Source organism: Theropithecus gelada, chromosome 5, assembly GCF_003255815.1.
Source record: "Theropithecus gelada isolate Dixy chromosome 5, Tgel_1.0, whole genome shotgun sequence".
NCBI lineage: Eukaryota > Metazoa > Chordata > Mammalia > Primates > Cercopithecidae > Theropithecus > Theropithecus gelada.
Genome location: NC_037672.1, coordinates 72,381,737 through 72,525,915, shown reverse-complemented (window position 1 = coordinate 72,525,915; position 144,179 = coordinate 72,381,737). Strand labels below are relative to the sequence as shown.

Genomic DNA, 144,179 nt, shown 5'->3' with positions numbered 1-144,179 from the left:
ATATGTCTATAAGTTTTACCTGATACATTTGTATAGTAAAGCCTTCTCATTGATTCAATAATAATGCGGGAGTTTTTCTTATGCTCATATGGGAGAGGAGTCCGTATAGGGTACAAAGTAAAAAATTAGCTGGGTCTTTTTATTATCTCTACTTGGCTGTAGTAAAACAACTGTGATATTGGAATCTTTTTTGGATTTTTTTCTATGTAGTATATACAAAATTTGGTTTAATTAATTGTAGTATATTTATGTAATGGAATATTATAGTATAAAAATGAACAAACTACAGTGATATGCAAAAATATAAATAAAATAGAAATCATTGAAGAAGTTAAACATAGGATATTTTTCAATTACTTTATTGTCTTATTTACACAAATGCAAAGACATACAGATTTCACTCATTAGCCAGAGATGGGAGAATCAGGAGTCACATCTCCGCCATTTGAGTAACATGTTGACATTTATCAGCCAAATGCATGCCTCCAATATAAGATATAAAGACTTCCACTTTCTAGTTTCTGTTGTAGTGGTATTTGTCATTCCACGGTCTGTGTAAATATTTCATTTACTTTTCCAACAACTAACTGGTAGGAACAACAGTTATAACCAGAAAAACACATAGAAGATAATGTAATTAGAAAGATAAAAAGTTAAAGCACTAGAGCTTTTAAAACTTAGTGTTAATTTTTAGCAAGAAACCTCAAGATTTTCACTGAAGGGGATATGATATTACATTCATATTTTGAGGATAAGATGAGAGACAACATCATGTGAAAAGTTTTTCTTTATTTTCATGAATATTTGGTTCTTATATCTGGAGCTGGAAATCTAAAATAATGCTACTGTTGGTAGAGCCCCTACACATTTACTATTTCCCACCACCATGTGAGAATAACTGTATATGGAAAAAGAGGAGTACAGTGCTTTTTGGAGAAGGTGAAATATGGAATGATTTACAAAACTTTGACATGCTCAGTAAAACAAGAGAGGAGGTGACTGCAGGGCAAAGAAGAGAAGCAGAGTACACAAGAAGGCTGTGAAATTTTTAGTAGTGCTTTCAGGTGGAATGTAATGACAGATAAGATGAATAATACATTTCTTAATACAAGTAAGAGCATAGGTAGTACATAGCTTGAGTTTAAAACACTAACACCTGCATAGAACTTGAAGAAAACATGAAACACATAAGAATCTTCCTTATCTTTATAAGGAATCAAACTGCTTACTTCTAACCTAACTGCAATCTTACCTACAAGTATAATCATCCTTTTCTACTCCTCCCCTTCCATTAAATGAATTTCTGTGCCGAGTTTCACTTCTATTAAGGCCAGTCTTTTGGAGATATTCACCTTACCTCGTAACCCTCCTGCCTTTTTTCTGTATCCATAACTTCCCTTCCATAATAATTCTTTCACATTTAAAATCAGAAGTAGATAATTTATTTTCAATTGTACTGACTCTGGGCTCCATCAGTTTAAGGTAAATTGTTCCCCAATAACTACCAACAAACATAGCTCCATCAGTTTAAGGTAAATTGTTCCCCAATCACTACCAACAAACATAGAAAAATTATATGATCTACTTGTTTCCGCTCTCTTATTGGTAAAATTTGTCTAAACCTAATATGATTTTTAATGATGTTTAAGAATGTATTGAGTTAATACATTGCACTTAGAATAACATCAAGCATTTAACATAAAACAATACTACAACATACTGGGTCCTGATCTTGATGCCACATCTTGATGCTATGTCTTCAGGTTGGTATTGATTTTGATGGCTTATCTTTAAGTTTCGTGGATCTTAGAACCATTCAAGTTTCATGTTATTTCGTTTTATTTTCCATTCACAAATTACTTTTATGGGAGGTGTCTATGCATTTCATCATCTTTCCTTACTTTCGATTGTGTAATTCATTTTGTGTTGCTGCCATTTCGTTGAAACTGCAAACATGCCAGAATAAGTAAAAAACGTCTTCAAGTCAGATTTCAAAAAACTTTTCAGTCATTTTATTGACACAATCTAGAATTCAATACTATTTTACTCTATCTACTAAAATTCTTATTTTGATTTATGGCTCACCATAGCCTCACCATTTTCTCATGTTTTTTACTTGTTCTCTCCTCTTTAGCAGGTATGACAGTCTATTTCTATCTAGTAAATGTAAATGTGTTTATTTATTCATTCGTTCAGTCAACATGTATCAAATTTGTTCTTTGTGCCCAGATGATCACTAGGTACAAAGAATGTGGAGACAAATGAGATCAGTCCCTACCTTCTCTGTCTTTATTTTATTGATTGATGTATACCTAAATAAAAAAGTGACAAGATGAACAGAGTAGTTAAATTTGGGAAGAAAATTATGGGAATTATACAAACAAATTTTGAATGCTTATGTTCAACGGCTTTAAAAGAAGTTGTTGCAAAAATTAGTTTACTTCAGTATTTTCAAGTTGTAGCCTATAATTTAAAGTTCAACTCAGAGGCCTCTCAGGTATAACCAGTGTATGGAATTTTTTTTCTTGATTCTTTTCATGCTCAGGATCACATCAATGAATGCAAAAAATCTATAAATTTGGTGAGTGTAGGTTATTTGCCCAGCTGTGTCATCTAATAGAGCATATTATGAAGATATTGCAAAATGACATATAGAGATTGATAGAAAATATTTTTTATCATGTGAATACTGGGACTTCTCATGTTTGAGACTGATTTTATTTAGGCTACCTAGACTCTAGAAGACTTAAAGATCAACATTTAATTATTGGCTGGTTATCAGAGACTGGGAAAGCTCACAAGGTTTCAAATGGCTCAAATCTTGTCTGACTCTGAGGTTGTTCTCATCCTTAATTGATACATAGATGTTTTTTATGAAAAATTAGAACACTGGTTATGTGTCTTATGCAACAGTATTCATGACTCTTCAAATTAACACTGTTTGCAATATGTTCTAACATGTTTATTGTGGGCAAGTTTTGTGAGATAAAATTTGAAACTTGCTTGTTATAATGCTGATCAAAGATCCACACAGAATGAGTGTTTCTAAGTTGGAAAATACATAGATAGAAAAGGAAAGATTAGTTCAGGGCTTTGAATTTATAACTCCTGAAAGAAGAGAAAACAACCTCTATGGAAGGAAGTTGTAAATAATATCCAATATCTTGTAGCCAAATTGAAATCATGACTATCAGGCCACAAATCTAATTGCAGTGGTGAATTGAAATGACTTTTCAACGTACAAGCTCATAGATGTCTCTAATTTGCCTCATGTTATATCAGAAAACTGAGTAGAAATGAGGGGGACCCTGAGATTTAGAGAGGGATATTTCAGCAGACACAGACAACTTAGAAACTTATATTCCTAAAACTCCTTGAACTTCTTTTACGGGCTCAATGATACCCTCCTTGTCTGTCTGAAAACACTAATTTTGTGTTGTGTAAGACTTTGTAAGAACTTAGCATGGAATAATGTTCTAGCAAGGGAATCTACAGTTTCCATAAGATCCATCTCTACCACTTCTCAATGCTTCATTTCAAGAAGAGAATTGCAAAGTCCACTCACATATACAGCAACACGAGGCACAATTTTATCACTTTGATGGACTGAACAAGAGTCTCATTTTTCATCTTAAATAAAAACTATTAAAATAATATTTTATCAGGCCAACTTTTTATAAAGATGCATGTATCCACTACTTTGAGGTTAATGTGTTGGTCCAAATAGTTAATTATGTCATTATCAGGCATTTGGTTGAATAATTAAAGCCTGGATTTAACATGACTTATAGTAAATAAAGTTCAAATTTGATAACATTATTGATATTATATATGAAAATCACCTATAGGCTGAGGGAAATGGGAATGTTAGAGGAGATATATTATGTGCAATATGTTCAGAATCCATTTCACCATCTCAGTGACATTAAAAAATATATTCGTGCTAAACCTATCAATAGCCTTGAAAATCTACATTGTGTTTTTCTTCTGTAGGGTAGAGATGAAAGTGAAAGATGCCGCAATAAAATTGGGATCTACAATTTCAGTGGAAATAATAGACACCAATGATGGTAGAGGCTGGTTAGGTTATATTAATTACAAAATACTTGATTTGGAAAAGTACCAAATCCAGCTACAGGACCAAAATTGTAGAATGTTTCAACTTACAGGTAACTGTAGCTTTGCCTAATTGCTCACATTACTGTTCAGAATAAAATGTATGAACAGCCTATGATGATACTGCTTCATCTTTTTTGAATATATAAAGTAGATATCCTATGTGTACACACCTATATATCCTATATATCTTATACATGCATTGAACGTGTGTGTGTGAGATTAGATAGATATATAGACAGACAGATAGATAGATGATAGATGGATAGAGAAATAGAGAGATAGACTAGATAGTAGATAGGTAGATAGACAGACAGATAGATGATAGATAAATGGATAGATAGATAGCTACATGAATACACATATACATAGATAGATGATTATGTTGCCTATAGACACCTTGTGACATTCATCTTATAACTCAGAAATTTCACGTTTTCTTCCTTTGTCTGTCGTAGATGCCAAAGTTAAATAAACCTTTAACAAAATATAGTAAGAGAATCTCAGCATTTTGGAGCAAAACTCTCACCCATTTTCCTGAAATATCTTCTCCATTAGAAAAACAGTCTCTGATTTACTCTTGAGTTGTGGTGGATACTTACTATTAATATTTGTCCATGGGCACCAAGAACCTATCCTACCTGAGATGGCTGTTCTGTTGTGAGAACAACAAAAATATAACTGAACATTAACAGCAGTATTCTACTCTTAATGGACATACAAATATAAGATAAGGACTGAGAAAATTTCAGAAAAACAATTAAATCACTTTAGCAAATGGATAAGGCTCTCATGGAACTGAACAATGTTTTTAAACCAATCTCAATAAGCCTGCCTAGAGATTTATGGGGTAATTTCTAATTTAATAGAACAAAATACAGGGTTACAGTCCCACTCAGGAGTGTCTCTTAAAAAATCTTTAAGCAAAATCCTTCTAATGGGCAGAATATCAAGCAGGACATCTAAATAACTGTATTTTTTGGGAGGGAGAGGAGCAGAGAATGGCCTGTGTTACAGCTCTACAGAATCACAGGTAGTACCTAATGAACTGACTAGTTTTTAAGGATATGGAAATAATCCCAGTGAAAAGTTAATGGAAAGAATATTTGAGGTAGACTTATGTGGGTTTACCTTTTGTAATTGGCAGAAATCACTTAGAAGGCATGCACTCTAGGAACTGCCTCAGCAATAAAGTGGATTGAATAAGTAGTCCTATGGAACTCAGTCTTTTCCTTCAGACCTCCAGAACTTGATCGTAAAGTTTATTTTTAAAAAGGAGCAATGCTGTCTGAGACAGAGACTATATATAAGTTTATGACGTGGACTTTATCCCACCAAGGCTGATCTGGCTACTACAGCTGCTACATGCTCAAAATGTTAATAGCAGATGTCAACCTGAACCCTCCTCAGCATGGCATCATTCCCTAAGATTCTAGCCAGACACAGGTACATCACGTACATCACCTTTCATCATACAGCATGCATTCTTTATTTCATAGTATATATGCTTAAAAAAAACACACAGAATTTTCCACATCTTCTCTTTGTTATTTCTGGTGGCATCCAAATCTGTGAACATGAAGGACCCATAATCAAATCATGATATTAATCTCAACATTGAGTATGAATAGGAAATATATTCACAGTGAAGGAAATGCAACAAGTTCTAATGTCTGTGAAATGTGCTGATTTTATAAAATTCCTCATTATCTAATGAAGATCCTGAAGTTCTTACCTGAGAGAAAAAACTGATTTTGTGGTCTTACAAATGCAGTATGTGTTTTAAATTCGAATCTGATAGCTGACATTTTCCATATTTTAGTTTAAGTTCATGGGTGTAGAATTCAAGGAATTTAAAAAGGGAATGGATTCTCTCAAAAGTATGCACTATTATTTTCCATAGACTACTTTTTTTATTATTGCAACCTTGAGGCAATCACAATTCTAAATGACAATTGAAGGTTGTCAATCACAACAGAGGAATATGGGATCCAAATATGAGAATATAGAATTCGTTACCTAGGGATTTGGCCACAGTTTACTTAGATTGGAAGCTGAGAGCGCTGCTTGATTATTCTGAACTACTGTGTTTTTGATTTTGGCCAGTGAAGGTATTACTCTCCTGGCTGTGGTTATTGATCCAAAATACCAAAGATAAACTAGGATGCTAAAATATGTTGAGTATAGTTTAAATTACATCTAATATCTGCGTTTTACAATAACATATCTTAATACCTTGGTATTCAGTAGTAAAAATCAGTGAAAAGTAATGGCAAATCATTAAGACAAAACATATTATTACGTAGATTTGAAAATGATGAAATTTGGGGTAATTCTACCAGCTAAAGAACTTTGACCAGAGGAAGTGCTGCCAGAGAATAAGGGACACATGCAATATTTACAAACAAAATAAGTTAAACAACCAACTTCAGTCTCCTGGTTAACTCTAAGGGATGATCTTATAAGAGCTGTGCAAAAGCACTCTCGCTGATGTGACCTGGTGTCTGCTTTGTGAGGGATGAGATTTTCCACATTTGACTCATCTGAACAGTTTTGTTAACAGCTGTCAGGGAAAGTTGATTCTCTCTTTCTCTCTCTCTCTCTCTTTCTCTCTCTCTCTCTCTCTGTGTGTGTGTGTGTGTGTGTGTGTGTGTATCCATGTATATCCTGCAGTTACACTGACTAATCCAGTTTGCATTACCCAGAAACTTTTGCCAGCTGGTCTTCTAATGATATTCAGATAAGGAGAGATAACTGCAGAACATCAAAGAGAAGGAGGAGAGAAAGCAGCTCCTATCTTACCTGATCTTTCTCTACCTTGGCCTCACCTTGTTTTCAGTGGCTGTGTCTCTCTGCAACCCCATCTCTTACCATGTTATCTTGTTTCCCAGTTCTATTTCTTAAGGAACTCTAAAATGTCACTTCTTTTACTTTTCCTTTCCAACCTGGGGTTAATGGAGAGTTTCTTCTCTTGATAAGTCATAATTCCTAGTTTATTTTCTTAGCTCTGTCAACATTACTGGGAATAGTAACATCCTAAAGCTGAATTATTATGGGGATACACTTGTGAATAAAATAAAGCCCCTAAGCTTTCAGGCAAAACAAAACAAACTCACCAGAAAGGAAACCCCAGGCAGATTCAGTGTTTTTGGCAAGGCAGGAAATTAGTCACCCCTCATTGCTCCCCTTCCCTATAACTGCCACAGGACTTTATGTTCTAATAATTCAACAGGCACCAGTTCCTGAAAAAAAAAAAATGATTGAAAGATTTTTCCACCAACATTGACAGACTGTCTAACGTCACGACTAGACTCCCCTCCCTTACTGTGGCTTCTCTAGGACAGCTGACTGGACTTACAAAGCATTCTTTCCTAAGCAATAAAGACTGACCACAGACTGGTTCTGACCAGCCCACGATGACAGTACACAAAGTGCTTTTATGCCCTCTGATTGACTTTTTGATGTAAAGAGACAAGTTTCAGTTCATGTTAATGTTAAGTCTCCATGCCAAAGTGGGCATGGGATGAACATACATATTTGTTCACCATGCATGTGTTTGGTCTTCTTCATTAATATTCCTAGGATTATTATATATCCTACTGAATATGTATGCATAACTGGTTGGGTCCTGTTAGGCATAAAGCCCAGCCTCTATTTTTTATCTCTGAATCATACGCTTTTGGTATTAGCTGGAGACTCTGTTTCCTAGCCTGCAGATTGTAACCCTTTGTAACAAATAAATCTCTCCTTTTTCTTCTTCCACATATCTCATGGTGTTTGGGTAACACACTTCCCTGAAGTTCCTAAGCACCTATCTAGCTCCTAAGCTGACAATTTCAATACAATCCAGTAAACTGTTATTATCCATGCATATATTTTAAAAAGTCAATTGACTGGAATAATTGAGAGGGGAAAAGAGACAACCAAGTCTGACTCTTTAGGATTGAATTTAAGCCAAGTGTTGAGAGTATTCCTATTTGGAAATGAGCATATTAATCCCTTCGTCCAGAAATCATGGTACAAGGGCTTTGAAAAGATAGTTTTATGTAGACTACTTCCACTAAAAATACACGCTGCACAGAATTCCATTTGAGTTTGCCTTCTCCCCTTCTTCTCAAATGCCAGCCTTCAAAAATAAATGGAGTATTATACCTATCTTTCAAGTTTGGACACTAAATAAAATAATTGTCTCAGATAGCCCAGAAACAAGCTTAAGGCACTTATTCAAATTCAGAGCAAATACTGAGAAAACATGAAAAAAAAAATCACGAGCTGATAACCATTTACACAATATTAAATTTTTTTCTAAATGACAGATGAAGACAATCAAGCATAACATATGCTATGGTCTGAATGTGCCCTGCAAAATTCATATATTGAAACTTAATTGCCAATGTCTTACTATTAAGAGATGGGCCTTTAAGAGGTGATGAGGTCATGAGGACAGAACCTTCATGAATGAAATTAGGAGCCCTATAAAAGGGCTTGGAAGAAGGGGCTTCTTCTCTTCCACTCTTTGCCATATAAGAACACAACATTGGCCCACTATTTATCTTCCATCTTTTCTGCCCTGTGAGAACAACAGGAAGGCACCCTCTATGGCCTTCAGCCAATGCCGAAACTCCTGGTGTCTTGATCTAGGACTTTCTAGCTTCCAGAAATGTGTGAAAATAAATTTCACTTCTTTATAGATTGATGAATCTTTGTCATTTTTTTTTATAGCAGCAGAAACAGGTTGAGACAATATGAGAATCCCCAAAAGAGAATATTTGAAATAAAATAAGAATGTGTGGGTAATAAATACTAGATCAAAAATCCAATTATGAAACAAAATGATAAAAGAGATAGTTGAGATATTAAGTTAATTTTTGAGAAATAACACCTGAAAGAATTGATAAATGAATTAGAAACAGAAAGCAATGCTTATGACATTAAAGTTAATTTACCAATTAAAATTATTTAAGGCAATCTCAATGAGCTAAGAATAGTAAAAATTAATTAAAACAATTAGAAAATATTACAGAATGAGGATGATCAAAATATTTTAAAGTAGTGACAACTGAAATCGGATGTCCCAAAAGTAGAGAAAAAATGGAACTGAAAGTTATCCTAATATCAAACAAAAATTAATTTCTAAAATAAAAAATGAATACTTTAAATCTTGGAATAGCTGTGTTATAAAGACACACTATTAGCTGGGAAAATGTATACAATTTATAAAAATATATTAAAATTAAGCTTCTGAGTTTAAAATACAATGATTTTTTTCTAGTCAAAAAGGAAACTTTTTAAAAAAGGAAATAATTTGATAGACCTCAAAAGTTCTTTAGTAACATTTAAAGCTAGAAGACTGAAAATGATTTACACAGTTCTGAAGGAAGAGAGTGAGAGCTAAGTACATGATACTATGATTTAGATTTTGTTCATTCTCACATAAAGGCAATAAGTGAATATTACAAAACTTGATCTCAGAGAATTAATATCCATGAGTCTTTATTGAAAGCAAATTCTGTATGACATATTCAAACCAGAAAAATTAAAAACATTCTCAAATAATCTCTGATTCAATGGTGTACATTGAATTCCTTCAAATATAGCAAAAAGACCAAAGAAATGTGAAGCAAATAAATGTCAGAACTATTTACAAGTTATAATTATGATATAAATCATATAAATTGGGGATGAAATTACTTCCATAGCAGAAGTTTAGCTAATAGCTAAAACTAAAATGCATGGTTAAAAATAATGACTAAAACTACGCATACATATATCATACTATTTCTTAATCTTAGAGACATCTATCAGAGAAAAAAACAATATATAAAGATATATATTTAAAAATCAGTAGAGATTAGAGTTCCATTTCAATATCTTTCAGCTAAATTAAATAAAATTATGTTTAAAATTTTATTTAAAAATCCATAGGTAGTACTAATCCATTAATGTGGATAACCCCCTAAAAGGGTTGTCACACTGGCCCTTTGCTCTTGCTGGTGGAGGGCAGCGGCCCCACATGATGAGGCAAAGGGCTCCCTTAGCTGTTAACACCTAAGCCGTCCACAGATGGCTGAGCTGAAAGAGCACTGTAACACACCTTCTGGAGCTTCAGGGGGTCACAGGCATCTCTACCCGGATGCTGCCATGGGGCCTGCACAGAGTTTGCTCATGCTACTGCCCAAAAGCAGCTGGCCAGACTCCACACTTGCTTGCCTAGGTGCTCCTTCCCACAATGGATTGAGCCAGGCAAGCTGAGTAAATGGAGTTTGTTCCGGTCAGTGTCCAAAGGTGGTTGTCCAGGTCCTGCACTTGCTCACTCCCGGTTCCTGCACTTGTTTGCTTGCACGCTCCCTCCTGCAAGGGGTATGAGGACAGGCTGAGTAAATGAGACACCCCTGTCATAAGTCCCACAAAGGGGTCAAGAAAATATCCTGCATCAGTAGGTTAGACTTTATAAACAGTGGTACTTATCTGGAGGTTTATTAGTGACTGCTTTTAAGATATTTAAAAAATTCACTCTTGTCATTGTGTTTACATTCATCTCCACAGCTGCGCCTTTGACCTTTATGTGAATGATGCCATTAGGCTGATGACCAAATATGGGAATTCACACCATACAGACCTATGATAAATAGCTTTATAGATTCCATTGATTACACCATAAGTGACACATGCTTTCTTTTTGAGATGACGTAATTTGTGGAATGGATGAGAATGAGATAAGGATTTCATTCAAGGGCAGGGTCAAGATGATGAACTACAAGCAGCTCATGTGTGTTGCCCTCAGGAACGGGAAACAAAAGGGTTAGTGAACCCTGACCTTGCAAGTGAATCATTTGAGAAACCATGTTAGGATCCATCAAAGCCACAGGGGAACACAGAGAACAGAGAGGAGCAAAGCTGGGCACTGACCTGTCTAGGCTTAGAGCAGAGCAAGGAAAACCTCTCCAACATGAGAAAGGAAGAGTGAGTGACAGCTCCGAGGGGGATTCATGCTCTGCATAGGGACCTGTACAAGAATAGGAATGTGGAAATCTCCCTTTCCCCCTCCCCAGCACTCCTGCAGTGTGCTTCTTGTTTGAGGCAGAGAGACACCAAAACATTTTTCAGGTGAACTTACAAGGAGATCTTATAAGCTTTGAGCCCAAGAGAAGACCAGCAATGATGTCACAGATGAAATAGAAGACAGAGTTGTGGTGCCTGGGAGCAGTAAGATTGCTCCCTTTGCTGGAAGGGGCTTAGCACCATTTTCCAGCCCAGCTGTCCTGCTTTGGGCCAAACTTAGCTGGCTACTCCACCAACCCAACTACTAGTAGCCAAGTGAGCAATGCTTACTCAAGATTCCAACCCACTGGTCACATTTTAGTGTAAACTCAGCTGGAGTACGTAGTCTCCTCATGTCCCAGGAAACACCCAGATGGCAGGGTATGTGACCTCACTAAACCACGTCAATTGTATCCAGGTGAGCAATGCCTCTAGAACTTCTGACCCAGTATTCCTGCATCTGTGTGTACTCAGTTAGAGCACGCAGCATTCCATTGGTCCAGGAAACACCTAGGTGAAAGAGTGTATGAGGTTGCTCACTTCCATCACTAGTAATCAGGTGGGCAATACCTGTTAGAGATTCTGACCCAGTGGTCCTGCTTCTGTGGGAACTCAGACAGTAGGTACAGCCTCTTGTTGTCCCAGGAAGCACCCATACAGGAGGGCAGGTGTCCCCCAGAATTACTGCTGCTGATAGCCAGGTAAGCCAAACCTGCTAGAACTTTCTGCCTAGCAGTTCTACTGCTGTCTGAATTTGCTTGGCAGCACACTCTGCTATTGCCTTGGAATCACCCAGACTATAGGGCAGACAACTACACTCACCCCTACCTCCAATAGTCAGATGGGCCATAACTGTTTAGAGCTTCCAATCAGTATTTCCCATTCCATCAGAAAGCATAAAGACAACACTCTAGGGCTGGCCTGCCAAGGATATGGCTTGTCTGCCAACAGTGGCCCCTGCCGGAGAAAGCCCCATGGACTGGAACAATCGACAATAGAAACAAGGATATGGAGATTGTAATTGGAGACAAAATACAAACAGTCCACTATTCCAAACCCAGGAGTGGACTAGAATTGAAGCCAGTCAACTAAACCCATGTAATATCATAATCACTCACAGAAGAAAAAAAGCAAAATATTCGATACAAAGGACAGCAACTTCAAATAATAAAGGAATATTCGTTCACACAAATGAGAAAGAACGAGTGCAACAAGTCTGGCAACTCACAAAGTGAGAGCGCCTTCTTTCCAAATGACTGCACTAGTTTTCCAGCAAAGTTTATTAACCAGGCTGAAATGGCTAAAATGACAGAAATAGAATTTAAGATATGGATAGATATAAAGATCATTGAGATTCAGGAGAATGTCAAAACCCAATTCAACAAAGCTAAGAATCACAATAAAACAATACAGGAGCTGAAAGATGAAATAGTCATTATAGAAAATAATGAAACTGATCTGTTAGAGCTGAAAATCACATTACAACAATTGCATAATGCAAGGACAAATACTAAGGACAGAATAGGCTACACTGAGGAAAGGATCTTAGAACTTAATGATAGGCTTTTGAAATAACTCAGTCAGGCAAAAATAAATAAAAATAAACAATGAGAAATATAGAATTATGTAAAGAGACAAAATATATGACTCATTGGCATCCCTGATAGAGACAGGGAGAAAGCAAGCAACTTGGAAACTATATTTCAGGATATCATCCATAAAACTTTTCCCAAACTAACTAGAGAGGCCAACATTCAAATTCAAGAAATGCAGAGAACACCTGCAAGTATGCAAAAAGACACGGATCCCCAAGACACATAATCATCAGATTCTCCAAGGTTGAAATGAAATTTTAAAACTATGAAAGGTGGCTAGAGAGAAGAGACTGTTCACCTACAAAGGGAACCTCTTCAGGCTAACACCAGACTTTTAAACAGAAAATGTACAAGCCAAAAGAGATTGGGGACATATACTCAGAATTCTTCAAGAAGGAAATTTCCAAGCAAGATTTCATATACAGCCATATTGATGCATAATGAAGGAGAAATAAGAATCTTTTCAGATAAGTAAATTCTGAGAGGATTTACCACCAAACCTGACTTTAAAAAGATCCAGAAGGAAGTGATGAATATGGAAAGGAAAGATGGTTACCAAACACTACAAAAGCATATTTAAGTACTGAGATTACTGACACTATAAAGTAACCACACAAACTGGTCTGCATTATAATGAGCTAACAATACAATAACAGGATCAAATCTGTACATATCAATAGTAACCTTCAATATAAATAGGCTAAGGGTCCCTCAAAAGGCACAGAGTGACAAGCTGGATAAAGAAGCAAGACCCAGTATCATGCTATCTTCAAGAGATGCATGTCTCATGCTGTGACATCTATAGGCTCAAAATAAAGGGATGGAGAAAAATCTACCAAACAAATACAAAACAGAAAAAAGTAGGGCTTGTAATCCTAATTACAGATCAAATGGATTTTAAGAAAGATAAAGAAAAGCATTATATAATGGTAAAGATTCAATTAAACAAGAGAACATATCTTAAATATGTATGCACCCAACAATAGAGCATGCAGATTTGTAAAGCAAGCTATTTTAAATCTATGAAGAGACTAAGATTCCTATACAATAATAGCGGGAGACCTCAATACCCCACTGACAATATTAGACAGATCATCAAGGCAGAAAATTGACAAAGATATTCATGACCAGAACTCAAAACTTGACCAAATGGACCTAATAGACATCGACAGAAGTCTTCACCCAAACCAACAGAATACACATTCTTCTCATAGCCACATAGCTCATACTTCAAAATTAACCACATAATCAGACAAAATACAATAATCAGCAAATTCAAACAAAAAACAAAATTGTATCAACCATTCTCATAGACCAAGCACAATAGTAATAGAAATTAATAGTAAAAAAATCACTCAAAACCATACAATTACATGTAAAATAAAATACAAAAAAATTACCATTGAATGACTTTGGCAGAAATAAAGAAATTATTTGAAACTAAGGAGAACAAAGATACAAAATACCAGATTCTCCAGAACACAGTTAAACAGTTTTAGAGGGAAGTTGATAGCATTGAATACCCACATGAAACATTTTAAAGTATTTCAAATTAACAAACTAGCATCACAACTAGAAGAACTAGGGAAGCAAGAGCAAATCAACTGCAAAGATATCAAAAGAAAAAAAAAATCAGTCACAGCTGAACTGAAGAAAATTGAGATACAAAAATCAAACAAAAAAATCAATGAATCCAGAAGTTAGTTCTTTGTAAGAATTAAAAGAAAAATACACTTCTAGCTAGAGTAAAAAGAAATAAAAGAGAGAATATCCAAATAGTCATAATTGCAAATGACAAAGGGGATTTTTCCACCAACTACATAGAAAAACAAAACAAAGCAAAAATCAGAGCCTAAAATGAAAACAATACTCCAAGCACAGAAATTACAAAATCCAGAGGAAATAGATAAATTTTAGACACATTCAGCCTACCAAGACTGAACGTGGAAGAAATTAAATCCCTAAACAGACTAACAACAAGTTCTGAAATTGAATAAGTAATAAAAAATCTGCCGACCAAAAATAGCCTAGGATCAGGTAGAGTCACAGCCAAATTCTACCAGATGGATAGAGAAAAGATGATTCCACAATTTCTCTAAACTGTTGCAAAAAATGAGAAAGAGGTATTGCTTCCCAACTCATTATATGAAGACAGCATCATCCTGATACCAAAACCTGGCAGAGACACAACAAAAATGAAAACCTCATCCCAGTATCCTTGGTGAACATAAATGCAAAAATCCTTAATAAAATACCAGCTAACTAAATGCACAAGCACATCAAACAGCTAATCCACCATAATCAAGTAAGCTTTATTCATGGGGTACAAGGTTGATTCAACTTACGGAAATCAATAAATATGGTTCCTCTCATAAACAAAACTAAACACACAAAAAAACACATGATTATTTCAATACATGCAGAAAAGACTTTCAATAAAATTCAACATCTCATCATGTTAAAAGCCCTCAATAAAAATAAGCATTGAAGGAACATACATCGAAATAATAAAAGCCGTCTATGACAAAACGACTGCCACCATAATATGGAATTGGCAAAAGTTGGAAGCATTCCCTTTGAAAACTGACACAAGACAAGAATGCCCTCTCTCACCCCTCTTATTTAACGTGGTACTGGAAGTCCCAGCTAGAGATATCAGGCAAAGGAAATAAATACAGGGCATCCAAATAGAAAGAGGAAAGTCAAACTCTCCATGTTTGCAGATGACATGATTCTATATCTAGAAAACCACAGTCTTTGCCTAAAAGTTTCTTGTTCTGAGAAACAACTTCACAACATCTCAGGATACAAAACCCAAGTTCAAAACCAGTATAATTTCTATATGCCAACATCCTTCAGGTTGAGAGCCAAATCAGGTACATAATTACATTCAAAATTGACACAAAAAGAATGAAATACTTAGGAATACAGCTAACCAGGTATGTGGAAGATCTTTACAACGAGAACCACAAAGCACTCCTCAAGGAAATCAGAGAAGACACAAACAAGTGGAAAAGCGTCTCACTCATGGATAAGAAGAATCAGTATCGTTAAAATGGCCATACTACCCAAAGCAGTTTACCAAATTCAATATTATTTCTATCAAACTACCAATGGCATTCTTCCCAGAATTAGAAAAAGAAAAACTGTTTTCAAATTCATGTGGAACCAAAAAGAGCCCAAATAGCCGAGGCAATTCCGAGTAAAAAGAACAAAGCTGGAAGCATTACATTGCCTTAGTTTCAGCTACACTACTGGACTATAGTAACCAAAACAGCATGCTTCTAGCACCAAAACAGGCACATAAACCAGTGGATCAGAATAGGGAGTCCAGAAGTAATGTTTCAAACCTACAACGATCTGATCTTTAACAAAACTGACAAAAACAAGCAATTGGGAAAATATTGTCTATTAAATAATTGATGTTGGGATAATTGGTTAGCTATATGCAGAAGAATGAAATGGGGACACTTCTTTTCACTATATACAAACATCAACTCAAGATGGAAGAAAGACAAATGTAAAACCTAAAACCATAAATAGGTTGGAAGATAACCTAGGCAATACCATTCTGGATATAGGAATTGGCCAAGATTTTATGGCAAAGATCCAGCTTAAATTTTCACTTTAAGCTGGTCCCAGCTATGTTCTGTGTACAATGTTTTAACTTACATCTGGAAAGGGTGTTGTTAGTCAATCTACCATTCCAATTAGTAGAGTGGCCACAAGGATTACAGTACTGATTTCTGTGAATTTGAGCAGGGGCTTTGAAAATGTATTAGTCAGTTTTCATGCTACTAATAAAGACATACTTGAGACAAGGTAATTTATAAAGGAAAGAGGTGTAATTGACACACAGTTTCACATGGCTAGGGAGGCCTCATAGTCATGCCTGAAGGCAAAGGCGGAGCAAATGCTCATCTTACATGGTAGCAAGCAATATAAGGTGTGCAAGGGAACTCCCACTTATAAAACTATCAGATCTCATGAGACTTATTCACTGTCATGAGAACAGCAGGGGAAGATCCACTCCCATGATCCAATTACCTCCCACCAGGTTACTTCCATGGCATGAGGGAATTATGGAAGCTACAATTTAAGATGAGATTTGGGTGGTGACACAGCCAAACCACATCAGGCAGTAAGATTGACGTTTTCTTCTGTGAGATTTTTGACTATTGATCTTAGAAAAAATAAAAACCCCATCTCCACATAAATTTTGTGCAAAATCTTATCTTTCTTGTAAAGGTAAAATTCTCTCTATTAGCAAGGTGCAGCATCATACGGGAAAAGAAAATTTTCACATATACTTCTAACTGGAAGCAGTAAAGAAGTTTCAGAGACATCAGTAGGCTGATTCTTTCTTTTGACAAGTAGAGCTGTCTAGTCTCCTGAAAAAAATCAATATGATTCTAATACTTATGGCTTAAATACATTATCAGTGATCACAAGTAAAAGCATGAAACAAAATTGGATCAGAAAATGAGTAGATGATAAAGAGTAGTTCCTCTCATAGTGCATGGAACTGTTACTTGAACAGCATAATTTAACCAACCAACAAAGTTGTTTGCAAATATACTAAAATATTCTTTGGATGGAAGCCCAAGAGAGTCCTGAGCTCTTTGCTTTTGAAATAAGCAGTATGCCAATTTACAACCAAAAATTATTAATAAAATGATCTTCATTTCTCTAAGGCAAGCATTGAATATTATTTTCTTCATGTTGATACCTTCCATTGTTAATAGAGCTAAGGAGAAATTTCTTAGAAAGAAAATACAGAGTAATATATTTGTTTTATGTTTTTGTTTTGTTTTCTTTAGGTGGAATTTCACTCTTGTTGCTCAGGCTGAGGTGCAATGGCACTATCTCAGGTCACTGCAACCTCCACCTTCCAGATTCAAGCGACTTTCCAAGTAGCTGGGATTACAGGGACAAGCCATTATGCCCAGCTAATGTTTGTATTTTTAATAGACATGGGGTTTCGTCATGTTGGCCAGGCTGGTCTTGAACTCCTGACCTCAAGTTATCTGCCCGCCTTAGACTCCCAAAGTGCTGGGATTACAGACATGAGCCAAAAATACATAGTAATATATTTTAATAGAAGATAACACAATTAAACTCCAGTGATACTTGCTTTTACATTAATGCAAAAGGGCTCCTCTGCCTTACTGATGTGCAGATTACCATGCAATTGTGACACTAGCTGCACACCTTTAGTTTGAAGTTTAGCACAATAGTGAACATCAGTAGCGATCTGTCAGAACCCACTGTAAACTGGTGGTGGTGGCCACCATAAAGGGATCCTTTGCCGTGTAAAGGAGAGGAAAGACAGAAAAGGCTTTGTATTGTTCTTTGAGTGCCAGTTTAGCCAGAGCGGAATCAAACATCAAGTCAATTTCTAATGTTCTTGACTCTAGTCTCTGGCTCCCAGACAGCATCTCTTAACAGGCCTGGGGCCTGGGCCAAACAGACAACCAAAGGAATGAGCTTTGACAAGGTCCTGTAGTGACTTCAGATCTAGTCCAGCAACATTACAGTGATGGTGGCCATGGGGTTACTGACATTCCTACATTCACAGTTCCAGGTGGCTCAGCACAGAGGGAGAAATTCCATTTGTTTGGAAGAAAGTAGTGAAAAAGAGCAAGAGTCTCTGCCTGGTAATCCAGAGAATGTTTGCAGATCTTATCCAAAATCACTAAGGCAATACTTCTATGAGTCTGCAAAAACCACAGCATTATTGCATTTGGGGCCAAAGTCTCTGAGTACATGGAAAGCCATTCTAAGAAGGACAGGCAGAAACAAACTCAGACCGTGAAGACTACAATAAATACCTTAGTCTTCAATTTGCAGAAATCAACGGACATCTAAAACCATCAATACCAACCTCATTAAATTAGTCACCAAGGACCAATCCTTGAGAAAGAGATATATAGTCTTTCAAAAAAAAAACCAAAAAAACAAAAAAACAAAAACAAAATCACTGTTTTAAGGAAGCTCAAAGAAATTCAAGATAACACAGAGAATGAATTCAGAGTTCTATTAGATAAATTTAAAGAAGAGATTGAAATTATAAAAAAGAATCCAGCAGACATTCTAGAGTGGAAAAATGCAATCAACATGCTGAAGAATGCATCAGAGTCTCTGAATAGCAGAATTGATAAAGCAAATGAAGGAATTACAGATGAACATGGTGGCTCATGTCTGTAATCCCAGCCCTTTAGGAAGCCAGCGGAGGAGGATCATTTGAGTCCAGGAATTTTAAACAAGCCTAGGCAATATAGGGAGACCTCATTTCTACAAAAAGATAAAATGATCAGCCAAGCAAGGTGATGTGAATCTATAGTTTGAACTACTCAGGAGGCTGAGGTGGGAGCACCACTTGAGCCCAGGAGGTCAAGGTTGCACTTAATTATTACCAAACCACTGAAAAACAGTCTGAGTGATAAAGTGAGACCAAGTCTCCAAGATAATAATGATAATAATAATAATAATAATAACAACAACAACAACAACAACTTTGGTATGCTTGAAGACAGGCTAATTGAAAATATGCAGTCAGAGGAGACAAAAGAAAAAAGGAGTAAAAATCAATAAAGCAGTAATTCAGATCTACAAGATTTAGAGAATAGCCTCAAAATGACAAATCAAAAAGTTATTTGTCTTAAAGAGGAGCTAGAGAAAGAGACAGAGGTAGAAGGTTTATTCAAAGGGATATCAGAAAACCTCCCAAACCTAGAGAAAGGTATCAACACTAAAGTTCAAGAAGGTTATAGAAAACCAAACAGATTTAACTCCTCCCCCAAAAATACTTCAAAGCATTTAATATCATCAAATTCCCAAAAGTCAGGAGTGAAAAAAAGAATCCTAAAAGCAGCAAAAGGAAAGAAGATATAACATATAATAGAACTACAGTGAGTCTACTGGCATACTTTTCAATAAGCCTTACAAGCCAGGATAAAGTGACATGATATTTTTAAAGGGCTGAAGAATAAAACTTCTACTTTAGAATGATATGTCTAGTAAAAACACCCTTTAATCAAGAAAGAAAAATAAAGGCCTTCTCAAACAAACAAAAGCTTAAAGAGTTCGTCAACAGCAGACATGCACCATAAGAAATGCTAAAGAGAGTTCAGCTGAAAGAAAAGGATGTTAATAAGCAAGAAAAAAATCTTCTGAAGTTACAAAACTGATTGGTAATAGTAAGCACACAGAAAACGCAGGATTGTGTAACACTGAAATTATGGTGTGTAAACTTTTGATGTAAGTAGAAAGATAAATGATAAAACAATCCAAAAGGATAATGACAACTTTTCAAGACAGACAGTAAGTCATAAAGAGAAATAAGAAAAACTAAAAAAATCAGAGAGATCAAGTTAATGTGTAGAGTTTCTACTAGTTCCTTCCTGCATGTTTGTGTGTTTATGCAATCAGTGTTAAGTTGTCATCAGTTTAAAATAATGCGTGATAAGATAGTACTTGTTAGCCTCATGCTAATCTCACATAGAAAAGCATACAACTGAAACCAAAATAAATTAAAAAGCAAGAAATTAAAGCATAGTACCAGAGAAAATCACCTTCACTAAAAGGAAGATAGAGATTAAAGAAAGAAAAAGCTAAGACCACAGAAAAATTATAAAACTTATAACAAATTGGAAGGAGTAGGTCTCTACTTATTAATAATAACATTGAATGTAAACTATTAAACTCTCTGATTACAAGACATAGAGTGAATGGATGAATGAGAAAACAATACCCATTGCTCTGTTGCCTGCAAGAAATACACTTCAGCTATGAAGACACTCATAGACTGAGAATAAAGAGATGAAAAAATATACTTCATGCCAATGGAAACCAAAAAAAGAGTAGGAATTACTATACTTATATCAGACAAAATAGATTTCAAGACAATAACTATAGGAAAGACAATGAAGTACACTATATATTAATAAAGTAGTCAATTCAACAAGACAACATAACAATTTAAAATATATATACACCCAACACTGGGTCACCCAGATATACAAAGTAAATCTCATTAGAGATAAATAAAGACATAGACCCTAATAAGGTAAGAATGGAAGACTTTGATACCCCACTTTCAGCACTGAAGAGATCTTTCAGAAAAAAAAATAAAATAAAATAACAAACAAACTTGGAACCAAATCTGCACAATCAGCCAAATGAACCTAACAAATTTTTTTTAATTTATTTATTATTATTATACTGTAAGTTGTATTTATAGAACATTTCATCCAGTAGCTGAAGAACGGATCATTCTTGAGAAGACACCATATATTAGGTTACAAAACAAATTTTTAAAAATTTAGAAAAAAAAGTGAAATAATACTAAGCATTTTATCTAAACACCCTGGAATAAAACTATAAAACAATAACAAGATAAATTTTGGGAACCATATAAAAACATAGAAATTAAACAATAGGTTTTTGAATGGCTATTGGATCAGTGCAGTAATTTTTAAAAATTAAAAAAATTTCTTACAAAAAATATAAGAAAATCATAAGATGCCAAAACCTAAAGGATTCAGTGAAAGCAGTACTAAAATGATACCTGTAAGTGCTGACAACAAAAAAGAAAAACTTCAAATAAGTAACCTAACAATGCCTCTTTAAAAATAAGAAAACAAAAGCAAAATGAACAGAAAATTAGTGGGAGAAAAGAAAGGATAAAATTAGAGCAGAAATAAATGAATTTGAAATTTAAAAAGTGCAAAATATCCATGAGAGAAAAAGTTGTGTTTTTTTGAGAAGATAAACAAAATTGATAAACCTTTAGCTAGACTAAAAAGAAGAGAGAAGACATAGATAAATGGAATCAGATATGTAAAAGGAGACATAATTGATACTGCAGAAATTCAAAGGATTATTGGTGGCTACTATGAACCACTATATGCTGAAAATTTACAAAAATCTAGGAGAAATGAACAAATTCCTTGACGCATACAGTCTATCAAGATTGAACCATAAAAAGTTCCAAAATCTGTTCATGCTTATGTCCTGAATTAGGATTTTTATGGATTTATTTCCTACCTTTAAGTCCTTAATCCATCTTGAGTTAATTTTTGTATAAGGTGTAAGGAAGGGGTCCAGTTTTGGTTTTCTGCATATGGCTAGCCAGTTTTCTGAACACCATTTATTAAATAGGGAATCCCTTCCCCATTGCTTGTTTGTGTCAGGTTTGCCAAAGATCAGTTGGATGTAGATGTGTGGTGCTATTTCTGAGGCCTCTGTTCTGTTCCATTTATCTATATATCTGTTTTGGTACCAATATCGTGCTATTTTGGTTACTGTAGCCTTGCAGTATAGTTTGAAGTCAGGTAGCTTGATGCCTCCAGCTTTGTTCTTTTTGCTTACAACTGTCTTTGCTATGTGGGCTTTTTTTTGGTTCCATTTGAAGTTTAAAGTAGTTTTCTCCAATTTTGTGAAGAAAGTCAATGGTAGCTTGACGGGGATAGCATTGAATCTATAAATTACTTTGGGCAGTATGGCCATTTTCATGATACTGATTCTTCCTACCCATGAACATGGAACATTTTTCCATTTGTTTGTGTCCTTTCTCATTTCCTTGAGCAGTGATTTGTAGTTCTTCTTGAAGAGGTCCTTCACATCCCTTCCAGGGTATTTTATTCTCTTTGTAACTACTGTGAATGGGAGTTCACTCATGATTTGGCTCTCTGTTTGTCTCTTGTTAGTGTATAGGAATACTTGTAATTTTTGCACATTTATTTTGTATGCTAAGATATTGCTGAAGTTGCTTATCAGCTTAAGGAGATTTTGGGATGAGATGGTGGTGTTTTCTAAATATACAATCATGTCTTCTGAAAACAGATATAATTTGACTTTTTTTCCTATTTAAATACCCTTTATTTCTTTCTCTTGCCTGATTGCCTTGGTCAGAAAAATAGCAAGTAACAAAATCAAAGCCATATCCTAGGAAAGAAAATCCCAGGACCCAATCAGTTGAATACTGTTGAATACTTCCAAACGTTAAAATTTTTTTTTTTTTTTAAAAAACAAAACTAATATCAATACCTTTCAAGCTCTGTCAAAACAGAAGAAGTGGAACACTTCCAAACTCATTCTCTGGGGCTAATAGAAAACCAGAAGAAGACACATTAAAAAGAAAAAAGAAAAAAAAGAGAGAGAGAGAGAACTACAGACTAATATCACTGATAAATATTGGGGTGAAAATCCTGAACAAAATACTAATAAATCCAATTCAACAGCACATTAAATAAAAATTGTTCATTATGACCAATTGGGATTTATCTCAGTGATGCTAGGAAAATTAAGTATATGCAAATCAATCAATGCAATACATCTTAACAACTGAAGGACAAAATCCATATGAACATTTCAATGTATGCTGAAAATGCATTTGATAATGCTTAACATATCTTCCTGATGAAAACTTCAGCAAAATGAGTGTACAAGAAACATACCTCAACGTAATAGAATCCATCTATGACAGACCCACAGTTAGTATCACACTGAACAGGAAAAAACTAAGTCTTTCTTCTTAAATCTGGAACACAATAAGGATTCCCACTGTCACCACTGTCATTCAATATAGTCCTGGAAGTCTTAGGTAGAGCAACAAGACAAGTGAAAAAAATAAAGGACATTAAAATTTGAGAGGAAGAAGTAAAATTATCTTTGTTTGCAGATGGTATGTCTTATATTTCAAAAAACCTGAAGGCTTCACCAAAAAAAAAAAAAAAAAAATTAAAACTGATAAATAAATTCCATGAAGTTGCAGATACAAAATGGACACACATAAATGAGTAGCATTTCTATATGCCAACAGTAAGCAATCTAGAAAAGAAATAAAAATGTAATCCCATTTACAAGAACAACAAATAAAATTAAATACCTAAAATTTATCTTAACCAATAAATTGAAAGATATCTATAATAAAAACCACAAAACATTGGTGCAAGAAATGGAAGAGGACACAAAATATAAAAATATATTTCATTTTTATGAATTAGAAGAAGCAATTTTATTAAAATGCTCATATTTCCTATTCATTCTACAGATTTGACACAATGCCTATCAGAATACCAATTACATTCTTCACAGATATAGAAAAAAAAATCCCTAAAATGTATGCGAAGTCACAAAAGACCCAGAATAATCAAAGATATTTTGAGCAAAAGGAACAAAACTGGAAGAATCACATTATCTGACTTCAAATTATACTACAGCATTATTATATTATACAGCATGGTAATGACATCAAAAGACAAACATAAGTCAATGGAACATTATTGAGAAGCCAGAAACAAATCCACGCATGTAAACTCATTTTTAAGAAAGTTTCCAAGAACATACATTACAAAAAAGACAGTCTCTTTAATAAATGGTTCTGGGAAAACCAGATATTTATCTACAGAATAATGATATAATACCTACTTCTTACCTTACACAAAAATCAAATCAAAATGGATTAAAGACTTAAATATAAGACCTCAATCTATAAAACTAATACAGGGACACATTGGGAAAACTCCCCAGGACATTGGTGTGGGCAAAAAATTTCTTGAGAAATACCCTAGAAGTAGAGGCAACCAAAGCAAAAATGGAAAAATGGGATCAAAAGTAGAATTATGGAGCTAAACAGTATCTTCACATTTAATGTGAAAAGGTTATTCCAAGTTACACTTCATCAAAAAAAAATTCTTAGATTCATTTAAGTTGTAAATCTTCTCTGGAAAAAGAACTCGCTGACTTAAAGTTTATTTCTCTAAGTATCAGTGACTTTTGCTGTCTTACATGTGAATTGCCTGTTCATTTATGACCTATATTCATATTGGTCTGTTTGTCATTTTGGTTGTTAATTTTTACTAGTTTCACTGTACAATGAACCAATCTTTTGTTACTTGTTGTGTAGGATAGATTTGGAAAAAAATAATTCTGGCTTATGTGAAAAATGTTAAAGTATCTACCATGGTAGTATATCAGTTCTATTTTTCTTTAAAAATATGTCAATTATCTACATGAGTTAAAAATTATGTTGTAAACTCTTTCTATAATTCCCTTAGTGTCAAAGTTTTAATATGTTTTTAAGTTAAGTTTATACCTCAGCCTGGAGAACGTTTCTTGTGCAATTTGAATGACGGTCTTCTTACTAATCAAGGCAACTGTTGTTGTTTAACTCTAAAGTTTTGATCATAAAGTGCTTTGCTGATTTGTAGCTTTCAGAAGGGCCTCGAATATCCCTGTGACTTTCCCATAAGATTGTTGTAATTTTTGTATTTTTTGCATTACTACTGATTATGGTTAACTACAGTTTGCATAGATTTTAAAAAATTGTTATTATCCTATTTTTAATCATGCTAAATTATGTAGTGTTTTCATATTATGGTTATGAGAAGAGTGTAGCAACAGTCTCCTGAGGAAAGAGAGAAGGAATAAGACATGCTCATCTAAATTATGGCTACATAAAAATGATAATTATTAGTATAAACTATCTTTTACAAACATATGTTGAATGTCACAACATATCTGAAAAGTAGTTACTGAAAGCAAAATCTTCTCGAAATGGCTCAATTTTATAGCAAGAAGCAGATTGACATTGCTATTTTTTCCCATTCCACATAAATTCTACTGGGAAATGCTTTAATGTATGTTTTAGGGGAGAAAAATTATCCTGACTCTGGATGCACATTAGAGTTAAGCAGCACTGTTTGTCTCCCAAACCCTGAAGGAGTATATGAGAGTATTAATATGGTTTGGCTCTGTGTCCCCATGCAAATCTCATTGAATTGTAATAATCCCCATGTGTTATGGGAGGGACCTGGTGGGAGATAATTGAATCACGGGGCCGGTTTTCCTCATATTGTTCCTGTGATAGTGAGTGAGTTCCATGAGATCTGATGGTTTCATAAGCGTCTAGCATTTCCCCTGCTGGCATTCATTTCTCTCTTGCCTGTCGCCATGTACGATGCCATGTACAACATGTCTTTTGCCTTCCTCCATGATTGTGAAGCCTCCCCAGACACGTGGAACCTCTTCCATTAAACCTCTTTTTCTTTATAAATTACCCAGTCTGGGGTATGTTTTTATCAGCAGAGTGAAAACTGACTAACACAATTTTATAAATTTCTTTGACCTTGGCTTCAGGCAAGGTCACAGATGAGATCTCAACAAATTCTGAAGTATTTATTTTAGACATATCTGACTACAGTGCAATAAATTTTAAAAAAAATAATAATTGATTAAAAAAGAATGCACCACTATTCAAATTACGTGTACAAAAATACATACATTTCAGTGTTTCATATAGTGTAATATACTGAAATGATTATAAGTGACTCAATTTTTTCCCACTTCTTCTGCTCCAGAAATATATACTTCCAGAAGAAAAAATGACATTGATCAACATATATAGACTAGCATAAAATGAAGACATTATGTCCACCAAGTGTTAACACTAGAAGTAATTCTATCATTAGATCCTTGTAAAAGCTATGAAAAAAAGTGACTTTTGGGAGGAAACCAAAGGAGACATAGTCCCTGGAAATATAGAATACAATTTAGAATGCAGTGAATTCCTGCTTAAATAAATAAATAAATACATAAATAAAACAAATGTAATGGAACTAGAGATCTTCCTAGACTAAAGCAGAGTCAATTAAAAAAAATTGTGAAGACATGCTCTTACATGCAGAGTGTTCATAAATCAATACCTGTTGAAAATTTCCTAAAGAAAACCATAAAAGAAAATAACCACATACAATAGAAAGATTTGCATCCAAGATTTGTAGATAGAGAAAAATGTCAGAATGAGATGTTTATGTTTTATTTTTATTTTTTGAGATAGGATGTTGCTGTATTGCCCAGAGTGGTATGTTTTCAGTGATATGATTATGACTCATTGCAGCTTCAACCTTCCCAGCTCAAGCAATTGTCTCACCTCAGCCCCCTGAACAGGTCACAGATTCATGCCACCACATCCAGGTAATGTTTTTAATTTTTTGTAGAGACAAGCTCTCCCTATGTTGCTCCTGGGCTCAAGCAATCCTTCCACCTTGGCCTCTCAAAGTGTTAGAATTATAGGTGTGTAGCACTGAAACTGGACAGAATAAAAATTGTAAATAAGCATGATTCGAATATTCAGAGAAAAAAGAGTCACTAACATAAGACAAAGATGGAATGGTAAAAGAAGTGTGAATTCTAAAAACCAAACAAGCATAATGCGATACTACCTTACTCCTGCATGAATGGCCATAATCAAAAAAAAAAAAAAAAAACAGTAGATGTTGGCATGGATGTGGTGATCAGGGAACACTTCTACACTGCTAGTCGGGATGCAAACTAGTACAAACTCTATGGAAAACAATGTGGAGGTTCCCTAGAGAACTAAAAGTAGAACTACCATTTGATCCAACAATCCCACTACTGAGTATCTATCTAGAGGAAAAGAAGTCATTATATACAAAAGTTACTTGCACATGCATGTTTATAGCAGCATAATTCTCAATTGCAAAATCATGGACCAATGCAAATATATATGATGGGATAATACTCAGCTATGATAAGGAATGAGTTAACAGCATTCACAGCAACCTGGATGAGATTGGAAACTGTTATTCTCAGTGAAGTAATTCAGGAATGGAAAATCACACATCATATATTCTCACTGATATGTGGGAATTAAGCTATCAGGACGCAAAGACATAAAAATGATACAATGGACTTTGGGGACTTGTGGGTAAGGATGGGAGGGGGTGAGGGGTGAGGAATAAAAGACTACAAATAGGGTGCAGTGTATACTGCTCAGGTTATGGGTGCACCAAAATCTCACAGATCACCACTAGAGAACTTATTCATGTAACCAAACACCACCTGTACCCCGATAACCTATGGGAAAATAAAAAATAAAATAAAATAGATATTTTTATTTTTGAAATTAGAAATTGGTTCCCTAAGTATATGAAATATTGCCTCCAAGAGAAATCACCTAATGCTCTAGACACTGCCAATAAACTGATGAAAACATATACATTTCTTTTTGTTAACAACTTGCATTACAGCTGTCCTCATCACCTGCTTTTCTTCTAAAGCTCTCATGTTTCTAGTTGTTTGCTTGATCTTAACCACCTATCCCACGCTTTGTTGAAATGTTTGTGATCTCATTCAATGTGTTTGCTTACATTTTTATTTCATGCTATCCCAACTCTTGCAACTTGCATGTCCTCATTATTATTGATCAATTCAACTACAAAGATCACCTTATCTGACCAAGGACTATTCATTAATTTTGACTAGTTTGTCTGACCTTGGCTAACCTTATATCCTTTGCCAGTCACTCTGAACCACAGTCATGATGACTCAGGATTGTAGATCTCTTTCAATTAACAAATTTATATTTTGTAAAATATCTATACCAGAGAAGAATCTATAGGAAAAAACGCAACATGAAAAATTGAGGACAGGATATGAACAAAATTCTGACTGGATTATAAACCAAGAAAGTGATTAATCAGATTAATAATTAGGGATTTACAGTAAAATCATGGATACATTTTTATATTTTGCACTGATAAAATTAATATTTATTTACAGGCCAAGTACCAAATAACTGGCGACTCCAGGGCTGGTTTGTTGGGCATATGACTGGTGATAGGTGAATGGTACATAGAGGCCCAGAAGAGCAGATTGCAACCTACTAATATCTCAATTCTTATTATACTTTTGGACATTAGGAAACAGACCACCAGTGGGACTGAAAATTCTGTGGGCCAACTCTAAGCTCATCTTTGTTGGAAACTCTATATGCCACAACTTACAAAAACATTATTTTCGAAAGAAAGCCATGCCTCTTACTCATCTGAATCTAAGATTCAATGGCCAATGGTACAAGAACTTCGGGGACGCTAACAAATGAGAAATTTGAAATTTGTTTACCAGTTTTCAATTGATTGTTCACCAGGTGCAAATAAAGTTTTGTGATGTTGAATCAGGACCCTGTAAGCATTCCTCATTTCCCAGCTGACTGAGTGGTAAGTTTCATCAATAGAGAACATTGGAGTGACTGCGAGGGGGTGTAGGCAGGAAGACACATCCCTCCCAAGGTCCTACTCTTCACTGTTATTTGGTAATTTTTATGAAGATTATTGGGTTTTAATAATATGTATTTTAAATAATATATGTAAAAATATACTTAAAGAATATAAGAAGGACATTTTCAATTAGCATATTTGTTTTATCTTTTAAGAAACGTAGCATTCTGCTCAGGAATCAATATAGAAAACTCCTACATATACTATTTGTCCTTGACACAGATAGACTCAGCTTTATATGTTATTTTCAATTATTTGAAATGTTGTTCACAATTATTAAATGTTACTCACAATTATTTGATTTTTGCCTTCAACCTCTGTGGTGTTTGCACATTCCTGTCTTTAAGTATCATATTCAAAATAAAAATAAAAGAGATTATCACAGAGATGAAGAATGTTACATAAATTCCGTCATTCTATGTGATTACCTAAAGTTTATATGTTTACATATTGTTAATAGCTGAGACATTTAAAAGTTTGCTGAATCAATATGAAAGAGACAGATGCACAATATTATAATTATTTTAATTTAATATGCCTTGGGATTTTGATGACTCTCTATCAAGTATACCTTTATATGTACATATTTTCCTAACTATACATGCATATATCACTTTACATAAAAAGACTTTTCAAAATTAAACCAATCAAAGTGAAAGTATTCTTTGATCTCCTATGGATAGATATAAATTTATGTATCTGGCTATGTGGTCTAAGAATTGCAAAGAAGATCTATTTTGACAAAGTCATTAATACATTTTCAGATGATATTTTGTTAAGAAAATATAAATAAACTAGCATTTAGCTTCCATAGTACATGTTGAGCTTCATTACTGACTTAGGCTAATATTTATATGTAAGGTTTACCCCTTTAAAAAAAAAAACATTGAAATAATTAAAGAGCATTAATGCATTACTTTTTTCCTTCGTTGTATTTCACTATTATTTCTTTTTAATGGAATGACTATATGTTCAGTTTAATAAAATATTCAGCATATATTTCTTTTCTAGACATTATCATACTTAATTTCATTACCAATTATTCTTAAAAATACTTTTTATAGATGAGCGCTGTAAAATTATTTCCCATGTGTCATAAATTATTTTATACTTTTTTTTTCATTCAACTGTTCAGATATATCTCATCAGACAAAAAAAACTGCTCTTAAGTTGGTTTCTTTCTTCTCTGTAATTTGCTTTTCAATTCTTGTTCTGAAACTAAAGGCTATAATGACCAAAATTTAAAGGCAAGATTTAGAGAGCTTTTGTCATTTATCATGCTTTCTCTAGCGTAGACTTTAAAAATTATTGTACAGAATATTTGGTTCTTTACTCAATCTACAATTTATTTTTCTCTGTGTTATGAGAGGATAGTAAGTAAAATGATTATATATATTTCTGGTTTGTATATCCTCAGTATGCCAGGTATTAAAGTAATTGGAAGTATCTGACTTGACAAGGTAAGGCTAAGAAGGGTGACATCTTAGTTCAGAAGAGAAATCTTGTAACCTTATAATCTAGAGGGACTGGACTAAACTTGCTGGGCTCCATCTATCTTTCCTAACTAAAAGGAACTAGCTTCTCCTTTTGTTTTGTGTATTACTATCCAATTACAAAGGGTCACCACTAAAGCAAAAATGGCAACTCAAGCACGTTTAAGGCCATATGAGGAAAACATCTTTAGAGTTGCTAAACAAATAGTTTACCAGGTTGCATAGTTTCAGACAGGAAGCCAATTATGACCATCTAGCATTTTTGAAACAAAGAATATTTTAATTAGGAAATATTGTGTATTTCATATAGAATGTGAATTTCAACTTCTATGTAACACAAAAGACTTGCCTAAACACCACGCTAAGAGACTTGGCCAAGTTTAGCTCAGCTTATATGTGCACTAGGTGATGGATTTGTCCTGAAAAGTGACCCCCAGCCTTCATGTTGAGACTTTGCTGAAAATAGCATGAACCTGCCAGACTGCAAAACATATGCTGTTTAGCTGATGTTCCTGAACAATTAGCAATTATTTTCCACTTCCTTTTTATGTAATATTCTATTTTCATATAGTCCTACTAGTCCCTTGTTTTCCTCATTTTCGTTTCCTCATATTTCCTTTTTATTCATATCTGTTTTCTCTTTATAAACCTCAGTACCTTTGTTTCAGTTGGAGTTGAGCTCAGTTTTACAGTACTCTCTATCCCCTACTTCAGTAGTCAAAATAACATCTGCCTTGCAATCTTTAACAAGGACCTTGCTTTGATTTTCTTTGACAGAAACACATATATTCTGTTTGATTGTATTTTGTTTATGCAGAAGATGTTGTTAAAATGCACAATTAAAATGCCTAGTCTTTCTGATTTCAAATCAACAGATAAAAATTCCAGTGAATCTTGTGTTTTTTTTTTACTTTAAAAATATACACTTGTAAGCATAAAAATTCAATTATTTGAGGTTTTCTAAAATTATAATTACACATTACTTAATGTTTAACCAAGAGTAAAATATTTAAATAAATCAGGAATTACAGGTTTTATGAGATGTAGAGGAGAATCTTGCCACAACTTAATGCATAGATATGGAATTAAATGGAATGATCTCCGGTGTCATGCCTACCAGCCTTAGTTCTCAAAGAGTGCTAATATCTCTTTTCCTTCTTTATGGACTTAACAAACTTTTGATAACCAAAAAAGCAATATTTTATGACTAATAGAGTAAGAATTTCCATGCAGGCCAGCACATGCAGAGAGTAGTACTGGAACCAGGTGAGGTTGTGGGCTGTTGGCACAGGTACTTGGTTGCTTTTTGGTGTGTGACAAACTCAATCCAGAAGACTTCTTAGGACTTCATAGGCTGAACATAATGAATGATCCATAACCATGTAACATTCTCTCTACAGATAAAATAAAATCAAATAGTCAACAACTTATGGAATAAACTAGAAAAGATAAATATGTGAAAATTTTTTTGCAGAAGTTTAAAATGAGTGCCACATAACATGGATGAAAACTAAAATATTTTATTTCAAAGTGATTATAGAGATTTTGGTTTATGGACTAGAATTTGTTGGATGCATAAGTTTTCAAGATGTAAAGAGAGAACTTAAGAGAGAATAAGTATTTCTAGCCTAGAGAGTGGAAGAAGTTAAAGCCAAAATTAAATATACATATATATATACCCACACACATATATATACACACATATATATACATATATATACACGTATGTATAATTTGAGAATACAAAGTTTAATTATCTGCTATAACAATTATTAATGGATGTTGTATACAAGGTTCAAAATAGTATCAAAGCCTAGAGATAGGAAACAAATCTATGACAAGGTTCAGGTCCACTTCCAGGCAAAGCTGATAAGAAGTTAGTATTGATCAGGAGTTAGTATTGGCATTATATCAGTGGATTAATGTTTAAAAGCATGAAGCTGGTTGTATTTAGTTTGAATCTTAGAATACCTGGTGGAATTATTCTCATGATAAAGAGGTTCTCAGTAAACATTTGCAATTATTACTCTCTTTTTTGTATTGTGGTTTTTAGAATCTAAGTGGTGCTCAATATTTTATTTTGAGGCATTGTACTTCCATTTGTTTTTGCTGTTGAAATAATTATAGACTAATAGACAAAGAATAAGAATGCGTGTCAGTATTTGGCTTACCATGTCGAAACCAAAAACTGCTATATAGAAGCCTCATATTTCTGGTTGGAGACATTTTGGCAACTTATTTCTTTCAAGTCAATTATTTTTTGATTTTTTTTTTTCAAAAAAAAGCAACCACAGCTATAAAACAAAGAATATAGCTACAAGTATACTAGTATCTTCTTTTTATAATAATTTTTAAAAGTCAAATTTGAAAGCTCTGGTAGTTTAAAATTTATCAGTGATAGGAACAAAATCTTAGCATGAAAAATTTGGAAGGCATTAAATATAATGGCAATTTGAGTTTCATTATGTCATTCTGATTTAATGAAAATGAATTATTTTTTTCCATCATCAATATTTATTGAGCATTTACAGTGTACTAGGCACAATAGAACATATAGAAAACATTGTCCCTGCTCTTGAGGAGCTTACATTCTAAAAGAAAGAATACACTTCTTTTAAAATGGCATTTTTGTTTGGTGTTTTCTGCAAAGTACTGAGGAAATATTTTGTTAAAGTGAGCTTTGGGTATAACTTAGCCCCATCATTATTTAGAGAAGAGAGGAAGAAGAAAGAGGAAGGATTTTAAAGGCAGACAATGACAGACCATTCAGGATAGGTAGGGTTTTAAAGGGAGATAAACACAATCTCATCAACTAAGGACAGATTTGCTACGGTAAATAGGATGAGGGAAATAGTCTGTGGGGTGCAAGCAAAGAAAGCAGGGTGCCTTAGACATTGAGTGGAGCCAGAAAAATCATGCGGCCTTTTCCCAAGTACATGGCCCCCAAGTAGGAATGGTTGGTGACAAGATAGAAGGCTAAAAAAGGAAGGTAATCTTGTGCACCTGACAAATAGAATAAAGGATCAAAATTGAAGGCAGGCTGTAAGAGTATCAAGAAATTCTTAAAAACCAAAAAGTGATTTGGAAGCACAAAACTTACAGTTAATGCTACCCAGTGTGATGATGGGCCAAGAACATTGTACCTTCCTAAGTTAGAAAATGCCATATACCAAAATTTTAAATGGAACATATTACATTGTTTTGCAATCAATCTCCCCCACTCCCAGAAAAAATAGGAACTCATTTTTTTTCAGGGTGGAGAGGAAGAGAGGGGATCATGGGACATGGAAACAGTAGTTATATTAGTAGTTTTATTGTTATGATAAATTTTGTGTTTAAACTTTGTAAAAGCCCATTAGCTGCCAAGAGGGAATAAGGAATAAATTTCAAAAAAAATGTACAATTTCCTTTAGAGAAGTTTCAGAACCAAAAGACTAATTTACATGAAAAGCTGTAGAGAAAGTAGTTGAAAAGTCCATTCATAAAACTTTTATTTCACTTACATGAATTTAATACACGTGTTCTTAACAATTATGCTTGGATTATTCATGAAAATTTCATAAGATATTAAACAAAGCTAGCCATCATCTCAAGTTATTTCCCTGTTAACTATTTTTACAGCATATGCATATTAGGCAAGTATCACAAAAAAAAAAAATCACAAAAGCAAAAAACCTTTAAGAAAAGTTAAATACATGGGTTTTTTGTTTTACTGCTGTGCTTGATATACATGAAGTAATCAATACTAAGCAATTCATTTTTACTGCATCTTTACTTTTACATTTGTTCTTAGGTTGCCTAAAACATTTAAATACAAATAAAACGAGTGTAGCAAAAATAATGAAAGCTAACAGCAGGTAACTTTACAAATAATGGAATGTGAACCATTTCTGACCTTATCCAGAGTAAAATGGGTCACAACTTTGTCTAAAGGAACATTTCTGCAGCTGTAGTCAAAGATGTGCATATTGAGATTGAGTGTTCCACAGATACACATGGTTTAACCTATGGTGTCCATGGGGTATGTCTCTACCACAGCCTTCTAAGCGCTCCAGACCTTAAAGTACCCACAATTACTACACCTGTGACTGGAACTAATGATCCCTTTTATTCCCCACCAGGACAAACCAATATATAGGCAGTTTTCTTTGCTTAGACACGGAAGCGGTTTTACACTGGCCCTTGTGAAGCCACAATGTACCAAAAGTAGTATGCCAAACATTTAGAGCTTGTATAAAAATTCCACAGCCCCATATTGGCCACCTCAAGATGAAAACAGATAACTCCCTAAATGTTAACTGGCTCTACTCCCCTAACATTAAACATAAAAACTACATAAGAAATACAGAAATTCAAATAGAAGTAACATAAACCTGTCATAAATCGTAAACAAAAAACTATTTGTGGGACAGCATGGATGACAAATGGTCTACTGTGTAAATTTTAGAATGAGGCAGACAAAAGTTGGAAGTCCGGTTAATTTTCCCCTCCTTCTCCTGCTTCAGCTTCGCCTCCTTGGGTATCCGATGTCCACAATGTCAAGTTGTCTCTCAGTAATTGCATTATTACCGTGCTGTCTTTGTATGACCCTTCACTTAATGTATCAAGTTCAGCAATGGCTTCATCAAAAGCTGACTTTGCAAGAGAGCAGGCTTTCTCTGGGGAGTTCAGAATCTCATAATAGAACACAGAGAAGTTAAGGGCCAGACCCAGTCTGATAGGATGTGTTGGTTGCATTTCCTTTTTGCTGATTTCAAAAGCTTCTTGGTATGCTTGTTGTGACTGATCCACAGTCCCTTTCTTGTCATCACCAGTGGCAACCTCAGCCAAGTAATGATAGTAATCGCCTTTCATTTTCAAATAGAAGACTTTGCTCTCTGCTTATGAAGCATTGGGAATCAAGAATTTTTCCAAAAGAGACAGTACATCATTGCAGATATCTCTTAGCTCCGTCTCAATTTTCTCTCTGTATTCTCGAGCCATCTACTGTTTTTTCTCAGCACCTTCCGTAAGTTCAATACTTGAGACGACCCTCCAAGATGACCTACGGGATCCTATAACATTTTTATAAGCAACTGAGAGAAGATTCCTCTCCTCATTGGATAATTCAGCTCCTTGCTCAGTTACAGACTTCATGCAGGCTGCCATGTCATCATATCATTCAGCCTGCTCGGCCAGTTTGGCCTTCTGAACCAGCTCATTTTTATCCATGATTGGATGTTCTTTTTGTCTCGTAGAAGCAAGGTTTGAGGTACGTCGTAGTCCCCAGGGTTCCAGCTGGTGGTGGGGTGGACCACAGGCTGGGTGATGAATGGGGACGGTAGCCGAAAATGAATTATTTTTAAAGAGTTTTAAAAATAAGGGAAAATGTGCAACTAATGTGAGATGCTAGACATGTTTATTTGCTTCACTGTGGTAAAATTTTTACTCTGTATTTATATCCCATAACATCACTTTGTATACCTTCAATATACAAAATAAAATTTATTTAAAATATAACATTTGATGAGCTGTCTTACTGAAAGACCCGCATAAATTAGTCAGTACTATCATGACATTCATGGTTCCCTGCTTCAGGTTTGTTCTCAATCTTCCTCATAATCCTTCTATTACCATCATCAGCAATTTCTCTTATTTCACTTTTCAACTATTTCAAAACATATGCCTTATCCTAAAACCTCTGTCAAATATTTCCATTAAAACCACACACATACACACAAAAAAATCACATTGTGATACTCACAATGGTTTGTTAACGATTGTCTTCAAGCATTAAAAAATACATATATGTACTCAGCATTGTGTTCATGTTCAGAGTCATTGCTGCTCCTCTGGTCTTCATGTAAGAACTCATCAATACATGCTATGTAGTTAAAAAAAAAAAAAACCTGTACATTCACAAAGGATCATTAATGACTGCTTTTAATGCACTGAGCAAATCTGTAGTTGACATCGTTTTTGTGTCCAGTTTAACAGCTTCTCCCCTAGCCTTCATGTGAACAATGTTATCAGATTGATCTGCAAACAAAGGAAGCCCCCTCCACATAGGGATCCCATGGTAGATCCTCTCATAGGTGCTGTTGGCTCCACCATGAGTTATGAAAGCTTTGGTTTTTGGATGACCTAAGATTCAATTAATTTTTGAATAATTATTTTTTATAAGTCTTAGAAATGAAATGAGCAATGCACAATATGAGGCAATGAGACGGGCAGTGTTCTCTAGACAACAAATTACTATTACAGAAAAACTGCATTAAAATAGCTTCAATCTCAGAGAAAGAAACACCTCTGGGGTGATAAGTGAAGGCTCCACAAGTGGTATGTGACTTGAGACTTGAAGAATGAATACAAGATTGTCAAGTGGACAAATAGAGCACACCATGAATAAAGAAAACTACAAACCCCTGCTCCAGACCTCAAAACCAGGATGCAAGGTAGGACATGTTCTTTTAGAGAAATAGCGGAGTCACTGAATGTGATAGGGTGTGGTGTCCAGGGCAGCAGGGAGTAGGGTGGTGGTGGTGCTTGAATAGAGGAAGGACAGGCCACACTTCATCACAAAATGCATTACCACTTCATAATAAAGACTAGGGATTTATTCCCATAGAAAATACAGTCACTGATAATAAAAGAAGAGCTGTTATTTTTTAGTTGTATTTGAAATATCTATATATTAGGAGAAAGTGTAGGTGTAACATTCAAATTAAGAGACAGACAAACCAGAAAATTATTGGAAAGTTATCTGTGCAATGTAACTACACTAGAAACAAAGGTAGTTAGTTTCTGGCCATAAATGACTGTGTATAATAAAATGCAAACTGTTGTAGTTTATTGTATTTTTCCCCAGAACTGGGATAGTAATGTAATGAAGTTAGATTTTGAGTTTTTAAATAATAAATGGTGAAAGAGTTACTTTTCTGTTGGATCATTTTCAACCTGTTTGGCTGATACTCACTTATACAGCTGAGTATTGGTACTAATGTATCTGATTTCCTGTCACCAAATTTCCATAGAACTATACAGATAAGGGACTGTAACAATGATAATACGCGGACACATAGAGGGCCACGACACACACTGGGGTTTTTCAGAGGGTAGAAGTTATGAGGAGGGAGAGGATCAGGAAAAATAACTAGTGGGTACTAAGCTTAATACCTGGGTGACGAAATAATCTGTACAACAAACCCCTATGACACAGGTTTACCTATGGAACAAACTGTCACTTGTACCCCTGAACTTAAAGTGAAAGTTAAAAAAAAAAGTACCTTGTCATATGAGTCAAATTCAAATTATAGCATATTTGTAAGAATTCTAAAATGACAGAGAGATCACCTAGTTAAATGCCTTCCATAAAGCTGGTAAGGATATGAGGACAGGACAGGTTAAGTAACCGAACTATGGAAACCTGAAGTGAAAATAAATAAATAAATAAATAAATTATATATATATATATATATATATATATATATATATATATTTAGTTGGTGTAAAAGTAATTGCAGTTTTTAAAAAAGTAATGTCAAAAACCTCAATTACATTTGCACCAATTTATTTTTTATTTATTTTTACATTAAATTAGATTAAACACAATCATGATGTTTCATACATAGTGACTTAGACAAATAAGATAAGTGATAAATTCAAACATTTAAGTAATTGTTAAGCAGTCACAATCCTAATGTAAATAATAATAATAAATTATTAATCATCTATACCTTTTTTATTAATGTATTTACCATACTCACTTTCATCTGAAGAATTTAGTATTAAGCTTTTTATTTTTAAATCAATTAAATTGGAGAGAATTTACTTTTATTCACTTGTGCCATAAGTCTGACAGCTGATGGTTTACAAAAAATCAAATATATGCAATCATTTATGTATGAGAACTAAGTTAGTTCTGCTTAGAAATTACATATAACTTGTTTCTAATTACAAATTACTAAGCATTTCTTCCATAAAAAAAATAAAGCGACAGCCGGGCACGGTGGCTCACGCCTGTAATCCCAGCACTTTGGGAGGCCGAGGTGGGTGGATCACAAGGTCAGCAGATAGAGACCATCCTGACTAACATGGTGAAACCCCGTCTCTACTAAAAATACAAAAAATTAGCCGGGCGGGGTGGCGGACACCTGTAGTCCCAGCTACTCGGGAGAACCCGGGAGGCAGAGTTTGCAGAGAGCCAAGATCGCGCCACTATATTCCAGCCTGGGCGACAGAGCGAGACTCCATATCAAAAAAAAAAAAAAAAAAAAAAAAAATTCCAGTGACATTTTCACATATATTCAGAATATTATCATATTTGCTAGCATTGTAAATTCTTTAACTATTGGACTGACTGATAGTTCATAAATAATAAGGTATTTGAAAATTTTCCAAAATTGTGATGATGCTAAATTTTGTTCAACTTACTGTTAACTTTTCAGTGACAAACTACAAAGTGTAGACAGCAGTGATCATTATGGTCATCTATAGCTAAGCCATTTGGTATATGCCTAATACCAAAATGAAGTACTGATTTTGGAGTTACCAAACAATCTTCATAAACTAGAGTATAATGAACACATTTTTAACATTTATTTGCTATATAAGCAATAAATGTAACTTCAGGTTTGCAGCAAAAAAAATTAGTAAAGGTGATTACAGGAAAGCTATATAGGATATAAAACTAAAGAATATCTCATAAATATTTAATACAATATTTAGATCAAAGTTGTACATATTCAAAAGTTAGTTATTACTGTATTTTATGGGGTATCTGAACCTCTCTCCATACCTGGCTTCCTTCTGCTTGACCCTGATCTGAAGTGTCTGGCACATATTAGGAAATTAATAGTGTTAGTAACAACAAGAAATAGCAGTAATGTTACTAGTCAACATTAATTTGAATCACTGACTAGGTATCAAATATATTTTAACAGTTTTGTCTCTATTAACTGCTTTTCCCACACAATGCAATATAAGATTTGTACTACTATTATTAGAGTACTCATAGTCATCTCGGATAAGAATATTCTTGAATAATTTTATCAACTGTTGCCTGAACTCTTACATCCATCTCCTAAATGCTACTTCGCATAGTCTTAGCCCTCTGCAGTCAAAACCAGGCACTGTATCTTAAGGCTTTTTTTAAGTGAAGTCTGATCATATCTTTCCCCAGCTCAATTTTCTTTTTTTTTTTTCCTCTGGCTCCCCAATGCCTTCATTACATGTTTCAAATGTATTTCTGTTATCTGATTCCAAACTATCTCTCTAAGGAAATCTGCCTCTTTATTCAACCTCTTCCTGCTAAACTAAACTTGGAGTCTTCAGAACTGAACTATCATTACTATTCTACCTGCTTTCATTTTGTGTCTTCCTCTCACTTGACCTGTTTCTGCAAATCATTCAGGTCTCACTTTTATGATCAGTGTTGTTGGTGTACTTACTATTCCTACTGAATGTCCTGTAAGCATTGTGGTCCTTCCTTTCTAAAACATTTTATACACATTTTATGACATGCTTTTTATTCTACAATTCCAAATAGAATTTAAAGTCCATGGGAGTACAAAAGGTACCTAAATTTGTTTCTCTGCAAATCCAGCACTTACATCTGGTGCATTTTAATCACTTTATAAATAGTTTTTGAGGAAATGATTTATACTGTCTTATGTGTTGAGTAATGAATTCCTTAGTTTCAGTGACCCTATTCTTAATGTCTCACAGGCATCTCACTTTATTCTATAATGATAATGATAGTTCTTTTAGACAAGAGGTTAGCAGGTTTTCAGTGGGATCCTTTAACAAAATCAAAGCTTGGTGAGTTTGAGAGAGAAAATACTAAATACTATTCCATTCTAATTAGCCATATTTCTGTTTCCCCATTGTCTTAGACAATGCAGTGGGTCTCCCTGAATGAGTAAAATAACAGACAGCATAATGAGACTATTATCATGTGAATAGACTGTGTAATTTTCCAAAATACATTGGAATAATACAGCCAATGCTTTAGAAAGTATCTGTGCATTAATGAAATAATTACAAAAACTAACGTGTACATAATATAATTTGTATCAATAATTTGTGTTATATAGTATATATATACACACACATACATACACACATATATGAAAGGCAAAGTGAGAGGAAGCTGTCTCTAACATCATCTAGCCATTAAAATAACGCACTATAAAATTGAATATGCATTTATTTTCTCTCTAAAGACGTATATGTAAACAACTATTTTAGTCCCAGAATCAAGTAATCTTAACATATCCATGGAAATAGGTTTCCCAGGAGCATGCGTTTTAGTTTCTACTATTTAGCAAACTGCTTCCTGAACCTTGGCTGTCCAAGTGAATGTGATGTTTTTGAGAGAATGTCTGAATTTCTGGTACCCACTAACGCTTTTGGTTATGTTAAGAACTGAAGAATATTGTTTATAGAAATATTTGCAAATAGCAGCTGGAATGTTTTCAGAAATTGTGGAAATAAAGATTTGTGCTAACCCTTAGTTTTGGCTGAGTTTTTAAATAGAGGAAAATAGATTTTAGAAAATAAAGACTAATTACATGTATCTCCAAGCATTGATCGGGTTTTATGTATTTAAAACGGACTTGTGACGACTTAATAAAGAAATGTATAATTATTAAAAACCTCCAAGTACAGTTTTTTTTTTTTTTTTTTTTTTGCGCCTGGAGATAAAGATAATGTATTTCTCACCTGTGAAGAGTCCTTTAAGTAATACAAAATAAATATTTTCATTTTAAATAAGAAAACTGATCTGTACAAGGACATGCAATTTCCTCAGTGCTACACAACTGTGCTAGAAATATGTGTGTGCCTCATCAATCTATGTCTTTGTTTATTAAGATATTAGGAAGACGCCTGCTGAGTTTTTATAAGATAAAAATGAATATGTGGAAAATGTATATCTCATTGCTTCAATAAATCTGAAATTCACTAATTCATGGTCGTATGACTTCCTACAGTGTCCTGTATGAGTGATGGCCGCAGGCTTCTGTCTGATCTGGTAACAGCAGACTTTCCCCCATATTTGTAAGATTATTGATCATTTTATCTTTGCATTTTATCATTTCAACTGTAAAACACACAGTTTTTTTATTTTATATTTATATAAATTTACCTTAAAAGGCACAAGGAAAGGTAGGGCTTCATACTACCAATTAAAAACTTTATTAGTTCTTCATTGTAAAACTAATCCCATTTCCTTTACAAAAAAAAAAAAAAAAGTATGATTTTATTCTCTGTCATGCTCACACTTTTGTGTTTTTTTTTTTTTTTAATAGTGACAATCCATAGATATAGACATTCCTAAAAGAAATAAAAGTAATTCATTAGACATGTCACTGTTACAGAACCTGAATATGGAATGCAGTCGATGTTTTTGTTTCATTTTGTTGAGACATGGTCTCGCTCTGTCTCCTAGACTGGAGTGCAGTGGCATGACCATACCTCACTGCAGCCTTGGTCTCTTGGGCTCAAGCGATCCTCCTGCCTCAACTTGCCAAGTAGCTGGGACTACAGGCATGTGTCACCAGTCCCGGCTCATTTTATTGTAGATATGGGGTCTCAATATATTGCCCAGGCTGAATTTGATGTTATTTCAAGTTGATTCTCGTGTGTTTGGGAGCTTGTCTTGTTCCTCAACTACTATGCAGGTAGACAGTCATCCCCCAGAGACTCACTAGGTTGCAATGCGGAGGCACTTTCTCATTTCCCTATTGTTCCTAATACAGAATTGTAGAGCTGGAGAGTACTTTCAGTTTTCTAAACCGATTCCCAAACAGGATATCACTAACCTCTTTAGAACCATTCCTCAGTAAATACATCAATTTATTGAGAACTATCTAATACTCAAAGAAATGAAATCTTGAGTTCAGTAAGCTGTGTTCCAAGCAGGAATTATTTTCACTTACCAAAATATCTCCTGTTACCTCAAGGTATCCGTGATGAGAAATGATGAAAACTAAATTTTAAGTATCAAGTCTAGACCATAGTGTGCTTTGGTGGGAGTATTTTGATTATATATCTCCTACCCATCAGAAGCAGGCAGCTAATATTGTGAAGTGAGCATTTTTCTCAAAAGTCAGAGAGAAAAGACTAGAGAAGAATGAGAAAGGTCAAATGGACCTTGTGTGGCTGACTACATTGATCTTGTCTCTTGGAGGTCTGTCGTAGAAGAGAAAACACATAGAGGTGAAGAAGCAGAGCAGGCTCAGTCAGCATCCTTACCCAGAGATGGCAACATCCCTATTAAGACCAATGCAATACCTTTTCATCTTCAACAAATGTTGTTTTGTCTGTTTTTGATCCTTGGCATTGTCAAAAACTTAACTGCAGATCCAGTGTATATTTTTTCTTATTTTCCCTTTTAGTTATCTGCGAATATGAGTAAATGTCACAACTGTACTTTTCCAAAGAAACAGAATTATTGACAACTTATAGCCTATCATGCAGGTCATGTTTCAAATTGAGGCTAAAATTTTCAACAGCTGTGGGAAAAAATAATGTAAAACACAGAAACATTGTACAATATTAGCGTTTTTTTAAAGAAAATTTGAGTGCATGGAGTGTACTAAATATCTGTTATAGATTAAATATATTAGTTCTAATCTTACTTTTGATTATGCCTTCTTTTTGGAGTCAAGTGTTGACATACTTGAGGCATGTTATGCGTTTTCTAATTAGTATTTTTATCACCTTGAATTAGTGTCTCTTCCAAGCATTAAACTTTTATTATGGATCTTAAATTCCTTATTAAAAAATGAAAGTGTGAATACTTTGTTTAGTTTATGTTATTTATTGTGATTGACCACATTTTATGGCTCCTGAGTGCCTTCACAAGCTACACTTTCCCTTGTGTGTATAAAAGTGTAATTTAGAGTAAATACATTGGCTGTAAAGTCGAGATCAGGTGCTCTCCACCAAAAGCAAAACAAAACTGCTGAAATGTGGCAAGGTTTCTCAGTGCAAGCTTAAACATTTAAACTTTTTACCATTTGGAAAATACTGGACAAAGGGGAAGGACAAAACATCATTTGCAATAGTTAAAGGTTGTGCAAGGCAAGGTAACATTATATTTTTTGACTAAGTTATTCTTAAAAGTTAAATGCATTTCTTCTTGTGAAATGTGGATTATAAAAGCCAATCAAAGACAAAACCAGTTTGAAAACGTTTTCTATTCTACAATACCTTTTATGAATAAGAATAAAACATAAATTTTTTATTTGTAATTTTATTTAGGGAGAAATACTATTTCTCTTTGGTATGACCACAATATTATAAACAGCAAGAATATAATATTCTTTCTGCAATTTTAGATTGCAGAAATTTACACAAATTTCAAATTTACAAAAATTGCACAAATTTTGGATTAATATGCTTTCTGCAATTTTAGAAAGTCATTCCGGCCTGTGTGACAAAATGAGGTAAGATTGTCTCTAAAAAAAAAAAAAAAGAAAGAAAGCAAGAAACTCACACCTGTAATCCCAGCACTTTGGGCACCAAGGCGAGCAGATTGCTTGAGCCCAGGAGTTCGAGATCCACCTGGCAACAATGTTAAATTCCCCCTCCTCTCCACAAAAAGTGAAAAGATCAGCTGGTCATGGTGGCACACGCCTGTGGTCCCAGTCACATGAAAGTCTGAAGCAGGTGGATCTCTTGAGCCTAGGAGGTTGAGGTTGCAGTGAGCCATGCTCGTGCCACCATACTCCAGCCTGTGCAACACAGACCTTGTCTCAAAAAAAGATCATCTGTGTGTTTCTTTCAAGCACATCTATGGCAATTCTTGTACCACGAATTTAAAACTTCTAACTTGATGGCACATTTTTACTGTATTTTTTGAGACGGAGTCTCACTCCGTCGCCCAGGCTGGAGTACAGTGGCGCGATCCCGGCCCACTGCAACCTCTGACCCCGAGTTCAAGATGAGGCTGACCTCCGGAGTAGCTGGAACTACAGGCATGCGCTACCATGCCCAGCCAATTTTGCATTTTTAGGTGAGACAAGTTTCCACCATGCTGGCCAGGCTGGTCTCAAACTCCTGACCTGAAATGATCCACCCACCTCAGCCTCCCAAAGAACTGGGAGCACAGGCAGGAGCCACCACACCAGGCCCTGATAGCACATTTTAAAACTGATCCCATTTCTTATTGAATGTTTGAAACCAAGAGTCAAAAGAAAACACACACACATATATATTGTGTTCTCCATTTATGTTATTTGATTATAAAACACACATGTAGGAAGGAGGTAATTGAAGTCCTCCACTATACTTCTCCAGTATGTATTCAGGAAAGAAGCAGAAACTGTACAAAAAGGATGCTTTAGTAGCTCAGTCAGCAGCTCACCACTGAGACCACTGGCATGTGCAAGAATGACATGAAACCTCAACTTTTGTATTCTTTTTTAAAAGTTTTTTTTGTTTGTTTGTTTGTTTTTGTGTTTGAGACAGAGTCTTGCTCTGTCGCCCAGGCTGGAGTGCAGTGGCTTGATCTCAGCTCACTGCAAGCTCCGCCTCCCGGGTTTACGCCATTCTCCTGCTTCAGCCTCCCAAGTAGCTGGGACTGCAGGCACCCGCCACCTTGCCCAGCTAGTCTTTGTATTTTTTTAGTAGAGATGGGGTTTCACTGTGTTAGCCAGGATGGTCTCGATCTCCTGACCTCGTGATCTGCCCGTCTCGGCCTCCCAAAGTGCTGGGATTACAGGCTTGAGCCACCGTGCCCGGCCTCTTTTTTTAAAGTTTCTTGTTGAAAATAAAATTTTTACAAAGATTTTCATGACATTCAGAATATCCCCATAATTGTTTCATAGTAGTGCCATATCTGTCCAAAATGTACCTTTGGGCACATCTTTTATGCATTGATCTATCCTGTCAAAAAATTCTACAATCCATCTATAGTGCAACATGTATTAAAAAGTTCAAATGTAATACTAGATAGTCTATTGAGATCAAGGAAAATGGAAAACAAAGGTCTAGAACAGTCACTGTATGACCTCTCTGTATAAGTTTATTCAATACTCACTTCATATGTTCTCAATTCACTTCATTACAGTTCTCAATTCACTTCATATTGATCCAATGTCTATATTTTACCAGCACCTTTCCACAACTCTACCTAAAGTAACAACTCAACTGTAGGGGGAGCAAAACTGAAGTTCATTTCACAGGCATCCTAGTTAACTGCAATGCTTATTTCTCTATGCTATTGCTGTTGCTTCTAACTAAGGAGAAATCATCAAGAATTTAAAAGAAAACTCCAACACATCTGGCTTACACAGCTTTGCTATTATAACAAGATACATGAGACTGGATATTTTACCAAGAACCGAAATTGTTTTCTCACAGTTCTGGAGGCTGGCAAGTTAAAGAGCAAGATGCTGGTATCTAGGGAAAGCTTTCTTGCTGCATCCTCACATGATGAAAGTGGAATGGCAAAAGTGACCAATTCTGTATCTTCATGTGGTGGAAAAGCAAGCCTGCTGAATACTGCTTGAATCCTCTTTTATAAAGACCTTCATCCCATTCACGCAGAAGGCAATATCACTTCTAAGAGGCCCTTCTCATAATCTGTCACATTGGCAACACCTGAATTTTGGAAGGGACACATTCAAACCATAGCAATGTCAAAGTAAATACATTATATGAATGATCACAGTTTCTGGATGGCAAATGGATCAAGAAAAGGCAGATGGCCTCATGCTTACAAGTGTGTGTTAATGTGTCTTTTAAAATTACAAGTCTTTTACTCCACAGTAAGAGTTGAACTTGTGTTTTCTAGACACCTAAGTCACGTAAGAGGTTTGTGAAGTGTCAAGTACAGTGACAAATGGAGACTTCTTTGTCTGCTGTCTCCTTGACACAGAACTGAAGATAAATTATACAGCTGAATTACCATTTCTTGGATGTCGCCGTTCAAGATACTTTTGTGTGTAAAAAATACGCATACAAAACACATATCATATATTTATCAGTTTAAAGTGTACAATTCAATGGCCGGGTGCAATGGCTCACGTCTGTAATCGCAGGACTTTGTGAAACCCAGGAAGGTGGGTTGCTTAAACCCAGGGATTTGATATTAACACGGGTAACACAGTGAATCCTCATCTCTACAAAAAAAAAAAAAAAAAAAAAACAAAACAAAAACAAAAAAACCCAAAACGAACAATTAGCTGGCTGTGGTGGTGTGCACCTGCAGTCCCAGCTACTTGGGAGGCTGAGGTGGGAGGACGCCATGAGCCCAGGAGGTTGAGGATGCAGTGAGTGGAGATTGCAATACTGCACTCCAGCCTTGGTGACAAGTGAACCCTGTCTTCCAAAAAAGAGTTTTTAATATACAATTCAATGGTTAATCGTATATTCATAGAATTTCTCAACAACTAGAACAAGATTTAGAGTATTTTATCACCCACCAAAAGAAACACTGTACCCTTAGCCTTTCCTTATCCTCCATTTTTTTTTTTTTTTTTTTTTTTTTTGAGACGGAGTCTCGCTCTGTCGCCCAGACTGGAGTGTAGTGGTGCCATCTCGGCTCACCGCAAGCTCCGCCTCCCTGGTTCACGCCATTCTCCTGCCTCAGCTCTCGAGTAGCTGGGACTACAGGAGCCCGCCACCGCTCCGGGCTAGTTTTTTGAATTTTTAGTAGTGACGCAGTTTCACCGTGGTCTCGATCTCCTGAGCTCGTGCCTCCCAAAGTGCTGGGATTACAGGCGTGAGCCACTGCGCCCGGTTCCCCTACTTTTTATCTCTACCGATTTTCCTATTAAGAGCATTTCATATGAAGAGACTTACACAGTATGTGATCTTTGTTGTTTGACATCTATACTTAGTATAATGTTTTTAAAAGTTTCATTAATGGTATAGCATGCATCAAGACTTCATTATTTTTATTGCCAAATAATATTCTACATCATATTGTGTATTCATTTATCAATGATGACTGTAGTTTTCCTTCCAGTTTTGGTTAAGATGTTGTTTATCAACATGCATGTATTAATTTTGTATAGACTTATTGTCATTTGTCTCTGGTATACTACTAGAAGTAGAATTGCTGGGTCGTATTGTAACTCTATGTGTAAACTTTTGATAAACTGGCAGATTGTTTCAAAATGCCTGAATAATTTTTGATTCACACAAGCAAAGTATGAAGATTCCAAATTCTCCACATCCTTGCCAACACTTTTAATTATTTATCTTTTTGATAATAGCCGTGTTAGTAAGGGTGAAGTGGTATCTCATTGTGATTTTTACTAACATTTTCCTGTAATAATGTTGAACCTAATGATGCAGAGCATTTTTCTCATTTGTTCTTATTGGACATTACATTTGTTCATTTGTCCTTATTGGACATTTACATATTCCTTAGAGAAATGCCTGTTCAGATCTTATGAACATTTTTGAATTGGGTCATTTGTGGGTTTTTTTGTTTTTGTTTTTGTTTTTTTTTAATCATTGAGCTGTGAGCTTTCTTTATAAATTTCTTACACAAGTCATTTACCATGTATGTAATTTGCAACTACATCCTCCAAAGTCTGGTTTCTCTTCAGACTTTAGTGATGGTGTTCTTGGATGTACAAAAAATTTAATTTCAGTGAAGTCTGATTTATCAATTTTAATTTGATTGCTTCTGCTTTTGGTGTCATATCTAAAAACCTTGCAAAATTCAGGGTTAGAAAGTTATACCCATATTCTTCCTGCTAAGAGTTTTATAGTTCTTGCTTCTACATTTGGATTTTTTTTTTAAATCATCTATTTTGAGTCCATTTTTATATATGGCTTGAGGTAAGGGGTTCAATTTTATTCTTTTGAATATTGATAAATCTGTTTGCCCACTGGTATTTGTTAAAGAGACTATTTTTTTCTTCATTGTATAGTTTTGCATTCTTGTCAAATATCAGTTGACTCTATGTTTGGCTATATTTCTAGATTTTACAAACTATTAAAATTGAGTGTATGCCTAGCTATATGCCTGCAGGTAATGCATGCTAGGTTTAATACCTAGGTGATGGGCTGATAGGTGCAGCAAACCACCATGGCACACGTTTACTATGTAAAAAACCTGCACATGCATCCTGGAACTTAAAATAATGTAAAATTGAAAAAAGAAAGAATGAAAGAAAGAATTTCAAAAATTTTACAAAGCCAGTGAATGTAATTTATCTTCTCAATTTCAAATATTGAAATTAACACTTTAGTTAGAAATGTCATTAAATTTATAAAGGATAAAGCAAAATCTTTAATATATTTATTAAATTAATGCAAAGCTGAATCAAGTAAAAGCATTTGCCTCCAACTAGTGCTTTCCATTGGTAAAAATTTATTATACCATATCCTTGGTCAAGCTCTTAGTCTTTTATATACACAGCATAACAATTAATTGATAAATTTAAATTTGTGGAAGATAAAGACAAAAATAATGCAATGACCTCAAATTCCAAGTAAGCATTTTTTATTTTTCGGCATAAAATTAAACTTTTGATTACAAATGGTGATTATATATTATGAACATTAGTGATTTTTAAACATAATTAATTGATATTTAATGTAATTATTTGAACACCTAACTAAAAATTTTATAAAATTACTATTTTCTAGATTTTTCTTTATTATATTCTCTAAATATGATCTGTTCACCTTCAACATATAACATAGAACTTTCTCCTTGAAATCAAAGAGTCAATTGATTTATTTATTAAAGACAGTATCCAAATCTTCCACTACAGCTTATATAAGAATATATGTTGAAGAAAGGCAGGCAAGTTACACTGTGATTTTCTGGATATGCTCAATGAAAATTTTGTAGACATTAAATAGGGATGCACATTACACTTAAAATTCATTCTCTAACTCCTGCAAAATTGAGCACGCAGAAGAGTTTATTTTTATTAAAACAAGGAAATCATTACCTTTCTCATAACACACTCCTGTCCTGTGGTGGCTCCCTGAATTATTTGGTATATGAAAACTTGTGAATTTGACTCTTCCTTACACCTATCAAATTCTATCTACACTGTATGCATTACCAGGATTCAGCATAATGTTAATCATTAATTAAGGTGAACTATAAAATAATTTGATACTATGAATAGAACATATTTAAAATTAGGTAGTATCCTTGTGCAGAAGAGTGAAAAGAAGAGGGTATAGTCAGCAGGGAAAGACAAAGGAGAAATAGAAGACTACAACTCACAAGTTAATGATAATCATGCCAAAATCTAGAGTTTATCAGTAGGCTTATTGCAAGTAGAGAAATAGAAAATTTGGAAACAGGATGGGAGATATGTTTTTGTTAAACTCCTTTTGGCTGGAATTAATAGGACTATAACATTCAGGATTTTGCCAAACTTATATATATATATAAATTTTATATATATAAAAAATTTCTTCTTTCTCTTGACCTATTCTCTTTTTTTCTTCTTTCCTATCTTACCAAATTTTTGACAGGAAAACAAACAACATTGTATGACCAAAAATATAGCCATTGTCACACAGACCAGCAAGAACCCGATTACATCCAAAGAGTGGTACTGGAACCAGGTGAGGTTGTGGGCAGCTGGGCGCAGGTGCTTGGCTCCTTTGTGGCGCATGACAAACTCGATCCAGAAGACTGCTCGATCCAGGGGCTTTACAAGTTGATCATGGTGAATTCTTGATAACCTCATAGCATTCTCTTTATAACTAGAAGACAAATAAATAGGCAGAAATTAGATAATTTTTGTTTTCATTTTCATTGAAGATAAACATGTGATACATATTTGCTATACAAGTTAAAGGCCGTAATTATGTTGAGCAAGAATATAATTTTTGCATGAACTTTGCTAGTGCATAGGATTTTAAGAGTTATGAAAGGGAAGATGTGGATGAAATATATTCTTAAAACAAGTATGATCAAATGTAGACATAAAAAAGTAGAGTAAGCCAGTTGTAAACATATATATCTAGCATAATTTTTCCAAAAGTAATTTTGATACTGTGTGAATTATACTGTGCAGGATGATTCCAAGACCAAGATAGTTCATAACCTAATATGGTGGGATAAAAATCATTGAACACATACATAAGCATATCTTCTAATGTCTGACTAGTTCATATGACAGACAAAGGACATTGGCAGTCAGCATTAGTGAGTCATTTGACAGTTCTAAGATGTTGGCACTGTGATAATTACTCTGTGGCACACATTTGTATGTTTCTGATAAAAAGGACAGTATCTGTATCTGTAACATGAAGACTGAACAAAACTACTCTAGTGATTTAAGAAGTGGCATATCCAAGTACCTGAACTTTGATGTTTCAATTGAAACATCTCCCTAGAATTAGAGCTCTTAATCAACTTGCCATCACAATAGCAATAGTCATAGAGATAACAGTTCTAATAGCTTCTCAAACAATATTGGATGGATATCTACATATTTAAAAGGCAAATTATGTCTTCACTTGCAGTTTCCCCAGTTGTTAAACCAAAGTTAGTAGGTTTCATTTTGGTTTGTGTCTGGAATAAAAGTTCCAGCCTGGAGTCATGAAGATGAGAGAAGGTAAAGGGTCTGTGTAGAGATGTCCTGGTGTTGGCACGACATTGTTAGGACTGGGGAATGGGGAATATGGTGATCATTTACAAGAGAACATGGTACACTAGATTAAGCAGCAAAAGTAGTTTACATGTGTTGAGTGTGTGTGTGTGTGTGTGTGTGTGTGTATCTAGTGAAAAAGAATATTCATACTTGCAACTGCATTGAACCTTAGGTAGGGTCAAGACAGTAATTTCACATGGATCATCCTAATATACTTTAGACAATAAATAAATTTGTACATGTGAATCAAAAAATAATAATAAGAAGAAAACATGTTTTCCTATAAATGATGTGGGACAAAGACCATACTCAAAAATTCATTATTTCATGTTTTATTATACACTAATGTTTTATGACTGATATGTTAAAATATTCTGAATAATTAGCTTATGATGGTCTATCTATTCAAATGTAATTGTTAATGTTTATTAATTGCTTTAATGAATAACAGAATGGAGTATAAACACATCCATATGTATACTCTAAACTGTACCCTGTGTTCCCAGAGGTAGTATTTGGTTTAGGGTTAAAGTGATGGTATTTTAAATTAAATAATTTTTAGGCATTTATTTAGAAATTTCTCACAGTATTTATAGTTCTTGTTTATTGCATCAATATTTTTGTCAATGAAATGAGTCAAAATCTAAAATATTTGAAGGTATTTACTTATAGCATAATATGAATGTTCATGGCCCATGACACAGCCCTCAGGAGGTCCTTAGCATATGTGCCCAAGGCTTTGGGGATGCAACTTGGTTTTTACATTTTAGGAAGGCATAAACATTAATCAAATACATTTAAGAAATACATCGGTTTGGTTTAGAAAAGTGGGACAACTTGAAGTGGAGGTGCATCCAGGCTACAGGTATATTTAAACATTTTCTGGTTGACAATTGGTTGAGTTTGTCTAAAGACCTGCGATCAAAGGGAAGGAATGCCTTGGTTAAGATAAAGGATTGCAAAGACCCAAGTCCTTATTTGCAGAAGGAGCCTTCAGGTAGTAGGCTTCAGAGAGAATAGGTTGTGAAATGTTTCTTATCAGACTTAAAGTCTGTGTTGATGCTAATGCCAGAGAGGTATACTGAGGCATGTTTGACCCTCACTTCCCATCATGGCCTAAAACAGACTCTAAGATTAAATTTAAAGGAGGCCTGGCTGAGGAGGAAGTCCATTCAGACAGTTGGGTGGGAGACTTAGAATTTTATTTTTGGTTTACAGTTTTCAAGTCAATAATAATATTTAACGATCATTTTAAGCATTAGAGTTAAAGAGAATCACAGACCGTACCTATGCTGATAATTAATAAAATGAACCATTGTCAGCCACTAACAATTTTGTAATAGTCTAATTGACTAGACACTGAAGTAACAAAAAGTTCATACTGAGTCTTGCAAGAGCTCCTAACCCACCACTTAGCTCCTGAATTATGATTTCTAAAATTATGACTTATACAACATGTATGTATTAATAAAAGTCAATTAATTTGAATGTGAATGGGAAGCAAAAGTGGACAACCAGGGCTGAGTCTTGGTATGAATCTAAACCAAGTATTGAATGTCTTTCTTTTCTGAAATAAGTACACTTGCCCCCGTGTCTAAAATGCCTGGCAAAGGACACTGAATAGATGTTTTTAAGCAGGTTAGTTCCATTAAGAAAAAGCACTAAATTCCATCCGAGTTTACCTTCTCCTCTACTTCCTGAATCTCAGCCTTCAGGAAAACTGAATGAAATGTTACATCTATTCTTCAAGCTTTGACTCTACATGAAAACAATTAAATCCAATACAACATAGAAGCAAGTTTAAGGCACCTACCCAAATTCAGAGCAAACACCAAGACCAAGAAAAAATAACAGCCTGATAACCACTTATATATATTGAAAAATAAATGAGAAACTAAAAATTCATTTAGGTATGGCATATAGTCCAAAGAAGAGGAGATTCAAAATATAATAATAGCAGGAGGGTAATGAATACACTATCAAAATTGAATTATAAAGCAAGAGGAAGTGATAAGGAGATAGGTGAGCTGATGAAATAAGTTGTCAAAAATGGCAGTCAGTTTGAAGAATTAATAAAGAAATTAGAAATAGCAAGCAATGCTCATGGTAAAAATAATAAATTTACTAATTTGTGAACTATTTGAGGCAATCTCAATGAATTAAGAATAGTAAAAATTGATTAGAACAATTAGGAAATAATAGAGGAAAACATACCAAAATATTTTATCATAGGGAGGACTAAACTGGTGGTCCAGAAGTAAATATAAAAAATGGAAATAAAAGGTATTCTAAGAAATAATACACAAAAGAATTAATTTCTGAAAAGAAAAACTGGATTTTTTTATGCTAGATTAACAGTGCTGTAAGGACACAGTGTAACTGAAGAAAAATATATAAAATAATTTATAAGAATACACCATAATTGAGTTTCTGATTTTTAAAAAGTAACAATTTCTTTTTCCAAATTGAAAAGAAAGCAAAATGATAAAATGGTCAGGCAGGACTCAGAAATCCTATAGCACAATTTAAACTGGAAGGCCGTGAGTGATATTTCCACAGGTCTGAAGGAAAGAAAGCAAGAGCTAAATATATTATATTCAGACAGAAGTCATTCTCATAACAAAGCAGTGAGAGAATATTGCTAAACATTGTCTCGGAGAATTCAATATCCAAGTCTTTATTGGAATAAAATTCCATGTGAGATAATCAGTCAAGAAATAAATCGTAAATATTTTAGAATAAATAATCTGTAATTCAGTGGTGAACACTGAGTCACTTAAAATATAGGAAAAAGACTAAATAAATGTGAGAAAAAATGACAAATATTGGTAAAGTAAAATTACAATGTAAGTAATACAAATTTGGAATGAAATAGAGATAAATTTCAAAGCAGGAGTTGAACTGTACATGGCTAATTTTAAAACATATCATCAAAAATAAAGACTCAAAATTACATATACATATATCATATTATTTCCTAGCTTTGATGAAATCTTTCAGAGAAAAAAAATAAGATACAAGTGTGTATATATATATATAGACATACATATTATATACTAAGCTATGTGTCTATATATAGCTCAATATATTTTATAGATTCATTTCAATCTAAAAGCTAAATCAGATAAAATTATACTTAAATTTTATTTAAAATATCACAGATAGTACCAATCAATATTTAAACAATTATTCATTACCCTATATATTTTCTCTCTGTGTGTATACATATACTAATGAAAGGTATAGAATGGTAAATACTCAGTGTTAATAGTTATTTCTGAATGATTATTAGTGGGTATATTATCATTTCAATTTTGTATTTACTGATTAGTTTATAATATGTACATACTTACTAATTAGTTTATAAAATTAAGCAGATTACCCAGAAAAAAATGAGAATGTATATAATCATAGCATTCTTTATTTTGAAAAAGATTGAAAGAATATTTGAAGTCTTAGGATTTTCTTTTTTTTCCAATTTCAGGAAATCACTTCAGCAGTTTGGCAAATAAAATAGTTTTTATATTGGACAGGTTACGGTTGTTATTGGAAAATAATTACAAAAGTATTAAAGAATGTACATTTTCTGGTATTATAAAAAACGTACTTAATGTTAGACAAGTCTTTAGGAGGCTTAGTACTTACAAAGGTTCATTAATGACTGTTCTCAAAGCGCTAAGCAAATCCACACTTGTCATTGTGTTTAGGTTCACTTCCACAGCTGCTCCTTTGGCCTTCATGTGAGCAATGTTATCAGGCTGATCAGCAAAAATGGGAACTCCCACCATAGGGACTCCGTGGTAAATAGCTTCATAGATCCCGTTAGTTCCACCATGAGTGATAAAAGCTTTGGTTTGGGGATGACCTGATTTGAGGATGGAGTGAGAAGTGGGTGTGTAATAATAACACATTAGCAGAATTTGAGAGACAGAAGGGGTCCAAAAGCTATAACATAACTCTCTAAAGAAGGATACATTTTCTACAAAAGCAGATCACAGAGGGCGTTGCCCTCTCAGAAAACTGTGATCCCAGGAAAAGCAGTAACTAACAGCATTTGCATTTTCTGGGAATATATTACTGAGGAGATGGTATCTGAACTGAAAATGAAACTTGAAGTGTAATTAATCTTAACTGAAAATGCTCTTTTGTGAAACAGAAAATATGAATCTATAAAATTAACCGCCAATTACGTAATTACATCTGCTTTAAAATTGGGTGTCAAAATTTTAAATTATTAAAAATTTATGGAATGTATTTGCTATTAAAGAGTTACTTAACTTGTCTATTGTCCCACTGTACAGCTTTTCTTTCCCAACATTCTTACCAAGAAGATCATTCTGGGGTATCCAATCATAGAGCTGAGTATTGTTTCCTAATGTGGCTGGTTTCTTTCCTACGTATCTCCACAAAACCTGTGGAAAATTGTGCTTTAATTTTGCAAGAAAAATACAATGAGGACATTTTAAGTTGGTAGAATTATTTAGAAATCATTTAGCCAGCTACGTGGAAGATGGCAATTATGTAAGCAGGAGTTTACAAACGTTGAGATATATAGCAGGACTGTTATATCTACCTTTTTGTAAAGTCTTGTACTAATAATCTATTAAGTATAGTATTATTGTTTTGATATTTATCACTTAAAAGCTTTTGGAAGTTATATTTTAAGTGAAGAAATAGAACATAAACAAGACCAGTTTAATCAATCACAACATGGAGGAGAAAAATCATGAAGCGTGTTATGTACTTTAACCAATACATAAATATAAAGAGTCCTAGGATGTTTCATGAATAGAAATATAAAAAAAATAGTAATGCAAAATTGTAGAGATAAAAATGAAGGTTAATTGAATAACATAAATCAGAAAATGCATGTTTTTGGACTATAATATTTGAATTTTAATTGTTTTTAGCTAGAGATTATTCAACTTAGAAAGACTAATTGAATCCAGACTTCTACTTCTAAACCAACTACATTTTGATAAGAGTTGTAATAAAACCTAGACATTTGAATTACATTTTTAGCATAATTTCTCCCTGCTTTGTGTATACACACTCTCTTTTCCTGGGCCATGGAGCTAACAAACTTCAGAAGTTTTGAAAGTAGTCAGTGGAGAACAAAAAAATTTCAAATAGTAAAAGTTCAGTGGGGGCTTAAAGTTTTCATCTCTATTCCATTAAAAATAAATGACTTCAGGCCAGGCGCGGTGGCTCAAGCCTGTAATCCCAGCACTTTGGGAGGCCGAGACGGGCGGATCACGAGGTCAGGAGATCAAGACCATCCTGGCTAACACGGTGAAACCCCGTCTCTGCTAAAAAATACAAAAAACTAGCCGGGCGAGGTGGCGGGCGCCTGTAGTCCCAGCTACTCGGGAGGCTGAGGCAGGAGAATGGCGTAAACTCGGGCGGCGGAGCTTGCAGTGAGCTGAGATCCGGCCACTGCACTCCAGCTTGGGCGACAGAGCGAGACTCCGTCTCAAAAATAAATAAATAAATAAATAAATAAATAAATAAATAAATAAATAACTTCAAAAAAGTATGCGTTCCCAAAATAATGCCAAGGCTCAGTAGGGAAATGATTCAATGTGCTAATGTACATAATTTTAATATATTACACAATTTTACTTACAACTGTTACTAATGGTACTCAGTGTATAATGAGTTTCAATTTTCATATGGAAAGAACGTTACTAGACGCACTGTGTCTCCCCTTAGTAAAAAGCTGTGTACCAGGATCCCAGGCTGTACTGACCTTCTGTGGAATCTGGGCAAGGGCTGAGGCAATAAGATTGGCCTTTTCTTCTGTAAGGTTTTTCACCATTGATCCCAGAGAAAACACCACAACACCATCTTTACCTGAGCTCTGGATAAATTCTTCCATTTCCTGCATACATAATATATTTTCTATTACAAAGGTGTAGCATCATAAGAAAAAATAAGTTTACTTACACATTTAAGTAGGTTAAATTAAGATGTATGCCAGAGAAATTATTAACATGGTCTGTCTTCTGACATGTAGAAAGATCTAGTTTCTTTTTTTTTTTTTTTTGACAGAGTCTCTCTCTGTCGCCCAGGCTGGAGCGCAGTGGCATGATCTCCGCTCACTGCAAACTCACCTCCCCAGTTCAAGTGATTCTCACACCTCAGCCTCCTGAGTAACTGGAATTATAGTGACATGCCACCGTGCCTGGCTAAGTTTTGTATTTTTAGTAGAGATGGGGTTTCACCACATTGGCCAGGCTGATCTCGAGCTCCTGACCTCCAGTGATCCACCTGTCTCGGCCTCCCAAAGTGCTGGAATTACAAGCATGAGCCACTGTACCCAGTCAGATCTAGTCTCCTTAAGAGGAAACATGTCTCTGAAATGTATAACTTAAATATAAAGTCAGTGATTACAAGTCCAAGCATGGAACCAAAACCATGACAGAAATGAACACTAAATAAGAGACAACCTTTCTCATGGTAACTGAAATTGCTACCCCCAAGGCTTAATTTAACCAACCAACAAGGTTGTTTGCAAACTCATAAAAACAGTTTTTGGAAGGAAGCCCAGTAAAGGGTACTGAGTTAGGCTTTTAAAATTATTAGCATGCCAGTTATATCTAATAAATTATTAATAAATTTACTGGTTTCTGTTAAGCATTCATGATCATTTTGTCAAGTTTATGCCTTCCTTGTTTAATAGGTCTAAGAAAAAATTTGTGTAAAATGTCATCTAATAGTAACATATTTTAGAACGAGACAACAAAGTGCATCTCCAACTATAATCACAATGATGCTTATGAGACAGTGTATCTCTTCTTCCTGATGTATAAGCTGCCATGAGTGTGCTGTTAGCTACGTGCCCTTAATTTGAGCCTTAAAGCAAAAGTAAAATATAAATTTCTCTGCCAATAAAATTCCCCAGGTCATTACTTATAGTTTTGCAAATTTGATGCTGCAAAATCTGAGATTAAGGCCTTTCACATCATAATCTATGTGAATGCTACTTTCTAGAGATGTATTCTGCATTCCATGTGCAAATATTTGTCATGATCACACTGGAATCACTGATGGATCAGTTTCTGACTAGCCAAATTATTAGGGGAGGGTAGTATCTTAAGTGAAAATAGACTGCCATTTTTGGCTTAATGTCAGGAGAATATTTCTGAAGTCCCAGGAATTGGTGCTTTACCATATTGGTTTAGTTTCCAAATAGGTATTCATTAATTAAAATAATACACACACACACACACAAAACATACACATACACACACATTCAAACCTACCATATTGATATGGATTTTTCACTTGACAGTCTCTTGTTACTTTTGTATTCTGTGTATCCAGTGATTGGTGTAATTATCATCAATATAATCCATGATTGGTATTGATATTTCCCAAAGCCTATATCAATATTTAAATTGATTGAATACGTAATGGTATAATGTCTGCTGTTGTAAAATATAACTGATTTGTCTTTGTGAAATTGTGAGAGCATATGTATTTGTGTGTGTTTGTGTAAAAAGTGGGTTTGGGAGGAAAAACATAATAGTGTGGCATGGGTTATTATCCAGTGACCTATGGATATGTCATGTATATTTCTGTGTCTTTATTTAGATATTGGTACATTATCTCCTATAATAAACATTCACTAGAGCTTGCCTGCAGTCATAATTTGACTGGCAAGAAAATCCTTAAATAAAATTTTCAGAATCCTGAAATAAAATTTTAAACTTAAATATGTCTTTTACCATAAACAGAAATTTAGTACTCTTATGGGAACCAGGAACTTTCTAAAAAGATTGTTTTTGTTTGTGTATGAACCAAATAAATAACAGCCTATTTCCTCACTCCCTATTGATAGTTAAATACGTTGTTCCTACCATGTGTACCTGTAGTCTATTTTGCTTCTCAACACTTTTTCTGTATAACATTTCTTATATTCCACATTTCTTCTCCGAAGACTTCATATTGTAGTATACAATTTCTTTTTCATGCCATAAAACCTGACACTATATTTATAAAGAACCAATACAATATTTGAGTCTCTTAGTTTTATAATAGTTACTTTATGCTGATGAATCTGAATCTATTTCTAAATGCTTTCTGCTTGGATTTACACTTTGTACTACTTAAATGATTTCTAGAAATTACTGAAAATGCTTTTGGTTCCTTAAAGTAAATAAGTCAAAAAGTAACTCACCATTGTTGACACAAAAGAGTTTTTCTTTTTCTTTTTTTTTTTTTTTTTTTTTTTTTACCAATTGTTTCCTGACAGTAGAAGTCACAACTATCTAATAAATTCACAAGATTAAAACCTAAGAGTCCTGCCTCATTTCATTGTCTTTCTTCAATAATGACTTCTTACTCACCAAGTTATGTGGAATTCACCCAAGAGTTTTCATGAAGACATCTTTATCTCTTAAGAAATTTGGCACATATACACCATGGAATACTATGCAGCCATAAAAAGGATGAGTTCATGTCTTTGTAGGGACATGGATGAAGCTGGAAACCATCATTTTCAGCAAACTATCGCAAGAACAGAAAACCAAATACCACATGTTCTCACTCATAGGTGGGAACTGAACAATGAGAACACTTGGACACAGGAAGGGAACATCACACACTGGGGCCTGTCATGGGGTGGAGGGAAGGGGGAGGGATAGCATTAGGAGATATACCTAATGTAAATGATGTGTTAATGGGTGCAGCACACCAACACGGCACTTGTGTACATATGTAACAAACCTGCACATTGTGCACATGTACCCTAGAACTTAAAGTATAATTAAAAAAGTGAAAAAAAAAGAAATTTGGTAAATATTCCTGTTCATAATGCTATGTGTCTTGTTAAGAAGACTATGGCAATCTTCTTAGTAATTTCTATGATCTGGTTTTCTATCTCCCCAGGTCCAGCATCAAGGTATAGACACACTGATATTTGTAACACACAACTTGAATCATTTTATTCTTCAGTTTAGATTATCAATGTAAAGTCCAAAACACCTAATATTACTTATAGGAGACCTCTATCATGAGGAAAATAGATGTGGAGCAGCAAACCGAAATGTCCAGCAAAATTTATTTGTTATTGAGGCTATAAATTTTAAAAGAAAATTAGGTATTTTATTATGAGGAGCATAAAGTCCTCCACTGTTGTAGACCTACCTTAGGTAAAGATTTGGCAGGCTTGCAGTGTAATCCTCCAACAAACTCAAAATTAGGTAAGTATGGACGAGGAAATTCAAAATCCCAATAAGTTCGGATTAACCAAATTTCAGCTTTCCCCATAGTCTCACACAAGGTAGTGGGTCTTCCTGGAGAAAGAAGTTGGATGGACAAAATTAGCTTGTATGTTTGCTGAAGGGAAAAAAACTATCAGTAATTTCCTGAAAGCTATTAAGAAAAAATTCAGTTAGGTCTTCTAGAATACATATCATGTTTATATATTAAGGAGAAGGAAAAATTAAAGAGGATGGAAGAAAGGAAAGAGGGAGGAAGAAAAAGAAGAACGAAAGGGAGGAAGGAAGGAAGAAAGGAAGGAGAGAGAAAAGAAGGAAGGAAGGAAGGAAGGAAGGAAGGAAGGAAGGAAGGAAGGAGAAAAGAAAGGAGGAAGGAAGGAAAGAAGGAAGGAAGGAAGGGGAAAAGGGAGGAAGGAAGGAAGGCAGGCAGGCAAGCAAGGAGGGAGAGAGAGACGAAAGCACGAAAAAGGGAGGAAAAAGGAAGAAAGAGGTAGAACTAAAGAGACAGAGGAAGAGAGAGAGAGGGAGGAATGGAGACAGGGAAGAAGAGAGGGAGTAGAGTGGGGCCTGAGAAAGGAAGGAAGGAGGGAGGATTTTTAGTTAGTGAAAAAGAAGTAATGTGTAAGTGTCATTTCACAATAATAAATCAACTAAAATTAAACTATAACTACAAATACTGATAAATTTAACATTCATATTCTCTCTTCAATTAAATGCCAGATAACTTTTTTCCCCAGGACACCATACTGGAGACACTGTTAGCATGCCTCTCCCACTTGAAAAGACAATATAATGAGTAGAGATTCACGCTCTGAATTTTTTTTACAAGAAGCAACACAGAAACTTAACAACAACAACAACAAAAAAGTAACCATAAACTCTTTGAAAAAAGTGGTGGGCAGCAGCCTATCCTGCGACCCACATGAAAAATTATGAGTCCCAAGAGTATGAGTGGGGAGAAACTGCCTGTGGGATATATACTCCCACTGGGAAACCTGGCCATCCAGAACATGGGGAAATGCCTTAACCATACCCAGTACTGGAGCTGCTTCAGTGAGCAGTGGGAAATAGATGTGAAATAGCAGCATCTGGACGTGGTTTGTGTGCACTCTCAGACTCCAGCAGGAACAGAGAAAAGTCACTCCTAATCCTACATCACAAGGGACCTTGCGGAAGTCTGCCAACTAACTCAGGTTGTGGTCACAGGTTGAGAGAAACTCCCAAGTGAGAATCACAATACAGTCTTGAGTGGGGACAAACTCCCTTTGGTCAGAATTGAGGAATGAGTAAGAAGTGTGCTATGGCCACAGCCACAGGGGATGGACACCCCTGCTTCAGAGGAGCATGGCCTGAAAGCAACAGTTTATATCTCAGTGGGTGTGTTAGGCCATTCTCTTATTCCTATAAAGAAATACTTGAAACTGAGTAATTTATTTTTTTAAAAAAAAAGAGGTTTAATTGGCTTATGGTCCCATAGGCTGTATAGGAAGCATAGTGGTTTCTGCTTCTGGAGAGGCCTCAGGAAGCTTCTAATCATGGCAGAAGGCAACGGAGCAGCAGGTTGTTTTGCATGATGGGAGCAGGAGCAAGAGAGAGAGTGAGTGCAAAGGTGATATACACTTAAAAAAAAAAAAAAAAAAAAAAAAGGCAGACCTCATGATAACTCACTCACTATCACAAGAACAGTACTAAGGGAGGATGGTGCTAAACCATTCATGGATACTCTATCCCCATGATCCAATCCTCTCCAACCAGGCTCCACTTCCAACATTAGGGATTACAATTTGACATAAGATTTGGGCAGAGACACAGATCCAAACCATATCAGTGGGGAAGGCTTATGACCTGGGGCATTTTTGAGTTTTGAGAGTAGTGTGCCTGGAATCCAGTTACCTCATGCTAGTGGAACACTGCAAATGTGAGACCTGCCTTGCCAAGTGTGTAAGAGCCAGGTGAGGTTTACTTCTTGCTGCTACACATACTCCGCATGTGGATTCTTCTGTGCAGCAGAGGCAGCTGCACTTCTCCCTCGAACGTTACCCCAGCAGACAGAGAGCTTTGCTCTGATCCTCATTGTGACCACTGATCGTGCCTACATAGGGGGAGCCAGAGCACAGACTTGACTGACCCAGCCTCCACCTGTCCTTGCCCCTGCACCTGCCCTGGTAGCTTAACAGAAAGGACAGAGAATGTGGGGAGCTCCACGGCCTGCCCCCAACCAAGAGTACTTATCCTGGGTAACACAAGGCAAACACAAAACTCACTTCTACCAGTACAGTTGGAGCTCTTTGTCAAGTGCCTCCTCCTGGCTAGAGGCCAAATGATAGTCCGTTACAGCATCTGCAGGCAGAATAACACAACGCCAGGAAGGAAAAAACTTGTGCATGACCTCCGCTATCACTATTGCCTGCATCACTTTGGGTAACCAGGAGGTCCTGAGTTTGTCCACATGCCAGTACCTTACCACCACAGTAATTTGAGAAAGTCAGCATTGCTAAGACCAATAACCAAGGAATCTCACAAAGTCTATGTAATTCCCCTGCCACCCCTGTTAGAGTTGGTGCTGGTATCCACTGATGGGAGACTAGAGGACAGGTCACATCCCTTGCAATCACAAAGTCTATGTAATTCCCCTGCCACCCCTGTCAGAGCTGGTGCTGGTATCCACTGATGGGAGACTAGAGGACAGGTCACATCCCTTGCAGACATTCCCTAGCACCAGTCTGTAGGCTGACAGTCCCACTGGGTGGCTAGGTCCAGAGGAGCAGCAGCATTCATAGTAGTCTGGCCCTCAGAGACTCCTACTCTTAGTCAAAGTAGGACTGCACCACACCCATGGAACTTGAGAAGTTAAAGGGTAGAGTAAAACTAAGAAAACATGAATAATTAATATAATCAAGAAAAAGTATATTATTGAAATAGAAATCAAATTAAAAGTCAATCATACTCAAAAATAGATGCTGTTACACTTAAAATGATTATCTGACTAAATCTAGTAACATTTTAACAAAAGATATGAAAAAGTTGGACGCATTATAGCAATGAAATGATAGCTTAAAATTGAAAAATATACAAGTTCACTTTATTAAAAGATAAAAAGAGAAAAATCTTACCATCTCAAGCAATAAAAACTCAACAGTTGTTCATAATCTTCAAATTCTATTAGTAAACTACAAATAGAAAATAATTTCTTTACACCAACAAAGGCACTCCAAACAAAAAAGTTTCACCAAATGTAACCTTTATGTTAAACTAGTAAGAGCATTCTTATCAAGATGAGAAAAAGTCAGTGGTATATACTAATGACAACTTTAATTCAGAAATATTTTACACTACTGCAGTTAAACAAGAAAAACAATTTTTAGAATAAAAAAGATTGAGGAGTTCTATCTATCTGTCTATCTGATATCACGTTGTGTAACAAATCCAAAATAACCTACAGATAAATCTTCAGAATGAGCAAGAGAAGTTTTAGTTTTGCTCAATACAAAACTGTAACATAGCAACTGAAATTTCTGTGCACAAGTAGATGAAAATTTAATTTAAAATCTAAATTTCCACTTGAAAAGTTAGAATAATTTTTATAAAAGTTACATACTCTATTCATGCTTAGTATTACAAAATTGTATAAAAACCCACAATAGAAAAGTAAATAGAGCTAATATGTTCACAGATAAGATCAAAATTCATAAAGATGTCCATTCTCTAAAATCAACTTATAGATTAATTATGAATCTTATTAAAGGTCAGGAGTTCAAGACCAGCATGGCCAAGATGGTGAAACCCAGTCTCTACTAAAAATACAAAAAAATTAGCCGGGCGTGGTGGCGGGTGCCTGTAATCCCAGCTACTCCAGAGGCTGAGGCAGAGAATTGCTTGAACCTGGGAGGCACAGGTTGCAGTGAGCCAAGATCACACCACTGCACTCCAGCCTGGGTGACAGAGTGAGACTCTGTCTAAAAAAATTAAAAAATTAAAAATTTAAAAACTTATTAAAATTTCAAAATTACAAGTTTCATAAACCTTTACAAATTTTGTAGAACTTTATATGTGATTCTAAAATCCATATGGAAAATCAAACAGCCAAAAATAAGGTACTCCAGATGAAGAGATACAAGGGGAAAGAATATTATTTTATCAGATATCAAGAACTAATATAAAGGAAAGCAGGTAAGATAGTGAAAAAAAACAAAACCACTGAAGTAATGAAATTCATGAATGATAAAGATGCAGATATGCAGGAAAAAATGTTTTCAATAAATAGTGATGGGACAACTCCTTACACTTGTGCAAAGGTGAAAAAAATAAAATAGGTGGGCTGAGAGGGAGTCAGGGAAGAAGGAAAGAGGGAAAAAATGAAAAATATGCAAAGAAATGAACTCAACTCTACAAAATACACACAAAAAATAATTTATTTTATTATTATTATTTTTGAGACAGAATTTCAGTCTTGTTGCCCAGGCTGGAGTGCAGTGGCATGATCTCAGCTCACTGCAGCCTCCGCCTCCCGGGTTCAAGCCATTCTCCCACCTCAGCCTCCTGAGTAGCTGGGACCACAGGCACATGCCACCATGTCCGGTAATTTTTGTAAAAAATGAATCATTGCAAATAAATTCAGATAAATAAAGTAAAAGCAAAACCATAGCTTCCATGAAGACAGCATAAAAAATATTATTTTTAATTTCATAGTAGAAAAGGATTTCCTCAGGAGCATAAAGAAAAATTATTCACTTCCATTAAATTTAAAATCTACAATTCATTATCTGATATTAAAACATAATGAGAAAACAATCATAAACTATAGGAGGATATCTGCAATATATAAAACTGGCCCAGGCTTATATAGAATATACGATAATTTTTTTTTCTTTTTTTTTTTTTTTTTTGACACAGGGTTTTTCTCTGTCTTCCAGGCTGGAATGCAGTGGTGCCGACACAGCTCACTGCAGCCTTGACCTTATGGGCTCAAGCAATCCTCCTACCTCAGCCTCTCAGTAGCTGGGACCAGAGGTGCACACCACAAACCTAGCTATTCTTTTTGTTTTCTTTTTTAAAATATTTATTTATTTATTTATTTATATAGAGATGATGTCTCTCTCTGTTTCCCAGGCTGGCCTCAAACTCCTGGGTTCAAGTGATACACCTTGGCCTCCTAAAGAGCTGGAATTACAGGTGCAGCAATCATTGAACTGTAGACTTAAACTGTGAATTTGAAAGCGTGTATATTATATCTCAATATAACTGTTAATAAAAATTATTAAATGAATTGAATAGTTTGCAGAACAATGGGAAATATAACACCCTAGTCGTGAAAGTATAAACTAGTATAATCTCTCTGAGATGAGATTATTTATACCTATACATATTCCTATACCTATACCCATACCCACACCCATACCCATACCGATACCTATGCCTATACCTATAACTACACTTATACCTATACCTATACTTATTGGGTGAAAATAAATGACTTATATCCTGTAAATACAATTGTTCTTATGGAACAGGAGACACATACCAAATGTTCACTGCATTCCACACACACAAAAAAAATCTATAGTCAATTGTCATTTGACAGAATGTCATGATATAGTCACCTGATGGAAAACTGTCCATAGAACTTGGGGAAAAATAAAAAGGAAATACACGACTGTATCTCTACACTAATGTTGAACATAAGTAGAAATTTTACCCATGTGTTTGTATACATTTCAAAAATCTAAATAATAGAATATTGAGGAAATAATGCATAATTAGCAGACCTATAAAATTTTTAGAGAAAACGTTAAAACCAGTCAGGCTTCTGGTTTCCATTGGAAGTATCATGTTTCTGATACTGAAGGCAAAACTTTACACTCATATATTATCAAAGTTGATATAGTTTCTAAAAGCTGAAAATACATGCATATTTTAAAATATATATAAAATATTTTTAAATGTGCACAAATTAAAGTTCATGGGTTAATATTGCATTGTTCCAATTCTGCTATTACCAAAAATAAGTTGCATTTAATTCATTGTCCTTATGTCTCTAGCATGAAGCACCCTAAAATTGTTTAATCATTTAGTGTTTACCCTCAGACATGTTCTGGGGCAGGGTACAAATCATTTCATTTTCTATTTGGCCACTTATCCTCTTGACTTCTAACTATTATGGCATTTTAGGTAATTTAAGCCTTTTTCCTGTGATATCTATTACAAATATTTTTTTTCAGTTGACTTATGAACCGATTAACATTATGCACCCTTTAAAACTTTAAACATAAACTTTAAATAATCTATTTTATAAGTCAGTGTTATGAATTGAATTGTGTTCCACTAAAATTTGTATGTGAAGCCTGACTGTATTTGAAGATAGGGCCTTCAGAGATAATTAAGCTTAAAATGGTTCAAGGGTGGGTTTCAAATCCATTATGACTAGTGTCCTTCCAAGAAGAGGAAGTGACACCAGGAATGCCCATATGCAGAGAAAAAGCTATATGAGAACATAAGATGGTGACCACAAAAGCTTCAAGAAAAAACAGACCTGGCAAACCCTGATTTTGGACGTCTAACCATCAGAACTGTGAGAAAATAAACCTTTGTTATTATTAGTTCTTGTATTAGTTTGCTAGCACCGCTATAGCTACACACTACTGGTTAGGAAGTTAAATTAGCTAATATTTTTCATACCCAGTATAATCTTTGGTTTCTTAGTTCACATTTTTTTATGATTCTCAAAAATAATAGTTGGAGTGGAAGCCTACCTCAGTTGATGTATTTAGATGAGAGCTGTGTATATAAAAATTAGAAAGCAAAACCATTATTTAGCAGAATTGGCAAATAATTTTAAAATAGGGAGAATAAATGTTATCAGTGAAGTTAAAAAAGAAAACCACTGTTTTGGGGGTTTTTGTTTTTGTTTTTGTTTTTTTGAGACATAATCTTGCTCTGTCACTCAAGCTGGAGTGCAGTGGCACCAACACAGCTCACTGCAGTCTCGACCTCCTGGTTTCGAGCAATCTTCCTACCTCAATCTCCCAGTAGCTACAACCACAGGTGTTCACCGCCGAGTCTGGCTATTCTTAATTGCTATTAATTGTGCCAAATTTTAAAAAAGGTCAGAAACAACAAAATATAGCAGGGTCATAAAAGTACTCTAAGAAAACAGAGGTAACATTATAACCTTAGAGAATGGAAGTCCTTTTCTACAAGATAAACCAGAAATGATAAGAAAAAAACTGATAAACATATGCACACACTATGACAAGTTTCATCATATATTATGAAGTACTTTAGCTACATAATATAGCCCAGAGATTTTTTTTTCTCCAAATCTTTGTGTTAGCATAGAAATACCTCTAAATTATTTTATCTGAGAAAACTAAAGTCTAGCTCACGTTAAGCAGTAGAACTTAATTGCATAAATTTAAAAGTATGGGAATGTTTTTCATTAGGCTGGGTGAAATATAAAATTGTTCCCTTTGCAAGTCACTTTTGAGTCAGCAAGAAAATGAAAATCAGCACACTGCCAAAAAAAGGAAAAACAGGAATTCTGAAATACACAATTTAGTAAAACTTGAATGGTTCCTTCTGAAAATACACAGTATGTTTTAGGTTGGGAAAGTAGCTAAGCCTAAAGGGTTGCCGTAGTGTCCCTCACTACACATATGCATTCACGTAAGTTCAACTCCCCAAATCTACCCTCACTCTTACAAATAAATTCCATTACATGCAAGTGTACAGCAAGAAAAATTTCCTGTGTTGACTTGTCCCTGTGTGGAAGAAAAATATCTTCTCTGAGAATTAACATAGTCAGCACTCATGTGAGGTTCCAGTTAAAATTCAAGCTAGAAAAGCATTTTGGAAGAAACTGACCCTAGCCCCAAACACTTCCCACAGATTAAATTCCAAGGTTAGTAGGCAGCTCCTGTTTACCAAGAAACAAGAGTTCATGTCTGAAAATCAGCAAAAGTAACGGAGAGTAGAATATTAGCATAATTATTTCAAATATTAGAATTATTTTAAATAAAATATAAAATTATTCCATATACTATAGTGAGTTGGAAGATAGCTCATGAATTGGAAGAATCAGTATCATTAAAATGACTAAATTGCACAAAGCAGTTTACACATTCAATGATATTCATGTCAAACTACCAAAATAATCACATAATTAGATAAAAACTATACTAAAATTCATATGGAACCAAAATAGCAAGGATAGTCAAATTAAAGAGCTAAGTCAGAAGCACCATACTACCCAACTTCAAACTATAAGACTACAGTAATTTTAAAAGCATGGTACTAGTTTGAAAAGAGACACATAGATGAATGGAGCAGAAAACAAAACTCATTAATAAAGCCACATACAACCATTTGATTTTTCACAATATGGACAAAAACAAGAAATAGGGAAAGCACTCCCTATTCCGTAAATGGTGCTGGGATAAGTGGCTAGCCATATGCAGAAGAAAGAAACTGGATTGTCACAATTTACCATATACAAACATTAATGCAATGTGGATCAAAGATTTAAATGGAAGATCTCAAAGTATAAAAATCTCTGAAGAAAACTTAGGATGTTATTTGTTGACATCAGCCTTGGCAAAGAATTTTTGACTCAATCATCAAAAGCAATTGCAACAAAAACAAAAATTGACATGTGGGACATAATTAAATAAAGAACTTCTGCAGAAAAAAAAAAAAAAAAAAAACTATCCAGAGAGTACACAGACAACCTACAAAATAGGAGAAAACATTTACAAACTATGCATTTGATAAGGGTGTAATATCCAGATTATACAAAGAATTTAAACAACTTAACAAGCAAAAAACAAATAATCCCACTAAAAAATAATAGGCAAAAGACATGAACAGACACTTCACAAGAGAAGACATACCATCAACCTGTATATGAAAAATTGTGCATTATTACTAATCATCAGAGAAATGTGAATCAAAATCACAATGATATATTATCTCACACCAGTCACAATGACTCTTATTAAAAAGTTAATAAACAACAGAAACTGACTAGGTTCTGAAGAAAAGGGCTTAGAAACTGTTGGTCGGAATGTAAATTAGTTAAGCCAACATGTGTAACAGTTTGAAAGTTTCTCAGAAAACTTAAAACAGATCTACCATTTCACCCAGCCATCCCATTACTGGGTATATACCCAAAGGAAAATAAGTCATTCCATAAAAGGATACATGTACTAATACGTTCATCATTGTGCTTTTCACAATACCAAAGACAAGAAATCATCTGCCAAGAACGGTGGATTGGGTAAATAAAATATGGTACATATACACCATGGAATACTATGCAGCCATAAAGAGAACAAAATCATGTATTTTACAGCAACGTGGATACAGCTGTAATCCATTTTCCTAAGTGAATTAAGACAGGAACAAAACCCAAAATATCCTGAGTTTTCACTTATCAGTGGGAGCTAAACACTGAGCACAAATGCACTTAAATATGGGAACAATAGACACTGTGGACTTCCAGAGTGGAGACAGAAGAAGGGGGGTGTGGACTAAAATACTAACTTTTAGGTACTGTGTTTACTACCAGGGTGACAGAATGCATACCACAGACATTAGCGTTACACAATATACCCTTGTAACAAACCTAAACACCTATCCCTACATCTAAAATAAAAGTTGAAATTTAAAACAAAACAAAAAAATAAACTAGGAAATGCAAACTAGAAAAGAAAGAGAAAACCAAATCAAAAATTAGTAGAAAAAAAATAACGATTAGAACATAATAAATAAAATTGTGTCTAACAAAATAATACAAAAGATAAACAGTTATTTATTTGAAGATAAACAAAATGAACAAAACTTTAGCCAGACTAATGAAAAGAAGGAAAGATTCAAATGAATAAAATCAGAGGCAAAAAAATGTAGACATTACGACTGGTGCCACAGAAATTCAAATACAGGCCACTACGAGCAATTATATGCAAATAAATTGGAAAACCTAGAAATAAACAGTTACCTAGACAAATACAACCCATAAGATTGAACTGTGAAGAAATCCAAAACCTGAACAAACCTATATTAAATAATGGGGTAAAGCAGTGATAAAAATTCTCCCATCAAAGTAAAGCCCAGGACCTGAAAACTTTCACTGCTGAATTCTACCAAACATTTGAATAACTAATGTCAATTCTACTTAATCTATTCCAAACATCATTGAAATATGTTCCAAAACATAGTATTCCAACTATGTTTAGAATATTGAAACCAAAGACACAACAACAACAACAACAGCAGACCAATATCTGTGATGAACATAGACACGAACATCTTACCAAAATGTTAGCAGTCTGAATTCAACAACATATCAAAAGATCATTCATCATTATTACATGTGATTCATCTCATGGATGCGAGAATGTTTCAACATATGCAAATCAATAAATGTGATACATCATATCAACAGTACCAGGACAAAACCCACATGATTATTTTATTTGATGATGAAAAAAACATTTGAGAACATTAACATCCCTTCATGATTAAAAACTCTCAAAACAACTGATTATAGAAGGAACATAGCTCAACATGATAAAAGCCATAAACTGCAAACCTACAGGAAACATGATATTGAATGAGTATAAATTTAAAAAGTTTCTTCTAAGATCTGGAAGAAGAGTAGGATATGCATTTTCACAACTTTTACTTAACGTCATAGTAGTAGTCCTAGCCAGAGCAATTAGACAAGTGAAAGAAGTAAAGGGCATTCAAATTGCAAAGAAAATAAAATCAATTATTCTTATTTACAAAAAATATGATCTTATATCTAGAAAAACCTAACAACCCTACCACAAACTGTTTTAAGCTGATAAACTGATTCAGTAGTTCCAGGACACAAAATCAACATACAAATATCGGTAGCATTTCTACATGCCAACAGTGAACCATACGTTAAAAAAGGAAGTAATCCCATTTGCCACAGCTACAAATAAAATAAAATACCTGTTAAACTGAATCAAATAAAAGAAATATATCTACAATGAAAAATATAAAATACGGATGACAAAATTGAACAGGACACAAAAAATGAAAATATGTTTTCTGTTCATAGAATAGAGGAATAAAAAGTATTCAAACATCTATAGCACCCAAAACAATCTACAGATTCAATGCAATCCCTATCAAAATACCAATAAAATTCTTCACAAATTGAAAAAAATATATATCTAAACTTTGTATGGAACCACAAAAGACAAGAATAGCTAAAGCTATTCTGAGCAAAAAGAACAAAGTTGGAGGAATTATGTTACTTGACTTCAAATTATACTTCAAAGCTAGTAGCCATAACAGCATGGCACTGTCATAAAAACAGAAATAAATCTATACATCTACGGTAAACTGTCTTTCAACAAAGCTGCCAAATACATACATTGGGAAAGGAATGGACTCTTAATGGTGCTGGGAAGCTGGGTGTGTATATGTAGAAGAATGAAACTGGACCTCTGAGTAGTCTGTTCTCACATTACTATAAAGAACTACTTGAGACTCTGTAGTTTATAAAGAAAAGAGGTTTAATTAACTCACAACTCCACAGGCTGTACAAGAGGCATGGTTGGGAGGCCTCAGGCAACTTACAATTGTAGTGGAAGGGCAATGAGGAAGCAAGCACATGGTGGCAGGAGAGAGAAAGAGATAAGGGGAAAGTGTTACACACTTTTAAACAACTATATCACATGAGAACTCACTATCACTAGAAGAGCAAGTGGAAAACCCGACCTCATGATCTGCTCACCTTTCAACAGGTCCCTCCCCCAACATTGGTAATTACAATTCAACATGAGATTTGGGTGGGGACAAAGGAGCCAAACCACATCAGTCTCTATCTCTCACCATATACAAACATCAAATCACACTGAAAAATTAAATCACTCTAATTTAAATCTAATCCTTCTAATCTTTAAGTTAAATCTCACTGATTTAAAACCCAAAACTCTGAGGAAACACTAAGACAGTGTTTTGGGCAGACTTGGTTAGTAAGACCTCAGAAGCATAGGGATCCAGAGCAAAAATGGTCAGATGGGATCACATCAACCTCAACCTAAAATGTTTCTGCACATTAAAGAAAACAATCAACAAACTGAAGAAAGAGTCTACAAAATGGGAGAAAATATTTTCCATGTACCAATCTGACAAGGGATTGATAAGTAGAATATATCAGGAGCTCAAACAAATCAATAAGGAAAGAAAGAACAAGTAATCCCCCCACCCCCCGCAAAAAAAAAAGAAAAAAAAATGGGTAAAAGATCTGAATAGACATTTCTCAAAAGAACAGACAACAGGCAAATGAAGAAATGGTCACCATCACTAATCATCAAATAAATGCAAGTAAAAACTATAATGAGATATCATCTCAGCCCAGTTCAAATGGTATTTACCTGTCCCCCCTCCACCCCCCCGCCAAAAAAGGCAATAACAAATGCTGGTGAGGATGTGGAAAAAGGGAACCCTTGTGCACTGTTGGTGGGAATATAAAATGAGTACAGCCACTGTGGAGAAGAGTGTGGATGTTTCTCAAAAAAAATAAAAATAAAACTACCATATGATCCTACAATCCCACTGCTGGGTATATATCCAAATAAAGGAACCAGTATATCAAAGAAATACCTGCACACCCTTGTTTATTGCAGTACTGTTCCCAATAGCCAAGATATGGAATCATCCTATATGTTCATAAATGGGTGAATCAATGGACAAGTGAAAATCCTGTCATTTGCAATAACTTGGATGAAATTAGAGTTTCCTCCAGTTAAGTCAGGTGAAATAAGCCAGGCACAGAAAGACAAATATGCCGTGTTTTTATTCACATGTGGAAGCTAAAAACAATAATTAAAGAATGAAGATATAGAGAAGATACAGAGTAGAAGGATGGTTACCAGAGGCTGGGAAAGGTCTTGCAGGGTGAGGAGAGTATAAAGAAGGCATGATTAATGGCTACAAAAATATAGTTAGAATGAAAAAATCTAGTATTTGGTAGCACAATAAGGTAACTATAGTTAATAATAATTTATTGTGTGTTTTAAAATAACTAAGAGTGGAATTGGAATTTTCCTAACATAGAAATGATAAATGCTTGAGGTTATGAGTATCCCAATTATCCTAATTTGATCATTACACATTTTATGCTTGCATCAAAATACCAACATTTCCTGTAAATAGGTACAACTATTATGTATACATGATAATTGAAAACGAAAACTTAAACAATTATAACATGTATCCCACCAACAAAAAGGAACTGAAGCGTTTGCAACTTCCAGTTTACCATTTCCTGGAAAGCCACTGGCTTACTCATTCAATTAATTTGAGAGAAATGAAGCCAGAAAAATATGATATTTTTGTCTTCTAACTAGGATATGCAATAGTTCATTTAGGGAGATAAGAAATGGAAAAGTGTAAGCTATAAATCCTCCATTTAGTTGGAACTGTAGCTTCTCATTATAATAAAAATCAAAAGCTAATGACATTTTCTAAATTTCTCTGCCATTTTTTATTTTATTTTATTTTTTTTTTGAGTAGTGGTTTCCAAGTTTCATTTTCCCACTTGAAATTGCCTTCTGAGTATGTGACATCTATAATCAATGACAATGGAGTAAACAAACATCTGTATAAGTTTCTGCCCACACTGTTTTCACTACTGTCTTGTAGTTAAAATGTAGGTGAATAAGAAATATGTAGCTGGTGGAAATGGATATAATTTCAGTTTCCAATTGCCAGAAAATTCTCAACTTCTCTGATCTCGATTTCTTCATCTGTAAAATAAAATTAGAATCACAGAACTTTTGCAAGTGTTCAACAATAAACTATGTGTAAAAACACTTTCATAACTATAAAACAAAAATGTGCATCCTTTGGCAGTTGCTGAATATTAGGCCTTAGGTTAAAAGTAAATCTCATTTGAGACTTCCTGTTTCGTCAAGCAGTTTACCAAGCTTTAGGATGTGCTGCCCTCCTGTGGATGATGCTTGATAGTGCTGAATGAGTGTGACGAGTCCAGATTATTTATTAGGAGTTTAGTAATTTTGTTGATGGCGTAAAAATAAAGTTCATTTAGATCTATTTATGTTTATACAAATATATAATATATGTGTTTATAACATATAAGAAATGTATATTATAAAACACATTATGTGTGCGTGTATAAGTAGACGTACAAAACCAAGATGAACACACACAACGTATTTAATATTAAATATTGTAGCCACTCTCTAAGCACTAGTTTCCTTCAGATTCAGGAAGAAAGACTGTTTCAAATTAGGGTTAGGGCTATTTATAAGTTAAAATAATGATATTATTTTATAGTATTATAAAATATTAACATTAACATTAAAAGTTTAAGGAGATTTCATTAGCAACATACAGAATCCATTAATACGTTCTTTAAAATAATTTTAAACACTAAAATAACATAAATTATTATTCTTTATTGGGAAATAACATTTCTAAAAATATTTCCATTATAATCCACTTACTATCTAAGATTTTCTGATGTAATTTTCAAGGTAATTGAAATAAAATATAACTAGGTTTCAAAATAGAACAATAATTCTTATCTAAAAATCTTCAATACTTAGCTTCCTGAGGAAAAAACAAAACCACACAGTAACAACAACAACAAAAATGATAAACAAGACTTTACATTCCTAACATTATTGTGTTTAAATATGTTTTTCAGAAATCATTCACATTTGGGATTTAATGAGAGAAAATTTTCCAGTTCTTAAGAATCTGTTTGTTTGACATCATTTAATTAGGGGTCTAAATAGATTCAAATTAAAGAAAAATTGGACTACATGTTTTTATACAGAGATTTAGTATCCGTGTATGTAATCATCATAATTCTATGAGAAAATATTATTTCACAGAGAAATAGGCCAGTAGTAAGCGTGTGTGTGTGTGTGTATGTTTGTGTGCGTGTGTGTTGAAGTGGGAAGAATGTATTAAATTTGGTAACACTGGTTATAGTTCTCTTAAAAATATTTTTGGGGTGTTAAATTAAATAAAACCAGTAACCCCAGGAACTCGTAACTAATCAATCTAATTGGGAGATTCCACTAAAGGTTGGCAAAAGACTTCTTCACAAGAGAAGAGATTTAAAAAGCACAAAAATATCTTGGTGAATTCTAACACATTTCTAACTTTATTGATTGAAACGTTCTTTGTCTATTTCTGCTGCCAAAAATAAATTTATTTTAACCATGTGGCCATTGAATGAGAATTTAAATAGACCATATTAAGAATATTTTCATGTGCAAGTACACAAAGACTATATTGACCATTAATCCCTGAAACCCTCGATACAGTAAAATCTCCGTGCTTTTCAGATTCAACTTTGGTTGAAATTTCTTTAAAAGTGTAATTCTAAGCTCAATTAATTATATGATTATATCAATAAATGTGGAAAAGCCTTAAGTATAATCCAATACCTTTATTGATTAAAAAATAGAAGTGAACTTTCTTAGACAGATGAAAATTATGAAACAACTATTAAAGGACATAAAACAAACAAAATAAGACCAGCAAGAAATCAAACTTCGGAAAACTTTGTACTCAACATTGAAAGCTTAGAAGAAATTTTTTAAAAACTCAGGATCAAGACAAAGATGTTGCTTAACATAGTTTAAATTAATGTTGACTTTTATAATTTAATTATAAAATAATACATGGAAAAGGTTATGTATTATAATATACAATATATGTATATACATTTGTAAATGTAGGAATTAACATTATTTATGTCAGAAAAAAGTTTATCAATATTGATAGATATAATTTTAATATACAGGCCACCTGCTGTGCTTCATGCCTACAATCCCAGCACTTTGGGAAGCCAACACAGAAGGATTGCTTGAGCCCAGGAGTTTGAGATCAGCCTGAGAAACACAGAAAGACATGTCTCTACAAAAATAAAAATAAAAAATTATCCAGGTGTGGTGGTGCAAGCCTGTAGTCCAGCTACTTTGGAGACTGAAATTGGAGAATTGCTTGAGCCTGAGAGGTTGAGACTACAGTGAGCCACCATCAGCAGCACTGTACTTCAGCCTGGGTGACAGAGCAAAATCTTGTCTTAATGCATACATATATAAATACATAAAATAAAATAAAATAAATAAAACCAACGTACAAAAATAAATTGCAGTCTTACATACCCAACAAAAACAAAAGTGAAATTTTAAAATAACATTTAAGAAGACTCTAAAAATAATTACATACCCCAAAATATTTCTAACATAAAAGGAATATAATCTTTTTCAGGTAAATTATTCCACTTGTTTGTGTGAAACTTAAACACATTCTAAAATCTGTGATAAAAAATAATGAACTCAGAATCTACCAAAACCTGGCAGAAACACACACACACACACACAAATTCAGGTCAATAACCTTGATGAGTATTGATGCAAAAATCCTCAACAAAATACTTCCAAACCAAATGCAGCAGCATATCTAAAAGCTAATCCATGACAATCAAATAGGCCTTATCTGCAGAAGGCAAGATTGGCTCAACATACACAAATCAATACATGTGGTTCATCATGTAAACAGACAAAAACCACAAGATTACCTCAATAGGTACACAAAAAGCCTTTGATAACTTTATACAAAAACTCAATAAACTAAGTATTGAAGAAACATACCTCAAAATAATAAGAACCATATATGACAAACCCCCAGCCAACATCATACTGAAAGGGGAAAATCTGTAAGCATTATCCTTATAAACTGATAAAGACAAGTATGCCCTCTCTCACCACTCCTATTCAACAAAGTACTGGAAGGCCTTCCAGAGCAATCACGCAAGAGAAAGAAATAAGAAGCATCCGAATAGGAAGAGAGAAAGTCAAACTTTCCTAGAAAACCCCAGAGTCTCAGCCCCAAAGCTGCTTGAGAATAATAAAACACTTCAGCAAAGTTTCAGGAAACAAAATCTATCTACAAAATCACTGTCATTCCTATACATCAACAGCAAAGCTGAGAGACAAATCAGGAAGGCAATCCCATTCACAATTTCTAAAAAAGAATAAAATACCTGGGAATAAATCTAGCCATGGAGGTGAAAGATCTCTACAATGAAAATTACAGAACACTGCTCTAAGAAATCAGAGATGACACAAACAAATGAAAAAACATTTCATGCTCATAGATAGGAAGAATCAATCTCATTAAAATGGCCATACTGTCTAAAGCAATTTAGAGATTCAAGGCTATTCATATTAAACTATTAATACCATTCTTCACAGAATTAGAAATAAAAAGAAAACTATTTTAAAATATATATGAAAACAAAAAAGAGCCCCAAAAATCAAGGCAATGCTATACAAAAAGAACAAAGATGGAGTTATCGCGTTATCCAACTTTATACTACAGGGCTACAGTAACCAGAACAGTATGGCACAGGTAAAAAACAGAAACATAGACCAAGGAAACAGAATAGACAGCTCAGAAATAAGGCTACACAACTAACAACCATCTGATCTTCTACAAAACTAACAAAACCAAGCAATAAGAAAAGGATTCCCTATTCAATAAACAGTGCTGGGATAAATGGCTAGCCATATACAGAAGATCGAAACTGGACCCCTATCTTACAACACATACAAATATCAACTCAAGATGTATTAAAGACATAAATGTAAAACCTAAAACTATACAAACCTAGAAGACAACTTAGTCAATGCTATTCCGGACATAGAAAGAGGAAATACTTTATGACAAAGATGTCAAAAGCAATCACAACAAAAGCAAAATTTGACAAACGTATCTAATTAAACTTAAGAGCTTCTGCACAGCAAAAGAAACTATCAACGGTAAATAGACAATCTACAGAATGAGAGACAATATTTTTCAAAGTATGCACCTGACAAAGGTCTAATATCCAGCATTTATAAGAAACTTAAACAAACTTACAAGAAAGAAACAACATCATTAAAAAGTGGGCAAAGGACATTAACAGACACTTTGCAAAAGAAGACATACATGCAACCATCAAGTATATTAAAAAGTTAAAATCTAAATACCACTGATTATTAGAGAAATGAAGATTAAAACCACAGTGAGATACCATTTTATGTGAGTCAGAATAGCTTTTATTAAAAAATCAAAAAATAACAGATGCTGGCGAGGTTGCAGAGAAAAGGAAACACTTATATACTGTTGGTAGAAGTGTAAATCAGTTCACCCATTGTAGAAATCAGTGTGGTGATTCCTCAAAGACTTAGAAAGAGAACTATCATTAAACTCAGCAATCACATTATGGGTATATACCTAAAGGAATATAAATCATTCTATTATAAACACACATGCATGTGAATGTTCATTGCAGCATGATTCACAATAGCAAAAACATAAAGTCAACCTAAATGTCTATCAATGACAGATTGGATAAAGAATGTGTGGTATATATTCATCATGGAAAACTACACAGTCAAAAAAAAGGAATGAGAAATTTTTTTGGCAGGAACATAGATGGAGCTGGGGAGAGAGTCATTATTCTTAGCAAACTAATGCAGACACAGAACATCAAATAACACTTTCACTTATAAGTTGGAGCTAAACAATGAGAACTCATGGACACAAAGAGGGGAACAAGAGACACTAAGGCCTACTTGAGGGTGGATGGTGGAAGGAGGAAGGCGCACAGAAAATATAACCATTGAGTTGTAGGCTTAATACCTGGGTCTTGTAATAATCAGTACAACAAACTCCTGTGTATCACATGACATGTAGAACAAACCTGCACATGTACGCCTGAACAAAAAGGTTCTTTCTAAAAATAAAAATAAAAATAATTAACATATGAGTTTAAAATAGCCAAGAGAAATTGTAAGAAAAAAGTTATGAATACTTACCTGAATGTGTATCAAGTTACATAACAAAGTAATAATATAATGTATAACAACACAAAGATGTGAAATTGGCATACAAAAAGTTAGAGATCAAAATGTATTTATAGCTAATATGCCAGTGTATTGCATACAATTGAGAAATGGGGGAAATATGAATTATTGAATTAATGATCTGAAACAATTCTTAACTACATAGAATGTAAAAGAGAACTGTATTTTTATGTGTAACAAAACCAATTACAAACTCACTAAATGGATTTGAAAAAAATTGTTATTATGCATTATCTATATAATAGACACAGGGAATCCATATAATGGATACAATATACTGAATGAATAATATATCTTAATATTATATATGCATTGCATATTGTACTGCCAATTCTTAGTCTAGAGGTTCAAAGGTGAGGGGGGCATGTATTGAAGATTTCATGTGTTATGAGCTTCAATTCTATATATGGCATCCAGACAATGGGGTGCTGCTATTGTCTAGCAAAGAGAATGACCCATAGGGTCAACAGGAATATAGAGGTTCAAGGTCCTCAAACACATTAATCCAGCAGTCCACATCCTATGTCTTGGCTTCGGCGTAGGAGATTCCCTGACAAAAAAATTGCTAAAAATTCAGCATAATTTATAATTCCGCTAAGCCAACAATTAGGTCTTGGCTATAATTTTCAACACAGTATACCCACTTGCTATGGGTCATAAGGGTCTTTTAAAAGTTGTCATGGATGTGTTCTGCTTTATATTGTGTCCTGAGTTTTACGTGTCTGAATTAATTGAAATTTTCTACCTTCTGTTACTGAAGGCAATAAACACAGCTAACAGCTACATAATTCTTATAATTATTATTGCTTCCACACTTTTCAGCTGTTGATTTGGCACAAGGTAATTCATCCTCTTCCATCTGTTCCTCATGACAATTCACCAAAAATGAAAATTGCAGTAATTGTGATTGTACTGCATGCCAAGTGATACCACTACCCCATTTCTACCAGTAATGTGGTCTCTACAGCTACCTAGCCTAGGATTACTACAATGTAACACTCTGTTTTGATTCCCCAAGAAAGAAGCACTGAAAAAAGAATTTGAATACAAATAATTTCTTTGAGAATCATCCCGAAGTAATACCACAAAGGCAGTGGATAAAATGGGGTAGGGAAAAGACAAAAGCCAATATGAATGCATTACCAAGTCACGTGCCACTGCAGGAAACTGTGCATACATGTAAAAAAATAGCATAATATTTAACAGAGTAGTTTATATAAATATTTTTAAAAATATAAAATAACATGTTATTTAATGATAGATACAAAATGTACAAAGAAATATAACAGATGCAAAGAACTGAAGTCACACTTTTAAAGAGCAAATGAGCAGCCAGGATATAAAATTATATTATAATGTTTAATTTCTTCAGATGGCTATCAAATGGATTAGGATTTATCTCATGTAATGTGTAAAATTATATATGATACATTATTAAAATAATTCAAATAAAACTTTTGAGACGAAGGTAGAAAATTGAGCTTAATGCTTTTTTATACAGATTCATTTGAAAGTAAATTAAATAAAAGTAAAGACTTGAGCAAAAGCATTTCAGAAAATACAAATCAGAAAAATAAAGGTTTTACAAAATTAATGCTGGCCAAAATGCCCAAAACAAGCACCTCAAAGAAGCATCTTATATATTGTGAAATATAACAAAAATATGTAATTTTCACAAATTATTTTTCCATGAACAGTATGAACTCTATTATTTCCTCATTTATTTTCTGTGTAATTGTATTATCAATTACTGAGAGAGGACCATCATAATCTCCAAGTGTAAATGGGAATCTGTCTATTTCTCCTTTAATCTTCATCAATTTGTTTTCTTTACTTTGGTCCTCTTAGGTACATACATATTTGTGATTATTATGTCTTCTTGATGAATTAACACCTTTACTTATAAAATGACCTTTATTCTCATAATAATCATTTCTCTGAAGATCTACTTTATCTAATATTGATACAGCCACTCCACCTTTGCTTTACTGTTAGCATCATAGGTATATTCTCATTTTATTTTTAATCTTTTTCTTTATGAGTTTTTTTAAGATAGAACAGAGTTTAGTCTTGCTTTAAAAAAAAATAAATAATAATCCAATTTGACAATGTCTAACTATTGGTGAGGGTTGTGAGCACTTTACATTTAATGTGATTATCTACATGTTTGAGTTGGAATTTATCATTTTGTTGTTTTTTTTTAATTTATCTCATCTCTTTTTTTTTCCTTCCTACCTTCATTTTTATTAGTTGAACACATTTTATGATCCTAGTTGATATTTTTATTAGCTTATTAAATATTCTTTTTTTGCTCTACTTTTTTGGGGTAGTATGTAAAATTTGCAGTTAGTATCATTTTTAGCATAACAACTTTACAACAGTATACATCCTGTATTTCTTCCCGGATTTTGTGCTACTGTTGCCATACAGTTTACTTCTATGTATTATACCTTCAAAATACAATAAAAAACAGTAGTTACTATTTTGGTTCTAAGCCGTCTTTTAACCTTTAGTAATATTAAATAAAAATTTTAATGCCTTTTTTATTCATTGACTTATTTACAATTTTTGTCTTTCCATTCATTTATCTAGATCCAAATTTTTACTAGAGATCATTTTTCTTCTGCCTTTAACATTTCTTCAAGAAGTGGTGGTCTATAGAAGATTAATTTTCTTGGTTCTTGTAGCAACAATAAAAAAATCAGCCTTTATTTTTAAAATTATATTGGCTGGGTATTAAATTTGCTGGGAATATATGTATTAATTATGATAATTTTAATTTATTTTAGTACTTTTTAGGTGTAACTGCTGTTTTGTAGCTTGCATTGATTTTAATGAGAAGTCTGTTTTCATTCTTTTCTTTTTTTCTTTGTTAGATGAAGTATTTTTAAAATTTCCCTTCCATTTTTCAGATTTTCTCTTTATCACTGTTCAATATATTGATTATAATGTGATAGAGGCATTTTATTTTTCTTTTCACTTCGTTAATTGAGCTTCTTGGATCTATTCATATATGGAATTCACGAAATTTGAAAAATTTGGGGGCATTATTTATTGTAATTTTTTTTTTTTCTGCTGATGCTCCTTCCTTTAGGATCTTGAAGTACTATACGTTAGGATGCTCTGTTTATTTTGTGGGGAAAGGAGAAGTGATTATTTTTCTTTGTTTTCCATTTTGTATAGTTTCTATTACTATATCTTTAAATTCTTTTTTCTATGTTGTGTCCAATCTATAAATACTATCCAATGTATTTTTAATTTTAGATATTGTGCATTTCATCTCTGGTAGTTTAATATAGGCTTATTTTTAGATATTTTCTTTTTCTCTTTATATGCTTACTTTTATGTTCTTTTGGCCATACACTTTTTTTTTTTTTTAGGTCTACACTTTATCACTTATGTAAATTTAAAATTTACTTACAGAAATACAGAGCAACTGCTAAATGGTGTAAAGATGTATCTTTTCAAAAGTCCCAGGCAGGAAGACTTAAAAAATCAGTAAACAAATATTACAATTAATTAAAGAGTCTTGCAAGTTGTACAACATAATATCAAATTACAAAATTCAATAGCATTCTCTAATCCAGATACAACTACAAAATATTACAAAATGAGATGTTTAGAATTGCAACAAAAACTATCATCAAAGAGTTATCTTAAAGTTACTCAATAACCACAAGCTATTTATAACAGCAGTTTTAGAGTACTTATCTACTAATTCTATCATCTATGTCATTACTGTGAACTTACCTATTTAATAATATGCCATTTGTTGCTGTCACTTATATATTTATGCTTTGTCAAATGCTTCATAACTTTTTTTTCTGATTTTACCTTGTTGGATACTGGGCTATTTTTTTAAAAATTATTTTAAATATTTGGACACTTCGATCTAGTAGAGAGATATTTGTAATTTCATCCACTAGGGCTTGCTTTTAAGTTTATTAGATCATATTCTAACATTTTATTTCAGAGTAAATTTTATTCCACCAAAGAGGCCATACACATCTAAAGACTCTGTTTTGATGTTTGGAGACTTTTAACCATGGTGAAAAAAACTACATACATATATATGATTTTTATATATGTACATATATATGAAGTAACTATTATTGGACCACCTACAATTTCTAGTGGTTTTATGCCCTGTTTCAGTAGTTTCGTTAAATGCATGTGCAGATCAGTATTCCAAAACAGACTTGAGGATACTTATTGGGTAAAATGTTCACTACCTGGGTGATGGGATTATTCATACATCAAGCCTTAGTGACACGCAGTATACTCTGATAACAAACTTGCAATATACGCTTGGAAGCTAAAATAAAAGCAGAAGATAAAAAATAAAATACTAAAGAAAGCTGGTCATTTAAAAAATTTTCATTATTCCTTTTATACTCATTAATTTGAATTAAGAGATAGCTTGTTGCTTGAATGTTTTATTTATACAGTATAAAATAAAATATTAATGAATTTTATATGTTCTATTAAATCATACTGATTATTTATTTGGTGTTTCAAATTGTCCCAGATTTTGGAAACTTCTTCACAGTAGTTCCTGTATTCTTTTGACATGGCTCCATTATTTCTGAGCACTTTTGACTTTTTGGCATTACTAGATAGTTTAGACTCAACTTCTGTTTTCACTGCCTCAAACTTAAAATTAACCACTTCTCCAGCGAATGATATTTTATTTTATTAGATAATGGCATATAAAACTCAAGATGTACATTTTAGGTCAATTCATTGTTACTGGGTTTCACATATTTTCAGTGGACAAAGAGAGAAAATATATTTGCACGTACTGACACACACATACACATTTTCTATTCTCTATTTCTAAATCATTTTTAACAGTAAAAAACCTTTGCCATAATAACACAATATTTACCTATTTGATAAGCCTTAATAAACACATGAAATTTGTTTTAGAATTACTCAGAGATTTGTAAAAAAATCAAATTTACTGCTTACGGAAAAATACTTGTCTGATAAATGAGTGTCTTAACAGCATTGAAACAGTACTACTAGACTCATACTACATACTATACTAGTACATACTAGACTCATATTTTATTTTATGTATATATTATAACAAAATTCCAAATAATAAATATTTTTTCTTCCAAAGATGGAAGGAAGGAAGGAAGGAAGGAAGGAAGGAAGGAAGGAAGGAAGGAAGGAAGGAAGGAAGGAAGGAAGGAAGGAAGGAAGGAAGGAAGGAAGGAAGGAAGGAAGGAAGGAAGGAAGGAAGGAAGAGAAAGAAAGAGAAAGAAAGAAAGAGTCTCCGAAGGCCAATTCAAACTGTTCAGAAAAGGACTGAAGAACAAATATATTTAAGATTCATAATCACTCATGAATACAAAGGCAAGTGTTCCTATATCAAATTATAAGCAAATTGTAATTAATGATGAGAAAGAAAATATGAAATATTAGTATCACATTGAAATTAACTCAAGATGGAGGGAGGGATAAATAGAAAATTTGTAAAAGTCATAGACAATATTAGCGGTTAAAAAGAGAATGGAGAGAAAAATATTAAAATATTATTAAGTTTTGCATAGTGACCCTTTATCATATATATGTTTTACAAATATTTACTTCCATTCTACAGATTGGCTTTTAAGTTTGTTGATTGTCTCTTTTGCTGGCCAGAACCTATTAAGATGGATATAATCCCACTTGTCTGTTTTTACTTTTGGTGTTATATCCAAGAAATTATTACCAAGGTCAATGTCAAGAAGCATTTCCCTATGTTTTTTTCCAGGATTTTTGTGGTTTTAGGTCTTTGGTTGAATATTTAATTTGTCTCAGGGCATCAAAATGTCCACATTACCGAAAGCAATCCAGATTAATGAATCCATATCAAAATCCCATTGGCATTTTTTAAAGAAATAGAAAAGACAAATCCAAAATGTATATGGAGCCATAAAAAAAAAAAAAAAAATAGTCAAAGCAACTTTATGCAAGAAGAGCAAAGCTGGAGACATCACACTCCCTAATTTCAAAATACACTACAAAGTGACAAGAATCCAAACAGTATTAAAATCCAAACAGTATTAAAACACACATATAGACTAAGGGAATAAAATGGAGAGCCTAAAAGAAACCCACCCATATATGGTCAGCTGGTCTTTCAACAAGATGTCAAGAATACACGATGAACAAAGAGTAGTCTCTTCAATAAATGATGCCGGGAACACTAAATATCCACAAGCAAAAGCAGGAAATTAGAGCCTTATCTTAAACCACACCTCTTCAAATTTGATGAAAACAACCCTTAAAACTTAGAAAAGAGAACTTTTTTGAATTAATATAAATGGTTATATATTTAACGTAAGTTAAATGGGAGGAAAGAAAAAGTGTTTTCTTTAAAAGCAAATATATGAATGATCCAGAATGTCCACTTCTACTTAATACTAAATGCAAAGTTTCAGCTTACAAAATAAAATACATGTGAAATGCCTAAAAACTGAATAAAAGAAAAAAGACTGCCATAACCTTTACATGCTATTATGGTCTATATTGAAATTCAAAGGAACCTATAGCCACTATTAAGTTATAGTCTACACTGAGAGAGACAATCTTTCAATTTACTTCAACTATTAGTCTCAAAGGGGATCATTGACTGAACCCAAATTGATAGCAAAGAGAAAGGGAGCCAGGTGATACCAGGTGATACATGGTTACACTCTTCTCCTGACTATGTTAAAGCCACTTTTGTCATTTCCCCAGCACCACAAACCATAGTTTTTTTCAAGCATTGCTATTCCCTCTCCTTTAAACCACCTTCATTTGAATTTTGCAGATTCAATGATATTCATACATTCTACTCTGAGCTACTACAAATGATGGGAATATTAATACTCCTCCAAGTAGAAAGGGAGCCAAGTGGTACAGTCAATAACAGTAGCTTCCTAGGACTTTGAATAGCGTTCATTCAGGAAGTGTACTGCAAAGGGTTTACTTTGCAGGTCTTGATGTCTCAGCTTGTACATTCCCCAAAAAGGCTCATGTTCTTATATTCAAGACGGGCTCGTACCCGTCTCCTAAGAGCTGAGTTCCAATCTTTTGGAATACAGTGCCTAATAAGAGGATTTTTGTATATCTGAGGTCTTGGTCCACAGTAGTTTAACCAGATAGTTTATTTTATCAACGTGATTTACCATGATCACCAGTTTTTGCTCTGAGGGTCTGGAGTCTGGGTAGCTGAGGTTAGTCAAACAGGCTCTAGACATCTGTGTGATTGAGCTTTAACAATAACCCAAGACATCAAGGTTCAGGTAAGCTGGTTGATAAAACTACATCCTGTCACACATATCCTTGCTAGGAATATTAAATAAATCCTGTGCAAGTCTACTGGAAAAGGACCCCTGCAAGCTTGCAACTGATCTTTTCTGGGCTACCCTTCATGGGTCTTTTCTCTCTCCTTATTTTAATCTGTATTATTTTGTTACAAGAAACCACAACCATGAGTCTAGCAGCTTCTGAGTCCTGTGAGTCCTTCTAGTGGATCATCAAGTCTCAGAGTAGATGCATAAGAACAATCAGTAAGACATTGTGAATAATTTGGTAAAATAAAATTTATATTATCATTGCAATAGAAATTTCTTTGTAAAATATTTTTTCCTTAATCTTGAATGTACAAGTATAGTTAAAATTCCAAAATACCACATGAAAAATAATTTACTGGAATTTATTTCTCATATTTAAATGTGACTTTAAATTACACTATTAAAGATATTGAAGATTATATTAAAAATATGTAACTAAAATCCAGCCATATAGATCAGAGCTCTAAGTTTCTATTCTTGTAGACATTTGTCTTTCTCTTTGTTTTAATGAGGATATACCAATAGTAATAGCTCCATCTGCAGTTCGCCACTATATATTTTTTTTCTCCCGCAATTTTTGACGTAGTTGGAGTGAGGCCATATGCAACAGGGTCTTTAAGCAATTTCCCTCCTCCCAGATTTGCCATGCAGTATCTTTATTCTCTATAACTCTCCATTCCTACCTCTTCCTGGTTACACTCTTATCCTGACTATGTTAAAGCTACCTTTGTCATTTCCCCAGCACCACAAGCCATAGTTTTTATCAAGCATTACTATTCCCTCTCCTTTAAACCACCTTCATTTGAATTTTGCAGAATCAATGATATTTACACATTCTACTCTGAGCTACTACAAATCAATGTGAATATTAATATTCTTCCAAGTAGAAAAGGGTTATAAACAGGGAATTATATAATAGGCCTCTAAGAAAACCCCAAGGAATGCAAATTAAAATGAAACACATATTTTCAACAGTCAAACTGGTCACAAAATAAAAACTATTTGTTATAGCCAAGTTGCCAAGGATGTATGAAAATTATATATGTTTTATTATGTTAGTGAAGTGGTATACAGACCCTAAAGATGAAACCGTGAATGCAATTCTATTGCTGGAGGAAGTCTTAATTTACCAAGTCTCCAGCACACCCACATTCACACAACACGCAATTACACTATATATCAATTATACACATATTATATATATGCTTACATGTAAGAATTATTACACTGTGGTGTGTGCTAAAGAATACATGACTAAGTGGAAGAGTTAACAATACTATTTACATGTTATTAATAACTTGAATCTGATTTCTGTGATAGGATGTCTCAGCTCTCCAGATATGGAACCACTGACATAACATTTCTATTGTTCTCTTTCTTAAACTATGACACTACTTTCTCATCTGAAAAAGAGAATCAGTGATACTTGTTTCAATATCAAATGCTCTATTTTTCACTTCCTATTGGCATATTTTCTTTGGAAAAGCAGAGAGCTAGGGCTTGAGTGAATCCTAGAATCACAAAGATACCTATACAATTTTAGGGAAATTAGTTATGTGGACTTTGGAGGTAAATAGATCTATTTCCCATATTTTTTCAAAATGATGTTTGTCAATGAGGGAGTTACTTAATTTTTCTCTTTTTTTATTTTATCATAATATTTTATAAATATATTGTGAAAATTAGTAATAATAATCCAAATGTTTAGAAAAATGCTTCAGTGGAGAGTTTAGTCATCATAAATTTTAATACTAAACTGAAGATTATAGCACCAGCAAGTAAACTGTTCACAGATTTACTGCCTAATCATCAATATTGAGAAATAGTTTAGTTATCTTTCCAAGGTGTATAACAGAATATACCAAAATATAACAGAATGAAGAATACTATTTGAGATGAGGGGCCATAACTTCAATATAGTCAGATATTTGTGTATCTAAACCAGCCAAGCAAGGAGAGGAGTGTGTACATGGGCATTGCTGGATGTGTCCACTAATTATCCCAGCTGACAACCTGAAAATGAGAACAACTGTAGCCACTACATCAGGATATTTTGGGAATTTGAAGACTACTGACATGCTACTAGGTTCCACTGATGTTGGGATAGTAATTTTAAGGAAGTCACAATTGAGCTAAAAACAAAGATTGGTTGAATTCAATTTCTATTTTAACACAAGGCTACCACTTCACACTACCTTTAGTTGGTACTTTTGTCAAGAAAAGACAGAAAATATCTGGAAACATGGATTCCAAAATAATGTCATTAAAAGGACAATAAAAGCACCACAATTTGTGTGACTCCAATAAATACCACATTATAGTTATTAGTTTTTATTTATTCCTAAAATTGTTCACTTATATGATGTATATTTTTATCTGTATTTTTGAGATTCACAAAAATGAAAGATCTATTCCTATATGTTTATTTGTAATAACAAAATGGCCTATGAATTCAAAGATAATTACGTTAAAATAAATTTTTAAAAGGTTCAAGTTGTTTTGCTATAAATATAAAAGAAGTTACAAAATAATTTGATTCACTACCATGAAGGAAGAGGGAAGGCATAACATGTAATGTTACAAAGCTCAAAAGAACTAGGTTTGGGGGTTAATAAGGGGCCTGTATTAAAGATAAGGTAATTTTTTTTTTTCCCACAACTAGGGAAATTCTTTTTTAGTTTACGTACAGCACCTTTCAGAGTCAAAACTGAGTTGCTGATGATGCCAGTACATCCACATTATGATTTCCTTGAAACATCCGGTGGCTTCATCATTTAGGCCAAAAGAGTACAATCTCATTGAGGACAATTTCTATTTATGACCAACTAAAAACAGGCAGGTGGCAAACTTCTTAAGCATGACAACAGTAAATATGGAAATCAGCCTTAGTGAATATATTTTTTAAAAGAATTAACTGACCGGGCGTGGTGACTCACGCCTGTAATCCCAGCACTTTTGGAGGCAGAGGCAGGCAGATCACGAGGTCAGGAGTTCGAGACTAGCCTGGCCAACATAGTGAAACCCCGTCTCTACTAAAAATACAACAATTAGCCAGACATGGTGACGGGAGCCTGTAATCCCAGCTACTCAGGAGGCTGAGGCAGGAAAATCATTTGAACCCGGGAGGCAGGGATTGCAGTGAGCCAAGATCGCAACATTGCACTCCAGCCCGAGCAACAGTGTAAGACTTGGTCAAAAAAAAAAAAAGTAACTATATTTAAGACAACTTTTTATTTTTAATCAAGGAATACGTTATGCACTAGAGATTCTTGATGGCTTACAAACCGGACATGGGTGACAATTTAATCTTGATGTTAAAGTCAAAATGATAAGAGAATGTAGTAAAAAGTTCACCAAAGAAAACTAAAAGAGAGTAAGAATGAAGAATTAGAACTAAGAGGTGGGAGTTACTCAGCCTAAGTATCTGAAAAGGTCTGGGTAGTGGCCTTGTTAGAAAGGAATCCCAGAGAATGATTGATATGTTAGTTCACACATAACATATTTGATGAAACAAATCACACTGTACACTTTATGTACTTTTTATCACATAAAAACTATACCTTAATAAAAACAATACAGATCAACAAAATGGTTACAATGAAAATAAATAACAAAAGGAACAATATCAAGTGTGATGACAATGGAGAACAGCTGGAACCCTAGTATATGGCTAGTAGGTTTACTAGTGTGTATAACCGTTTGGGAAACTAAATTTTAATGGTATCTATGACCTGCCAATTCCACTCTCACGAATATATCCAACAGTATAGCATACATGTATTCACCAATATTAGGTACAAGAATGTTCAAAGCAGTGTTCATCATAAAGTGGCAAAACCAAAATAGCCTAAATGTCAATCAGCAGTAGAATGGATAAATAAAATGCAATATATTAATTCAATATAGACTCCATATAGCTATAAGAATGAACACAACATATCTACATGCAACAACTTATATGAATTTCAAAAACATAATATTAATCAAAATAAGAAAAAATACAAAGGAGTACATAATGTGTGATTCATCTATATAACGTTTAAACTCCAGGAAAATTGATATATGGTATTAGAAGCCAAGAAAGTGTTTACCCTTAGATAGGAGTTGTAGGGACTGATAAGCAGAAGGAGGAGGAGTTAGGGATTGCATTCATGTTTTGTGTAATTAATTTGAGTGCTGGTTGCAAGGGTGGGGTTATTTCGTGAAACTTCAATGAGCTATAAAGTTTAGGATTAATGTTTTACAGAAAGATTACACAAAATTTTAAAAACCTGGCCGTGTGCAGTGGCTCACGCCTGTAATCTCAGCACTTTGGGAGGCGGAGGCGGGCGAATCACGAGTTCAGGAGATCTAGACCATCCTGCCTAACACGGTGAAACCCCGTCTCTACTAAAAATACAAAAAATTAGCCGTGCGTGGTGGCTAATGCCTGTAGTCCCAGCTACTGGGGAGGCTGAGGCAGGAGAATGGCGTGAACCCGGGAACCGGCGCTTGCAGTGAGCCGAGATCTCTCCACTGCGCTACAGCTTGGGCGACAGAGAGAGACTCCATCTCAAAAAACAAACAAAACAAAACAACGACAACAACCCACAACACTGATCGCAGGAAAGCTACATATAAGAAGGAACTGGAAGCCTTCTGTGAGGAAAGATTAACAGAAAGCTCCAAGTTTTCCAGAGAAAGAGTGGGAAGCAGGGTATGAGAATTAGAGTTGGGATAGGAAATGAAGAGAACCAATAAATAAAACACTGTGCCCAGAAAAGAAACTATAGATGAAATACAAATAATACATTACTATGATTAATCTAGTTCAGTTCCAGACAAGTTGGTTAGAGGGGGAAGGTTAAGAGGCTATTTTTTTCTTAAGTTAATTGGGGTTCATTCCAAAAATAAAAAGTTGATTTAACAACTGATAATCACTTTATATATTTTACCATATTGGCAGAACAAAGAGAAGAAAAATATAATAATTTCAACAGACACAGAAAAACATTTGATAAAATTCATCATGCTTTCACGATGATATTTGAAGTAAAAAGAAAAAGGGAGATTCCTCAATGTAATAAGAGGTATCTAAATTAGCCTAGAGCAAACATCGCACTTAATGGTAAACAATGAATGATTTTCCATTGACATCTAGAATGAGACAAAAGGCCCATTACCCTCATTTTTATCTTATATTGTGCTTATATTGTGCGGGAGTGTCTCATTAACTGTTAGATTTGTTTTCTTCATGGGCTGGGGTAAGGTAACATTAGATCTAAGAATCCATCTGAAATTTATCAGCAGGAAATGCTTGAGGGGATGGATACTCCAGACTTCAGGATGTGCTTATTTTACATTGCAGGCCTATACCAAAACATCGCGTGTACCCCCTAAATATATACTACTATGTACCCACAAAAAAGTTTAAAAATAAAAATAAATTTTAAAAGAGGAGTAAGGATTAAAGTTCAGATTTAAATTAAATATGAAAAGTCAAAAAATAAAAACGAATAAATAAGATATATCAGCAGAGCAAGAGGGCCCAACATGGTACTGACAGTGAAAACTAAATTATACCAGCCAAGTGTCATATAGCTTATTACTGGGCTTTCTGCTCTCCCGATCTACAGTGCGCTGGGATGGATGGAGACAGACTGGAAACCCAAAAGACCCATGCAAAATGGAGTCATCCAGTTTCCAGTTGCCTTACCTGTCTAACCATTTTCACTACAGTGTTCAAGGACTTAACCTTTCTATTGCTGCAGCAAAGGCTAGTCTCAAATTGTACAGTGAGAACTATCTATGTGCTGTGCAGCAGATCTCTTAGAAGTTGAGGAAGAAATAAGGTTCAAAGGCTGGGCACGTTGGCTCAAGCATGCAATCCCAGCAATTTGTGAGGCCAAAGCGGGTGGATCACTTGAGGTCAGGAATTTGAGACTAGCCTGGCCAACACAGTGAAACCTCGTCTCTCCTAAAAATACAAAAATTAGCTTGTCCTGGTGGCATGCCTGTAATCCCAACTACATTGGAGGCTGAGGCAGGAAAATCACTTGAACCTGGGAAGCGGAGGTTGCAGTGAGCCAATATCCGCCGCTGCCCTCCAGCCTGGGCAACAGAGTGAGAGTCCATCTCAAAAAAAAAAAAAAAAATTTAAAAACAAAAAGAGAGGGAGAGAGAAATAAGGTTCAGTTAAATTTGCTAGTGCCATGCGGAACACTTGGCCTGCCCAAAATTTATTAATAGATTTGCTTCTGGATATGAGTAGCAATGATTTTCATAATTCCTGATATCCCTGTTCCCTTAGCTATTAAAGGTATTTTTAAAATGTTAATTGTTTTACTCATTTCATCTGTCACAGTTAAGACTTCCTCACTGATATAGAAAACAAGTGTCTTAACTGGTGCAATCAAATGTATCATTGTACTTATTCCGACGTCCTTCAAGACATTTGGAGTTTTTCTTTGTCGCAATTTAACATGTCATTTCTCTAGTCTGTTTTTCCTACACAGAACTGAAGAACAACTACTGTAATGGAAACGCCACAAAAATTTGACATGTTGATAGCTTTCCAGTGGTCAAACAGAATTATGTAAAATTGTGTATCTGCCCTCTTTCAATATCAGTTTACAGTTAGCAGGTGTTCTTAATGCTTTGAGAATGTGATGGCAAACAAAACACAAAATGTGGTTTTACCAGTTCTTCACAGTATACCTTAATTTGAAATAAAATATTCAAGGCAGTTATTTGTTGTTCAGATATGTTTAGTAACATAAGAAGCATGAAGGATTTCAGTAAATAGGATATTTAATTTCTGAAATGATAGAATTTCTGAACCTAGATTATTATTCTGTAAAGGTGAGAAGTTGGGAACTTGCTGTTTTACAAAGTCTTTTTCACATTTATCTAATTGTTTATGGCTTCCTTTGAGAAGGAAGGTTTAGTACATACCAGAAACCATTTATTTTTTGCAGATTTTTTTGGCCGCTTTCCATTTACAGAGCCCTATGGTCATGTAACTAGGGTTTTATAATTGCAGGCTTCCTAAGTAGTTTGGTGTAAATAATATTTAATATAAGTATAATTCTTTATAATTGATATGGAATAGTCACACATGATGCCATATGATCCTCCTAACGAGTATACTGAAATTTTTAACCCTATTTTAAAGAAGAGAAAGCATTGTGACTCAAAAGTTTCAGCTACTTGTCTGAGATCACAGTTAGCAAGTGGAATCGGAACCTGGAGCCACACGCATTTTTCAGGATCCTTCACCTTCTTACTTTTTGTATGTCTCTTATTTAAGGTGTATAGATTGTTAACTCATTCAGTAACTATAATAATCACTATCCAATACGTACCTGGCTAGTGACAATTATCATAGAACACATTTCAAATGTCTTGAAACATACTCATGTGAATCATATACCTAAATTAAAAGAAAAATGTGGCTTGAAGGCATACAAAATTTGAAAGCCAGAAAAAAAAAGGAAATCTGGTTAGATTATGCCTTAAAGGAACTTTAAAAACACAGAATTATAAAATTTTAATTACCTCATCTTCAAAAATAAAGTCAAATTTTATTTACCTTGCATATGTTTTTTATGTGGTATATTTAATATCTTTCCTCCAGACAAATTCTATGAAGAAGTTGAAAAGTTTTTGATAAAAAATTATTGCAAGAGTTTTGCAATATCAAGAGGAGAAAAAAGAGACACACAAATACCACTTGTGAAAGATGAGAGTAAGATCAAGTGAGTTGATGAGCATTCTTGTGTGTATGGCTTGCCACAGGTCTTTATACTTGTTCTTAACTACTCCTAAAAGGCTTTTCCTCCAGGGATCTTATGAATTCTCACTTTCACTTCCCTCAGGTCTTTGGCCTGATGTCGTTCTTTCATTTGATACTTTCTCTGCCTGCTCTATTTAAATATGCAACCTCACTCTAAGAACTATCTGTTCTTCTTACTTTATTACATAGCATATATCACAGGTTAACATCCACATATTTTATATATTTATTTTATTTATTGGTTGCCTCCTCTCATTAGAATGGAAGTTCCATGAGATAGAGTAGATAATTTGATCTGCTTTGCTTATTGTTGTATTCCTACCACTTAGCCAAGTTGTAGGAACTAGGTTGGCATTCAACAAATACTTTTTTTTACACAAAGAAAACAAGAGAGAATGAACTAAGAAAAGTAAAAATGGAAGGCAGGCAGGCAAGAAGGCAGGAAGGAAGCAAGGAAGGAACGAAGAAAGGAACGAAGGAAGGAAAGAAGGAAAAATGGAAGGACCAAGGGGAGTGAGGGAGAAAGAAAGGAAAGTCAAAAGGTATGTAAAAAGTCTTTCACATTACCTCTGCAAGAAAGTACCAGTGGTAGCATCATCTTTTACTTCGTGCTATTAATTAGGGTCCCAAGTACTAAGAGATCTGGAGGCAAAACCATTCAAGAGAGGAGGAAATAAAAATAGGGAGGCTCATAAAAGTCAGGAAAAATAAGTAATATAAACAACCAATCAGGACTGGCCTTGATGGTTAATATTATTGTGCTTGATTCTCATAAGGAATGCTTCATGAAAGGAAATGTGAGGCTGGCCACAGGATAGACAGAAGTCAATTTGAGACATGGTGCCCAAGTACCCAGAGAAGTGTAAAGACAGACAGTGAGAACTAGAGTAGAGTGTAAACTCTGGTTTTCTATTGCCTGATTCTATGCTTTTCAAAGCTTTCTGCAGACAAAGAAAACAATGAAGGACAAAGGAGGGACAGTAAGTCATGTATCACCTCGAAAATATTTGCCAGGGTATTTTTGAGTAGTGTTATAATGTATCCTAATACAGGCACTTTCATTTATATTTTGAAATTGATTTATACATTGAAAAGCTATTACCTAAATAGACACAAAGTTGTTTGCATTAAGAGACAATAGCATACATATTAAATCCACCATTTCATTTTTAAGGATTTGTTCAAAGAGAATAATCAGGGAGTTGTTTGTACAGAGATATTTGAAGTCCATTATCTTCAGCTCAGCATATGCAGTGGAATGGAAATCTTTTGCCGTACAACAATAAGCACAAATAAGGGATGTGGAGTCATTAAAAAGAGAAAATTTTAAACTTACCTAAAATTTTGCTATAGTATGAATTCCATTCTCCCCAGTAGGACTGAAATATATAGTCTTGCAGAGAATAAGATATCATATTTTTAATCCTTTCACCAAAAGTCATCTGGTCAGTGAGCTCTGACAAGGCTGCCGGTACATAGGAGACCGGTGCTGGGATTTTCCCACAGTGTCTCTCCACTGTTGATGCTGGAGAGAACCTCAATGTGTACACAAATGGGATTCCTAATTTCAGAGCAATGAGATCACCACAGATTGTTACTGGGTCTGCTACTAACACTTCAAAACCACCTTTCTGAAGTCTTTCCATTAACTTGGGGTTGTTCAGTACACCATCACAGATTTGCATATTAATTTGAAAGAAAGTGTCTAGAAGGTTTCCTAGTTCTTTGTAGAAAGCCCATATTGTGAGAGGAGTTGGTCTATGGTCAATCCACAGCATTATCATATGCTCAATTAAGGAATCTACATTGCTCTTCTTGTAGGAAACAGGTATCACTTCAAAATTCACAGGAGAATCAGGATTGGAGTTGATGAATAGAGTTGCTGATGAAGCCAGTACAGTCACATTGTGATTTCTTTGAATCAACTCTTCTAGAATAATCTTAATATTTAACCAATGGCTACCATCTGTAGGCCAAATTAACACATTCCCACTTAGAGCAATTTCAGTCAGAGTCAAGTTAAAAACCAGCATCTGGACAAACTTCTTAGGCATGGTGAAATCCATTATGGAAACCATCCTGCTGTAGGTCCTTCAAGATGTAAAAAAACAAAATAAACAAAAAAACTTCAAAGTACATCTAGGTCAATTTCTAAATAAAATAATACTTAATGCGATGGTTACACTCAGTTATAGGTCAACTGATCTTCAGATTGAAATAGAATATAATTCAAATTCCTATATGCACTAACATAATTATTTCAATAACAGAAATAAAATTTGGTTAAAGAAAAGGAGGCAGGGGTGTTATAAACCTACAATCTGTATATTCTGGGATAATAACTATGATTTATAAAATACATCTTTAATATAATACATTTTTCGCAAAATTGATTAAACAACTTTCTCTCAGAGGAAGTTTGCTCAAAGATTTCAAGGTGTTTTAGATTATATGGATTACAGAGCAAAATACTATGCATTTGATATAGAATAGCTTTCTTCTCCATAAAGCCAATTGATCATTGTCTCCTATGCCTTTGTTACAGGGAATTTTTCAGTTTCTTCCATATGACACAAATGAAGAAGATATGGCCTGGTACTCCAAAGAAGCACAGACTTTGTTATTCAGAGAAGTTAGGTAGATACTGGAGTTCAATAGACTCAGATTCAAATATTGTCCTTTTATAAGAATTCTGACCTCAGGGAATTATCGAGACCCTCCCATTCTAAGTTTTCTCAAAGAAAAATGAGAGGTAATGACATTAATTTGTTGTATTACTTTGTGGATTAACAATAGTATCTGTAAAGCTACTGTTCCTTCTTCTTGGTACAGAGCAAGGGTTTAGTAATGTTAAAGGTTTAATAAATTTGTCTAAAGATTGATTAGGAAATCCATGGGCCAGCTGCAGAATGACTGGCTAGACTTGGATATAACAATATCAGATATGGATATAGTGTTGCAATTCTTAGTGAATTCCAAACTGAATAGTAGCAATTACGTAAGAATTCTGTCTTGAAATCATTAGAGGCCACCATTAAAACGAGAAATATGAACAAATAAAGTGATTAAAAGGATAATAATCAAAAATTAAGATTAGAAAATAAGTGATGTATTTTAAATTTATACTCAGTTGCCCTTAAATCATGTAATTTCAGGCCCTTGAATAACAAAAGAACCAGGAGGGCAGAGAACAGGAAAGACAAGAGAGAGAAGTGATGGTTTTAGAATTTTTGCATTTATGTCCTTTCAAGAGTAAGCCTCAATTTGAATATAGTGGCAGTACCTTAAAAATTAATTAGATTTTGAAACCAGGCAGCCAGAGAAGAGTGTAAATAATCTTAATGATCTTCAAAATAAGCCCAGGAAAAGGGGATTAAAAATCTTCATAAAGAAATCTGTTGCTGTCAAACTTTCAATAAAAAGTAAAGAAAACACAACACTATAGAAAACATGAAAGTCTATCTATAAAATACTTAGATTTGTTCAAAAGTTGAGTTACATGTAAGGAAAATATAATAATTAATTAGGGATTACTCACAAATGTAGCTACGATAGTACATAAAAGCTTATCAAAATATGCTTCAAAATCTCAATACCTATAGATATCCCTAAATTACCGAGAGCAAGGGGAAAATGATGATTTTAGTCAACTTCCACTTTTAAGTAATATCTGCAGGGTGATAAAATATTTATCTAATTTAGTGAAGAACAATAAAATGTATATAATGCTTTTAATTTGAATTGATTATTCTATTATTTACTAAATAAAACAACATTTTATTTAGTAAAATGTATATAATGCCATTAGCCTGAATTGATAATCCACAAAACAACATTCTGGTATGAAAATATTTTTCCACTAAAGGCGTGCCCTTGCCTGAAAGTCTTCTCTTCCTAAGTGCTTCCAGAACATTGCACCTGATGGCTAGGATTCAACTCTGCTGGCTCTTTTTTCATTGTCAACCCAAGGCCAGAAAAGCCAGGAAACCAGTTTTCATACTCTTTTGGGTATGAGTGATTCCGTTTTATTTGAGTTTCTTGATTTTTATTAACCTAATTCTCTAAAAGCTTAAATTTAGATGTACTTTTAGTTTTGCTTTGTTTTGCTAAACAGAAACTGCGTATATTCTAGCACTTTGCTTTTTTCCTCAGAGTGGAGTCTAATATCAAATGATTCACCACTTTCTGAATTATAACTAGGCAAGTTACTTAGCCTCCTCATTTACCAAATGATGAGAACAATGGCACCTATTTCCTATAGTTTTGGATATGGTGTGACACAATGCAGGTAAATTATTCAGAAGAGCACCTGGGCTCCATAAGTGATAGCTACCCATGATGTTTTAGGGAGAGAATCTTATTTTTTAAATGATCAAATAAATCAGATCTCATTAACTTGACCCTTCTCTACTCTTTCTCTCCTACTACAGTGACAGACTGGAGAATCTAGGGTTTGGTGCAGAATTTCTCAAACACTGAAAGTTTCCCCACAAGGCAGTCCCTCTCAGTCTTTCGGCAGACCCACAAGTGACAGGTTATTAACAATGCAAAGAGTACCAAAGTTTACAAATTACTTATTTTAAGAAATATAGGCATATAAAACTCAAGATTATATCCACACAAATTATAACTTCCATATTTCCTTTTCTTCTAATACCCTTTCATTAGTGGGAGCAAAAAAGATAGAGTGATCACTATCTCCAAGAATTTCCAATGTCCCAACGTCAATTACATCTCCAATGTAATACCTGTGGCTATCATTCAGCTTATGGGTCATTGAAGAAAAGGGAATGATACTAGAGCATTTTTCAAAGATTCTAAGCAATCAAGATTAATGTAAATTAAAACAGAAGAAGAATAACGGAAAAAAGGAAGGAGAGAAGAAAGCAAAGGAATAATTAGTAAAAAAGAGAAAAAGAAAAAAAAGGAAGACTTAAGTAGAAATGTATTATTCTACAGGAAAAGATTCCAGTGCATTTTTTCTTCTTTAAAATTACTGCTGAAAATCAAGAATCCTGGAAGTATACACATTTCATGTTTCATTTCTAGCACTTTATTTTATATTAATTACTCATGCTCAGGGAGTCCGGAATTCATGCAGATCTAGATACTATGATCATTCTTTTTGAAAATCTAGATTTCTTATTTAATAGACTCGCAAAAAATCTGTTATTATAGATGACATTCATCTTAGAGATTATTCACCTAATTATTCATATATAATGTTATGTATTTTTACATGTTATACACCTCTAATATAGAGAGAGTTTTCACAAAAAATCTTGCTTTTACAGTGGTCCAAGGGTAAAGTGCTGTTGGTAACAATATGTAATGCTTATAGATTATAAGTATTTTTAGTGACAAAAAAAGTTACGTTTTTCTCCCCTTAAATGTGCCCCAGTTTTGGTGTTTTTTTTTTCTTTTTAAATAAAAGTGAAAATGAAATTTACCTGGTTCCATTTTTTAAAATGCATAAAAATTCAAAAAAATTTTAATATATACATTAGAAACTGTGGAACCCGTTACCTCCTTTCAGTTAGAAGTGGCTTATAAAGCTCTCTTAACGCCAAAAATATATCCCTAGACAACCCTCCCCAGACAACAGAATCACATGATGACCTACCCCTTAATAAATAGTAAGTTACCTAGTGATACAATGGCCCAATTGTGTTCATTCGACAAATCAAAAATAGGCAAGAAATAGAATAGCACATTTTAAAAGCTAAACACCTTGAAAAGAAGAAAAGTGTCCAAGAAAAAATTAACCTAAAATATTCTGAACAGTTCATAGATTTGCACCTGAAATTTAAAAAGAAGAAAAAAAATTTCTAGAACTAGGAAATATGACATCGAAGCTTTGATATGAGAAAGATTTTCATTTGAATACTATTTTCTCATAATTTAACATGTTTGATATTTCCAAGTCTCAATATTCTTTTCTGTGTTACAACTTTTTTCTTGCAATGAACTGCAGTAGTTCAAGGATTGAGAGAAAATATATGTAAATCGCTTATCACGGTGGCTAGTGCATAGAAAGATATTAATATATACTGCTATCACTATTATGATATCCATCAGTTTGAGCTAAATTCCCATGATCTGAAATAAACTGAGTAATTTTACATTATAAATATCCAATTTCTACCAATTATCAGAGATTAAGGACTCACTCTGAGCTTCTTGTTGCATTCCACTGCAGAGAAGTAAACTTAGGGACTTGTTCTATTTATTTACTCAGGTGAGACTGTTCGAGGTCTGAGTGGATATAAATTTGTTACAATGATTTGATTAAAGAATTTTAAGTAAATGTGGAACACCAATTCAAATTACAAATTGGAAAGGAGTTATTTTTACAAGTCAGTTCCATTTATCATTCTCCTTTCTCACTCTACATCCACAAAGTCTTGCACAGAAATAAGTTACTCTATCATGTCAATACTCTACTTCTTACCTGGTCTTTTAAATATGACTGTTCATGTTCCTGGCATCAGTAAGAATATTGTGTTTTAATAAAGACAAACTTAAGTAGTCATTCTAAGTCAAAAGAGGGTAATTTGATCAGAAACATGATATATCAAAATCAGAGGATAAGAACATCTTTAGAAATCTGCATTATGTTCCTCTGAACACATTGTTAAGAAAGATTAGCCTCATGTATTAAGACTGAAAGAATAGTGTGCTTTTATTACCAGTATTGACCTACAGGCAAAATAAAATGGAACATGTGATTCTGAGACTGCCAGCCTAGGTAAAGTAAACTGTCAGATAACTTCACAAATAAAGAGATTAGTAATCATGAGAATTAGAATTCCAAGGTTGATGATGAGGAGTTGACAAAACTGAAGCGGTAGGATTGAAAATATAAACATAAATTGTGACCAAGAGACCGTCTATGTACATTCTGCTCTTACCTGAACTGAGATGCTGCACTTACTCCGATGTCCCTTTTAGTTTACCACACATATGAGGATATGAAGGATATTTTGCCATCTTGACAGTTTCATTGCTTCATAAAACTTCAATTTTTTCCTCCTCTCTCTTTTAAGATCTAGTTTCAGCCATAAGATGTTTCCCATTCATTTTTATCTCTATAGGACACTTGAAGGTTCATCTATAATCATCGTAGCAAAGTTTGTATTCTCTGAATAAGAGAATAACTAGTTTTTCTTTTACTTCTCAAGAGATAAAGATCTGTTTTTGAATTTTAGGCCAATTACTTAACACACCCAGAGGAGTTTATGACTTTTGCTATCGGTGTTAATTATAACTGGCTTACCAGCTTTTGATAATAATCATTCACATGGCTGTAGTATCTCATGTCTTCATTCACATACCAACCTATGCATATTTATTTTGATTGATATAGGTCAACTTTACAGTTTTTTTAGAACAGAGGTCTGTAGAAAAGAAGCTAACGTGTCAGTAAGCATCACTACACAGAAATCTCACTTTCTTCTTTTGCCAACATTCATGTAACCCACTGTTTTACCTAGTACACTTTGTCATCTTTAAATTATTTTCAATAGCATTTAGGATGTTCATTCATTAGCTAGTAACCATTTCTAGGCCTTACAAGCTCTGCTTAGCAACCATTACAGTCTCTGCAGTCTGTGCATTATTACTTTGTTATCAATAAATGAATGCACATAAATTAATGTGCCAATGTTACTAATGAGAAGCTACAGCCTCAGAACTTAATAACAGCTAGGAAGAGTAAGGAGAGGGAGGATGAAGAGAGGTTGATTAATGGGTACAAATAGACAGTTGAGCCCAGCCTTTGATAAACCAGTAGGGTGACTACAGTTAGCAATCTGTTGTACATTTCAAAATTGCTAGATGATAATTTGAATGTTCCTGTTATCAAGAAAAGATGGATATTTAAGGTGACAGATATCCCAATTATCCTCATTTGATCTTTACATATTATATGTATCAAAATAGCACATGTACCCCCAAAATATGTACATCTATCATGTATCAATAAGATAAAAAATCTTAGAGAAATATAACTTATCAAATTTGGAAAACATTCCTCCTCTATCTGATTATCATTGGGTTTAGGTCTGCATTTGTAAGGTTTAGCAAGAAAGCAAAGTAAACATTAAATATATAATACTTAACCCTACATACAAAGTATCAGCTGCAACTGTGTATTGTGAAATAATTTTACCTGCCTGGGAAGAAAATCATGTTTAGAATATGTAAATGCATTGCTTGAGTTCAAATATTTTGATTGTTGACAATTTCAGAAATATGTTATGTATGAAAGCAGAAAAATAACAGGTGACCTGCATGTAATAAGATAGCAGAAAACATGGAAACTAGATTACCATAAGAGAGATAAAAGTATATATGTGTCATCTTTATTTAGATGACACTTCAATCTCTAACCCAGGAGATTACCTCTGAGATCTCACCCCTTATATCCAGCTGCTTATTGGATTTTGCTAAATATTCCCCAAAGTGTCACATACACAACATGTCCAAAATTCAATACAGTATCCATTTTTATTCTCCCATATTCACTGTCATGGCTGATTGGGCCACCCTATTCTAAATCCTTTCAGATGTAAACTAATTTAGTCCTTTTAGTAGCCTTGTCAGACTTGACATAAATGAGGTTCAGATGCAAGGAGACTGAATTACTTTTCAAAGCTACAGACTGCTATGTGGATGTTGTCTGTAAGCTCCTGCTCTCCTAATTGTGTTGCTATGTAGTCTCATACTGCACTATTTTCCTCCATTTATTCGCCACTTGTGTAGGGCAGGCTCTTACCATATCTTTCCTAGAGTGATAACTTAGTCTAGTCTCACACCTCTCAACTCTACCGCCACATCTGTCCAAGTGTTTTATATAAAATGAAAATCAGGTCATAATATTTCCCTTTAGATGGTTCTCAATTGCTTATTAGATTAAGATGTTTTTAGAATGATGTACTGGAGACTTTGAAATATTCATTGAATTAATTCACTCATTCTTGTGGTTTCAACGTCATTAGCATCTTCCCCCATGCCTCCCTACCTTACACTTGAACCTTCAGCAATACTAAATTATCAGAAATATCCATCGCACCTGTGCTGTTTTGTCTTCAACTTTGAGCATGCTTTTTCCTTCCCCGTTCTTACCTTGTAGGAAAACTCACATTCAGTATTTTAAAGTATCCTTATGCATCACCTGAACTCTGAAGTTTTTCAAAATAACACACTCTGTCTGTCAACATAATACCTAACTCCTCTACATTTTGTAATTGGTACATATTTCCATATTTACGTAATTCACATAATAAATATTCCTTTTAATGTCTGATTTATCTGTTTGTGAAATCCTTGAACCGATGGACTTTATTTTAGTCTTCCTATCTAAAAGAGTGCTTAGTAAAGAGTAAGAAATCTATAATTAATGAGGAATAAATGATAAAATTCAAAAGCAAAAAAATGGACAAAGCCTGTTTGGTTTTTAGACAAATATGTTCATAAACATATCAACATGATCAATATAGGCTTTCTGATGTTAGTACCATTGATTACATTTTTATTTATCAGGTAAACACCATATCACACTTAAGCAAGTTAAATAAGCTTAGCATGGATAAATCATCCAGATCAATGGTTTTAGTTCACACCTTACACTTAAAGGTGATAAAGCCTTAATGTATTTTGTTTCTTTATGAGCCTTAATATTTATTAAATGATGATCAGAGATTATCAACATACATGTATGCTCTTAAACATGCATAATAATATCTGTATTAATAATAGGCTTGTGGAAAGTTTAACATTTTCTGGCTTTCTCCACACATCCCGGTAGTTTCTAGGCAATTTCTATTTTGAGCATAATATCTACATAAGATACAGCCTGACTTTCAGACTAAAGTATTTGTCACTATATTTTATCCTTAAAAGAACTAAATTGATATCTTTAAGTCCATGCAATTAGAAAACAACACACTGTGCTTCTGGAGTACAATGTCTTTTATCTTCTTTTGTGCTATCAAGTGATAGTAATACATAATATATCAATACTTGGAATTAAAAAAGAGTAGACATAGAGAAATAAAGAAGTGGATCCACAAAGTTCTGTTTTTTCAAATTCAAGTAATAGAAACAAAATTTGTTACATACCTAAAGCTTTACTATAGTATGAATCCCATGATTTCCAAAGAGTTTCAAACATGTAGTCCTGTAGGTGGTAGGAGATGAAATTTCTTATTCTGTCAGTGAAAGACATTTGGTCGGTGAGTTCTGATAAAACAGCAGGAACATAGGAAGGTGGGTATGGTACCTTCCCACAGTGCTTTTCCACTGTTGAGGCTGGAGAAAACCTCAAGGAGTACATAAATGGAATTCCAAGTTTTAAAGCTACTATATCGCCACAAGGAAATACTGGATCTGACACCAGGACTTCAAACTTGCTTTTCTTTAGCTTTTCCATCAGCTGTTGGTTTTTAAGAACACCATCACAGATCTCCCGAGACACTATATGGAAGTTCTTGATTGCTTTGGCCATCTTCTGATAGAATCTCCAAATGGTTGAAGGAGATGGTCTATTTTCCAGCCATGTCAAAACGATGTCGTTGATTACTCCTTCTATTCTTTCTTTGCCAAAGGGCACCTTATATATTTCAAATGTCAGAGATGAGTTAGAGGTTGGTGTGATGAAAAGTGCACCCGAGGCAACTAGGACAGTCACATTATGCTCTTTTTTAATGAGCTCATCTATAATTATCTTAACATTTAGCCAATGACTACCTTCCATTGGCCAAATCAAAACATTTCCACCAAGAGTGGTTCCTATGAGACTTATCTGAAGGGAGAACAGGAGAAGGTTGTTTAACATGATGTGGCTTGATGCAGAAGATTTGATGAGATGTGAAGCAAAAGTTTTTCTCTGCTTTTAAAGGAAAAAGAAAAGGAAAGACAAAAGGATTTCTCAGTTTTGAGGCAAACCATTAATACCCTTAAAACGCTTCTCTCTATAAAGTGATACTAGTCACAGTAGCTCCATATTTTAGGGTATATACAGATGTATGGGTAATGTGTCTTACTTCTCAACCTGTTGCTTTAATTTTAACGTTTTAGTATGATTCCTGCTGTCTAATCCTCCTTTTGAACTTAATCCTCCAACCCTTTTTTGTGTGTTTCATAATTGTTAAATTTTTACAATTAAATTAGATAAAGCTTCTGTATATGTCAACTCTACATTCAGGTCTAGATATTGAAACCTTAGTTAGGACCAAAACTCATTCAGAAATTTAAAGTTGTTGATACAGTAAGTTTTAACATTTTTAATGCATTAATATAATTTCATTTGTCACAATTAGACATTATAATAATAGTTATAATATATAACATGTCAAATGATATTCATAAATATATATTACTATAAATATGTATAAATTCAAATACTTATAAATAATATGTATAACATATATACTATATTTATAACTACTTTAGTAACATGTTTACAAAAATAGTTTATGTTAATCACCAAGTAAATATTATAAATAAATGAATAAAATAAAAGATGTGCAAGAGATTATAGGTTATGTTACTAGTGAATAGGAGCTATTTAAAGAGAATTACTAAGTCAAGCATACATCTACCAAAAGTGCTGCTCAAAAGCTATGTAGCCTGAATGAAAAACAGCTACTTGACACCTAGACTCACCCTTCAATGATTGCTAGCGTTTATTAAGTCCTCGTTGTATGTCAGACATTATGCAAACTCTTTAACACGTTAATTTCATTTCTTGCTTATTTTAAAAAAAATCCAATTATGGATCTTTTATAATTATTCCCACATCAAAGAAAAAGAAACCACTGCCCAAAGAGATTGAATAACTTGCCATGTTCCTACAGTAAAATAAGAAAATACTACTTATTGCATACAATGGAAATACAGTGTACACTACTTGGGTGATGGGTACACTAAAAGCTCAGATTTCACCACTACACAATGTACCCAGACAGCACAACTGCACTTGAACCCCTAAAATAAGAATAAATAAAAGATGGGAACTAATGGTAGCAATCTTAAGGATCTCTAACTCCCACAGACTATTGTATTAACCACTGGGATAGATTGCCCCATCAAAATGTATCATGTCCCCTTACCAACTAAGGAATCTATATGAATAGCACCCTTCCAAAAGCAAGATAACACAATACAAAATTGTGTAACACACATTGGATAATATAGGATCAAGTAATTTAAGTAAAGTGATCTCTGTGAAAATATTATGTTTGTATGCATGTGTCTGTGAATAAGCAGAGTGATCTTTTTTGTGTTAACCTTCTGAAATTATAAATGCTAATATTCTTAGTGATATCATAAAATCGTCTCTTCTAAGCTCTCCCATTACCAAAGATAATCCGTATGAAAACATCAACTGTTTCATTCAAACAATTACTTTTATAAAGTACTGTTCAAAGTTTAACAGAGTGATCATAAAATTCCTTGACTTTATTTCCATTCTAGGCTCTCTGCAGAAGATGTTATGGTGTGCACAAAATTTTTGCCTTCCTGGTGTCATCCTGGTTCATAGTGACTTGGCAAGAAACTTTAAAATAATTGTCATGATTCACTAGGATGTCATGATTCACTGATGTTATTTTCTTCATTTTATTTATTGGCTGGGAATCAGACCCAGTTTTAGATAACTAAAATATGGTATTTTATTCAAGTACTATTGAGAGAGGAGAAATCAAGAAACCAGTTAGGCAGATAGTTAGAACAAGGTCCTTTGGTAAAATTCTTTCTACCAAAAGGGCAGCCTGAAGCTGCACAACCTTCAAGCACAGATAAAGAGGCAAGGTCAACCATAAAAGACCCTTGTCTTTTGTAACCAGCAAAAGACATATACATATACACACTGTGGGCTTCAGTCAGCATGTTCCTTTTCTTTTTTGTTCCTATCCTCTTCAGATAAGAGAACTTACACAGGGAGGCTTGCCTAAGACATGCCTGCATGTGCACAGATAAGATTAGTTACACAGAACCAGGCATGTCTGCAATGGAAAATTCCATCTCCTGATACATGCGCAGTAAGGAAACAGGATAATATGGAATAACTCAGGGCCTGCATGCACACAAGAGGGAGTGGGTGGAGTTGTGAGAAATTCGCACCTTTGCAAATAAAAAACACCCCACCCCATTGGCTTGTTTAGAAAAGTCTTTGCATTCAACTGAGAAATGGCAATCCTCTCGGTCCCCCTCTCTGCTGTGGAGAAATTTCCCCTTTCACTTACTAGACTTTCACTCCAACCTCACCCTTGATGTCCATGCACCTTAATTTTCCTGGTCCTAAGACAAAGACCTCTGGGTAATACCTCAGACGGGGAGACTGCTCCAGTGACGTTAAGCTGCTTCACTATGTGTTTATTGGGTACCTATTATTCACACACAGCAGTACCTACTAGGTAGAAGAGGAATCCAAGAGATCTTTCTCATATTACTTTTATAGTCTATCAGTGGAAGATAAGAAAAATACATACATATCTGCGACAAAAATCACTGTAATACATTATAGTAAGATATTATAAACATAATTTAGCTTTTAGAATAAATTAGGCCAAAGAATCCTAGCTTAACATTATGCTGTTTAACATTTATTAGACCAAATTTTCTCATATATAAAATGAAAATTAAAAACAACTTGTTTGAGAATATAAAGTAATAAAATAAAATAGGCATATTTGTTAATATATTAAAAATGAATATACAATAAATACCATAAATTATGTAATAATACAACATATAAGAAAACTATATATTTAAATAGATACAATTGTATTTATTAAGCCACAAGTATATTACCTGGAGTAAAAGTGATGTTTAAAATGTATTCTCTTTTTCATGTAATCCCTTCTCTTCTCTTCCCTAGAGAAATTAACAAGGGCCTTCATATGAAATGACATAGGTATAGTGTTTTCAGAGATCCGTAGAGATTACTTACAGCTTTTTGGGGGGATTAAGGGTAGGGTGGAGGATAGGAAAGTCTTCATGAAAGGTATGATATTTGATACTCGTGTTGAAGTACAGGGTACCTGGATGTACATGACAAGCAGTGTGCACAAAGGTGTTATGCCACTGATGAATTTTAGTGTTTTCAATTTTAATTTTTGTGGACTACATAATAGATGCATAAATTCATGTGATACATGTGATGTGCTGATACAACATAAATAGCCAGAAATATGATCACTATTAAAAAATTTCTCACACTAGTCAGGTTAAATTTTAGACTGATTTGTGTTTTCAAATTTAATAGAAAACTAAATGAAGTTATATTGACAACAAAAGGCTTAAAGAGGTTGTTAAATAGAAAGATTTTGCCTAAAATGTGGGTCTGAATTTGTGTTTGTAATTATTCTGATCTTAAAATCACTGAAAAGCTAATCTGCCCTTGCCAGAAAAATTTTGAAAGAAATACATTTTATCCCTGTATCAAAACATCACAAATATGTCATAAAATATACATATATATATACTATGTACACATAAAAATTAAAAATAAAAATAAACTAAGTGTAATATGATTACAATATTTGTGAATGCTCATGAGTTCAGAGAAAAAAACTAACATATTTCAGAAGTTAGCATACTCAAATATTTTTGTCTTAGACAATGATAATAAAATATATACTTTGCTTAATTGTGTTACAGGTAATTAGATAGGCATTAGGAATGTGAGGTGACAGTTCGATGATTATCACACTGCCTCTCTAAAAATGAGAATTTTGCAGCCAGTGCCTGGGAGAGACAATGTCTCTATGATCCACAGCTGTTAATATTAAAGAATTAAGTGAATGCAGATGCCAGAGAGGAGCGACTTCCTGGGCACGTGCATTAAGAGGCAAAATGTTGACGTGTGACCATCCAGGGACACTTTACAAAAAAGGGAAGAAAGTCTCAGATGAGCATATATACAACTTCCTAAACAGACTGTGCCTGCTCACTTCCTAAGGGTAAGAAGGACACTGTACATGTGGGCAGCCGACCCTAAAGGAAGAATCATGGAAAAGAGGCGAGCCTATAAAGTCCTAGGATCAAGGTTAAACGGGCCACTTCAGGTGCCCACTTGAGTCTCTTCTAAGTGAATTTTCCTTTCTTTCCTGTTCTAAAGCCTTTAAAATAAACTTTCACTCCTGCTCTGAAACTCGTGTCAGTCTCATCTTCTCTTCCTTATGCCCCTCAGTCAAATTTTTTCTTCTGAGGAGGCAAGAATTGAAGTTGCTGCAGACGTGTAAGGATTCGCCACTGATAACTCAGATGCCTTCTACTGGTTAACAGTTGCACCCAAAAGGAGTAAGCATGTCATTAATATTAACACAATTGGTTATTACTTGGTTATTACTTTTACAGCGGTATTCAGAAAAACTTTATGTCTTTTTTTTTGAGACAAAGTTTCACTCCTGCTGTCCAAGCTGGAGTGCAAGGGCACGATCTCGGCTCACTGCAACCTCCGCCTCCCGGGTTCGAGCTATTCTCCTGCCTCAGCCTCCTGAGTAGCTGGGATTACAGGCGACCACCATCACGCCTGGCTAATTTTTGTATATGTAGCAGAGACGGGTTTCACCTGGTCTTGAACTTCTGACCACAGGTGATCCACCTCCCAAAGTGCTGGAATTACAGGCCTGAGCCACCATGCCCAGCCATCATTTTCCTTTATTAATAAATAAATTAATTTTGCATAAAACTTGATTTATAGCACAAAACTTATTATAGCATAAAACTTATATTTAAAGTAGATTTTAAAATAAATATTTAAAAATCTATTAATTAATATTAAGAAAATAAAATTCCCACTGAGGATGACATCTTACATCCTGTTATTCATGTGTTGTCTTTTTTTTTTTTGATTGATCTGATGTCTCTTGTATGTATAACAACGTTAAACGCAATTGTCTTGTACCTTGAGTTAAGTATTACACATTAAAGTACAACAAGTTGTAAACTTGGGTTTTTGTGATGTAGGAAATGATTTCCATGTGTTTTGGTCCTCTGATTTCACATATAACAACCTAGTACTTTATTAGTTTAAAAAGAAATTGAGGTTGTTCAAAGTTTAAGCAATTCATCCTCTCTGAACACACATTGCTATTCCCATCCCACCCCCAATGCACAGGGCCACAATGCCACAACTTCCTCCCGTTCTCTCCAGTGTGTGTAACAGGGTCACAAGAATTCGACAGTCAGATGCTCCAAGAGGGTGGCCCACGGCTATAGCCCCTCCTTCAATGTTGACCTTCTCTGGGTTTAATCCAAGTTCTTTAACTATGACAACAGAGAGGGCTGCAAAGGCTTCATTGATTCCAAATATATCAACATCCTCCAGTGACCAATCTGCTTTTGTAATAGCTTGCTTTGTGGCTGGAATTGGTCCTATTCCCATAAGGGAAGGCTCCACACCCACTTGGGACCAGGAAACTATCAGTGCTAAAGGTGTAAGCCCACGTTTATCAGCTTCTGATTTCTTCATAAGAACCACAGCTGCAGCACCACCATTTATTCCTGAAGCATTGGCTGGGGTGACGGTTCCCGTTCCATCGGTAAGAAAGTAATGCTTAAGCTTGGACATGGCTTCTATGTTGCTCCCATGGCGAGGAAACTCATCTGTTTTAACTTCAATAAGACCTTTTCTAGATGACACCAAAACTGGTACAATCTCTTTGTCAAAATGGCCAGCTTTCTGTGTATTCTCTGTCCTATTCTGGGACAGAACTGCAACCTCATCCTGATCTTCTCTAATCACTTGCCATTTTTTGGCTACGTTTTCAGCTGTAATACCCATATGACAGTTGTGAAATGCATCTGTAAGACCATCACAGAGTATACTGTCAGTCAGTGGCATCTCACCTATCTTTACTCCTGTTCTCAAGTGAGCCAAGTGAGGAGCCTTGTTCATATTTTCCATGCCTCCTGCAACCACAATGCTGGAGTCTCCTATCCCTATTGACTGGGCTGCAAGGCACACAGCTTTTAGACCTGACCCACAGATCATCTGGCAGCTCCATGCTGGAATAGAGTAGGGAATTCCTGCACCCACACTGGCTTGTCTAACAGGATTCTGCCCACAGCCTGCTGCCAAAACATGTCCAAAGATGACCTCCACACATCTTCAGGAACCACAGTGGCCCTCTTCAAGTCTTCTTTGATGACAGTGGAGCCCAAGTCTTGGACAGGAACAGTAGCTAAGGCACCATTGAAGGAACCTATGATGGTCCGCGCCCCCGAGACGATGACCACAGGATCTGAGCCTGCATTCATCCTGCCCACGAACACCTCTCCTGCTGCCGTCTGCCCTGCGCTGCCTGCAAGTTAGGCAAGGCTCCTCCTCGCAGCCCATAGGTCGCCCCCTCATGTGTTGTCTTAAAGACCACAGTGGTCACTTGTGTACATTATCCTTGTCTTCACCATATGTCAGTATAAAGTTTCTTATTTGTTACTTTATGTGTCATCTAATGAAGGAACAAACAACTCTCCACTGGTAGGAACAAGAGGCATGAGAAGAACCCCTAAAGAGGACTGTGAGTTCACACTTAGACAAAACTCTCAACTTACTGCTCTGTCCACACAGTTCCCTCAATATCTGTAAAATTATTTTGAAGTATAAAATCTGGGAGAAAAATCCCTCAAATTATAAATTAGAACTAATAACACTTTCATGGGTAAGCAATGAAACAAACCAAAAGCTAAACCAACCTTTCGATGATTGATATTTCTTTAAGAAGAAAATGGAAAATAAATTTAAACATACATTTTATATTGATTATCATGAAGTTTTCTAGTTTCTTACCTGAAGTTTCCTGAAGGAACGTTAACAGCACTAATTTGACATTAAGGAAGAAGCTGAATGTAAATAAATCCTAGGTGAATAAGCATAATATAATCAGTAATATGATCTTAAATGGAATAAAGATTACGTAAAGTCGTTTATACTTAACATTTTCCACCCACTACACTGTGAAGCAGATTAACCTTTTGTCAAAGGTGTAACCTTCTATTGGTTCCCTAGCAACTATTTGCCCTGAATTTTGCATTTACTCTCATGATCTCTGCCCCTACCCCCGCTAACCAAGTATGTCAGGATATATCTAAAATAAGATTGACAATAATTAGTAATCTTGAGATTGTTATGAATAAGTATGAGCATTTAATGTCCCTCAAACGCATGAAACAATTATTTTTATTATGATGATGAAAAGAAATTTTAAAAAATTAAAATGTCTTTTTTATTTATTTATATATTTATTTTCCTGATTCATGATGATGAAAGTGGGTGGTTTAATTGATCTTTGCCATAAAGAAGACAGTAATTTAGATCATGAAATAACTTTTTTAGAGTTGCACACCTTCATTATGCACCATCCTTGAGGAAGAAAATTACTGCTGTTTCTTTGTGTAAATATTTTGAAGTAGCAAAAAAAAAAACAGTATGTTTTTTGGCATAGTATCCTAAATATGTCATATTTAGCAATAACTAAGCATTGAGATAGAACATCACCATTTGTTGTTTTTGCTGATAAACAAACTTATGGAAATGTGGAAATAAATTTCATACAGCTAATAAGTATGGCATAGTCCCGCAGAGACACAATTTGTGTGATAACATTAAAGAGGATATAAAGGAGAACGGTGGAGGCCCCACACAAGTCTTTAAGTTCACATCAGCTTGGATTGCATACATCTGACTACAAATATTCATCAGTTTATGGAGTACAAGTTCAATCTTGATAAAAGAGAAGTAATGTGTGTGCTTCATATAATGATTTCTCCATTTTGAATAGCTAAAATAATTAACTTCTCAGCTAAATAAAATGAGTCTTCATGCAAATATTTCAACATGAGCCCTCAAATGGAAACTTTTCTGAGTCTTCTCACTTATAGTAATATATCTTTTGCCTTCACACTTGTAACACAGCATGTGTGTTAATTTTTTTGATTACCATAGTTTTCACTCAAATCTATTTGATCATACTCTATTTATTTCCTTTTTATAATCCCAATCACAAACACACACACACACACAAACATACACACACACACACATTCCTTTGAAGCCAAATAATTGATAACTATTTAAAAAAAATTTCTGTTTGGTTTTCTGTACTGTAAAATTCATATCAAATGTATTAACTGTAATATAAAAGTTTTTGTTTTTGTTTTTGTTTTTGTTTTTTTGTTTGTTTGTTTTTTGCTTGTCCAAGATTTTTACTTGTTACAAGTGGTTAAATTTCTATCTAGGACAGAATGAGAAAAGCCAGTAACTTTGAAAATATTGAACAGCATGATTCCCAACTTGACAAAGGAGAGACTCAAAATAAGAAAAAATCGTAATGAACACTGGACACAGTAGGCCTGAAGACTTCCTATGATTCCAATACATTTCTAGGTGTAAAAGATCACTGTTATTCTACTCATCCTCCCATGAAGACTGACAAGCAAAGACCTGACTAACTCTGTGACAAGAAAACAGTTTAAATTGGTGAAGCTTTTCTTGGAAATGACTCATTTTACCCAATTCAATGACAGCAATTTTCACCACTTAGAATTAATGAGAAATACTGGATAAACTATCATCAACTTCAAGGTTAGCCAGTAAACTTCTTTGAAAAACAACAATGTTTCATACCATGTATGATAATAATTTTTATCAATGTTTAAAAAGCATTTTGAAAAATTCATGTCAAATATTTTCTTTTCATTTTAATTTCTGAGTTATTTTTCCTATGTGTATCAGTTGTTTATTGCTGCAAAAAGAATCCCTTCAGATTTAGTAGCTTCAACTAACAATCACTTTATTTGCTGCCAATTTTGGGGGTGAGAAGTTTGTGCTGGGTTCAGTTGGACAGTTCTACTGATTTCCCTGTATACACCTCATGCAGCAAAAGTCATCCTGGGGGCTCTATGTGATGGTTAATTTTTGTACCAACTTGGCTGGATCATAGTGCCCAGATATTTGGTCAAACATCATTCTAAATATTTCTGTCTAGGTGTTTTGGGAATGAGATAATATTTTACAGGATCATTCTTCACAATGTGGGTGGGCCTCATCCAGTTGGTTGAAGGCCTTAATAGACAGTAATTGACATCACACCTAAATAAGAAGAAATTCTGTCAGCAGACTGCTTTTGGACGCAAATTGCAACTCTTCCCTGAGTCTCAAGCCTGCTGTTCTACCTTGCAGATTTTGGACTTATCAAGCTTCCACAATTGTAGGAAGTGTTTCCTTAAAATAAATTTACATCTCTCTCTCTCTGCATACATACACATACACACACACACACTCACACACACACATCCTCTTGGTTCTCTTTCTCTGGAGAACCATAACGCAGTCCACTTAGACAGATTGTCTAAGGTGGCTTCACTTAAGTTTTGGATGTCGACTCTTGCCCTCACTCTCTTGAAACAATGTTCTTAGACTCTCATGTAAAGAAACTCCATCTAGAGGTCAGAAGATGGAGACCATCCTGCCTAACCTCGTCTCTACTAAAAAAATACAAAAAACTAGCCTGGCGTGGTGGCGGGCACCTGTAGCCTCAGCTACTTGGGAGGCTAAGCCAGGAGAATGGCATAAACCTGGGAGATGGAGCTTGCAGTGAGCTGAGATTCAGCCACTGCACTCCAGCCTGGGCGACAGAGCGAGACTCCATCTCAAAAAAAAAAAAGAAAGAAAGAAAAAGAAAAAGAAACTCCATTTAGCTGTACCCTGGCATTGTCTCAAAAAAGTGAGGATAATACCTGCAAGCTTTCTTAAGGATTATGCCTTGAAGTCATATTTTACTTCTGTAGAGTTCTATTAGATCAAACAAGTGACCTGGCCAAGCCTAGGGTCATAGTGGGAGAATTTTGAGGACCATATGGCAAACAGCCTACCACACGATACATTCTTAAATGGCTTCTCAAATTTTACATTGTTGTGAATGATTCTCTTCCTGTGATTAATTTTATACACATTACTTCAATATAAATTTTATCTCATTGCATTTTCAGTTTTTTTTTTTTGTAATTTCACATTTATGGTGTACTTACAATATTCCATGTGCTATTCTGCATATTTTATGTACATTAATTCTTACAACAACCTTTTGAAGTAGGTAATATTATTTTTTCCCATTTTCAGATGAAAATGCCAAGGCATAGAAAGCTTATATAACTTGCCCTGTATCACTCAGAAACTTAATGTCACAGCAGTACTTAAATGTATACGATCTGACTACAGAGTATGCATGCTTAGTCATAATGTTATTAAAAGATCATTTGTGATGACTGAGGCATCATGGCAGATGGGAAGCAGGACTAGATTGCAGTTCCAGACACAGCAGGAGACAGAGGCTTGCACTGTGAATTTTAGCTCAAGATGGACTGCAAGAGCAAACCAGTAATTCTGAGAGGACCCACAGATCTTATGATGAAAGCAGACTGTTTCTTCAGGACCCAGGAGACACCCCAAATACTGTGGGTGTCCCAACTGCAGAAATTGTAAAGGGAGACCCTTCTCTTCTCAACACACACCCCCACTAGAGAATCTGAATGTCTGCTTGTCAGGGAAGTTTTTGACTTTATCTGGAGCTGAGTCAAGTTAGAGAGCTAAGTCAAGTGAAATACAGTGGTAGGAGAAATAGCAGAAAGGCCCTGGGAGCTCGCTGGGTCCCCCAAGCAGCCCATACCTGCCTGGCACCACAGGGATCCACTGGGAGGTTCGCCAGAGAAGTAGGGGGTAAATACCACAGGCAGAAGGAATTCTCTACCTGAACTTTGTAACAATTTGAATGGGGCATGAAACCTCCTGGCCAGTACCTGGAGGACGGCATGAATCCAACATGCAGACTTCACAGACGGGGGCAAAACTAAAGCGCTTTTCTTTGGCAGCTGGGAGGTGGAAAGTCTCAGGCAAGTTTTCAAGTGGGTCTCATCCTCCACCTGGAAACAGACTCCAGGTTGTTGAGGGGAACATGGTGGAAGTTAGACTGGCCCTTCACTTTGCATGAGAGCTGAGTGAGGCCCATGACTGCTGGCTTTCCCCCAGTTACCTGACAAGCTACATGACTCAGCAGAGGCAGCCCTACTCCTCCTAGTGTGTCTGGAATTGGTAGGTTCTTGGTCTCACTGACTTCAAAAATGAAGCCACAGACCCTTGCGGTGAGTGTTACAGTTCTTAAAGATGGTGTGTCCAGAGTTTGTTCCTTCTGATGTTCAGATGTGTCTGGAGTTTCTTCCTTCTGGTGGGTTCATGGTCTCACTGACTTCAGGAGTGAAGCTGCAGATGTTCACGGTGAGTGTTACAGCTCTTAAAGGTGGTGCATCTGGAGTTGTTTGTTCCTTACAGTGGGTCATGGTCTCACTGGCTTCAGGAGTGAAGCTACAGACCTTTCATTGAGTGTTACAGCTCTTAAAGGCTGCGAGGACCCAAAGAGTGAGGAGTAGCAAGATTTATTGTGAAGTGCAAAAGAGCAAAGCTTCCACTGTGTGGAAGGGAACCAAAGCAGGTTGCCACTGCTGGCTGGAGTGGCCTGCTTTTATTCCCTTATCTGGCCCCACCCACATCCTGTTGACTGGTCCGTTTTACAGAGAGCTGATTGATGTACTTACAAACCTTTAGTTAGACACAGAGTGCTGATTGGTGCATTAACAATCCTTTAGCTAGACACAAAAGTTCTCCAAGTCCCCCACTTCATTAACTAGACACAGAGTGCTGATTGGTGCATTTCCAAACCTTTAGCTAGACACAGAGTGCTGATTGGTGCATTTCCAAACCTTTAGCTAGGCACAGAGTGCTGATTGGTGCGTTTCCAAACCTTTAGCTAGACAGAAAAGTTCTCCAGGTCCCCACCTGACCTAGAAGACCATCCAGCTTCACCTCTCAATGGCACTCACTGTGGGACTTTGTGGCACCTAGCCCGGGCACTCCAGCAGCCCAGAGAGAGCTTTTCCCCCTGATCAAGCCCCATAGGCACCCAACTGCTGTGCTGAGTGTGGGGCCCACCAAGCCCGTGCCCACTCAGACCCTACACTGGCCCACGATCACCCGCAGCCCCGCTCCTGCTAGTGCCTCTCCCTCCATACCTCCCTGCAAGCAGAAGGCGCTGGCTTCAGCCTCTGCCAGCCCCAGAAAGGGGTGCCCACAGCACAGCAGTGGGCTGAAGGGCTCTTCCAGGGCAGCCAGAGCAGACACCAAGGCCAAGGAGGCACCAAGAGCAAGCGAGGGCTGCTAGCACATTGTCACCTCTTTACTAGGTACACAACTCCAGTGACCTGGAAGTCTCACTCCCATCTCCAACAGCAGTCACAGCAAGACCCGCCCAAGGATACTCTGAGCTCACACAGGCCTATACCACCGCCATCTGATGGGCCTTCCTTATCCACCCTGGTAGAAGAAAACAAAGAACATTTAACCTTGGGAGTTCTGGGGTCCCATCCACTGTTGGTATCTCTTCACACTACTACAGCTGATGTGTTCTGGAAAGTGCCATCTCCTGGCAGGAGGCCAAGCCGCACAAAAATAGATCATTAAACCACCAAAGCTAGGACCCTCAAAGAGGTCATTGCACCTTCTGCCACCTCCAATGGAACAGGCGCTGGTATCCACAGCTGAGAGACTCATAGATGGTTCACATCACAGGATTCTGTGCAGACAACCCCCGGTACCAGCCCAGAGCTAGGTAGACTCACTGGGTGGCTAGACCCAGAAGACCAGAAGAGAGACAACAATCATTGCAATTGGGCTCACATGAAGTCACATCTACAGGAAAAGGGGAAGAGTACTACATCATGAGATCACCCCATAGGACAAAAAGAAATCTGAACAACAACCTTCCGCCCTAGACCTTCCCTATGACATAGCGCACACAAATGAGAAGGAATCAGAAAACCAACCCTGGTAATATGACAAAACAAGACACTTCAACAACCCCCCAAAATCATACTAGCTCCCCAGCAATGGCTCCAAAACAATAAGAAATTCCTGACTTACCTGAAAAAGAATTCAGGAGATTAGTTATGAAGTTAATCAAGGAGGCACCAGAGAAAAGTGAAACCCAAGGCAAGGAAATCCAAAAACATGGTGCAAGAATTGAAGGAGAAATATTCAATGAAATAAACAGCTTAAAGAAAAAAACGATAAAAAATTCCAGAAACTTTCGACAGACTTTTAGAAATGTGAAATCCTCTGTAGAGTCTCAGCAATAGCACTGAACAAGTAGAAGAAAAATTCAGAGCTCAAAGACAAGGTCTTTGAATTAACCCAATCTAACAAAGACAAAGAACAAAGCCTCCAAGAAGTCTGGGATTATGTTAAACAACCAAACTTAAGAATAATCAGTGTTCCTGAGGAGGAAGACAATTCTAAAAGCTTGAAAAACATGTTTGGGGGAATAACTGTGGAAAACTTCCCAGGCATTGCTAGAGATTTAGACATGCAAATACAAGAAGCACAAAGAACACCCAGGAAATTCATTGCAAAAAGATTTTCACCTATGCACATTGCCATCACGTTATCTAAAGTTAAGATGAAGGAAAGAATCTTAAGAGCTATGAGACAGAAGCACCAGGCAACCTATAAAGGAAAACCTATCAGGTTAACAACAGATTTTTCAGTGGAAACCATACAAGACAGAATGGATGAGGCCCTATCTTTAGCTTCCTCAAACAAAGCAAGTATCAGCCAAGAATTTTGTATCCAGCAACACTAAGCATCATATATGAAGGAAAGATTCAGCCATTTTCAGACAAACAAATGCTGAGAATTCACCATTACCAAGCCAGTACAAGAACTGCTAAAAGGAGCTCTAAATCTTGAAACAAATTCTGGAATCACATCAAACAGAACATCTTTAAAGCATAAATCACACATAACCTATAAAACAAAAGTACAAGTTTAAAAGCAAAAACAACACCACCAAAAAAATAACCAAAGTACACAGGCAACAAAGAACATGATGAATGCAATTGTACCTCACATTTCAAAACTAACATTGAGTGTAAATGGCCTAAATGCTCCAATTAAAAGATATGGAACCTCAGAATGGATAAGAACTCTCCAACCAACTATCTCCTGCCTTCAGGACACTCGCCTAACACATAAGGACTCACATAAACTTCAAGTAAAGGGCTAGAAAAAGACATTTCATGCAATTGGACACCAAAAGCAAGCAGGGGTAGCTATTCTTATATCAGACAAAGCAAATTTTAAAGTAAGAGAATTTAAAAGGCACAAAGAGGATCATTATATAATGGCAAAAGGTCTTGACCAACAGGAAAATATCACAATTTTAAACACATATGCACTTAACACTGGAGCTCCTAAATTTATAAAACAATTACCAATAGACCTAAGAAATGAGAGAGACAGCAACACAATCATAATGGGGGACTTTAGTACTCCACTGACAGCACCAGACAGGTCATCAATACAGATAATCACCAAGGAAACAATGGATTTAAACTATACCTTGGAACAAATGGACTAGATAGATAGATAGGTAGATAGATAGATAGATAGATAGATAGATAGATAGATAGATAGACAGAACATTTCATCCAACAATTGCAGGATGTACATTTTATTCAATAGTGCATGGAACTTTCTTCAAGTTAAACCATGTGATAGGCCACAAAACAAGTCTTAATACATTTAAGAAAATTGAAATTGAAGTTTGCCTGTTTGCCTGGGTATCAGCAGTAGAGGCTGCAGAACAGCAAATATTGCAGAACAGCAGATGTTGCTGTCTGATCCTTCCTCTGGAAGCTTCATCTCAGAGGGGCACCTGGCTATATGAGGAGCCAGTCAGCCCCTACTGGGAGGTGTCTCCCAGTTAGGCTACTCAGAGCTCAGGGAACCACTTGAGGAGGCAGTCTGTCCATTCTCAGATCTCAAACTCCATTCTGAGAGAACCACTACTCTCTTCAAAGCTGTCAGAAAGGGACATTTAAGTCTGCAGAAGTTTCTGCTGTCTTTTGTTCAGCTATTCCCTCCCCCAGAGGTGGAGTCTACAGAGGCAAGCAGGCGTCCTTGAGCTGCGGTGCGCTCCACCCAGTTCAAGCTTCCTGGCTGCTTTGTTTACCTACTCAAGCCTCAGCAATGGCAGACACTCCTCCCCCAACCTCACTGCTGCCTTGCATTTTGATCTCAGACTGCTGTGCTAGCAGTGAGCAAGGCTCTGTGGGTGTGGGACCCTCCAAAGCAGATGTGGGATATAATCTCCTAGTGTGCTATTTGCTAAGGCCATTGGAAAAGCACAGTATTAAGGTGGGAGTGTTCCAATTTTCCAGGTACTGTCTGTCACAGTTTCCCTTTGCTAGGAAAGGGAATTCCCCGACCCCTTGTGCTTCCTGGGTGAGGTGATGTCCTGCCCTTCTCTGTGGGTTGCACCCACCGTCTGACAAGCCCCAGTGAGTTGAACCTGGTACCTCATTGGAAAAGCAGAAATCACCCATCTTCTGTGTCGCTCATGCTGGGAGCTGCAGACTGGAGGTGAGGGTCCTGACTGTTAGAAGGAAAACTAAGAAACAGCACATCCACACCAAAATCCCATCTGTATGTCACCATTGTCAAAGACCAAAGGTAGATAAAACCACAAAGATGGGGAGAAACCAGAGCAGAAAAGCTGAAAATTCTAAAAATCAGAGTACCTCTTCTCCTCCAAAGGAATGCAGCTTCTCACCAGCAACAGAACAAAGCTGGATGGATAATGACTTTGACAAGTTGCAAGTTGAGAGAAGAAGGCTTCAGACGATCGGTAATAATAAAATTCTCCAAGCTAAAGGAGGATGTTTAAACCCATTGCAAAGAACCTAAAAACCTTGAAAAAAGATTAAATGAATGGCTAACCAAAATAACCAGTGTAGAGAAGTCCTTAAATGACCTGATGGAGCTGAGAACCATGGCACAAGAACTACCTGACACATGCACAAGCTTCAGTAGCTGATTGGATCTAGTGGAAGAAAGGGTATCAATGATTGAAGATCAAATGAATGAAACGACATGAGAAAAGAAGTTTAGAGAAATAAAAAGAGTAAAAAGAAATGAGCAAAGCCTCCAAGAAATATGGGACCATGTGAAAAGACCAAATCTATATCTGATTGGTGTACCTGAAAGTGACAGAGGGAATGGAACCAAGTTGGAAAACATTCTTCAAGATATTATCCAGTAGAACTTCCCCAACCTAGCGAGGCAGGCCAACATTCAAATTCAGGAAATACAGAGATTGCCGCAACTCCAAGACACATAATTGTCAGATTCACCAAAGTTGAAATGAAGGAAAAAATGTTAAGGGCAGCCAGAGAGAAAGGTTGGGTTACCCACAAAAGAAAGCCCATCAGACTAACAGTGGATCTCTTGGCAGAAACTCTATAAGCCAGAAGAGAGTGAGGGCGAATATTCAACATTGTTAAAGGAAAGAATTTTCAACCCAGAATTTCATATCCAGCCAAACTAAGCTTCACAAATGGAGGAGAAATAAAATCCTTTACAGACAAAAAAATGCTGAGAGATTTTGTCACCACCAGGCCTGCCTTACAAGAGCTCCTGAAGGAAGCACTAAACATGAAAAGGAACAACCAGTACCAGCTACTGCAAAAACATGCCAAATTGTAAAAACCAACAGTGCTAGAAAGAAACTGCATCAACTAATGAGCAAAATAACTAGCTAACATCAAAATAACAGGATCAAACTCACACATAAAAACATTAACCTTAGATGTAAATGGGCTAAATGCTACAATTAAAGGACACAGACTGGCAAGTTGGATAGAGTCAAGACCATCACTGTGCTGTATTCAGGAGACCCATCTTACCTGGAGACACACACATAGGCTCAAAATAAAGGGATGGAGGAAGATCTATCAAGCAAATGAAAAAAAAAAAAAAAAAGGAGGGGTTGCAATCCTAGTCTCTGATAAAACAGACTTTAAACCAACAACGATCAAAAGAGACAAAGAAGGTCATTACATAATGGTAAAGGGAACAATTCAACAAGAAGAGCTAACTATCCTAAATATATATGCACCCAACACAGGAGCACCCAAATTCATAAAGCAAGTCCTTAGAGACCTACAAAGAGACTTAGACTCCCACACAACAATAATGGGAGACTTTAACACCCCACTGTCAACATTAAACAGATCAATGAGACAGAAAGTTGACAAGGATATCCAGGAATTGAACTCAGCTCTGCACCAAGTTGACCTAATAGACATCGACAGAACTCTCCACCCCAAATCATCAGAATATACATTCTTCTCAGCACCACATCACACTTATTCCAACATTGACCACATAGTTGGAAGTAAAGCACTCCTCAGCCAATGTAAAAGAACAGAAATTATAACGAACTGTCTCTGAGACCACGGTGAAATCAAACTAGAACTCAGGATTAATAAAAGCACTCAAAATGGCTCAACTACATGGAAACTGAACAACCTGCTCCTGAATGACTACTGGGCACATAATGAAATGAAGACAGAAATAAAGATGTTCTTTGAAACCAATGAGAAAGAAGACACAACATACCAGAATCTCTGGGACACATTTAAAGCAGTGTGTAGAGGGAAATTTATAGCACTAAATGCCCACAAGAGAAAGCAGGAAAGATCTAAAATTGACACCCTAACATCACAATTAAAAGAACTAGACAAGCAAGAGCAAACACATTCAAAAGGTATCAGAAGGCAAGAAATAACTAAGATCAGAGCAGAACTGAAGGAGATAGAGACACAAAAAACCCTTGAAATCAATGAATTCAGGAGCTGGTTTTATGAAGAGATCAACAAAAGTGATAGACCACTAGCAAGACTAATAAAGAAGAAAAAAGAGAAGAATCAAATAGACGTAATAACAAATGATAAAGGAGATATCACCACCGATCCCACAGAAATATAAACTACCATCAGATAAAACTATAAACACCTCTACACAAATAAACTAGAAAATCTACAACAAATGGATAAATTCCTGGACACATACACCCTCCCAAGACTAAACCAGGAAGAAGTTGAATCCCTGAATAGACTAACAACAGGTTCTGAAATTGGAGCAATAATTAATCGCCTACCAACCAAAAAAGGTCCAGGACCAGATGGATTCACAGTTGAATTCTACCAGATGTACAAAGAGGAGCTGGTACCATTCCTTCTGAAACTATTCCAATCAATAGAAAAACAGGGAATCCTCCCTAACTCATTTTATGAGGCCAGCATCATACTGATACTAAATTCAAATTAAGATACGGAGGCCATTATCTTTACTACAATTAAACATGTGTTTAGAGGTATAGATGAGAAAAGTTAGACAAAAGAAGACAATCTGTTATGTCAAAAATAGAGAGGGAGAGGTAATTTATCTTTACTTGCAGTTCATATTGAGGAATATTTGGAAAACTATTATAAAGTTCAAGAGAGTATATAGAGGAAAATAATAAGGTATAAAATTTAAATTGAGATATGTGTAGAATTTTATACAATAAGAAAGATAAATTGTTCTCAATCCAATAAAAAAGATAAAATAAGCATAAATTTTTTTTTTTTTCAGCTTGGTGGTTTCCTCTTTATTGATGTGCCTCCTACCTTTCCCCCCACAATTTCAGTCCCTTCCAACTACCCCCAAAAAAGAAGGTAGTGAAAGGAAGGGATTGCTGGCGTTCTGAGCCCCTTGGGCAGTCAGAAAGGGAACAGAAACCAAAACAATCACTGGATGTGACAGAGACTGACAATCAAGAAGTCTAAAGCAGGATGGGAAAGGCGGGCAGAGAAAGGGGAAGAAAGGAGAAAGGAGAGGTACAAGATGCCAACTCTACCATTACCCCTCCTAAGAGAGGCTGGAGAAAGAAGTGCTGGTCCTGAATAAGGGAGGTGGTGTTTGAGCTTGAAGGAGGAGGAGGTCAAGAAAAGGGGGCCACCTCTCTCTTTGTAGAATGAGACCCCCCTCCAGCTCAGGGACAGCAGCTTCACAGACCGTAGACACTTTCGTCACTGTAGGCAATGTAGAGAAAGAAGTCTTCTTCATGGTGTTCCTGGTAGAGCTGACCCATTGTGGCACTGGTGGGTGGAATGACATTGTTGACAAAGAAAAACAAGGCATCCTCAGCTCGGAGATGAATTCGCTTCCGGATCAAGAAGTAGAACTGACCAACTGTGAGATCAGAAGTCACCAGGTATTTCTTTTTGTCCAGGTCTCCTATCCGAGCTTTGGGAGCCTTTTCTACTATCACCGGCACCCGGTCCGGGTATTTCTTTCGGATTTTCTCGCCCTCAGAGCGGCGCTTCTCGAACGGATGCTCTTCTTTGTACACGAACTTCATCCTCCCGGGAACCGGGCTGGACCGGGCTGGGCTGAGGGAACCCGGGGGGGCCGGGACGGGGGGCGGCGGCGACGGCCAAATAAGCATAAATTTAATAAAACATATACAAAATCTATATGAGGAACAATTTTAAACACTTTAGAAATACACAAAAATAATCAGTTTTTATTAAATTACTGATTTTCTTCCAATCTTCTTTAAATTCTAATTTTCTTTTCTTTTCCATTTTCATTCTCTGTACTTAGAGCACTCAAAGAGTATTGCTTATAATATAGTCTGTCAATACTACTTGATATTTGGAGATATGTGATAATGCAATATGGTAAAGAAAAAATAAAAATTAAGGGTAATATTTGCATCTGTACTTATTTTAGCACAGTCGGAAAAAATCCCTGTGCTTATCAGGTGGCATTTTTGTATTCTACTTATCCAGTATATGAGGTTTTAAAACTTTGTCAATTCCTATAGAATATCAAATAAGAGGAAAGCTAAAGTTCAGAACAATGGTCTTTGACAGCTAACCTGCCTTCTCATTTGGAAAAATAACAAGTAAATGTTTTCCTTTTTTCCTTAGGAAATTCTAGCTGATTTTATAGCTAGTAAATTAATCTTTGGTATCCTTATCTCCTCCAGAAACAACCATGCAAATATCAAGCCATGCAATAAGAACAACAACAACAACAAATAATAATAATAATAAATAAATAAATAACCTTGGTATTGGGTTCTCCATTTTTTTTCAAGACATTAAATTTTGTATTCATTTAAGAATATTTCACAAGAGATGGAGCAAGAGGGTGGAATAGAAACTTCCATCGATATTCCTCCACATACCACAAGGACACCAAGTTAACAAATATCTATGCGGAAAAAAAAAATCTTTATAAGAAAAATCAGGTGATCACTCATAGTACCAGCTTTTAGCTTGATATAACTGAAAGAGGCATTGAAGAGTTTAAAAAAAAAAATCATGAATCGCAGATGCTACCCCTCCTCACTCCACAGCAGCAGTGTGGTGTGGAGAGCACTTCCAGGCACTGGACAAGGAGAACACAGCAAGAGTGAGGCATTGAACTCAGAGAAGAAAATAAACCCAGACAGAACTCAGCTAACACCCACCCACAGAGGGAGCATTTAAACCAGCCCTAGTCAGAGGGGAACCACCAAGTCCAGTGGTCAGAACATGAGAGCCTGCAAACCTCACCACAGAGGACTACAGTGCTCTGTGTCTCCAAGTAAACTTGAAAGGCAGTCTAGGTCATAAGGATTGCAACACTTATGTGAGTCCTACTGCTGTACCAGGCCCAGAGAGAGTGGACTGGGGGTCATGTGACATATTGAGACATAAGATAGGACAGTCAAAGGAGTTCTGGCATCACCTCTTTTCTAAACCCAGGCTGTACAGCTTATGGCTCCAAAAGAGACCTCTTCCTTGCACTTGAGAGGAGAAGCAAGAGTGGGGAAAATTTTACCTTGAATCTAGGATATCATCTCAGACATAGCAGGATAGGGCACTAGTAAAAGTCTTAAAGTCCCTAATCCAGACTCTAGCTCCCAGATGACATTTCTAGACACACCCAGGGCCAGAAAGGAACCTGTTGCCTTGAAGGGAAGGACCCAGTCCTGACAATATTCATCACCTGCTAACTGAAAAGCCCTTGGGCCCTGAATAACAAGCAATGATACTCAGGTTCTACATTCAGAGTCATGTGTGAGACATGCTAGCTTGAGGTAAGACACAGCACATTATCTGCTCTTTTGGATATGGTTTAAAACTTCTTCTGTTTGAGAAAAGCAGAGGAAAATTTAAAGGGGACTTTGTCTTGCACTTTAGGTACCAGCATGACCATAAGGTGTAGAGCACCATTTGGGCTCTCAAGGTCCCTAGTTCAAGGACTTGACTCTTAGATGGCATTTTTGGACCTAACCTAGGCCAGAGAGGAACCCACTTCCTTAACAGGTGAGTTCCAGGGAAAGTAACATTCACCACAAGCAAACTTATGAGACCTTGGGCTGGCTGGGCACTGTGGCTCATGCCATAATTTTAGCACTGTAAGAGGCTGAGGTAGGCAGATTACTTGAGCCCAGGAGTTCCAGACAAGCCTGGACAACATGGAAAAAAAAAACCCATCTATACTAAAACTACAAAAAATTAGCCTGGTGTAGTGCCATGTGCTTGTAGGTTCAGCTACTTGGGAGGCTGAGGTGGGAGGATTGCTTGATCCTGGGAGGCAGAGGTTGCAGTGAGCCAAGACTGTGCCATTGTACTTCAGCCTGGATGACAGAGCAAGGCTTTGTCAAAAAAAAAAAAAAAAAAAGAGAGAGAGAGAGACAGAAAGAGAGAGAACCTGGGCCTTAAGAGAACATCAGTGGTAGTGCGGTAGTACAGACCTCAATCTATGAAACTACTGCAAGAAAACATTTGGGAAAATCTCCAGGACATCCTTCTACAGAAAAATTTATTGAACAATTCCTTACAAGCATAGGCAAACAAAGCAAAGATGGACGAATGGGATCACAAGTTAAAAAGCTTCTGCACAGGAAAAAAAATGCAATTAACAAAGTAAAGAGAAAGCCCAAAAGAAGTGGAGAAAACATTTGTAAACTATCCATCTGACAAGGGTTTAATAACTAGAGTATATAAGGAGCTTGAACGATTCTATAGGGGAAAAAAATCTAATAAACCATTAAAAAAATAGGCAAAGTAAGCATTTCTCAAAAGAAGAAATACAGATGGCAGACAAGCATATGAAAAGGTGCTCAACATCACTGTTCATCAGAAAAATGTAAATCAAAACTACAATGAGCTATCATCTCTCCCCAGTTGAAATGTCTTATATCCAAAAGATAGACAGTAATAATGACGCTGAGGATGTGGAGAAAAGGGAACTGTTGATGAGAATGTAAATTAACACAACCACTATGGAGAACAGTTTGGAGGTTCCTCAGAAAACTAAAAATTGAGGTTCCATATGATCCAGCAATCTCACTGCTAGGTATGTAGTTAAAAGAAAGGAAATTGGTGTATTGAAGATATCTGCATTCCTGTTTGTTACAGCACTCTTCACAATAGTCAAGATTTGGAAGCAACCTATGTGTCCATCAGCAGAGAAATGGATAAAGAAAATGTGGTACATAATGCACAACGGAGTACTACTCAGCTATAAGAAAGAATGAGATTCTGTCATTTGCAACAACATTGGTGGGACTGCAGATCATTATTTTAAGTGAAATAAGACAGGCACAGAGAGACAAACATCACATGTTCTCACTTGTCTGTGGAATCTAAATGCCAAAACAACTCAACTCTTAGACACACAGAAGAAGGATGGTTTCCAGAGGTTGAGAATGGTAGTGAGGGGTTGGAGGGAGAAAGGAGGTGGAGATGGTTAATGTGTACAAAATAAATAGAAAGAATAAATAAGACCTATGGTTGATAGCAGAATAGGGTGATTATGGTAATAATTTTACGTTATAAAATAACTTAAAAGATGTAATTGAGTTGTAACTCAAAGGATAAGTGCTTGAAGAGACAGATACCTCGTTCTCCATAAGGTGGCTATTTCGGTTATTTCACATTGCATGCCTTTATGAAAGGCATACCATGTATCCCATAAATATACACATCTACCGTGTACTCAAAAGAAATTTTAAAATTGAAAAAACGTTTAAGTATATTTTAGAGATTGTTGGAGCCTATCTTCCATATTCTGTTGATTTTGAAAGCATTTCTTTGATTTTGCATATTTTTTGATATCAAGTGAGTAAAAATATGACACAGAGAAACTCACTTTTCTGAAAGCACACATTTATCTTGTAAAAATTTTATATTGTTTCTTCACATATATTATTCATGTCAAAATTCAGTATGTATAACCAAAGATAATATTAACATTACCTTTATATCACAAAGTCTATGGGTCTTCAAAACCTTAACATTTCATTAAGTACCCTAGTTTTTTTATCTTTAGTTACAATGATTGGTAATAGTACCTAATAATCTGTTTATAGAAATGAACATTATATGTATATTACTGTTTTTAAAATCTCAACCACAAATAGTAGAAAGGGTTAATGCCTAGCTAGCAAAATTCATTTTTTAAAAATTTTAGTTTAGTTTTATGAGCAGCCCCTCTTGCAATTTTATTGTCTTAAGACACTATTCTTTTCATTATTATAATTATACTTTAAGTTCTAGGGTACATGTGCACAATGTGCAGGTTTGTTACATAGGTATACATGTGCCATGGTGGTTTGCTGCACCCATCAGCTCGTCATTTACGTTAGGTATTTCTCCTAATGTTATCCCTACCCCAGCCCCCACCCCCTGACAAGCCCCAGTGTGTGATGTTCCCCTCCCTGTGTCAGTGTTCTCATTGTTAAATTCCCACATATGAGTGAGAACATGCGGTGTTTGCTTTTCTGTCCTTGTGATAGTTTGCTCAGAATGATGGTTTCCAGCTGCATTCATGGCCCTGCAAAGGACATGAACTCATCCTTTTTTATGGCTGCATACTATTCCATGGTGTCTATGTGTCACATTTTCTTAATCCAGTCTATGATTGATGGACATTTGGGTTGGTTCCAAGTCTTTACTATTGTAAATAATGCCACAATAAACATACATATACATGCATCTTTATAGTAGCATGATTTATAATCCTTTCGGTATATACCCAGTAATGGGATGGCTGGGTCAAATGGTATTTCTAGTTTTAGATCCTTGAGGAATCACCACACTGTCTTCCACAATGGTTGAACTAGTTTACAGTCCCACCAACAGTGTGAAAGTGTTCCTATTTCTCCACATCCTCCCCAGCATCTGTTGTTTCCTGACTTTTCAATGATTGCTTTTCTAACTGGTGTGAGATGTTATCTCATTGTGGTTTTGATTTGCATTTCTCTGATGATCAGTGATGACGAACATTATTTTCCTTTGTCTGTTGGCTGCCTAAATGTCTTCTTTTGAAAAGTGTCTGCCACACTTATTGTGTAATAAATATTGCCCGAGTCTTCTCTGACTATAATCACAGGTGTGACAACGTATTATTTTCTAGGAAAAGATGCAAAATAAGCAAAGTTATTCCTTCTAGCTTCATGGCTTCTTGTTACATTAAAGTAACACAGAATATTTTTCATTATAAAGGGGAGAGATCCAGTTTGCAAAACGTTTTAAGAAAGAGACTAATTTTTTTTTCCTAATTTTAAAAATTTATTTAGTCTCGATACCTGTGAAAATTATATTCTATGTAAATATATTTTACAATGATTTATCTGCTCTCTATAAGAACATTTGATTAAGATTAAAAATAATTAAACTTTAAGTAAAAAATTATCTGTAATTATAGTCTCAGTCAGGAATGACAATATAATATGAGAGGGTGATGCAATTTGATCCACAATATAACCTGATAGACACTATAATTTTCTAAAGTAGAGTAGAGACTTGTTATGAAACAGTTCAATTGCTCTCTAGAAATAATTTTTTTCCAAAAAAGTAATAAATCAATTTTTTGAATTGTTAAAAATCATAAACAAAAGACACTTGAGGGTGAGAAAAAGAGTGACAGATGCTTAAGAGAGAAGGGTGTCCCATGAAGTTCAGAAAAATAAAATAACTTGCAGTAAACATAATCACTAGAAACTAAACAATTAAGTTCATTCTTTCCTCAGAAATGTGAACTATTTTGCTTCAGTAAAGAACCACTTAAAATTAAAAATGGTAATCCTCAAAGCCCCTTCAATAATCATTGTCTTTGTCAGAATACTGATCTGCAAATGCAGGTGAGGAAAATACTATAATAGGGCATAAAACCACTATAAACAGTAGGTGATCCAGGAATAGTTAGTCCACATTGGTTCCTACCATGGTGAAAGGTCTCCATACATCAAAGCACATTCTTTAAAGTGTATTACCTCATTGGTGGCGTAAAATTTACTCTGAAATAAAATGTTAGAATTTGATTTAATAAACTTTAAAACTAGCTTCTAATGGATCATTTAGAAATTTATCTCTACCAGATCAAAATTACCAAACATTTAAAAGAATATAAATAAATAAATAAATAAATGAACAAATAAATAAAGTCCAGTAACCAAGGTAAAATCGTAGTGAAAAGTTCTGAAATATTCAACAAATCATAAATATGTGACATATATGATATAAAATATGGCATATTACTTAATAGACCAAGTCTCAGTAATGTCACAGATGATGAAATTAGTAGACTTGAAAACAGCAATTATAAACAGCTTATGACTATTGAGCTTTCTTTAAGATAATCCTCTAAGGATAGGTTTTGCTGTATTTTCTAATTGTATCTGGTTTAGAGAATGCTGTTGAGTTTTATAACTCGATATTTTATCAGACAACCTGTTAGGCTCTTTATTTAGTTTTAATATTTGTTTATTGATTTTGCAAGTTTTCTTGCCTGGAGCTTTTGAAAGGATATATCTTTACCATATTTAGCAGTTGCTCTGTATTTCTGTGTGTGAATTTTAAATTTACATGAGTAATATAGTTTAGACCTGAAAAAAAGTACCTATGGCCAGAAAAACATAAAAGTGGCCATGTGAGGAGGAAAATAAAAGATCTAAACATGAGCCTATATTAAACTACCAGAGATGAAATACACAATATCTAAAATTAAGAACACTTTGGATAGTATTAACAGATTAGACATACTATAGAAAAATATAATAAACTTTAAAATAGTGTAATATAAACTACTCAAAATGAACAAAACCATTCTTCACTCCCCCTACAAAATAAACAAAGCATCCCAACATGCATGTAATTAGATTCTCTGAAAGAGGGAGCATCCACAGAAACCAATTTTGAAAGAAATAATAATTATTTTTAAATTTGGTGAATTCTGTATATGCATACATCCCGGAAATTCAATTAACCAGGTAAAAAGAAAAAAAAAAAAGTCATCCCGAGCACATCATAATCAATGTATTGAACTCCAGTTATAAAGAAAAAAACCTCAAAAATTGTAGAAAAGTTTTAAAAACTGTATCACTTAATGAATGAAGAAAATATAGAAACAGACTTCTCATTAAAAGTAATGCAAGATAGAAAACAATAAAGTTAAATCTAAAAAGTCCTGAAAAAAATACAATCCTTGTAATAAATATATGTATGCCCAGACAATTAAATATACAGCAAATATAATTTTAAAAATAAAGACTAAAGTTTTTTATAGCTACAAGAAACAAGAAAATTAATCTTCTCTAGAAGACCACTTCTTTACAAAAAGTTAAAGGCAGAAGAAAAATAATATCTAATGGATATTTGGATGTAGACAAGTGAATGGAGAGTGTTAAAATTATAAATATGTGTGTGAATATAAAAGACATTTAAAAATTTTATTTAATATCACTAAAGGTTAAATGACTGCTTAAAAACAAAATAATAACTACTATTATTTATTGTATTGTGAAGTTATAACACATAGATGTAAAATATATGGCAATAATAGCAGAAAATCTGGGAGGAGGTACAGGAAGTATACTGTTGTAAAGTTGTTATGCAAAAGATGATATTAATTGCAAACTGAACGTACAACCACAAAAAAAGGAGCAAAACAAATATCTAAAAAGCCAATAAAAATGTCAAATAGTGTAATCCCAGCACTTTGGGAGGCCGAGACGGGTGGATCATGAGGTCAGGAGATCAAGACCATCCTGGCTAACAGGGTGAAACCCCATCTCTACTAAAAAATACAAAAAAACCCAAACAAACAAACAAAAAAAAAAAACAAAAAAAAAAAACTAGCTGGGCGAGGTGGCGAGCGCCTGTAGTCCCAGTTACTCGGGAGGCTGAGGCAGGAGAATGGCGTAAACCCAGGAGGTGGAGCTTGCAGTGAGCCGAGATCTGGCCACTGCACTCCAGCCTGGGTGACAGAGTGAGACTCCATCTCAAAAAAAAAAAAAAAAGTCAAATAGAATTATAAAATATATTCTACTAATTCAAATGAAGGTAGAAAAGAAAAAAAAAAAAAGAACAAAGAAGAGATAAGATGAATTTATAAAACAAATAGTAAAATAATAAATTTCTCTTCAAACCTATGAATAATCACAATAAATACAAATGTTCTGTCTACTCTCACTAAAAGGTAAACATTGTCAGATTGGCTTTTCTAGACATCTATATGATGTCTAGAAGAAACTCATTTTATAAAGAAACAGTTTAAAAATAAAATGAGAATACACATTTTATAGCAATACAAGTATAATAAAACAGGGGTGGCTACAATAACATCAAATAAAGTAGATTTTTGGAAAAATTATTAGGGAAAAATGGTGATTTGATAATTAAAGTTGTCATTTCATCAAGAAGACATAAAAATCAGAAATATATATGTACCTAAGAGCATCAAAGTAAAGAAAGCAAATTGACGAAAATTAAAGGAGAAATAGACAGAGTCCCATTTATACTTGGAGATTATTATGACCTTCTTTTACTAATTGACAAAATAAGCATATAGGAAGTAAATAAGAAATAATAAAATTCATATTCTTCATGAAAACATAATTCGCAAAAATTAAATGTTCTTGTTATATTTTACAATATACAGCATGCCTTTTAAAGGCGCTTTTTCTGGGCATTTTGGCCTGCATTAATTTTGTAAAATCTTCATCTTTCTTGTTGTTTTTATTTTCTGAAATGCTTTTGCTTATGTACTTTTGTTTAATTTACTTTCAAATAAATCTGTTATAAAAAGTATTAAGCTCAATTTTTTACCTTCATCTCAAAGGTTTTATTTGAACTATTTTTATACATAGTCATACATAATTTCACACACAAAGTGAGGTAAAACAAATACTAATCTATTTGATAGCCATCTAAAGAAATTAAATATTACGATACAATTCTACATATCTTGTCTGCTCGTTTGCTCCTTATGACTCTGACTTCAATTCTTTGATTCTCATGTTCTTTGTAATGATTTTTTGTATTTATTATTAAGTAACATATATTATTTTATATATTTTTAAATATTGAACTGAATATACAATATTCTGTTAAATATTATGTTGATTTTTGTTACATGTATGCACAGTTTCCCACAGTGGTAAGTGACTTAGTAATACCTTTATATTGGATCTTGTCCTTTCCTTATTTAATGTTATCCACTGCCCTTGTGGAATTACCTGGCAATGCTTATTACAGAAATAATTTGCACTCAGATTTTTTCCTGAGAGCCTATTTCTTTGGGAACTCAAAACAGAGAGTAATATTGTAGCGATGCTAGGCTATATAGCTATAAAAACTACATTACTGATAGAAGTGATGTAGATATCACTTGGCATGCAGTACAATCACAATTACTACTATTTTCATCATTGGTGAATTGTGGTGAGGAACAGATGGAAGAGGATGGACTATTCTTGTGCAAAATCTACACTTAAGAAATATGGGACCAATAACGATTATAAGATTACGTAGCTGTTAGCTGTGTTTATTACCTTCAACAATGTAAGGTAGAAAGAAAATAACAGAATCAATTCAGCCATATATATCTCAGGACACAATATAAAGCAGAAGGCATCCATGACAGGTTTTATTTTTTTATAGTAATTATTTTCTCAAACTCTTGTTTTAGGTTCAGGGGTACATGTGAAGGTTTGTTACATAGGTAAATTCTGTGTCATGGGTGTTTGATGTACAGATTATTTCATCAACCTGGTAATAAGCATAGGACTCAAAAGGTAGTTTTTTGATCCTCATCCTCCTTCCTCCCTCCACTCTCAGGTGGGCCCTAATGTTTGTTGTTTCCTTCTTCATGTCCGTATGTATTCAATGTTATAGCTGCCACTCATAAGTGAGAACATATATTTGGTTTTCTGTTCCGGCGTTACTTTGCATAGGATAATGACCTCCAGCTCCATCCATGTTGCTGCAAAGGACATGATCTTGTTTTTTTGTTTTGTTTGTTTGTTTGTTTTTCTGCTGCATAGTATTCAATTGTGTATATATACCACATTTTTTTCATTGAGTCTACCACTGATAAGCATTTAGGTTGAATCCATGTCTCCGCTATTGTGAATAGTGCTGTAATGAACACGTGTGCCTATGTCTTTAAGGTAAAATAATTTATATGCCTTTGAGCATATACCCAATAATGAGATTGCTGGATTGAATGGTAATTCTGCTTTGAGTTCTTTGAGAAATCACCAAACTGCTTCACAATGGCTGAACTAATTTACATTCCCACCAGCAGTATATAAGTATTCCCTTTTCTTTGCAACCTGGACATCATCTGTTTATCTTTTGGCTTTTAAATAAGAGCAATTCTGACTGGTGTGAGATGGCATCTTGTTGTGATTTTGATTTGCATTTCTTTAATGATTATTGATTTTGAGTAGTTTTTCATATGCTTATTAGCCACATGTATGTCTGCTTTCGAAAGGTGTCTGCTAATGTTCTTTGTTCACTTCTTAATGGGGTTGTTTTGCTTGTTAGTTTAAACTCCTTATAGATTCTGGATACTAGACTTTTGTCAGATACATAGTTTGCAAGTATTTTCTCCCATTCTGTAGGCTGTTTATTCTGTTGATAGTTTCTTTTGCAGTATAGAAGCTCTTTAGTATAATTAGGTCCGATTTGTCAGTTTCTGTTTCTGTTGCGATTGCTTTTCTTACCTTCATAATGAAATCTTTGCCAACTCCTACGTCAAGAATGGTATTTTCTAGGTTATCTCCCAAGGCGTTTATGGTTTTAGTTTTTTACAATTAAGTCTTTAATCTATCTTGAGTTGTTTTTTGTATGTGGTGGAAAGAAGGGGTCCAGTTTCAATCTTCTGCATGTGGCTAGCCAGTGGCCACCACCATGTATTGAATAGGGAATTATTTCCCCATTGCTTGCTTTTGTTGACTTTCTCAAAGATCAGATGGTTGTGGGGGAGCTTGGCTCTCTATTCTGTTCCATTAATCTATGTGTCTGTTTTTGTGCCAGTTATTTTGGTTACTGTAGCCTTATATACACTATACTGTATTTAGAGTACAGTACTTATAGTATAGTTTTTAAAGAGACCCTTATGTCCCATAGCAAATGGGCAAACTGTCTTGAAAATCATAACCAGGACCTAATCTTTGGCTTATCAGAATTACAAAGGATGCTGAATTCATAACAATTATTTTTTCTAGCCAGCAAATATCCTACACCAAAGCCAAGACATAGGTTTGGGACAGATGGATTGATGTATTTGAGAACCTTGAACCTCCATATTCCCCTGAATCTATAGGTCAGTTGAAGACACCCTTCTCTTTGCTAGACAATTAGGCATCCTCTTGCATGGAGGCAATGCATAGAATTAAAGTTTATAACACACAACATATTCAATATATGCCCCTCTCACCTTCAAACTTCTAGACCAGGAGTTGTTAACATGATATATAATATATATAATATTAATATGTAATAAACATTATATTATGTATACATCAATAGTATCTAAGTACTATATATCTATTTGACAGATAATATGTAATACAAATTATTTTTTCTAAAATCTGTTTCTTTAAGAAATTTGTAATCGGTTTTGTTAGGCAAACAAAAAAAATGCAGTTCTTTTTGTTTCTATGTGGTTAAACAATTGTTTCAGGTAATTAATTAAGCAATCTATAATTTTTCCCATTTCCCAGTGGTATGAAATGCAGTGACATATTAGCTACACATATATGATTAGGTCTCTACCTGTCTTTATATACTAGTTTTCCATCACTGTGTTGTTACCACACTATATTATTACTTAAGTGTTATTATTTATTATTTACCTTAATATGTGTTCAAGTGAGTATTTATGACTGTGTCCTTCAAATGTATTCTAGCTATTTTGAGCCCAGTATTAGTCCATTATCATGCTACTGTGAAAAAACATCTGAGGCTGGGTAATTTATAAAGAAAGAGTTTTAATTGACTCTCAGTTTCCACATGGCTTGAGATGCCTCAAGAAACTTACGATCATGGCGGAAGGCAACTTTTCAAAGCGGGGACAGGAGAGAGAATGAGTGCAAGCAGGGGAAATGCCAGATGCTTATAAAACCATGAGATCTCATGAAACCCATTCACTCTCAGGAGAGCAGCATGGCAAAAACTGTCCCCATGATCCTATTACCTCCACCTGGTCCCTCCCACAATATGTGGGGATAATCAAGATGAGTTTGTGTGGGGTCACAGCCAAACCATATCAAGCACATTATTTATATCACAGATTTTGGAAATCAAGTTCATACAAACACAGAATTAACCATTGAGATAATTTATTTGAGAATGACTATAATCTTTTTATGTTACAGCTATTACTAGGTATATTGTATTATTTGTAGTGTCTCATTCAGTAATTTTAAAATTTCATTTCTGATTGTAATGTGTGTATAAGATTGCAATTTATTTTTGTATATTATTTTAATATATAGCAATTCTGATAAACTTTGTGTTTTGAATAATTCAGCAATTTCGTTTTAGAAAACAATATGTAAATATGTATATTGCATTAATTAAAACATCAAATTAAACATTAAATTGAAGAGATGTTAAAGAACATCTTTGTCTTGATCCTGATTTTTAAAAATTATTCTAATCATTCATTTTTAAGTAGACAATTTTCTGAAGTTAGGTTTCTTGATTGTTTTATTTCGTTGTTTTTTGTTTATTTGTTTAATAGCTATTGTTTCTTATTTTTCATCTGATTAAGAAATTTCACTCCCAACACTATGTTGAATAGGAATGGTGAGAGAGGGCATCCCTGTCTTGTGCCAGTTTTCAAATGAAATGCTTCCGGTGTTTTGCCTATTCAGTATGATATTGGCTGTGGGTCTGTCATAAAAAGCTCTTATTATTTTGAGATACATCCCATCAAGACCGAGTTTATTGAGAGTTTTTAGCATGAAGGGCTGTTGAATTTTGTCAAAGGCCTTTTCTGCATCTATTGAGATAATCATGTGGTTTTTGTCTTTGGTTCTGTTTATGTGGTGGATTACGTTTATTGATTTGCATATGTTGAACCAGCCTTGCATCCCAGGGATGAAGACAACTTGATCGTGGTGGATAAGCCTTTTGACGTGATGCTGGATTGGGTTTGCTGGTATTTTATTGAAGATTTTTTCATCGATGTTCATCAGGGAAATTGGTCTAAAATCTCTTTTTTGTGTGTGTCTCTGCCAGGCTTTTGTATTAGGATGATGCTGGCCTCATAAAATGAGTTAGGGAGGATTCCCTGTTTTTCTATTGATTGGAATAGTTTCAGAAGGAATGGTACCAGATCCTCTTTGTACCTCTGGTAGAATTTGGCTGTGAATCCGTGTGGTCCTGGAGTCTTTTTGGCTGGTAGGCTATTAATTATTGCCTCAATTTCCGAGCTTATTATTGGTTTATTCAGGGATTCAACTTCTTTCTGGTTTAGTCTTGAGAGGGTGCATATGTCTGGGAATTTATCCATTTCTTCTAGATTTTCTAGTTTATTTGCATAGAGGTGTTTATATTATTCTCTGATGGTAGTTTGTATTTCTATGGGATCGGGGGTGATATCCCCTTTATCATTTTTATTGTGTCTATTTTATTCTTCTCTCTTTTCTTCTTTCTTAGTCTTGCTAGCTGTTTATCAATTGTGTGGATCTTTTCAAAAAAACAGCACCTGGATTCATCGATTTTTTGAAGGATTTTTGTGTCTCTATCTCCTTCAGTTCTACACTGATCTTAGTTATTTCTTGCTTTCTGCTAGTTTTTGAATGTGTTTGATCTTGCTTGTCTAGTTTTTTTAATTGTGATGTTAGGGTATCAATTTTAAATCTTTCCTGATTTCTCTTGTGGGCATTTAGTGCTATAAATTTCCCTCTACACACTGCTTTAAATGTGTCCCAGAGATTCTAGTATGTTGTGTCTTTGTTCTCACTGGTTTCAAAGAACAGCTTTATTTCTGCTTTCATTTCATTATGTACCCAGTAGTCATTCAGGAGCAGGTTGTTCAGTTTCCATGTGGCTGAGCAGTTTTGAGTGAGTTTCTTAATCCTAAGTTCTAATTTGATTGCACTGTGGTCTGAGAGACTGTTTGTTATAATTTCTGTTCTTTTACATTGGCTGAGGAGTGCTTTACTTCCAACTATGTGGTCAATATTGGAGTAAGTGTGATGTGGTGCCAAGAAGAAGGTATATTCTGTTGTTTTGGGGTGGAGAGTTCTGTAGATATCTATTAGATCCACTTGGTGCAGAGCTGAGTTCAATTCCTGGATATCCTTGTCAACTTTCCGTCTCATTGATCTGTTTAATGTTGACAGTGGGGTGTTTAAGTCTCCCATTGTGATTGTATGGGAGTCTAAGTCTCTTTGTAGCTCTCTAAGGACTTGCTTTATGAATCTGGGTGCTCCTGTATTGGGTGTATATATATTTATGATAGTTAGCCCTTCTTGTTGAATTGATCCCTTTACCATTATGTAATGACCTTCTTTCTCTCTTTTGATCTTTGTTGATTTGAAGTCTGTTTTATCAGAGACTAGGATGGCAACCCCTACCTTTTTGTTCGTTTGTTTTCCATTTGCTTGGTAGATCTTCCTCCATCCCTTTATTTTGAGCTCATGTGTATCTCTGCACATGAGATAGGACTCCTGAATACAGCACACAGATGGATCTTGACTCTTTATCCAACTAACCACTCTGTGTCTTTTAATTGGAGCATTTAGCCCATTTACATTTAAGGTTAATATTTTTATGTGTGAATTTGATCCTGTCATTATGACGTTAGCTGATTATTTTGCTTGTTAGTTGATGCAGTTTCTTCCTAGCATCGATGGTCTTTATAATTGGCATGTTTTCCCAGTGGCTGGTACCAGTTGTTCCTTTCCCTGGTTAGTGCTTCCTTCAGTAGCTGTTGTAACGCAGGCCTGGTGGTGACAAAATCTCTCAGCATTTGTTTGTTTGTAAATGATTTTATTTCTCCTTCACTTATGAAGCTTAGTTTGGTTGGATATGAGATTCTGGGTTGAAAATTATTTTCTTTAAGAATGTTGAATATTGCCCCCAGTTTCTTCTGGGTTGCAGAGTTTCTGCTGAGAGATCTGCTGTTGTCTGATGGGCTTCCCTTTGTGGGTAACCTGACCTTTCTCTCTGGCTGCCCTTAACATTTTTTCCTTCATTTCAACTTTGTTGACTCTGACAACTATGTGTCTTGGGGTTGCTCGTCTTGAGGGGAAGTTCTGGCCAGGGCAATCACGCAGGAGAAAGAAATAAAGGATATTCATTTAGGAAAAGAGACAGTCAAATTGTCACTGTTTGCAGATGACATAATTGTATATTTAGAAAACCCCATCATCTCAGCCCAAAATCTCCTTAAGTTGATAAGCAACTTCAGCAAAGTCTCAGGATACAAAATCAATGTGCAAAAATCACAAGCATTCCTATACACCAATAACAGACAAACAGAGAACCAAATCATGAGTGAATTCCCATTCACAATTGCTTCAAAGATAATAAAACACTACGGAATCCAACTTACAAGGGATGTGAAGGACCTCTTCAAGGAGAACTACAAACCACTGCTCAGCAAAATAAAAGAGGACAAACAAAGGGAAGAACATTCCATGCTCATTGATAGGAAGAATCAACATCATGAAAATGACCATACTGCCCAACGTAAATTATAGATTCCATGTCATCCCCATCAAGCTACCAATGATGTTCTTCACAGAATTGGGAAAAACTACTTTAAAGTTCGTATGGAACCAAAAAGAGCCTGCAATGCCAAGACAGCCCTAAGCCAAAAGAACAAAGCTGGAGGCATCACGCTACCTGAATTCACATGATAATACAAGGCTACAGTAACCAAAACAGCATGATACTGGTACCAAAACAGAGAAATAGACCAATGGAACAAAACAGAGTCCTCAGAAATAATACCACACATCTACAACCATCTGATCTTTGACAAATTCAACAAAAACAAGAAATGGGGAAAGGATTCCCTATTTAATAAATGGTGCTGGGAAAATTGGCTAGTCATATGTTGAAAGCTGAAACTGGATCTCTTCCTTACAGCTTACACAAAAATTAATTCAAGATGAATTAAAGACTTAAATGTCAGACCTAAAACCATAAAAACCCAAGACGAAAACCGAGGCAGTATCATTCAGGACATAGGCATGGGCAAGGACTTCATGTCTAAAACATCAAAAGAAATGACAACATAAGCCCAAATTGGCAAATGGGATCTAATTAAACTAAAGAGCTTCTGCACAGCAAAGGAAACTACCATCAGAGTGAAGAGGCAACCTACAGAATGGGAGAAAAGTTTTGCAATCTACTCATCTGACAATGGGCTAATATCCAGAATCTGCAAATAACTCAAACAAGAAAAAAAAAACAAACAAACAATGCCATCAAAAAGTGGGCAAAGGATATGAACAGATACTTCTCAAAAGAAGACATCTATGCAGCCAACAGACATATGAAAAATGCTCATCATCACTGGCCATCAGAGAAATGCAAATCAAAACCACAATGAGATACCATTTCACACCAGTTAGAATGGCGATTATTAAAAAGTCAGGAAACAACAGACGCAGGAGAGGATGTGGAGAAATAGGAACACTTTTACACTGTTGGTGGGAGTGTAAACTAGTTCAACCATTGTGCAAGACAGTGTGGTGATTCCTCAATGATCTAGAACTAGAAATACCATTTGACCCAGCCATCCCGTTACTGGGTATATACCCAAAGGATTATAAATCATGCTGCTATGAACACATGAAGCACACAGGAGCATGTATGTTTATTGTGACACTATTCACATAGCAAAGACTTGGAACTAACCTGAATGTCCATCAATGATAGTCTGGATTAAGAAAATGTGGCACATACATACCGTGGAATACTATGCAGCCATAAGAAAGTTGAGTTCCTGTCCTTTGTAAGGACATGGACGAAGCTGGAAACCATCATTCTGAGCAAACTATTGCAAGGACAGAAAACCAAACACCGCATGTTCTCACTCATATGTGGGAATTGAACAATGAGAACACTTGCACACAGGAAGGGGAACATCACACACCGGGGCCTTTCATGGGGTTGTGGGAGGGAGGAGGGATAGCATTAGGAGATATACCTAATGTAAATGACGAGTTAATGGGTGCAACACACCAACATGGCATATGTATACATATGTAACAAACTTGCACGGTGTAAACATGTACCCTAGAACTTAAAGTATAATGAAAAAAAAAAAAAGAAAAATAAAAAGAAATTTCACTGCTATTTTTTTAATCAGTAAGGGTGTTGGGTCACATTTAAGACTTTTCTACAAGTATTGCTTAATAGAGTCAATTAAAGTTAGAAGTACATATTTAAAAATTTTAACCAAAATTGAATCTGTAAAGCATGAAGATTTTATTATATTAAGGGCTTCAGGAATTAATGGACAATATATTTTAGACTTTACATACTTGCTTTTTGGGGGGTGCAAATGGAAACATTTGAAAGTGTTCAGTTATCTGTGCTGTGTTTAAATGTTCATCCAACTACCATAGGCTAAAATAAATTAATTTTTGGCAGCAGGAATAGCAAAAGATCATTTAAATCAATACAATTAGAAATGTATTAGAATTTGCCTAGATATTTTTGTGCTTTTTAAATCTGTTCTCATGTGGCAACACTTTTTGCCAAACTTTAGTATAACTCCTCAACTATATTCATGAATTTGAGTTCCTGGAATATCTGACCCTATTTAATTTGATGTCCCAAAATATTTTCAAGTGAAATATAACCAGTTCTATCAAATTCAATGCATGCTCCCCCTCTCAACCTACATACACAACACAGACACGCAAACACACATACACACACACACACACACAAACACACACACATTTTCCCCCCAGCCTTATTTCTCTGTGAAATGATATTTTCTTATAGAATTATGATGATTATACAACATAGATACAAACTCTCTATTTAAAAATCTGCAATCAAGTTTTTCTGTAATTTGAATTTATATAGACCCCTAATTGAATGACTTTGAACAAATCAATTCTCACGACCTGGAAAATTATCTCTCATTTAAACTCAAATGTGAGTGATTTCCAAACGGCATATTAAAACACAATAACGCTAAGATTACAATGTCTCGTTTATCATTTTGTTGTTATTGTTATGTTAACTTTGTTATTTCCTCAGGAAACTAGGTATTGAACATTTTGAGATGAGACAATACTATTTTCCAGTATTATTTTGAAACTTAATTATATTTTAATTCAATGATCTTGAAAATTATATCAGATAATCCTGGATATTAACTACATTTTAGTGGAAATAGATTTAGAAGTTTTAATATACAGTATTGAGTACAAATTATGTCATTTTACTGTTTAAAATTATTTTAAACCTGTTAATGGAGTCTATATGTTGCTAATGAAATCAGCTTAAACCTTTAATGTACTTATATCTTTGTTTTAACTTTAACTTATAAATAGCACTAGCTCTAACCTGAAAAAGTCTTTCTTGATAAATACCAAACAAACTAGTGTTTGGAGAATAACCACAGAATTTCCCAATAAATACATTGTGTGTGTTCATCTCCGTTTGGGGGGCGGGGGGGGAGAGAGAGAGAGAACTATTATTTTGCCATCAACAAAATTATTAAATTCCTAGTAATTTGGAGTCGTCATATTTATTCAGCACTATCAACCATCATCCACATGAGGGCAGCATATCCTAAAGGATGCAGATTTTTATATTAAAGTTTTGAAAGTGCTTTTACACAGCGTTTCATGTTGAACCCTAGCAAAAGTTCTCTGATCCTAATTTTATTTTACTGATGAAGAAATCAAAATCAGAGAAGTTGAGAAATCCCTGGCAATTGGAAACTGGAATTATATTCCATTTTCACCAATTACATATTTCTTATTCACTTACATTTTAACTATAAAACAGTAGTAAGAAAAGTATGGGCAAAAGCTTATGCATATGTTTCTTACTTCACTATCATTAATTAGAGGTGCCACACACACCGGAGGTACTTTCAAGTGGGACAATGAAACTTAAAGACTCTTCCAAAAAAATAAAAATCTTTGGCAAAGAAATTTCAAATTTCATTAGTTTTAGATTTGTGTAGTAATGACAAGCTACAATCCTAGCTAAACAGAGAATTTACAGCTTGCACTTCTCCATTTATTATTTCCCTTAATGAACTGTTGCATATTCTAGTTAGAAGATAAAAAGATTAGTTTAATTATTATGGATACATGATAATTGCACATATTTATGGGATACATGTTGTTTTGGATGCAAGTATAAAGTGTGTAATGATCAAATAAGGATAACTGGGAATCCCATCACCTCAAGCATTTATCTTTTTTTGTGTTGGGAAAATTTCAATTCCACTCTTTTAGTTCTTTTAAAATATACAATAACTTACTGTTTACTATGGTCACTATATTGTGCTACCAAGTACTGAATATTATTCACTCTAACTTGATTTTTTGTGGCCATTAACCATGCCCTCTTTAACCCCCCCATTCTCACCACCCTTTCCAGCCTCTGGTGACCATCCTTCTACTCTATACGTCCGTGAGTTAATTTTTGTTTTTAACTCCAACATAAGACTGAAAACATGCAATATTTTTCTTTCTGTGTGTGGCTTATTTAATTTAACATAACTGGAGGAAACTCCAGATCTATCCATGTTGCTGCAAATGATAGGATTTCATTATTTTTATGGTTGAATATTAATT

At 34.8% G+C, this 144,179-nt stretch overlaps 2 protein-coding genes and 2 pseudogenes across 8 annotated transcripts; all 4 read right to left on the bottom strand.

Annotated features, from left to right (window-relative positions):
• Window positions 1–32,824: 32,824 nt before the first annotated feature.
• LOC112624985 lies at window positions 32,825–35,547 on the bottom strand (annotated as a pseudogene). The gene has a single exon (XR_003119499.1). The product of XR_003119499.1 is annotated as a 14-3-3 protein zeta/delta pseudogene (transcript).
• Window positions 35,548–48,756: 13,209 nt separating this feature from the next.
• Window positions 48,757–112,015, bottom strand: LOC112624646 (UDP-glucuronosyltransferase 2A1). Of its 4 annotated transcripts, none has more exons than XM_025385471.1 (7): window positions 111,953–112,015; window positions 104,278–105,046; window positions 95,492–96,121; window positions 60,051–60,199; window positions 55,225–55,312; window positions 54,546–54,765; window positions 48,757–50,007 (listed from the first exon to the last, which is right to left on the bottom strand). In XM_025385471.1, the coding sequence occupies exons 2-7, from the start codon at window positions 104,990–104,992 to the stop codon at window positions 49,728–49,730; spliced, it is 2,082 nt and encodes a 693-aa protein (XP_025241256.1). In that variant the 5' UTR covers window positions 104,993–105,046; window positions 111,953–112,015; the 3' UTR covers window positions 48,757–49,727. The 4 variants fall into 4 exon arrangements, with proteins under 4 accessions (XP_025241256.1, XP_025241258.1, XP_025241257.1 ...); XM_025385473.1 differs by lacking the exon at window positions 95,492–96,121 and adding an exon at window positions 56,650–56,781; XM_025385472.1 differs by lacking the exons at window positions 104,278–105,046; window positions 111,953–112,015 and adding an exon at window positions 56,650–56,781 and having other exon boundaries at window positions 95,492–96,235.
• LOC112624648 lies at window positions 105,404–111,430 on the bottom strand (annotated as a pseudogene). The gene is made up of 3 exons (XR_003119452.1): window positions 110,101–111,430; window positions 108,778–108,780; window positions 105,404–105,415 (listed from the first exon to the last, which is right to left on the bottom strand). The product of XR_003119452.1 is annotated as an acetyl-CoA acetyltransferase, cytosolic pseudogene (transcript).
• Window positions 112,016–123,669: 11,654 nt separating the features above from the next.
• On the bottom strand, window positions 123,670–124,525 carry LOC112625376 (gamma-aminobutyric acid receptor-associated protein-like). Of its 2 annotated transcripts, XM_025386647.1 has the most exons (2): window positions 124,283–124,517; window positions 123,670–124,191 (listed from the first exon to the last, which is right to left on the bottom strand). In XM_025386647.1, exons 1-2 carry the CDS (start codon window positions 124,452–124,454, stop codon window positions 123,962–123,964), a joined length of 402 nt encoding a protein of 133 aa, XP_025242432.1. In that variant the 5' UTR covers window positions 124,455–124,517; the 3' UTR covers window positions 123,670–123,961. The 2 variants fall into 2 exon arrangements, with proteins under 2 accessions (XP_025242432.1, XP_025242433.1); XM_025386648.1 differs by having other exon boundaries at window positions 123,670–124,525.
• Window positions 124,526–144,179: the final 19,654 nt, after the last annotated feature.

Coding starts and splice junctions, on each gene's coding strand:
- LOC112624646 (XM_025385471.1), bottom strand. CDS start 104,992: ATGTTAAACAACCTTCTCCTGTTCTCCCTTCAGATAAGTCTCATAGGA. Junction 96,122..104,277: donor ATACTATAGTAAAGCTTTAG/GTATGTAACAAA, acceptor TTTGGCCTACAG/ATGGTAGCCATTGGTTAAAT. Junction 60,200..95,491: donor ATACTATAGCAAAATTTTAG/GTAAGTTTAAAA, acceptor TTCTTTCTCCAG/GAAGACCCACTACCTTGTGT.
- LOC112625376 (XM_025386647.1), bottom strand. CDS start 124,454: ATGAAGTTCGTGTACAAAGAAGAGCATCCGTTCGAGAAGCGCCGCTCT. Junction 124,192..124,282: donor GACTTCTGATCTCACAGTTG/GTCAGTTCTACT, acceptor TCCACCCACCAG/TGCCACAATGGGTCAGCTCT.